This window comes from Talpa occidentalis, unplaced genomic scaffold, assembly GCF_014898055.3.
Source record: "Talpa occidentalis isolate TD23 unplaced genomic scaffold, MPIMG_talOcc4v2.1, whole genome shotgun sequence".
In the NCBI taxonomy this organism is placed as follows: Eukaryota; Metazoa; Chordata; class Mammalia; order Eulipotyphla; family Talpidae; genus Talpa; species Talpa occidentalis.
In genome coordinates, this window is record NW_026555331.1 from 106,803,170 (window position 1) to 106,908,819 (window position 105,650).

Genomic DNA, 105,650 nt, shown 5'->3' on the forward strand with positions numbered 1-105,650 from the left:
CTCTTTGGCCCAGTCATCTTTTTTTCTGAAGTAACTTCTGATTTTTTTCTGTGCTATATTGTGAATAACAGTAGTTAACCTATTTTACTGTCTACTTTTCTAGCTAGAAACAAAATTGCTGCTTGGTTTTCTTTAGAAGAAATTGCTACTTTATATACTCCTAGTAGTAATTCTTATTCAGGATCAACAGGTAAAAATTTTTTGATAATGACTTAACCAAACAATACTTTTATACCATATTCTGTGAATGCTATGCTGAAGTTAGGAAACTGTTCATTTTAAGTCACAAAATTCCTGCATTGAATGGGAAATAACAGGTCTTTTATGTAAGCTAATTCTCTGTGGGAAGGAAAAGGCATTGAAGAAGACCAAGTATCAATAAATTAATATTCTAGTTGTAAATGCAACTAAAGGGGATTTGGTATATTTTCAAGTATTTAAGCCTTGTTAATTTTAGACCAATAGCTAATAATAAGCTAGATTGTTGGATGCTTGTTTATCGAGAAGCAAAGAACAGGTTGGCATAATCTTTCACATCTCAGAAATTAATGAAAAAAAATGTAAGTGATATTGTTGTATCTATTACCAAAACTGCATCTTAGCTCTGCCCTGGAATGTGAAGCATCTGTCAGGCTCCCAAGTCTTAAAGCCAGAGAGACTTATTTCTCTGTCATAAATTCTCAATGCCTTCCATCTCAATCTGATCTGCTGAGATTGATAGGTACTAGTGATTTTTGTTCACAAGCATAGTTCTGCTGGCAGGTACCCTGTTACCACTGAATCTGCTGTCAGCATCTTGAAAAGGTTTCATTATTAATCAGTGGCATTTTGAGCACCTGTGTGCAATATAATGCAGTTAATGACCTTATAGGAAGATATGAAAGAAACTTTGAATTTGATGATGATATTACTCCACTAGACTAGTCCATTATGTTTTATTTCTTGGCATTGAGTATTTATGTGCATTTCATTGTTTAAAAATCATGGTAATAATAGACAAACCTGGTAAACCTCTATTGCTTTGTTCATGATCTCCACAACTCTTCTGTAATACCTCTTTATTTCTCTACTAGTATTCTGTTAAATAAGGTATCAAATGCATCAGTCACAAAAACATACAAAATGTTTTAGGAACAGCTTGTATTAGTATGTTCTAAACTGAGATGGAACGATTCATTATTGATATTTTAATAAATAAAACTTCCAAATGATCTTGCCAAATTATCCCATTATTTAGAGGTACAAAATAAGACAAGATTGCTTGCAAGGAAATTTGTCAGTCACCGTTATGTGTAGGAATTGACAGTACATTACAATGCTGAAAATTCACCATGAATTAACTGATTTTTTTGTTTCTTCACCTATTTTTGTACATTCATTGCCACAAAGTTGAATCCAAAAGTATTAAAATTCTGTAATAGCTTAAGAAGAAAAACTAGTAATAATGGACAAAGAGATCTTTCTTTATTACCTTAACTATTAGTAAAGATGTACTTTGAAATTTCTAATGTAAAACCTATTTGTAAAATTTTGTGATTGAAATATGTTGGGGAGCTTCTAAGTTTTAAAAAGGAATGGTCTGCTAGTGCATAATCACAGCTTCTAAAATATAGATTGTATTTAGTAATATTCAGTATGTCTTTCAGGGGGGAGTAATAAATATTTTGAAGCACAGTTTCATGATGGAAGAGGTATTGAGTTTTGTGATATAGTGATTAAGAACTTGGGTTTGAGCCCATATTTCCTAGTTTTGCCATCTCCATGACATTGAGAAAGAGTTCTCTGTGCTTCACCTTTACCTATGAGAAGAGGTAATACTACTTCATACTTCAAGATTGTGAGGATTAAATTGGAAGGTACATGTATGTATCAGACACAGTAATCACTTAATAATGGTGGTGGTTATTATAAAATACAATATTTGTGCCCATCTATGAAAATTTTAATTCTCTCCACTTGTGAGGTATAATAGTATTGTGTAAGACCTGTTGAGAAGCCTTAGTGTACTAGAGATTGTACTAAGTATAATAGAGGACATTGTTTATTCTGATATTCTCTCTTCCCAAAAACTAGTGATTTGCTTTTTCAGCAAATTATATATTAAGTACTGCTTGCTTCTCTTTACTATTAGGGATTAAGAATATAGAAATCAAAGACAGCTGACCTTTAGGAATTTAATTTTTAGTGGGTGAAGCAAATAAACAATCATGTTATAAAGAGTAATCAAAGCTATGATAGACTTATATATAGGGTATTGTGCAGGTGAAGAGGACAGTTATTAAACTCAGACTAGACAAGAAAATGGTTAAATCTTTAAGAACAAATCGATCATTGTTGTAGGGGATATGGATAAGAGAACATACAAAGTGGGACGTTTTGGAATATTATTTCCAAGGCAGAAAGTATAGCACATAAAACCAGAACACTCTTGGAAAACTGCTAGGTCTAGAGCTAAGCAGGTGAAAAATCATGAAGGCATTTTTGTGCCAAGTTATGATTGACAGCTCTTAAGCAGGTAAAAGATGGTCAGATTTACCCTTCAGATTAGAGGGTGAGACTAGAGGCGGAGAAACTCGTTAAAAATTTATAATGTGTCAGCAAGATGATGAGGGGCAGAATTAAAGCCATTACAATAGGGAACACAAAAATTCGGAGAGTAGAAGTAGCTCATCTTGGTATGGTCATTAGATGTAAGGACTGAAAAACAAGACAAGGACAACTCCTAGTTATACCTTTCCCACATCTTCAGGACAGGATATCTGTACCTGGGGAAAGATGATTCTATAGATATAACTCTGGAGAACCAGAGTTAAAGAACATCAATTTTAACTTGAAGAAATCTGATCTTAAAATAGGAGGCAGAGCCACAAGAGGGAAACCAGATAGTAAGAGTTGACAAGTTGTGAGAAAGCAAAGATAATGTTATGCGTATGTGGTGCTGCTCAGAAGTATGTTAGGGTTCAGAAGCTGTCTAGACACAGATATTGCCAACACTGTTAGAAGAGCAAGTCAGGGTGTGATAATTAAGGTGCACTGAGCTAGTAACAACCATTAGGTTGGTTAAATTGGATCGCTCCCAGCACCCTCTTTCCTACCTTTAATTCCAGATGCCTGTTGAAATGAGGCCATGCTTTCTTAGGTTTGCTTGAATAAACTGTTGAGATTTGCTCAGATGCATTTTTGAGGTTTTCTCTTTGGTTCATTTGCCCCATACTCTTTCCACTATACCAGTCATCTCAGGCATTCACAACAGAATTTAGCTGGCAGCAGAATCTAGAAGTAGACAGACAGGAAAGGTTCTGATGAGGCTGCTGTTGTGATGGGTTATGAGGAGGGACCAGAAGAGATTAGTTCCTGGGATGCTTTGACTACATTATGATCTTTGTTTAGCAAAGGACAGACAATGATGACTGGTAAATTATGATTTAGCTTTTGGAAAAGCATCAGAAACATTTTGTATTGGGGTAAGTCAAGGAGTCAGCTTTCTGATCCAATGCAGCTCATCGATGGGAACAATTCACACTTTTATAGGTTTCTCCAAGTTAGTTCAAAGGTGTTCCGTAGATAACTTGGAACTTCTGACATCAGTAATTCCCACAAAAGCCTGTGAAAAGAATAGAAACTTAACACTTGAAAAGGTGTTAAGTTTTGTACAGTGTCAAAAAGGCCAGTATTCGTAAATATTACTAGATGATTTCAGATTTGATTGCCCACATTAAATGCAGTACAATTAATTTTTTACACTATTTTAATGATGCTATATAGTGCCTTATGGTTAAATTCTGCCATATAGTGCCTTATTCCTATGGTCTTTTCCATGAGCTTATGAATTCAGTGTTTATTATTTTATGAGTTATCTTCTAGACAAAATCACTTTGAGATTTAAATGCTTTCTGATTGAATTGCTCATTTAATAACTGGGTAACTAGTTGGGTAGCTAAAAACAAGCCTTAAAGTGTTAGCAGTGTAAATATGTATTTCAGAAAATAACAAATAGCTATGCCATGAACCTTTCACAGTAGCTCATTAATAGTTGAAATGTTACTCAATATATAAATGTTAAAGTTGCTCATTATCTAACTATTCACAGCATATATATCAAGGAAGTCCAATGGTATAAAAGCTTTCCTAGAGTAAATATCCAATCTAGTAGCATTTGAGGCCATGTAGTCAATATCACGATTATCAATGAGATATTTTATGTTTTTCCCCTGTTCTGTGAAACCTGGTGTTTATATTTGTAGCGTATCTCTAATAGAATCAGTCCCTTAAGCACTCAAGAGCCATATGTGATCAGACGGGTCTAGATAACTTTGGGAGGTTGGTTTTTGACTCCTGTATCCTTACCTGAATATTCTTTGAAGGTTTTATAATTCTAACTTTGTGAAGACCTGAGTTTCTCAATGTTAATTTAGATACTAGGCATTAGCTAAGCTGATCCTGAGTGTTAAATAAAATTTTTTGAAGCCAAATTTCGTAAATTTTTTACTGAAAAGGACTGGAAATACCTTGGAAAGGTTGTAAAATGAATTCTAACTTGGCTTTCACAGATGTCACTGACTTTCGCCTTAATTAGTTGCTTGCTGAGGACACATGGACTCTGAATAGCTGGTCAGTTTTATAGTTAGGAGACGGTGTGATTGACATTTTAGCCCAATGACCAATAGGAATTGTGAGTAGTCTTGATGAGTAGCTCTAGTCTGAGCTTTCCCCTGTATTGAATTCTATGGAACAGATCCTTTTGGATAACCAATTGTGCAACCTTTATCTAGGGTTTTCTGAAACACACCCAAAATAGAAATAAGTTACCAGCTCTTGAGGGGAATGCCAAGCTTGTCTCAGATCTCTGCAACTAGCAACATCACCTCCAATCATCTCTTTCCTGATCCAACTCTTGGCTCTTTCTGAATGAGAAAACTTCACCTATATCATAATACTTTCTCCCAGCTATGTGGTTCATAGAAAAAATTCAGCCTGATTCAGCCAGGTTTAGGTTGTTGATTTACACGACCAAATTTGTAGATTCCTAAAAGCCCTTTCTGCCTCCAAAATTTGGCTTTGATAAATCACAAGCCCTGTGGCTTACAGGTTCTTGTCTTTTTCTTTGGCTTAGAAAAAAAAAGCTAATTTAAAACTCAAAATTGAGCTGTGATGTCTTTTTTATCTTCATTGTCTCTCCACACTGAAGCAGCAACTGCCGGTAAGTCACTGAATAAATTGCCATAAGCAACCAGGAACATAAGCCATTAATGTACCAGGAATGAAAAATGAAATAGTTAATAATTCAAAAATAGCATTCTATTATACTTATTATAAATTAAAAAACTGCTATGGGATCTGTATATGGGTAGCTGTAGTCTGATTCTCATTCTTAGAGTTGCATTGGTCATTTTCAGAATTATTCTCTCCCTGGAGAAGTTATAGAAGTTACTTGAACTAAAATGAAGGGTGAACTGAAGTGCTGATTTATTCATCTAGCACATATTTATTGAACATTTGATGTAAGAAATTGTGTGAGGCACTGCATGTTCACTGGTGTGGATAAAAAGGTAGTTCCTTGCCGTATGGAGCTTATGTTCAGTATTCCTAGCCAGAGTTGGTAATCAGATTTAGTGTTGCAAATATATAAATAACATGGATGTGTGAAACCTAGTTCTTGAATAAGCACTTATGTCAGATCTTATAAAGCATAAGGTTATTAAAGTCATTGGGAAATACTTTTTGTATCTGGTAATAGTTTTATACCTTGTATCAGACCCTGATTGTGTGAATGCTGCTGAAAAAGAAGTGAAAGTACTACAAACAATTGGAGTACAGCAGGGATAGACATGGATTTGTAAACTCATTTCCATTTTTAGTGGCCTGTTTCCTCACAGCTTTTTAAAAGCAACTCCAAAAAGTTGTAATTTACATATAACAAAAGCATTCTTTGTAAGTATACGGTCTTATGCATTTGGACACACACCTGTGTAATTGAAGAGAACCAAGGTGGGGAAATCGATCACCATTTAAAAGTACCTCAAGGGCCTCCCTGGTGGCACAAGGGGTTAAGATGCAGCACTAGGAAGCAATCCGCAGCCACTGCAGCATGGGTTCAATCCCGGGCCCGGGAGATGACCCACACGGCACAGCAGACCTCTCCTGACTCGCCCGCTGCTCCCCTCAGCAGTGTATTTCATTACTTCTGCTTGTTCTGTTCCCCACTCTGTCTCTGGTGAATCCTCTCATCCCCACACCTCTGGCCTGTACCCCAGTTCTTGTATGCATAAATAAATAAATCTTTTTTTTAATTACCTTAAGCCTTTTTAAGTTACTTCAAATCCTTTTATAGTCAGTTTTATCCATCCTTAGGTCTTGGGAGCCATTGATCTGCTTTGTGTCACTGCTCTGTGTCACTGTAGATAAGATGAAATCATTCAGTATGTACTGTATTTGTGCAAGGCTTGTTTTGCTCAGCATATCTGTGAGAGGCATCAGGTGGTTGTTCAAATCAGTTCTTTTTTGCTGCGTAGTATTCCATTGTTATGATTAAACTACAGCTTGTTTTCTGTTCTCTTACTGTTTGAGACCTGGATTACTTCTAGGTTGGGGCTATTATGAATAAAGTGACTATTAACATTTACATATAAATCTTTGTACGAACCTGTGATTTCATTTCTCTTTTTTTGTTTTTAATTTTTATTGCAATAACATTGGCTTATCGTAGTATTTCCATTTTATATGTGCATCATTTCTCTTGAATAAATTACTGTCAATAGAAGTGGAATTACTGAGTTATACAGTAAATACTTGTTTTACCTTATAAGATAGTGCCAGACTTTTCTACAGGGGCTGTACCATTATATTCCTACTAGCACTGCATGAGAATTTGCCACACTATTGCCAACACTGCTGCTGCCAGTCTCTAATTTGTCCGTTCTAGTGGATATATGGTGTTATCTGATGGTTTTAGTGTTAATTTTTTACCATTAATAATCAGCATCTTTTTTATGTGCTCATTTTCCATTCCTACATCTTCTTTGGTGAAAATCAGTTCATATCTTCATCCCATTGCTTTTTAATAATTTTGTTAAGATTAAAATTAACTTACATACAATAAATTCAGCTTTTTAAAATGTGGTTATTGCTGGAGAGAACTGGATCTTATTGCCAGTAGCTCAGAAACCCAGAGTCTGAACTTGATTGCTTACCCAAACCAAGAAGGAAGTCTTATTGACTGGTGACATTGAGTTAATGCTAAAGAACTATCTTTCCCAGTGGTAGGGGGTCAGGGTTATATAGGAAGGGAAGGAATGTGGGGAATTTTTTGTGTGAGGATGGGATGGAGGTTGATAGTAGTTGTTAATTAGAAGTGTTTTTTCAGAATTTCTTATGAACCTTACAAATCTGAAGCCCAGAATGGCTGTTACTGTCAACCTTGAAAGAACTATCACTTCGTAGGCACCAAATCTGTTTAACCTCCCATTTGCCCCCTGGGAGTTTGGGTCTAAGTGTTCACAATTAAGTTTGTAATTAGAACTTTCTTTTTTTTTTTTTTTTTTTAATATTAAATTTTATTTTTATATTCCCCCATACAATTGCAAACGCCCCATTCTGACCCCAATCCTTCCCCTCCCGCCCCCCACCCCCCAAAAAGTGTCTCTGGTTCATAGTTTTTTGTTGATTTTGATTTTCACTTTCTTATATTCATTTTCCTGGTCCCTTATTTAAGTTTTCTAGATTCCTGCTATGAGTGAGACCATCCGGTATTTTTCTTTTTCTTTTTGGCTTATTTCGCTGAGCATGATCCCTTCCAGTGCCATCCATGTTGCTGCAAATTGCATGTGTTTATCTTTTTTGAATGCTGAGTAATATTCCATGGTATATATGTACCACATCTTCTTGATCCAGTCATCTATTTTTGGGCATTTGGGTTGTTTCCAAAGCTTAGCTATTGTAAACAGTGCTGCTATAAACATAGGAGTGCAGGTGCTCTTTGGAATTGATGTTTCTGTGTCCTTTGGGTAAATACCTAGGAGTGGAATTGCTGGATCATATGGAAGCTCTATGTTTAGTAGGTCCAGAAATCTCCACACAGCTCTCCATAGTGGTTGGACCAGTTTGCACTCCCACCAACAGTGCACAAGAGTTCCTTTTTCTCCACATCCTCGCCAACATTTGTTGTTGCTAGTTTTTTTAATATGTGCCATTCTCACTGGTGTGAGATGGTATCTCATGGTAGTTTTGATTTGCATTTCCCTGATTACAAGTGATGTTGAACATTTTTTCATATGTCTGTTGGCCATTTGCATTTCCTCTTCAGAGAAGTTTCTTTTTAGCTCTTCTGCCCATTTTTTGACTGGATTATTTTCTTTGTTGTTGTAATTAGAACTTTCTTAAAGAGACAGTGACTCCCCATTTAATTCATTATGGAGGTTGGATACACAATTTCAAGGCTTTTAGTATATTTACATAGCTGTGCAATCCTTAGCTTAATCTGATTCTTGGAATAGTACCTTAAGAAAACTTTATACCAGTAGCAGTCACTTCCCATTTCCCCTTCAGTTTGCCCAGCCTTAGGCAATCACATATCTGTCTCTGTAATTCCCTTTTCTATGATAGATAGGAAATGCAAACTGAATTATACAAATTTGACCCTGCATCCGACTTCTTTCACCTAGCAATGTTTCTTAGGTTCACCCATGTTAAGCATGTTGGTATCTTGAATTCAAGATACTATTCATTACTTATTTGTATTGACTACTACTTTGTTGAATGGATATACTATATCTCAGGAAATGTCTTGCTGGTACCAAGTTTCTGTATTGGGAGGAAAACTCAGGCCACATCAGTCACCAGACAGGTGAGTGAGCAAGCCTTCTAGGTGAGCCCAGCCTCTGACTAGCCATTCACCAGATCCTGAGAACTGCTGAACTGAGTCCACATAACCCCAGAATATGTAGAATGATACATGATTGTTGTTTTCTACTATTAAATTTGGGATGATTTGTTACATAGCAACAGAACAGAGAGTTTTCCTAGAAGCACTGGTGAATATTGAGGGAGTGCTCTTTTTCCAGTTCCATGTTTGGCAATTTATTTCTCAAGTAGTACACATTGCATATGTTTTCTCTAAATGCCCAACTGACCAGTGGTTCTTACTACCAAAAAGTTGCTCCTTGTCTCAGCATACTCAGCATACTCAAAAATTGTTGAAAATTTTTATAGCTAAGAGAAATATAAAGATTCAACTTGCAAACATTTGGCAAGCAATATTGAAATAGTTAATGTACTTCTAAGAAAAGGGGAAAATAGTGCAAGTTAAAACAGTTGTGCAGGCTAGCTGACTACTCTTTTTCAGGCCTTACTGAATGTCAGTGGCTCATTTGAGAGATTTGTTAGTGATGTATATGCTGCTTAGTATTTAGTCTTATCCTAGCCACTGAGATGGGCTGCTTATTTTCTCTAATTTTACTAGTCATTTTACATAACTACATCATTTTGGGGGTGCATCTTCACACCTTCACATCTGTGCACATTCCTAACTCACCTCCACCTAAACTCCCATGTTGATATCCTATCCCCTCCCTTGCCCTATCCCTTTCTGATTCCCCCTACCACTATCCACTCCCCCCTTAACCAGTATTTTCCACATATAAGAATAATTTTTGTTGTGCTTTGCCAGTTTATTTCCTTTGCCACAAATGAGTGAAACTATCCCCTATCTTTCACTTTATTTCACTTAGCATAATCACCTTAAGAGCCATCCATTTTGTCCATTTCTTTAATAGCTGAGTAGTACTTCATTCAATATATATTCCACAATTTCTTTATCCAATCATCTGTTGTGGGGCACTAAGGTTGCTTCCATGACTTGGCTACTGTGAACAAGGCTACGAACTTAGGAGTGTGTAAGTCCTTTCATATTAGAGTTTTTATATTCTTTGGGCAAATACCTAGCAGTGGCATTGCTACATAATGTATTTCCCTTTTTTTGTTTTTTTTTTTTGTTTGTTTGTTTTTTGTTTTTTGTTTTTTGTTTTAAGGAATCTCCAAATTGTTTTCCACAGATTGCCCTAAATTGTATTCCCACCAGCAGTGTATGTGGGTTCCTTTTCACATTCTCATCAACAGTTGTTTCTGGTCTTTTTTAATATGGGCCATTCTCACCAGGAGTAAGGTGATAACTCATTATGGTTTTGATTTGCTTTTTCCCCATGAAAAGTAGTGTTGAACATTTTTTCATGTGCCTCTTAGCCATCTGTATTTCTTTGGAGAAGTGCCCCTTTAGTTCTTCTGCCCATTTTTTGATTGGGTATTTTTGTTGTTGAATTGTATGGGTTCTTTATATATTTTGGAAATTACCCCTTGTCAGATATATATTGTGCAAATATCCTCTAGTCCATAGATTGTAATTTTGGTTTTGGAGTGGTTTATTTTGAGGTACAAAAACTTTTTAGCTCATATAGTCCCATTTGTTTGTTTTTGCCTTTGTTTCCCTTATCAAGTTCATTACCCATTTTGAATTAATTTTTGTGTATGGAGTTAACTTCTAATTTCTGGTAGTGGCTAATTACTTGAAAACAATGTGTGCCAAGGGCCTAATTTGTGACAAGGAAGGGTCTAAGCCAGAGCTCAGGAGGCTCCATTCTTGTCAATCCTCATGAACCAAAGACCACCATGAACACAGCGCAGGTTTCACAAGACAACTTCTTAAGCTAGTTGTACAACCAAGGAACATCCTTGTAAGAGAACAAGCTTATCGTTTCAGACCTGTGCTGAGTGATTCAAAGGAGAGTTAATGGAAGTAGAGGTCAGCAGTGATGGGTGCTGTCAGGAAGTAGGGAGTATGTTGAAAGCTAGCGTGATCATCAGCAAAGCATAGGCATTCATGTTAGAAGTGGGGAGTGTATAATTATTTGTTGCAGAGTGTTGTTTCAGACATGGTCACAGGGTGATTGTGCAGTCTTGGTCCGCTGTGGTCACAGAGTTACCACGTCTGATCACTGTTGATATATTGTGATCATTCAGATGGCGATGTCATAACCTATTTTTTTAGTTGCCAAAGCTGTCTTCTAAGTGTTGGATCTGCAGATCCAACATCTTTTGCATTCCATTGGTTAAAGCAACCATATGGCCACACCTAATTGCCCAGGAGGTGGGAAGTAGATTTTAGCTGTGTGCCCAGAAGAAAATGTGAATCAAGTTTAGTAATGATGTGACACTTGTTTGGTTTTTTAATTATTTTCTCCTTTTCATTCCTATTCTCACTCTCATAGACACACATCCTAGTATATTTAATGTATGTTTTTCTGATTTAGATTTGTGGGTCTTTGAAAAATACATAGGATTGTTTTGAGTGTGTCTTAAAATGTATATAAATGGCATGTGTATAAATGGCATGTATATAAATGCCATTTTTTTTCACTGCATATTTTTGAGATCTATGCTGCTGTATATAAATCTAATTCATCCCTCTTAGGTATATCAAAATATTCCATTCTGTATCAAAGTTTTGTTTCTCCATTCTGCCCTGTACAAAGTCAAAAGCTTTACTAATTTAATAATGTTACCATTATTTCAGTGATTTTTGGTGCTCAGTAAAGCACTCCTGGCTTAGTGGTTTAAATTAACAGCAATCAGGCTTCCCTGGTGGCGCAGCAGTTGAGTGCTGGGCTATGAAGCTGCCCGCAGCCTCTGCAGCACCAGTTCAATCCCCGGCCACCGGCGAGGGTCCCACATGGCTCGCAGACCTCTCCTGCCATGCCCGCTGCTCTCCTCAGCAGTGTATTTCGTCACTCTGCCTTTTCTGTTCCCTGCTCTGGCTCTGGTGAATTCTCTCACCCTCCCGCGCTTGGCTGGGTTTGGCAGAGACGTAGGTTCAGTTAGAGTTGACAGTGACACAGGGTAGGGACTGGAGTCAACTGAAAGCTCAGTAACTTGAGTCTGGTTGCTGATTTTGACTGTCGGTTAGGGCCTCAGCTGGGACTATTTGCATGTCCACACAGCTACGTGACTTCCTCACAATGGTGTGACTTGGTTCCAAGAGTAGTTGTCCCAATAAAGCAAGGCAGAAAATGCATGACCTTTCTGTGATCTTGTCTCTAAATCAGAGTCACTGCCATAATAACCAGTTGACACAGGAGCACAGGGAGAAGACATCACCTACCATCTAATGAAGAGAAGTGTCAGTGTTACACTGTGTTTTTTTAAAGGTCTGTGAGGTGGGAAATACTGTGGTATCCATTGCTGCCATACTTGTGAAAATTAAAAATCTGATTTGGGAATAGCAGCATGATTTGAGTAGAGACTGGTTGAAAAAGATATTTCTGTAGAAATTATATGCCAAATATACTCTTTGGCCAGAGTACCGGATTGTGGTCAACAAATGTGTTCCCTGTATCCCTAGCATTTTTTTCTTAAGGTTGTTGATATCTTTCCCCTTGGTTCTCATTGTTTTATGTGGTCAATATAATGGGTGAGATCGGCTTGTACATAGAACATGATTATAAAATCTAAGCACATCTTGGGTGTAATAAAAAGAGAATAAAGATAAATTGATTTTTTCCTTCTGAAAATACATCTTAGGAGAAAGAAAGAATAATCAGTCTTACTCCTCTTATATTATGCAGCTGGCCAGAGGACTTCCATGCTGCAGATTCTGATTAGATACCCTCAGTGTACACATCCAGCTACTCTGAAAGCTTATATTATCTCCATCACTAGAAAGTTGGTTCATAATTTTTGCTGTCCTTGTCCTGATCTCTCCTGAGTCTCTCTGAAATATGGCAGTGCTTGAAGAAAATACTGCCAGAATAACTGCTTTCTTGAAATAGTATGATGTGAGGAGAGTGGGGAAGTGTTCCAGTAGTCAGTAGGTCAAGAAAAAACTTTTAGTTGAGTTCATCTGACCCTGGCAAATCATAATTTCTCTGTATCATTTTAACTATTTCTCTCAAAATCCAGAAAGACTGTAGACAAATGATAATGTCCATCATGACTGTGTTTCTGTTTTAGGTACATAAAGTTTTCACCAAAGCAGAAAATCATAGCCAATAAATGTGATGTAAGATAAGCTGAGTCAGTCTTAGACATTTGTTTTCTAGCTTTTGTTTTCCTTTGTTTACTTAGTGGAAATTTTCAAATGTATTTAAAAATAAAGAGTATCATGAGCTCTCAGGCACGCACCTCTCCTTCAGCTAGCCAGTCTGTGCTCCACATCCCTTCCCCAGCTGTATTGATTAGTAAAATGTAGTATTTTACAATAAAACCCTGATATAATTTCATCTATAAATACTTCAGTTTATATGTATCAAAGATACTATTTTAAAACAACCACAGTTCCATTATCCCATTTAAAAACCAGAAATTCTGAAGGCTGTTGAACATGACAAAGGTGTGTCTGTAATTGAAGAGAGTGAGGTGGAGATCTGAGTGGGCATGTAATGTGAAGACGTTCAAACTCTAACTTCCTGAAAGAGGTTCCAGTTTTCCTTTGATGTTGAGAGGCACAACCTATCTTTCTATCCTCCTAGTAAATCCCCTCCTTTTGTGATAACATTGGTCCAAGTTAGACTTTTGGGAGTGTCATGACTAATACTGTTGCTGTCTGCATCACTCAGTATTACTCTTTATTTCTCTCCATACTCTTTGATTTGTCTTGCACACCCTTCAATTTAGTTATCATAATAATGCTAATAGCCACCATTTATTGAATGTTTATCACATGCAAGACACTACCGAGTACTTCACTTGGTAATTTCTCTGTCTTGTAGATTAAAAAAAACAGATTTACATGGGTTAGGTAATTTTTTCACATTACAGAGTTAATAAGTATGTAATTGAATCCCCCCTCAGATCTTTCTAGCCCTCAATGTTTGTTCCAATTATGCCCTGCTGGATCTGACTTTTTGGACCTTACATGTTTTGGTTTTTCAGTTCTGTGACGTGAAGCAGTTTGCGCATCTTTCTAGACACGGCTCAATTCCATCTGTGTAGTTAGGCCTGCTTTTATGTGATTTGGCTACAGCCAATGAAATGTGAGTAGAAAAGATAAGCCCTGCTTCTTGAGTGGGCGCAGTGAAAGTTCCCACTTGCTGTCCTCTGCTTTTGCTTTCTGCTTTATAATAACTGATGTGAGCTTGAAAACCACACCGTTGAAGATGGCAAAAACTGAAAGTGGCCCCCCAGCTGAATGACTGCATCAGAGTCCCCAGCTGCCAATCTCAAACTTCTTTGGACTGTTTATATGAGTGGTAGATAAACTCTTGTATTTAAGCCATTATGTATTTGAGAGTATATTTATTACAACAGTTAGCCTACCTTAATTTTTGTGTCCTGTTTCAATTTCCCTTTGCTGGTTAAACATCCACCCTAAAATTTAGTGACTTCAAACACTGCTTAATTAACTCATGATTCTGTGAGTCAGAAACGTAGGCTCTTGCCTGTACTTGTTCATGCAGCTACAACCAGCAGGTGGACCTGCTGGGGGCTGGTTGGTCTAGTATTGCTTCACTAACACTTCTGAAGATACCTGCTGACTGCTAGCTGGGCCACATGTCTCTGGCAGGTTTGCTGGGATTATTCACACAATGGTGGAAGGATTCTCAGCAGGAAAAGAGGACGAGCCCTGATTACAAGTACTTCTCAGGCTTCTTGCTCGCATGTTTTTCCCAATGTTTTCCATTGCAGTTTGCATAGGCAGAGGATAATACTGCTTATTGGGGAACATGTACAATCTATCATACAAATCATAGTGCTAATGCACAAATTAAGGCAAATTATTCACATAAATACAACATCTTAGTCATGTAGAGCCCAGCTATGAGATTGCTTTCATGATCTGTGAGTCAAGTTCTAATAACAGTGTTGGCTTTAAGAAAAATCATAGTAGTTTTATTTTAAAATTATATTTCAGGTTTATGAGAATGAAATATATCATAAAGTTAGTAGAATTGGCATTTAAAGAAATGAATAAGATTCATTTTTGGTATATGTTTTAAGGACTCTAAATTCATGTTTGGTGGATGTTTAAAGAAGTAAGAAAGATTCATTTCATGGTGGGGACATTTTAGCGTCTGGTCCAAATTAAGATGTCTCCTTTGCCTAAGGTTTAATGGGTTCCATTTCCAAGGTCCTATGGATCTGTAACCAAATCCTTACTTCTTAACTAAAGCAGTCTTTAAAGGGCTAAACTATGTTTACCCTTATTTAGAGTAACTTGTAAATAAGTGTTATTAATTTAATACTTCCTTGCATTCCTTTAACTTTTCCTTTATTTATGGCACACTGAATCACCCCTAAAAGCAGAATCTTTTCTTCCTTTGCTCAGAGCGAAGTTTTATCTCTTGACAATATCGACTTGAGAAGTAGGATGATAGTTAAAGGCCTGGTGAATTCTGGAGCCAGAATCCCCAGATTTGAATTCTGTCACTTTTGCTTGTGAAGTTTGTGACCCTGGGTAATTCAGTTACTTAGTGCCTCCAATTATTCATATATAAAATGCAAATAATTACCATAGTCTTCCTCATTGGGTTCCTGTGAGGATCAAATGAAGTAGACTAAAGTCCTTGGAGCCCAGCGCAGGATATTTTTTAAAACCCCATAATTATTTTTTTAATTCCAGTTTTATTGAGGTATAACTGACAATTTCATTTTTTACTCTTCAGACTTAAAAGAATGAAGTATTTATTAATATGCCATAAATTTAGGTTTAGTAGGAAATTGCCTGTTGGGAGATGCATGCTAAAGTATGAACATAAAGTCTCATGAGGTATATAATGTGCTTGCAAATGCTTCAGCAAAAAGAAAGAAACACTAAAATATAGAGTGAAAAATCTGGTAAAACCTTAATACTTGTTAATATATATAGTATGTGGATGTTCATTTGTATTATTTCAAGTTTTCTATAGGTTTGAAATCGCTCATAATAAAAATTTGGAGGAAGCATAGAAATACTTTCCCCACTTCTCTCAGACTGCCTCCCATTCTCCTTTTCACTCCTGCTTCCTCCCCACCCTCCCATCTTCACTTAGTGTCTCCCACGTCTTTCCCTTTAGGTTCTCTTGCCTCTACTCATCTGTGGTTATCTCATGATCAAGTTCTTCCTAATGGTAGCAACACAGCATAAGTGGTTAAATACATCAACTCTGGAGCCAGACTGCCTGTGTGGGGATATCTGCCATCTCTCTTGCTGTGTGTACTTGGGAAAGTTCCCTTCAATTCTCTGTACTCAGTTTCCTCAACCTCATAAGATTATTATGAGCAGCATGGAGGGGCGAGGGGAGGGCATATACATATGATTAGAAGAGGGTCTGAGTACTATGACCCTTTTGTGGGAGTTGACCATAATTATAATAATCTCTTGGTGTCACTGACTTCTTCCCTGTGGTCAGTGATGGTAGGCCCTGGAGCCTTCATCCTGAGGACTGGGAGTTGGGGGAAGGTACAAATGCTCCTCACTTAATACCATTTGTTTCCAAACTTGCAAGAAATTGAAATGGGCAAAAGCCCTCCTATAAAAACGTTTTTACATTTAGAAGAAATATATTCTACTCTGATGTGTTCTTGCTCTCCTCTTTTCTGGAGGTGATTATTTAACAGAGGCTTGCGTTAACCCTGGACATTGAGAGTCATCAACATCCTACTCCTGACCTCATAAGCCATCTATTCTGCACCTGTCTTCTCCTTTCTTGCTCTTTTCATGGTAAGCTCTTCCTCCTGTGTGAAATGCACTCATCTATGATGAAAACCCCAGCCTACCTTATCTTCCCAAGAGCCTCACATTCTCAACTACTGCCTCTTTCCTACACTTACCTCTCCCTCCCAGTTATCATCTTTCCCATTAACATTTATCTCTTTCTTCTGTTAAATCAAATGACATAATTCTCTCTCAACTCCATGACCTCTTTGAGCTACTGTCCTGTCTCTTCTCCTTTACATCATCCTGCTTGAAAGGGGCCCTCGTCTTCTCAGTCCACTCCATTTGGGTTCCTTGCTGTCATTTGGGTTCCTTAGCAAGCTGTTATTAAGGTGATCATGACCTCCATATCACTAAATTCATGGGAATTTTTCAGGACTAACCTTTTTACCTTATAAAAACATCTAACAATGTTGACTATAACCTCTTTATTGAAACCTTTTCATCCTCCATTGACTGGCTTCTGGTTTGTGAATAATGAAGTTCTGTTTCTCACCCAAAAGTCAAGTCTCATGCCAAACATCCATGAAACAATAACAGTATAACTTACTGAACTGTAAATAGAGCGAAAGTGTCATCCCAGTGATGACACTAACCACTATATTCCTGGCAACAAGTACAGTGCCTGACATGAAGTAGGTGCTCCATATTTATTTGTGAAATGGATGGGCAAATGAACGGACTTGCTCAGTTCTGCTTGAAACATTGCAAGGATCAAATACTTTCAGAGGGCCTCCCCGGTGGTGCAGCGGTTGAGCGCTGGGTTGCGAAGCTGCCTGCAGCTTCTGCAGTGCTGGTTCAAACCCCGGCTGCTCGCCGGCCACTGGAGGAGGGTCCCACATGGCACGCAGACCTCTCCTGCCGCAAACCGCTGCTCCCCTCAGCAGTGTACTTCATCAGTCTGCCTGCTCTGCTCCCCGCTCTGGCTGTAGTGAATTCTCTCACCCTCCCAAGCTTCTGACTGTACCCAGTGCTTGTATAAATAAATAAATAAATAAATAAATCTTAAAAAAAAAAAATACTTTCAGAAAAGCCAACCTCATTCTAGAATTACCCTGCAGTTGTGGGAGATAGCTGAGGAGACATGAAGATTAATTTGATCTGAGGTTTCTCTAGGTTTATTGTCTAATTGGAGAATATTTTGATCAGTCAGCTTCTATTGTGAAATACATCGTAAATTGTCTGGCAGCGGTAATCCTATTAGTTGTATTTTATTTTGAACTACTTGAACTGGTGTAATGTCCTGATAGCTAGTTGAGCTTAGCAGAGCAGCGTTGTGTGGGGAGGGCTGACGTGGGAGGTAGGCAGTCTAGGGCAGACAGAGACCTGAGTTCTGTTTCTGAAGGGGAATTCTGGACATTTCCTGGGCCCCATGCAGGGGGTGAGAGTGTGGGTAGGAGAACCAGGAAGTAAAAAAATGAAGTGGGACAAAAGCAAGGGCAAATTTGGTCAGCCTCAAGTTCTACCCAAAGATGTGGCAGTAACCGGGGACACTCAAGGAAATTCAGCTCTGAAGCTGCTGGTGCCAGAGTGCTTCAGACAGCAACTGTCCCTGTTAGGACAACATGTTCCCTTTATAAAGCCTTTCTTTTTAAATAACATAAGCCAAGTTTTTGCACATAGATTAAAATGATTTTCAGAACAAAAGAGCAAAAAGGGAGAATGAGAATGTTAATTTTATAACTATTAGGATGTATTGACTCAGGAGCTGAATAATGCATGAAAACAGATAGCCATTAAATGAGAGGGATACTTGGAGATGGCAAAGTTGACAAGAATTACCTAGGGTTTAACTAGACCCAGCATTCATAATACTCTTAAGGGGTAAAATTGTTTCTTGGGGAACAAAAAGGAACTTACATATTCAGTGGTTTGTGGCTCTCCAAAGGGCCAAAGTAAACAGAATTATTATATTTGTGGTGGTAGAATTTCATGGTGGGAGGGGGGGCTTAAAAAGAAAATAATGGGGGGAAAAAAAGGTTGAGAAACAGCAGACAAGTTGATTCAAATGGATGATTTTGTTTACCATGAATAGATTCACCTGGGAAAATATTAACTGGAAGTAAGTGCACTCTCTCAGCAGAAGGAAAAAGATCTTCCACAGTGCCTAGTAAGTGAGTACCCAACGGGAAATCTCAAAGTAGCAGTGGGCAGCTTGAGCATTCCCCTCAGCTGCTTAGTACATCATGAGCTACTGACTCCATAGAACCTTTGTGCCCAAGATGTTGGCCTGATGGCCCCAGCACATAGGGCCAGTTCCTGGGCACAGCAATAGGAGGGTACAATGTGGGCGGGAGCCAGGTTTCTGGGGCTTAATTCATCCACCCTCCCAAGTTGTTCTATTCTGTACTTCCCTTCCTGCTCTTTTCTCCCGCTGACTCTCAAGACTCATTCATTTATTCTGCAGGCAGGGGAATCAGTTAATGAGTGAATAAAAAGACTGCTGGGAACAGAGATCCGAGCTGACATCAGAGAAAGAAATGACCTTCTGCCATATGCTTTTAGTGTGGTAAGCCAGATAATGTACTCTAAATTTGTGAATCAAATGGATGTGCAAATTGGCTTTTGGCTGTCCTAGTCTGCATACAAACTGGATATGCAATGCCTTAATATAATAATGAAAAAAAAAAGAAGACATTTTCAAGTATAGGGAATAGTTCGTTCTTAACCCACAGAAGCCAGAAGCCTTGGAAATGGCTTCTGGATTCTGAGCTGCTTATTCATCCAGATTTTGCTGTCAGTTTGAGAATAGAAATATCTTAAAGAAGGGGCAGGAAGGATGCCCCAGCAAGGTCCCCTTCTTTCTCTTATTCCTCATGCCTAAGGCAGTACTGGAGGAAAAGTTCCGATTTGATAACAAGAATTACTGCTTTTAGAGCCCTTGTTACTTGTCAGATGCTGTTTAAAGTGCATTGCATATATTAATTTACTCCTCACAACCAAACATCCCTGCATGAGGAGCACTAGCAGTGTGGATGGAAAATGAAAGCACAGAACAGCTAAGTAACTTGCCCAAGGTCATGCAGCTATTGGCAGTGCTGGGACATGAACCCAGATCCTTAACATTCAGAGAATTTGCCCTGACACTGCTCTGTAGTGTCTTAGTGCCAATTATCCCCACTTGCCAATGTCTTTGAACTTATGGATGGATTGAAGATGAAATTGCTTTCAATACCTTGTACTTTGACTTGAGTCTTACTTAACTCAAACAATGTGTCTGTTTCCAGGGCCCCTATACAGTTGAATCCCTCTAGTCCTTACATACTGGATGAATTGTTGGACACATGCTGCCCTCTTGTGATCAACATCATCCAAATATGACCTCCAGCCCTCTGCATCATACTTCCATTGGTCCATTTGCGTGGCTGGGGCATGGAGGGTACATGGCCTGCAACAAAGCCATTGCCTCTGTAGAGTCAGACTTTTTAATCACCTGACATTTGCCAGGATGTCCCTAGCATTGCAGAGCTCAGGCAGTGAGGCTTGTAAAGGTGACTCCAGGGTCCTGTAACTTTTACCACCATGAATAGAGGAGAAAAGATCAGGATTCTTGAAGAATCCCAGAGATACTACAGTGATCCCATATATGTCCTTGCAAGAAGAGCTCACTTTGACTTGCCCTACAGGACTGGGATCAGTTTAATGGACTTGGCGGGAAGTCAGTTGCAGAAATGAACTAAAGGTCACAAAGCTTTATCAGAACACAGAGAAAATAAAAGCAGCCAATGGCCTGTGTTCTAGTTCTTGTTCTACCAGTAGTGAAGTGTGTGACCTTGAGCAAGGTGCTTTTGTTCTCCCACACAAGTTTCCAGTTTGGAGTAAGGGGATTTTAACTAAGTGAGCGCAGAATCCCAGCTAAGCCAGGTGCAATATTCTTTGTGTACCAAAAATCCTTTGCTAAAGGGGTTTGTTTTTCCCCCCAATTTTACGCACATCCTGATTAATAAGACAAGATACAGATCAATACTAGTTCTCAGTTCCCTCATTCATAAAAAAATTCCTACTTCATAGGGTTATTGGGGAGAGTAATTTCCATTTGAACCAATGTTAATGAGTTAGATTGGGTTTGTGTAAGCAGAGCAAGGGCTTTTAACACAAATATATAGATTTTTAGAATCAAAGATAACTGATTTTGATGATATCTGCATACTAATAGCAATTTAAAAGTGCATAGAATCACTTTTAAACAGATGTCCAATTATGGATTATTCATGCCTTCAAGCAGTTGTAGTTGTTGCCAGTGCCAATCTGTAGCTGTAACATATCTGTGTGTTGTGGGCACTGGGGAGGGGGCGCTGCTAAACACTGTCTAAGATGTTGTAGGAGGCAGGGAGTTTTATTCCTATTCAAGGCAAATACAATTGGCTGGGCGTTACATAATACTCTGTTTCCAAAACAGGTGAACACAAGTTGAAAAAGAAAATTTCATAGCATGAATGTTTGACTTGATAATCTTATTCCACCACACCAAGCTGGAAACCTAAATGTCTAACATTCGGAACATATTTAAACAGATTATCCAACTAATAGAATACAAATGGTAATTTTAAAGGTTAACATTGTAGGAAAGTGAAAGAATTGCTTGTGATTGTATACTTTAATTAAAACTATATACAGAGAAATCTTTAAATATTATTCAGCCTTAAAAAAAAATAAGGGAAATCCTTACATGTTACATGAATCAGCCTTGAGGCCTTATGCTAAGTGAGATAAGCCAGTCAGTCCCAAAAAGATAAATACTGTGTGATTCACTTATATGAGGTACCCAGAGTAGTCAAACTCTGTATGAAAATAAAGTAGAGGGGTGCTATCAGGAGCCAGGAGAAGGAAAGAGTTGGGAATTATTGTTTAATGGGCAGAGTTTTGGTTTTACATGAAGAAAAGAGTTCTGGTGATGGTGGCACAGCATTTTGAATGTGTTCGACACCACTAACATACACTTAAGTGGTTTAGATGGCAAATTATAAATGTATTTTATCACAGTTATAAAAACTGGGGGGAAATGTCTCAAAGTAGGGAAAACACAGAAAGATGACATGCAGAAATTAAAATAACTGTGTTTGCATTGTATTACTAAAAGCATCATTATCAAAATTGTTCTTTAACATGTACAACAAAAATGCATTGGCAGAAAAAGATCAAGGGAAAAATGTTTTTTTGTTTTGTTTTTAGAATAATTCTTTTTTTAATTAATAAATTTATTTTTAAAAATAAATTTTATTTTTATATTCCCCATACAATTGCAACCCCCTTATTTTGACCCCAATCCCTCCCCTCCCCGCCCCCCACCCCCCATAGAGTGTCTCTGGTTCATAGTTTTTCGTTGATTTTGATTTTCACTTTCTTATAGTTATTCATTTTCCTGGTCCCTTATTTAAGTTTTCTAGATTCCTGCTATCAGTGAGACCATCCGGTATTTTTCTTTTTCTTTCTGGCTTATTTCGCTGAGCATGATCCCTTCCAGCGCCATCCATGTTGCTGCAAATTGCATGTGTTTATCTTTTTTGAACACTGAGTAATATGCCATAGTGTATATGTACCACATCTTCTTGATCCAGTCATCTATTTTTGGGCATTTGGGTTGTTTCCAAAGCTTAGCTATTGTAAACAGTGCTGCTATAAACATAGGGGTGCAGGTGTTCTTTGGAATTGATGTTTCTGTGTCCTTTGGGTAAATACCTAGGAGTGGAATTGCTGGATCCTATGGAAGCTCTATGTTTAGTAGGCCCAGAAATCTCCACACAGCTCTCCATAGTGGTTGGACCAGTTTGCACTCCCACCAACAGTGCAGGAGAGTTCCTTTTTCTCCACACCCTCGCCAACATTTGTTGTTGCCAGTTTTTTTAATATGTGCCATTCTCACTGGTGTAAGATGGTATCTCATGGTAGTTTTGATTTGCATTTAAGGGAAAATCTTTGAGGTATTTGTCACTTGCTAAAAAACAAAGTAGTCACGGGGTGGGGGGGAATCAGACTTGTTTAACATCCTTGCACTTGCTTTTAATTTACTATTAATTTTTTTTTATTACAGATCATTGGGGACCCATAATCTTTTCAGTGCTTAGTGCCTCTAAAAGTTTTAAACTGGTATTGGATTCAGTTAATTCGATTTTAAGGCTGAGAGAATGACACTGGGATGGCGCCTGGGCCCCGCAGCTCTGCTGCAAGTCCATCTGTGTGGTAACATGAGCCTCGGCCTCCTCAGGAGCTAATTCCACTTACATTAAAATTTTTCTCTTATGGATTGTGGTAATGGTCATGGTTTTACTTTACAACTTCAAGGTTTGTTTGTTTATTTTTTTTCTGTAAGTGAGCAATTCATTACTAGAAACAGACATGCACCACACCTGGAGTGACCCAGTGGAGCCACAGGCCAAGTCAGATGCTCTTGTCCAGCCAGAAACTGAAAGGGATGTCTGACGAGGGCTCGGCAAGCTACCTCCAGGAGCTGGTGCAGGCTCCTGCCCTGTTCTGTTACTGTGCAGTGAAAACAGATGCACCTCTGCTCAGAGAGTGACGCTTAAGTAGTGGGGATCCTTGGTAGTAATAATGAAAACTACTGTCTAAGCTCGTCACTGACAAAGGTTGGATATTGCAGGAAGCTTGATGTTGAATATTTGAGAACTTCCAGCCCCGTATTTGACCTTGTTGGGGTGTTCCCCCAAAGTGAGAGCTTGCAGTGTGAGTGAAAATGAGAAATAATGGCTGTGTAGACTAGAGCACATTGAGCTGGGACCCTGTGTTTGGGATTGTACCAGCTGCCTTCCCTGCAGCAGAATGCTGGACGACGCTATGCTTGGATTGCCTCTTTTTTTTTTTTTTTTTTTTTTAAAGATTTATTTATTTATTTATACAAGCACTGGGCACAGTCAGAAGCTCGGGAGGGTGAGAGAATTCACCAGAGCCAGAGCGGGGAGCAGAGCAGGCAGAAGGACCGAAGTACACTGCTGAGGGGAGCAGCGGGCGGCAGGAGAGGTCTGCGCGCCATGTGGGACCCTCCTCCGGTGGCCCGGGAGCAGCCGGGGATCGAACCAGCGCTGCAGAGGCTGCAGGCAGCTTCGCAACCCAGCGCTCAACCACTGCGCCACTGGGGAGGCCCTTGGATTGCCTCTTTTTAAGGGGAAAATTGAGATTCCAATATCGTAGGACTGGACCAGTGCTACACAGTAACTTGACATGACTTTTTTATTTTTCCTAGGAAGTTCCAAATCAGCGTGAATATGCCATAAATGCAGGTCTGAAGTCCTGTGGAAAGAAATAGTTTCTAGAATTCTTTTTTTTTTTTTTCTTCATTAGGAAATGACTGCACTTTTCTGCTTAGAACCTCACCCATGTGTGGTGGAGAAACTTTCCAGCAAGTTAGTAGCCTGAACTTTTATGAGATAAATAGAAGCTCTGTCATTCAGCATCTGTAAGAACAAAGTATTTCCACGTGGAGTTTAAGCCAGGACCAACAGACATTCTAATTCATTTAGAGTCAGCAACTTTATTTTAATTTTGATAGTCTCTAAGGGCAGTAATGCTTGGTAGTTTCTAAGTAAACTTTTATTTCTGAAGTTTAGTGATTTAGCATGAGTTTTGTCACTTGAGAAGTGTGGTTCTTTAACTTGGTAAGCCTGAAGTCAGTTCCAGGCACCTTTGGACTTCAGCTCCATCTCGTTCCTTTGTGTCTTTTAGGCATAATATTTGCTGCCCTGATTTTGTGGTTGGGAGAGTTGTTGCCTCCAGGGGTGGTTGAATAGCCACCACCAAAGTGGCAGAACCACCAAAGCAGTACCTAGGGCAACGGTCCCATATTGCTGCATGACTGGGCTTGCCCCATAATGTACAGGGCCAACTTCCAGAACTGCGCCCTTCCTAATGGGCTGCTGTGCAAAGGCAAGATGAAACTCGAAGGTACTGTTGGAGAACCTTCTCACACTTGGCCCCTAGCAGTTCAGTTCTTGCCACAGTGGAGGACAGGCTCTCCTGGGTTTTCCAGTCGGCAGTGAACAGGCAAAGAAGACAATGCATATCAAATCCAACCTTCCAGGCCTACCTGGAATTTGACCCTTGCCAATGTATCCTGATGTCATTCACCACTGGCTCACAAATCATTTCCTCTGAGGTGCTACCTATTTGGATTTGGAGATCAGATGGAGTGGGCTCCATACTGCGTTGGCTTCATTTGATCACTTGGCCAGTAAAAAGGCCTTCAAAGGATCAAACTGTTGTAGTAGCCTCTGCCCTCACTCCATTAGGTTCTCCTCTTACCACCTAATACAGGGCGTGCATCTGAGGGAGTCAGGCCTGGGGCTTGGGGTTCACAGCATGCTTACCAGGCCTAGTGCCTTTTAAGAAATCCCAGATTCAACCATTTAGAATGTTTCAGCATTTTATTAACAAACCAACTGGCAAAAGAACAAGTTATCTGCTTTTATCACCACCCCAAACCCCCATTTAGTGTCCCCCATGTCTATAAGCATCTGACAAGCTATCCAGCTTCTCAGCAGCAACCTGAGTCTTGGCTCTAGCTCAGTCACCCTCTCAACTAGTTGGGCAAGAAGAGGACAAGAAGACAGAGTCTGTTTGGATGCCAGGACCACAAAGGCAAGCTACGCCTTACTCCTTTCAGAGGACAGGCCTTGATTTGTCTCCCGGGGCAGAACACCTTTGCCCGTAGTATTTTTCTTTCAGAAGAGGTCAGCCTAATTATGTGAACGCCTTTCACCATTTGGAAAGCATTGTCCTTTCTCTTAGACCGGCTCAAAGGGCTTCAAGTGAACTTTATCTGCAGGTGTGAAACACAAGAACTAAAAGCCTGTGACTAGCCCTTTTCTTGGCACCAACTCGCTACAAAACCTTGAATAAGTCAAATCTTCACATTGTAAACAACTCGGTATCTACAGTGAAGTAGAAATAATATCAACACATGAGCAGGTACTGAGGAGGAAGAGAATGTTTCAGGTAAGATACTTGTTCGTCGGGCTCCTTTTCTTGAAGAAGCCAGGGCACTAACTTGGCACCATGTCCTCAACACTTCACTGGAGACCACAGTGTCCAATCCACACCCAGGGGTCCTTAGAGCAGGTGTTGGCATGAGCTCAAGTCTTATCCTTCTAGTTTCTGATAAAATAATGTATTTGATAAAAATCATGAACACATATGAACATATCTTCATAATATATTTACAGTAGTTAAAGACACACTTTCTGGGCATTTTTCCTGAAAAATTGTAATAGCTCCTTGGAGTTTGCCAATCAGAGTGTCCACATGGAGGCTGCTTTGCATCACAAAGGCAGTGCGCTGGGGCAGCCCCGACTCAGCAGACCCGTCCAGATGCTCAACACTAGGCAGGTGCCTGGAGTTCTGTCTCCTCCACAACGGCCTCCTAGGCTGAGACCCACACACAGTAAAGTGTCTGCTCAGAAAAAGACAATCCTCTTCTCATCTTCAAAGACTTTGATCTCTTCTGGCTTTACCAAGTTCCCATTTAGGCTATTGGAGAAAAACAACACAGGTAAAATATAAGCAACTGCTGCCTTCTTCTTCCCAGTATGGGTTCCCAATGCCCTTGTGCTTCATGTGACCAGGAAATTAAGGTGCGTGCTCTATTCAAGTACCTGTTTGATGTGGACGTTAATCCTTTCCAGCAACCATTAATTACCCTATGAACTGAATCTCACTAAGGTAACCAGTAGCCTCTGTAAACCTGAATTTCATGACAATTTCAGGACTTTTCTTTCTTGACCTTCACAGCATTTAACTGTCCTGACCTTTCCTTTTTCTGAAATATAGTTATTTTTGTTTTAGGTGTACAACACATTGATTTGACATTTGTGTACACTATTCCATGGTCATCACTAAGACTATTTACTATCTTAGCAACTTTCAAATTTGCAATATAATATTATTGATTATAGTCCCCTTATTACTTAATTTGAAACTGGAGTTTTGTATGGCTTGATACTCTTCGCCCATTTCACCTACCTACCCCCATTTTCCTCCCCTCTGGTAACCCATCAATCTGTTGACTCTTATTTGCTTTTTCAGGGTTTGTGTATAAGTGAAATTATCTAGTATTTGTCCTTATGTGATTTATTTCACTTAGCATAATACCCTCAAGATTCATCCATGTTGTCGCAAGTGTCCAAAAATACCCTAACATTTTTTCATGACTGTATAATATTCCATTGTGTGTGTGTATTTTTCAGCTTAGTTATCTGTGACTTCTGTTGCTACTTCTCTTTGTTTGAATTCTCACATTATTCACCTTTTCTTCTCCTGAGTTTGATGAGCATCTTTATGAACAATGACTCTGAGTACTTTATCTGACAGACTCCTTCTCTCTATTGTGTTAAGGTCTTTTTCTGAGGTTTTACCTTATTTCATTTGGAATTTCATTTCTCTATTTTGTAGTTTTGCTTAACTCCGTATTTATTTCTGTGTACTAGGCAAAAGAAGTCATTTTGGTATGGCTTCTCCCAGTCTTGAAAGAATGTCCTTATCTATGTATTGAACATTATCATTCCACTGTGCCCTATTTTTTGGTTGTCTCTTGAACTTTTGTGATTGTCTCAACATCCTAATTTATTCTTCATAGGCCTTTGTTGTTGAAGTTGTACCAAAACCTGTCAGTGTTCCAAGTTGGCGGTTAGGGAGAGGTGGGAGGATTTCTTTTAGCTCTGAGTTTCAGATTAAAGGCCAGACCCTCAGGTATCAGCTTTTAAGTTGTTGTTGTTTTTTAAGATTTATTTATTTTTACAAGAACTGGGGTATAGGCCAGAAGTGCAGGAGGGTGAGAGGATTCACCAGAGACTGCGGGGAGCAGAACAGGCAGACAGACAGAAAACACTGTTGAGGGGAGCAGCAGGCGAGACAGGAGAGGTCTGCTGCACCATGTGGGAATCTCCCTGGCCAGCCTGGAATCGAACTCACGCTGTAGAGGCTGCAGACAGCTTCACAGCCCTGCACTCAACCCGCTGTATGACCACCAGGGAGGCCCAGGTGTCAGCTTTTAAAGTATGCCAGCATGTATGGCCCTGTGGGTTCTCAGTCATAAACCCTGCCAGCCTCCAGACCCAGCAACAACATGGAGGTGTCCCCTTGAAGACAGCTGCAAGAATTGGGAGTTCTAGATGAGTGGATACTCTCCATTCTGGGTAGTACAGGTGACTTGTAGTGAGGTCAAGGGCAAATGCAAAGAGTATTCCCCGACCTGCATTCCCTGGGCAAGTATACAGGCTCTAGCCTAGTTAAGAGTATAAGCTCAAAATGTGTCTGTCAGTGCCACTATTATCAGAGAGGTTTCCAAAAGACCCCTGCTCTCCTGACAGACACTCTAAGATTAATTGATAAGACCCCCTTCATGTATGACATCAGCACTTTTCAAACTGCAGCTTTTTCTCTGGGCCCCAGGGTGAGTGAGCATGTGCATCTGCCCTTTAATGCAAACTCTCCCTTTCCCACTGTGTCTCGGTCCTGGTTCCAAATCCTGTTGGTTTGCAAAGCTAGATGTTTTGGGGGTGGGGGAGTCTGTGCTCCAATGCATGTACCAAGGGCTGTGATGCCTGATATGGGGCAAAACTCACTCCTGGGCCTCCCCTGGTGGTGCAGCGGTTGAGTGCTGGGCTACGAGGCTGCCCACAGCCTCTGCAGCGCCAGTTTGTTCCCCGGCCACCAGCGAGGGTCCCACAAAAAAAACAAAAAAACAAAAAACAAAAAAAACTGCTCACTCTTCAAGCACAGGAGTTCCATGTTTGTGAGGTTCCTCCATATGTGGGTCACTGCATAAGGTATGTGGTTTCTTGGTGAAACTGTGTCTGCTTCCATCATTTTTGGTGTGGTCCTTTTGTCCCTTATATCTGTGGATATATTCCACATTTAGCTCTATATTTGTTGTGTCCACGTGAGGTAAGCATGGGCCTTCTTGACTCTCTTCTTCAAACACTGCCTTACCTTGGCTTGATTTCATTCTCTATGGTTTTCTCCTACTCACTGTTCCTCAGTCTCCTTTCCCACAATCTCCTCCATTTGGTCTCTAAATAATGAATTTCCTCCATGCTTTAGAGTGGGTGCTTTTACCCACTAGACCTCATCTATGCCAAGGCCTCGTCCCTATGTCAGTGACCGACAGTTCAGCTCTCTTCTCCCCGCTCCTTGACATATTCATCTGGACTTTCCAGGCACCTCAAAGTAGCTATACTTCCCTGGAAATTCTTAGCTCAGTACCATTTTTCACCCAGTTACACAAGTTAGTAACCTAGAGGTCAACCCTGACACCTTCCCCTCATCTCATATTCCGTTAATCACAAAGTATTCTACTCCTAAACACCTCTAGGCTTCCTTCCTGTAACCTCTCCCTATCTTTACCACTATCATCCTGGTCAGATCACTATCATCTCTTCTCTGGATCACTGGAACAGCCCTTTACAGGGTCTCTGAGCCGCTCAGATACATTTTCCTGGAGAAGCCAGAGTGGTCTTTTCATAAGATAAATCTGATCACATTCCTCTTTGCTCCAAACCCTTCCGTGACTCTCCATTGCTTTAGGATAAAGAACAAAATATATAATATGCCCCACGAGCTTTCATGGGCTAGCTTCTGCCTATCTCCTTAGCTTCCTTTTGCCCGCCTCTTCCACTTTCTGAACCTAGGACACATCAGCTTCTTGCAGTTTGAGGACACCATGTCCCAGAACCTTTACATACCTTGTTCTCCCTCCCCGGAATACTTCCTCCCACCTCAGGACCGACTCCTATTCATCGTGCCTTAGTTTAAATGCTGCTTCCTTAGGGAGACCTTCCCTGCAACTGCATCTTGTATTAGGTTTCCTTCTTAGCTTTTCCCTTTATAACATTATCATAATTGTAATTAAATAACTATTTGGATGTTTTTTTTTCTTTACTGTCCGATGGTTCTCTCACTAGATGGCCAATCCATGCAGGCAGGGCCATTTTGTCCACCAGTGGATTCTTGGTGGTAGCACTCAGGGGCTTCGGTGATGAATATACAAATGTGAGGATGCAGCACTAGTCCCTGGATACACTGCGGTGACCAGGACGTGGGTCCTACCCTCAGTGAGCTCACAGCTTGCAGAAGACAGCCTCACAAAATGTTGTTACAATGGACTGTAATAAATGCTGTTATTTACGACGTCAGGTCACTGAACTGTCTCTGCAGCAGAACTCACTGAGGGTATTCAGACTTCAAGTTTTTTGGATGAGGTTGAAAAAAATGCCACTGCAAATATTACTTTTACCAGGGAGATGGATCCACATGTCCATGGTGGCTCGAGGAGAGCTGCTCCCTCATCTGGCTCCTCTGCCAACCCCCCATGCCCCACTCCCAGCTGCCGGTGTGGTAGCGCCTGGGGCCTTCGCAGAGCCCAGTCCTGGCGCTATAAAGTCACACACGGGGCAAGTCAGGGGCTGAAGTGAGCGCACACAGGAACAGGCCAGCTCCATGTCCTCGCACTTGCCCTCTTTCTGAATCCGCTCCTGGCACAAGTGAATCCTTCAGGCTCTAGACAGCACACCTTGAAGTTAAAATCACCTGACCCTATACAAAGTTCTTTCTGCAGGAAGTGTTCCCTGGGAGGCAGCAATTGCACATTTTCAAGTTTGACAGGACTAATGCAGCTGCATATCCTCACAACTCTCCTACCAACCCCGAGAGAAGTGGGGGCCAGCTGTCACCTGCACACTGCTCTACGGCCTGCCTCCTTCCTCCCCCTCCTGCCTGTCGCCCTCAGATAGCAATCAGCAGGAAGTTCTAGGGAAAGATTCTGAGGGGTGTACATGGCAGGAGATGAAAGTAAACTGAAATTCCATGAGCTGGCAAGTGGCTTCCAGCTGAGGAGTGGCTGGGCTGTGCAGGGCCACATGCTGTAGCTTAGCAGACTTATTAGTGGTGGACTCATCTTAGGGCTATTTCTCAAAATTTTTTTTAACCATAACCCTTACATTTTACATTGGGGGGCAGCTGTGCATGCACACTATGCCCGGCTTCCCACCATGCCCTAAGTGCTCCAGTACCCATTCTTCACTCACTTTTTAAATAATGCTGGTTGCAACTCAGCAACAGATTTTATAATCTACTAATAAGTTCCAAAGGAAAGTTTAAAGAATGTATTTCTAGGAGCTGAGATCAGGAAGCTGTGCCTCAACTTTTTTTTTTATTTTTTGACTATGAAATTTCTCTCCCCACTATAAAGTAAGTATTTAATGAAAACCCCCGTGCTGAGCACTGGAGCTGGCAGGAGGCTGCTCTGTGAACCTCAGGGATCACAGTGCGAGTGGGAGTCCTCTGGTCTATCCTCAAGGAAAATCTGCCTCCGCCCCTGCCAGGGTCTCACTGAGTGGCAGCCTCGCACTGCAGGGCTGTCTCAGGCCCGAAGTCAAAAGCAAATCCCAGCCCCTGCATTGAGGGACACAGGGTCCCTGTTCTCAGCTGAGGTTTAGCAGCCAGGGCCCTTACTGTCCTGTCACCTGCATTCACCAGCACCAAACCTGGTGCTGAAACTGTAGTTATTAACAGACAATCCACCCCTGCCCCCACATTCTCCTGGCCCAGAATAATGTGGTTTCCACCTACTAGCAAATGCAGGTCTGCAAAGCAGAAACAGGAAGTTGAGTAATAGCACAAGTCAGCTCACATCCAGCCTAGAAGTAGCTCCTGAGGCCTAGGAAGCCCAGAAAATGTGAAGAATAAGCCCCAAACTCCAGGCCAGCATGTCCACCCCTCAAACTCACGAGTCCCACAGTGATTCATGTTCAGTGGAATCCCTTCCTCAGGCTGTTTGCCTCCCATGAAGTGCAAGGACGACGGACAGAACAGGGGGGCTGGGAGGAGAGCACAGACCGCGGAGTCAGGCAGTCTGGCCCAATTCTCATTTTCTTCTTGAGTGGGGCCTTCCTTGGTCTAGGCTTCAGTTTCTATATCTGTATAATGGAGGTGTTGCCACCTACTTTATAGGATTGTTGGAAAGAGGAGAAATAAATGGAAGTTGTTCTACATTGTCCTGGCACACAGTTGATGGTGCTGAGTAAATAGTAATTGTCATTATTACTGCAACAAATGGTGGGTGGGGCTTACCAAATCTCCATTATGCCAGTGTTTTTCTGTAGTGCATCTGCCAGGTGGGCGATCCCCTTGGCTGTGATTTGGTTCTGGATCAGCCTGAAGGAAGAAGTGGTCATGTATCAAACACATACTACTGGGTTAACTCTCCCCGCTCCATTAGGGAATTCTAAGGGCATGGTAGGGTAAGAGGGTAGGGTAAGAGACAAGGTTGGGGAAAGAACTGAGTCCACGTGACTTTTAATCTGGCTAAAATTTTCTAGATCACATCCAGCTGACTAAATGCTAACCTTGGGCACAATACATCTGTGTATTCATAACAGATAGTTTAATACACAAACATACATGTGTCTGCACTTGACAGCTTTTCATTGCGGGGGAGCCCAATGAAAAATGTTGGGGACCACCAGTGAACGACAATCCGGGAAAAACAGCGTGAACCAGGCTCACTGATGCCTCCCTCCGGCTGCCTAGGCAATGGCAAGGCCTTTTTTAAAGTTAAGTAGCTATCGCTGGCTGTTCTTGTCGTGGAGGCAAACAAAGTCTTCTAAGCTGGTACCGTTCTCTCTGGGAACAAGCAAGGAGAGAGTTCTCCTGCTGCCACTCATGTGTCGCAGTGGGAAAACACTGATAATGGGGGCTCTAAGAGTACTCCATTATGCTGGATAAGACAAAGCTTTCAGCGCTCGCTGGGAAGCCTAGGAAATTCCTGAAATGCTCCCCTGGGCAGTGATGTTTCTAACCCAACCAGGAAATAAATGGAGGTCAAGGCTTGCTCTTCATTCCTGGTTATTTATAGCATAAAGCTACTGCTGAAATTGACCTTTAGAAATCCCGGGCACTGACCCAAGAAGGCAGCTCTGTCAGGAAATTGAGAGCCTATGCCGTCGTGACTGATGAGACTGTAGAAATTGTGAAGGGGGTTGCCCCTTAAAGAGGTAGTATGCACAGTGGTTAAAAGTTCTCTTAAAGAAATAAACTATCTGTGCTTCCATTAACTCACCGATAAAATAGGAATAAGTATGGAGCCCCCAGACTGAGTGTGTGAAGTTTCTGTTGGAGGATGTGTACAAAGTGGTACTCATGATATCCCATGGAGCCCCGTGGAAGGGAGCTGTCGTCACCATTTCTGCCAAGCACACTGGAGCCCAGTGCACCTGGCCACATCCCTCCAACCTGGCCTCAGTTGCAGAGATGATGACCTTTGGTATGCATGACCACCATTAGTGGCCCTTTCTGCAAAGGGAGCAAAAATAGAACCTGGAAGTGGGCACAGAGTTCTCTGTATTCAGTTAAACTCTGCTGTTTTCTAATCACTTCCTTCAGAGTTGCTGCCACTAACACCACCTCTTCTTGCTGGGGGCGGGTGAGAGAGCGGGTGGTGCTGATGTGCCCACGTACCCGCTGGAGCTTCACCGGGGCATGTGGGCTGCCATGCATAAAGCGACAGACATGCCAGCCCTCTTCTACCTCTGTTTTCCCAGAGGGGCCGGCCTGCCACTGAGGAAGGACATAAAAGAAAGCTGTGGGCCAGAAAGAAAGGGGAAAAAATCCCAAGTGTGTAAAAGTAAAGCAATCACTTAAATGGAGATTGACAAGATGATCTAAATTTCACGTGGAAATGCAAGGGGTCCAGAATAGCCAAAATAATTGAGCAAAAACAACATTGGAGGGCTCAAATTTCCTGATTTCAAAACTTATTAGAGTTATAATAAAGGCAGTGTGTTTCTGGCATAATGGTAGACATTAGGATGTGTGTGTGTGTATGTGTGTGTGAACACAGGCACATAAGGATATATATGCCATTATATATATAGCTATAGGTACCCTTCTATCTATACAGATGCATGTCTATATCTCACCGTGTCTGTCTAGCATTTCTATTCCTAAGTAGAAACCCAAAACATATTCAAGAGTGATATTATTCGTAACAAAAAATAGAAATAACCAATTGTCCACAAACTGATGAATATACAAAATGTGGACTAGTTATCACTGCCAAGAGAAGCAGTAAAGAATTGATACATGCTAGAATACACATGAGCCCTGAAAAATCATGCTAAGGAAAGAATACAGGTAAGAGGTCATTTATTGTCTGATGCCATTTATAGGAGATACCCAGAATAGGTGAATCCATAGAGGTAGAAAGCAGAATAGTAGTTGTGAGAAGCTGGAGGAGGGGAATGGGGTGGGATTGCTTAACACACAGGATTTTTCAGGGAGTAGGGGAGGTAAATAAGAATGTTCTAGAATTAGATAATGGTGATGTTTGTTCAACTTTGTGACTACCCTAAAACAACTAGAGCAGCTTTAAAAGGGTGAACTTTGTGGTATATGAATTTTCTCTTTAAAAATATTTTTAAAGAGTAGCATTGTGGGGGCCTCCCCAGTGGCACAGCGGGTTGAACACTGAGCTGTGGAGCTGTCCACAGCCTCTGCAGTGTGGGTTTGATTCCCGGCCAGCTAGGGCGATTCCCACATGACGTGGCAGACTTTTCCTGTCTCTCCTGCTGCTCCCCTCAGCAGTGCTTTCAGTCTGTCTGCCTGTTCTGCTTCCTGCTCTGTCTGGAGAATCCTGTAACCCTCCCATGCCTCTGGCCTGTACCCCAGTTCTTGTATAAAAATAAATAAATCGTTAAAAAAAAAAAGGCGCAGCGGGTTGAGCGCTGCACTGTGAAGCTGTCCGCAGCCTCTGCAGTGCGGGTTCGTTTCCCAGTCAGCCAGTTTGATTCCCACATGGCGCAGCAGCCCTCTGTAGTGTCTTCGGTCCTTCTGCCTGTTCTGCCTGTTCTGCTCCCCACTCTGTCTCTCACCCTCCTGTGCCTCTGGCCTGTACCCCAGCTCTTGTACAAAAATAAATAAATAAAATTAGCATTCTGAAATGACTTACCATAAATGTTTCAATGTCTGGTTAACTTTTAACATTTCTGCCAAGCTCTCTGCTGCTTCGTCATTGAGTTCATTTTTGGTGAGCCTAGGAAAGACAGAAAGTGTTTACTTAGGAGAACTGTCCCTGAATTCACAGGGGTGGGAGCTGAGCCCTGGTCCCTCCATCCACCTCATGCTGCAATCTCTTGCTGAGAGCTCTGCAAAAGCCAGGCTCCAACGTCAGCCTCGGCCCCACAGACAGTAAGTGATGATTCGTTTCTAATGAAATCCTTCACCCAAGCTCCAGTCCTCACTTCTGCTGCTGTAGAGATGCTGTGCTCACTACCTGGCCTTTCTTAGCCCTCAGTCTCACAGAAGACAGGGGCCTACTGTCTGCTACTCAGGCTTCAGCCCCCAAGGTGCCTTGACCACCACTGACAGCGTGTTACCAGTTAGTTGTGTGAAGACCTAGAAAAGTCTGCTGGCTGGATGTTAAAACTGGATGCTGGATGCAGTCAGCATTTTGCTCTGAGGCCAGTTTTGAAAGACCCAGGTTCAATGACTGAAAGTTCAGGAAGTCTCTCAACAGTTTTTAAAGCCAGAAGGGGTCTAGATAAAGCACAGAGGGCTAGAAGCTCCCAGATACAAATAGGATTGGCCCATTTGTGCCAGTAGATGAAAGAATAAATAGGGGAGAAGAATGGAATAGAATATTTTATTTTTTTAAGACTTATTTATTTATGCACATAAGAACAGAGGTGCAGGCCAGAGGTATTGGGGGTGAGAGAATTCACCAGAGACAGAGCGGAGAACAGAACAGGCAGATTGACTGAAATACACTGCTGAAGGGAGCAGCGGGTGAGCCAGGAGAGGTCTGCTTGCGCCATGTGGGTTATCTCCCTGGCCGGGGATCAAACTTGGGCTGCAGTGGCTGCAGACAGCTTCAAGTGCTGTATCTTAACCTCTTGCGCCACCAGGGAGACCCCAGAATAGAATATTTTAAAAACCATTCCTTGAAGGGCAATTTGGAAGTATCTAGCTAAATATTAAATATGTTAGCCTTTCACATATTAAAAAAACTAGCAACAACAAATGTTGGCGAGGGTGTGGAGAAAAAGGAACTCTTCTGCACTGTTGGTGGGAGTGCAAACTGGTCCAACCACTATGGAGAGCTGTGTGGAGATTTCTGGACCTACTAAACATAGAGCTTCCATATGATCCAGCAATTCCACTCCTAGGTATTTACCCAAAGGACACAGAAACATCAATTCCAAGGAGCACCTGCACCCCTATGTTTATAGCAGCACTGTTTACAATAGCTAAGCTTTGGAAACAACCCAAATGCCCAAAAATAGATGACTGGATCAAGAAGATGTGGTACATATATACCATGGAATATTACTCAGCATTCAAAAAAGATAAACACATGCAATTTGCAGCAACATGGATGGCACTGGAAGGGATCATGCTCAGCGAAATAAGCCAAAAAGAAAAAGAAAAATACCGGATGGTCTCACTCATAGCAGGAATCTAGAAAACTTAAATAGGAAAATGAATAACTATAAGAAAGTGAAAATCAAAATCAACAAAAACTACGAACCAGAGACACTTTTAGGGGGCGGGGGTGGGAGGGGAGGGATTGGGGTCAGAATGGGGGGGCTGCAATTGTATGGGGAATATAAAAATAAAATTTATTAAAAAAAAAAAAGGAAAAAAATATGTTAGCCTTTGAGTTAATGCTTAGATGTCTAGAAATTGACCCTACAGTGCAAAAATGTATATACAAGGATTATTACATGCAGTGTTGATGTAAAATGTGAACAAACTTAAATATCTACCACTGAAGGCAACTGATAAAATAAATTGAGCACACCCATTCCACTGGATATTGTCTGACCCTTAGGGAGTATTAGGTGGTATAAGAGCAAGGCAGAGCACTGTGTGGCCAGATGTGCCAGACCATCTCACTTGCTAATAGGGTGACCCTAGGCAGGTGGTTTAACTCTCCTAGTAAATATGAACAGTAATAGCACAGACCTTGTAGGCTGTAAGAGTGAATTAACGCTTGTGAAAGGCTGAGAATCCTCTGTGGTATACAGTCAGCACTCAAGCAGTGCCAGGTCTGCCATGACTGTCCTGGAGAGGAGTGGTTCTCAACTCCACCTCAGGGAACATTAGCCAGAGCCTGGAGGCATTTTTGTCATTGCTGGCGGCACTACTGGCATCTAGTGGTTAGAGGGCAGGGGGCTGCTCACAGTAAAAAATTTCACAGCAGAAGTTTGGGCCAAAATGTCAACAGTGTTGAATTGCAAAAGCCCAACATAATGGGACACACACATAAGATATCTACACTATGTGGTTAAGATTTTTCAATGCTTTTCTATCTTTCAATGCTAGTAGGCTGGAGTAACAGTCAAAGGCTAGAAGGAAAAGACTGTATTTGGAAAACATGAGGGAAGAGATATTTTCAACTTCCTACTGTTCAGACTTCAGTGTCTTACATTTTTTTTTCCCAAAAAACCATATACTACTATTTGAAATCTTTTGAAAGATTTTCTTGAGGAGAAAAGGGGCCTGCAGGTCTAGTGACCATTGTTATGATGACATTCTCATTTGCACTAAGTTAGCCAGTATCTCATGAGTGCTGGCGGCAAGCGGATAGAGATGTGTCATACAGCTCCCTCACCTGAAAACATAATACAGGAGTAATAAAATAGAAATAGATAGAAATAGAGTAAATGACAAAAATAGAAGAAGCAACAAAAATCACTATCAGGAGGCAACATATGCGTAATCAGCGCCCCTGCAGTGCAGAGAGGGATTGGGGGACTGTGGTCTCCTGGACAGGTGACAGGTGAACTGGGGCATGAAAGCTGAAGCCTGGTGTGGCTATCGGGATGGAGGCTGTGTGGGGAGAAAGGCAGCTGAGAGAACATTTTGAGCCAAATGCTTTAGAAGTTGGCTGCTGCAAGGCTGAGAAGTTCGAGGATATCCTGGACAGAAGGGCCAGGCTTCTAGTTTTCCTGGAGTCTGAGCTAGCAAAGAAGGCGAAGGTTTCAATCACTGTTCCTGCAGCCCACTCCCCGCTTCTGTACCTCTGTGTGCTTAAGGGCTTTCTTACCTAGGAAGAAAATAAATTATACTAACTTTAAGGAAAACCCCAGTCTTTTCAATGGAGACACAGCTTTTCAGTTAAAATTCTGGGCTGTGCATAGCCTCTGGGATAATTTCTGAGACTCAACCCTTTAAAATGACTATGGTTATTACCAGAATATTCTTAGAGTTGTGTTCTGCTGCAGGGCTTGTGCAAGGCTCTTTCCTCCTTCTGCAGAGATGCCGTTGAATGCAAGACTAGGGAGGAAAACACATGGGGTAAATTATTAGAGACATGTCTATATTTGGCTCGGGATTCTGCAACCAAAACAGCCACTAAGACCCCGCCTGGATGTGGCCCCTGCCCAGGCTGACTGGAGGAAGCAGAAGCACTGGGCCGCGCTGGCAGGGGCCCGGGCTGGGTGCTCTGGAGCATGAAGACAGGCGCACGATTGCTCAAGGAGCACAGGAAACAGAACTTCGGTGGGCCCTGGAGACCTGGCAAGCTCTGCTTTAGAGGGCTGATTTGCAAGGTGCCCGTCAAGGAGACCTGGTGACATTTCCTCTGTTCTCGTGAAGAAGGGCTCTGCTGTTGCCCCCACCATCTTGTGTTCTCTCTCAGTGGCATGAAGAAACAGATAATAGTGAGACAAGGAGTTGCTGAGGTTTGGCCAGAGGCTAAGGGGGAGCAGAAGAGGAGCGTGTCTGTTTACAGAGATGAAGCACCCCCTTATTGTGGCAGTGGCCTGAGAATGAGGGAAGGGTGGGAAACTGCTGCCCAGCGAAAACTTCCTCCAGGCTCCCTGGGGGCCTGGGGAGAGGGCTGGGGGCCTGCAATGTGCTACCCTGATCCATGTGCTGGTTACATTGCACACGCACACGCCAAATAGCAGAACTGAAGACTTCACAGTAATGTTCTTCACTGTCGGCTCTTATGTGTCAATAAAAGCATTTTAAAAAGAAGAAAAATCACACCCATAAGTACCTCCTCCATTAGGAAAGAAAATCTCCCTCTTCCCCAGCCAGCAGAAGCAGAAGGAGCAGGCTGGCCTTAGGGACAGCGGGTCTCAGACGCAGCAGTTACCTCAGGTCAGTCAAGCTGGGGTGGTTCCTCAGAGCCTCTGCAAAGGCCTTGGCTCCTTCATCACCGATTTTGTTGCCCCACATCCTGAGGACAGAGGCAAGACAAAGTTAACTCCCACCCACCCCTTATTTTCTGCCAGTGGCTGCTGCTTGATTGAATATTCAATAGGTAGATGCCTTTGCTCTGTGCCTGGAGGCAATTCCAACAAGCCTCTTGGCTGCTGTAAATTTCAATTCAAAGGGAAATGTAAGAATAATGACTGGTGGAAGGCTACTGAACATATGTTGATCAGCAAGTCACACAATGAGGGATCAAACCTCACCCAGGCTTTGGGGGAGCTGACTGGGAGCCTGCACTCAAGGCTGTCCCAGCAGACAGTACAGACAGCCCCGAACTACCAGGTTAGACTTAGTCTTTTCTGACTTACGATGGTTCAAAAGCAACACTCATTCAATAGAAACTGTTCTTAGAATGTTGATCTTTCCCCAGGCCAGTGATAGGCAGTACCTTACTCTCTTGTGAGGCTGGGTTTCCCAGTCAGCCAGGTGATCAGTTCCCTACCGTGTGCTGTGTTGTCAGCAGTTTCCACTTAGGGTACTTTCAACTTACAGTGGGTTTTTCAGGACTATCCCAATGGAAGTCAAGGGAGGTCTGTACCTGAGTGTCCCTCACTATTGTGCAGATGGGCAGCAGCCTAGAAAGGGAGCTCCCAGCACAGCCCCACTCTGCACAGGGCTTAGACACACTCTAGAAGACACAGCCTCCAGAACATACACTCAGAACATCAGCAATGTTACTTCTATCTAAGAAGGGCATTACCAAGCTGCCCTGTGCAGATTGTTGTGGCCTTCATGGGCAGTTGCAATGACAGAGCTGTGCTCCCCCAACCATCCTCCCAGCAGGTAACCTGAGGGGCTCTGGCTAAAATGAGGTCTACGCTGTCAGATGTTTGGGCTCCCGAGCCAGGCTGCTAGACATATGCCACTTACTACCTGCAATCCTGGGCAAATTACAATTCACATGCAGTTTAGTCTGCTCAACCATAAAATGGGGATAATAACATCCCTTGGTAGAGTTGTGAGGACTGGATGAGCTGACCATACAGAGCATTTCCATCAGTGCTTGGCCTGGAATAAGTGTCAGTTGTAGTGCTCAGGGGCACTGTCTACACAAAACAAAGCAAATCCACCTGCCTACTCTCCACAGAACTGGGGCCACTTCAGCAACATGCTCTCACCAAGCAAGCAACCTGCCTGTGTCCCTCCCAGCACGGCTGTAAAACCCCTGGAATAAGAGTCTCCAGTGTTGTGCTTAAAAAGTGTGTGAACTTTACAGTTAAATGGTGTCGAATTTTAACAAATTAGAAAATACTCTTGCCAGGAGATTAAGTGAAAAGGGTAGACAAAAATGGTGTACATATAGTCTTGACCCCTATTATGTTAACATCTCTGTATGTACAGAGAGCAAAAGAACTGGATTTTGCCTGACTAAAATAGAAGTCCATGCCACTAATGTTGCAGTTAATCCTGGCCTTGCCACACATTCCCATCAGAAGCCAGGTGGTCTGCTAGAAAGCTCTGCAGCCTCTCCCCGCACTGCTAATCCCCCAGATCCTTTTGGGATCTTTCTGTTCGAAAAGATCAGTAACGGGCCATGTTACACACTCACACGCATTCACCTCCACTCACCCGATATCAAAGATTGATTTACTGTTCTTCACAGCCAGGGCGAGACACTTCCCACCTTCGCTTGTTATTTTGTTTGCTCCTAGTCTGCAGAGAGAGTTGTCACAAGTCAGCCTTGGGTTGTGAGGGGATTCCAACATCTGTCGCCCTTGTCCCAGTGTGGAGACCCTCTGGCCTCTCTTGGGAGGACAGGCTTCCTCCCAGGACTCTGAAGTCATGTCCTGGGCTGCCTCCCGGGAGAAGCTTATAATCTCTGTGGATATTTAGTGGACTCTTGTGGGGTAGGGGTAGGGGAGGTACCTTCAGTGCTCTCTGGACCATCACTCACTCCCATCGCAGCTCCACTTGAACTGCACATGGTCAAAGTGTGTGTTCCAAGCACCTGAGGCTCCAAGCCTGGGGCTCTGTCAACAGTGACAGGACATTTCTATGACAGGGTAGAGGATCAAACCCTTGCTTGCAATTAGATGGGGTGGTATGGTCTGATGTTCATGCCACCTTCCAAATTTATATGTTAAAATCCTAGCCCCAATGTGATGGTATTAGGAGGAGGGGGGCTGTGGAAGGTGCTAAGGGGGCTGTGGAAGGTGCAGGTGGAGCCCTCAGGGATGGGATTAGCTAAGTAGAAAGAGGTCTCAGGGAGGTCCCTTACCCCTTTTCCACCATGTGAGGAGAGTGAGAAGGGCCCTGTATGACTCAAAACACTGAAGCTGCTGGCACCTTTATCTTGGGCCTCCTACCTTCAGAATTGTGAGAAATAAATTTGGGTCTTTATAAGTCATCTAGACTATGACATTTTGTCACAGTAGCCTAGTGGACTAAGAGGAACTGCCTCAGGAGGGAAAAAGACCTTGGAAAGAGTGACCTGGTCTTCCTTCAGGTCATTAGTCAATCAAAACCCCAAACTTTTCCCCACTAGTGGCAGGTGGCCCTTGCAAAATCTCCCTCACCCACAACTCACACACTGATCTCCTAACTTGACTCATATGGCCCAGGGACAAACAGAAGCCTTTTCAGGGTAAAAGTTTTTTATGGTGAATTTATTTTTTGCACAAGGAAGGTGTAATAAGAACAGCAAGGAGAAGTGAACTATTAAGGAAATGCCGCCCTCCCCGCCCCCCCCCACACACACTTACTTGAGGTGCGTGAGACTTTTGCATTCATCTAGGATTCTGGCCACATATCTAGCACCAACATCAGTGATCTGGTTGTTGTATAAGCTTTGAGAGAAAGTGCAACTGTGAGAGTTACGTGACTCCCAATGTTCTCTTAATGACAGCCCCCTCCCCAATCTCCTCCCCTCCACATGTAACACACACACACACCTTTTTTAAATTGAGTGTGTGATGTCTGCCAATGAACAAAGCTTGGGTTGAAAAGAGAAAGGCAGAGCATACGGGAGTCAGAGTTTGGAACTCTAGGGCCTCACAGGTTGGGTTCAAAGACTGCTTCCCCACTTTTCCCAGCTTCATGATCTGGGACAAGATCATATGCCTTCTGTGCCTTAGTCTCTCCATCTGTAATACAAGGGCTGTAATATTTAACAACCCCTTACAGAGTTGCTATGATGATTGTGAAATCACCGAAGCCCCCACATACACAAGAGCTTGCTCTATGGCAGGAGATGGGATTTTTAGATTAAGATTACAGTCAGCATGCTGAGTGGGAAAACTTTCCCTCCGGAAACTTCCTCAAAGTCTATTTTTAGTTTCTATGTTTAATCATTTTACCACTTGATACCAATTTAACAGCAAGGCGTAAAGAATGTGAAAGTGGCAATTAGACTGGGGTCCACGTGTCCCACAGAGGCAAAGAACTCCTGAGTTGAGCTGGGAGCATGTGCCTCTATGTCCTCATTTACAGCTGGGGGAACTGAGGTCCAGCGGAGCTGACTGAAGGCAGACTGACTGGCTTTGAACCCAGCCTATGAGGCCCTAGAGTTCCAAACTCTGACCCCTGTATGCTCTGCCTTTCTCCTTTCAACCCAAGCTTTCAACCAAGGGCAAACGTGGCCGTTGGGCTGGCTGAAGAGGCCCTCAATCCCTTATCTTGAACTCCTAAATCCAGAAGACTGAAAACTCAGTGTTTTCTAAAATTATTTTAGCAACTGAAGTGCAGCTATTCATCTTTATCCCATGTGGTTTGAATATTCATGTATTTTTGCTACAAAACATTCAAGTATTTGAAAAGGTGTATTGGCCTCGACCCAGTGGTCCTGTCGCTACTATAGAGCTTGTGTTCTGAGTGCTGATCTGTATCTTGCCCCAAATGCTCTGGCTATGAGGCCACAGGCCCATGGTAGGGAAGTCTAAGACATACAGAATGTACCCCCGGTGTTTTCCCGATCATCTCCTCCAATATCCACTTGTAAAACCATCTTCCCATACTAGGACTCCAGTTACACAAGTGTAGAGGCTGAGGCTGGGATTTCCTGACTTGCTCAAATAATTGGCCCTGGCCCGGCCCTGAGCAGAACCCAGGGCTTCTGGTACCTGTCCCTGCTGCCCTGGCCTCAGCCCCACTGTGTGTTGGCTTGCATCAATAGCGATTTCCTGCTTCCCAGTATTATTACTTCAGAGTTGGCCCAGTGTTTTTGAAAAATACCTACCCTAGGAATGTTAGAATTTTGTATTTGGTCAGTTCTTCATAAAGCACCTTTACCCCACTATCGGTGATCTGGTTTACGCTAAGTCTGAAACAAAACAGAAAAGAAAATGACAAATCAGAGCAGCTATTCATTATAATACATTCCACAAGAATCCACAATCCTAAAAGGCCTAGAGTTTTCCCAGGAATCAGCCATTAGCCCACAAAAAGCCTCGTCACTGTGGGGCCCACACCCCCAACCAGAGCCAGCCCATCAGCAGGACTCCAACACAGCCTTGATCAACACGAGGGGTCAGCTTCGTTCCTTTGGAAAGAAACAGAACAAATGTTTTCATCTCTGCTGATCACTTGGTCTCTGCTGCAACCTCTCAGCAATGTGCTGTGAAGCAGCCAATACATGAACAAATGGTACAGCTGTGTCCCAGTAAAACTTAGCTTACAAATATAGCCCCATGGGCCAAAATGAGCCCATAATTTGACCTCTGTGATAAGTAAAAGGGCCAAGTAGAAAAAGGTAATTTTAAGCCACAGCAAAGTGGCTCCCTTCTTCCTGGTGGCTAGAAGTTGACTGGATGGCTGGAGCTTGGGCAGTCATCTTGGACCAAGTGGTGGAGTCAAGTAAAAAAGGCAAAGATTAAGGTAGAAGAGAGCCCAATTCCTGCTGGTCTCAGGAGGACAAGAGCCTGGTCCTTTATACTTGCATGAAAGAAAGAAATAAACTTGAAACGTATCTGAGCTACTAATATTTTGAGATTTTCTAACTTTTAGCCAAAACTAATCCTAACTGATGCTCTCAAGGGCCTCAAAATATTGGATAGCCCATTTCTTCATGCTTTTCCCTTGTTGGTATGGAAGGAAGTGTCACTTTGGGCAGCTATCTGGGGCCAGATCACTGTACTGATGGAGTGTCCATCTTATACAATGGCCACAGGGAGATCCTGGGTGTGAGACAGGCTGAGGTTGTGGACAGTCACTGCCTGAGAGCCCAGAGAAGATTCCAGGTCTTCCAATTCCCAGGCCTTGGGCTCCTCACAACCTCTCCAGCCCACACGATGGGCACTATCGTTATAACAGGTATCCAGAATCAACTCCAAATCCACTCTGGTAAGAAATTCATGAACCAAGTAATAGAGAATTGAAACCACGTAGAGATTTATAAGGTATATTTTATATTAGCTGCTAACAGAAGAAAGAAAGGTCTTTGTCTTTTCTAAACCATCAAACAGGAAACTAATCAAGGGTCTGTGTTATTTACTTAGATCACTGGCAACTAGAGATGCTGGCTTTGATCATGAAAGGGATTAATGCCAACTAGCACAAAGTCTGCTTTTTTTTTTTTTTTTTTTTTTTACAATCATGAAAGTTTCCATGTGCCAGAAATGTTTCATGGGCTATCTCTGAGCCTCATATCAACTTCAAAAGGTAGATTCTTAATGATTCCATTTTTGCCGTGGCCCAGTTGTGTGACCTTGAGCAACGTATTAACTTTCCTGTGCCTCTACTTCCTCATTTGCCAAAATGGAGATAACAGCCGTACCTACCTTTTAGAGTTAAAAGGATTGAATGGGGTAATAATTGCAATGCATTTCAGTCATTCTCAATAAATGCTAGTTGTTATTACTGTAATTGCTAGGATATGAAAATCTCCTTTATAGGTGAGGATAATGAGATTCAGAGAGGTTGTTCAAGGACACCTGGCCTAGCATAACTCAGGTCCACCTGACTGTAAAGCTTTGCTCCATGCCCTCTGCCACCCTGTGGCAGAGACGGTTCAGATGTTCCAAGACTAGAGGTTATGGGTCCTAGGGTAATTCAGGAGCACCCACTCCACAATACTAGTCCTGGTGTCCCGCAAGTCTGGCACACCCCACTGGCAGCTCCCTGTGCTTGGCAGCCTCACCTGATGACAGTGAGGCGGCTGAAGCAGGGCTGCAGTTCCCGCACCCCATAGTCATTGAGGTTGTTGTTGTCCAGGTCGAGGGCGAGCTGCTTGCGGAAGTGGTGGAGAATGAAGGAGAGGGCGCTGCAGTCAGCCGAGTAGGCGTTGCAGTAGGTCAGTTTGAGGTAGTTGGCGCAGATGCCCCTGGCCGCCAGCTGCCCCACTTTCTCACTCTGTGTCTCATAGATGCAGCGCGCCATCCAGATGAAGGTGGGCATGGCCTGTACTTGGTTGAAGCCCCCAGACCGGACTCGGGGCAGGCTCCTCAGGTAGGACCGCAGGCTGACCAACAGGTATGCCCACAAGGCCTTGCGTTTCCTCCTCAGGATTGCAGCAGGCACCAGGTGCTGCAGGAGTTTCCTTTTGGCTTTGGACAAGAGCCCACACAGGAAGAGGTTGGTGAACTGAAAGTGATCCTTTTTCTTGAAGAGATCTTCCCTTGCCAGACCACTGCTCCCCAGGCACTGGAGCGGGGGATAGCAGGATACCACTGCTGACTCCCCATGGGGCACCCACTCCTGGAAGAACTTGAGCAGATCCTGGGTGCCCACCTTGTTGTCCACCACAAGGAAAAAGGCGGCCAAGAAGGCCTGGAGGGTGATGTGGAAAAACTCATAGGATGGCTGGTCCTGTTTGAGGCCCAGCTCTGGCACAGCCCGCAGGAAACCCAGCTGCAGGTCTTTCTCCTGGATCTCAGAGGCCTGCACCTCCTCCTGGCTGAAGACAAAGAGGTTCTTCTCCATGCCCCAGTGGGCTGCACGCCCCAGTGAGTGCAGGGTGGCCCGGCCAGCGCGAAAGGTCTCCGTCTGGCTCCGGGTGTTCCGCTGCACCAGGCTGGTGGGCTGTGTCCTGTTCAGGTGGACCTCAGTGACCAGCAGGAAGATGTCGGTGAGTGTCATGGTGCAGTTGGGCAGCTGCAGGGAGCTGTCGAACGTACTGTGGAAGTGCTGAAAGCATCGCAAGATGATCCAGCAAAAGAGGGGCACGGCACACAGGCTGAAGAGGTTGGGGTTGGCTTCCAACTGGTCCAACAGGCGGTTCTGCAGGGCCCGATCAGGGAACATCTTCCTGGTGTAGGCCCTCAGGTGGCTGGGGGAGAAGCCCCGCAGGTGCACCTTCTTCCGAAGGAGCTGGCGTGGGATCTCAATGCCGGTGCGGGCTGTGAGCACCTTGCTGGCCCCCTTAAGCAGCTTCCCGCTAAGTAAGTTAGCCAGCAGGACCAGCGGGTGCACGGGATCCCAGGGGGAGCAGGTGTCAGGCACGCTGCTCAGGTCAAAGTCCGAGTGGAGCTCGTCCAGGCCATCAAACGTGAAGAGGGCTGTGTGGGGAAAGCGCAGCAGGAAGGCAAACACCTCCTCAGGGTCCTGCTCCGGGTAGCAATTGTGCTTGAAGAGCAAGTCCTGCAGACACAGCACATCGCTCTCCTTGAAGCAGCTGAACATGCGGCAACGGAAGTGGAAGAAGAACTTGAGCCCTGTGTCCAACTGGCTTGTCGCCCACAGGCTCTGCAGCCGCTGGAGCAGCATGGACTTGCCCACACCCGCGTCACCAAAGACGAAGATGGTCTCACCCTGCTCATTGAGAATGCCCACGCTGTGGTCCAAGAGGCAGGCCAGGCTGTCCAGGCTGCCCAGGCTCTCATTGCTGAAGCTGACCAGCTCCACAATGGTGTCCATGTACATCTCCTCCAGCAGCAGCTCCTCCTTCTGTGCATAGCAGAGGATGAACTTGGAGTCCCGGCCCAGTTGGTGTCGCAGCTTCTGGGTGTACCTGCTCACTGGAGGGAGAGTGAGTATTGGGAGTCTCAGGAGGGAGGTGGAAGTAGGAATGGGGAAAGAAGGGGTGGGAGCAGAAACGGGAGGTCTCAGGATCTGAAGTCAACACATACCCATAACCTAAACCATGAGCCAAGTTCAACTCCTCAAGGCAAAAGGACTGGTATTCCAGAATCTGAGATCCTTGGGCCCCACTTCTGCTGACTTTAAATTTAGCCAGTCAGAGGGTGACAGACTCAAACTGGGCTCAGTGTGTGAGACAGACCTCCCTATTCCTCTGCACAAAATATCACTGAACTCTAGCTATAAACAGAAGTCCCTCAAACTTGAGGGCCAGCATCCACCCAGTGCTAGGGTCCTGTTCAAATAGCAAGAGTCAGCCCCTATCGAAGCTTTAATTGTTGAGGAAGAAAATGCCCTAACCTTTCTTTTGCTTATTACACTGCTCTTGCAGCAATGGTTAAGTCTCACTAAAGAGAAAGCTGAAACTTTTGGTGATGACACATTTGACATTAATCTGCAACACCAATGAGCCGTGCCTCGTCTAAATCAACACAATTCAGTAAACTAGGATGAAAACTGGTCTCCAGTACAAAGAACAAACCAGTCCTGCTTCCCAAGATGAGGTCTAGGGATCACTGAGGTTCAGCATGAGCCTGGGCCTGCGCACAGAGCATACTATAACTTTAGCAAACCTGAGCACAAAACGAAGCTAGCACCAGAGCGATGTGGTCCTTCTGCAAATGACCAAGTGCTCCATTTGTTTCTTCAAAATAATTTCTAGGCTTAAATTATAATTAAAGAAAATATTAGACACCTATGCACATATCCAGGTTCATTTATACCTCCCCCCCCCCATAACATAACCCAACTGGATTGTCTGTTTAATCCTTGTGAAATGAATTATTTTTTTACAGTTTTATTAAGGCATAATTTAAGTATAAAAAAAAGAAAAGGCACCTATTTTTACCAGAGGTGTTATGTACTAATCAATAGTTTTTAGTAAATTTATGAAGTTATGCTAATATCACCAAAACCCAATTCTAGAACATCATCATCAGTCCATTTGCAGCCAGCCCCTGTCCCCGCCCTGGTCCTAGGCAACTACTGATTTGCTTTCTGTCCCTATAAATTTTCCTTATCTAGACATTTCATGTAAATGGAATCATATGACATGGTCTTTCACATCTGGCTTCTTGTAAATTATACTTTAAAAGCTACTCTAGTAGCTGACTAAAGGAAGCAATGGATAATTCTTTTAGAGAACTATTCAGTATGGAAGTATTTCTTGGGGAAAGGAAACAAAACAAGGTGGGAAGGAGCAGAAAAAGTAAGAAGTGAGCAGAAGCCAGCATGTATCTGCTGGGGCACAGGGCAACAGCCTTGACCCACACACTGCTGGTTGGCCTGGTTACCCCTAAACACACACCAATTGTCTGGGATATTGTCCTTTGTTTCTGTTTACAAGGCCAAACTATATACTTTAAAAAAAAAAAAAAACAACCAGAGTCTGGAGACAACTTAGGAGACCTATGAGACAGCATCAAGAGGAACAACATTCACATCATAGGGATTCCAGAGGGAGGGGAGGAAAGGGGGCAGAAATCCTATTTGAAGAAAGAAGTAAATAAACTTTAGAATATAATTATAAAAAAAAAATAGCTGAGAAAGGACATTAAGTGGGGAAGGAAACAGACATCCAGCTCCAAAAGATTCAAAGAGCTTTCCTTACAAAATAAAACCAAACAGATGAATACCAAGACATATTTTAGTCAAAATGGCAAAAATTAAAGACAATGAGAATCTGAAAAACAATTATAGAAAAGCAAAAGGTCACAGATGCTCTAAAAGAAAAAAAAATCTCTAAGAATTCAATTAATACCTGTATGTCAATAATCTCCCTAAATTTCCATGACCTGAACTCATCAATTAAAAGACAGACTGGCTGGTTGGATCAGAAGCCACAATCCAACCTTCTATTATCTCCAACAAACACCTTTAAGGTCCAAAGATAAATATAGGCTCAAAGTAAAAGGCTGGAAAATAATTCTACAAGCAAACAGTAGCATTAAAAAAAAAAAAGGCACGGGGCCTCCCTGGTGGCACAAGGGATTAAGCACCGCACTATGAAGCAATCTGCAGCCTCTGCAGCACGAGTTCAATTCCCGGCTGGCCAGGGAGCAACCCACATGGCGCAACAGACCTCTCCTGTCTTGCCCGGTGCTCTCCTCAGCAGTGTATTTCAGTAGATCTGCCTGTTCTGCTCCCAACTCTGTCTCTGGTAAATCCTCTCACCTTCCCATGCTTCTGACCTGTACCCCTGCTATTGTATGCATAAATAAATAAATCTTTTTAAAAAAAAAAAGGCATGAACAGCCATATCTATATCAGATAAAATAGACTTCCATCTAAAAAATGTAACACAAGACAGGGATGGACGTAATGTAATGATAAGGCATCAGTGAATCAGGAAGCCATAACTCTCATTAACATATATGTACCAAACAAAGGAACACCAAAATATGTAAGGCAACTGCTAAGAGACCTAAAAAGAGACATCGACAGCATCACAGTAATAGGGGACTTCAACATGCCACTTACGTAAATCTGTCTAGATCAACTACACAGAAAATCAACAAGGAAACAACATCCCTAAATGAAAAATTAGACCAGATGGATTTAATATACATGTATTTGGCACTCCACTCCAAAGAAGCTGAGTACACATTCTTCTCAGCAGTACATGGAATTCTTGAGAAGAGACCACATGTAGAGCCACAAAACCAGTGTCAACAAATTCATGAAAACTGAAATCACTTTAAGTATCTTCTCTGACCACAGTGGCATGAAACTAGAAATTAACCACAGGAAGAAAATGGGGAAAATCTCGAATATGTGGAGACTGAGCCACATGCTATTGAGTAACTATTGGGTCAATGAGAAAATTGATCCAAGGAGAAAGTAAAAAAATACCCGGAAACAAAGCTATCAGAAACAATAGGATGCAGCAAAGGCAGTAATAAGAGGGAAATTTATAGGCATGTGGGCCCACATCAATAAACAAGAAAAAGTTAAATAAGCAAGAGCAAATGAAATCAAAGTCTCCAGAGGGAAGGAAATAATAAATAATAATAAAATGGCCCATGTCAAAAAGACCAGCAGCAACAAATGCTGCCAAGAATGTGGAAAAAAAGGAATCCTCATAAACTATTGGTGGGAATGTAGACTGGTCCAGTACCTACGAAAAATAATGTGAGGGCTTTGCAAAATTAACAAAGTAGATATACCATACAATCCAACAATTAAACTCCTAGGTGTCTACCTGGAAAAAGCAACACTATGGAAGGGATATGTGCAATCCTACACAATTTACAATAGACAAGTCGTGGAAGCAATCTAAGTGTCCAAGGACAGAGGAGTGGATAGATGTGGTATATTTCTACAATATAATACTATGCAGCTATTAAAAAGATGAAATATTGCCCGTTTCCAACAATTTAAATGGAACTTGAGGGGATTATGCTAAGTGAAATACGTCTTAAGGAGAAAGACAAATATTGGATTGTGAAATTCATTCATGTGTGAAATACAGAGAAACAAAATAAAGGAACAGGAAAAACTACACCAAAACAAACACTAGAAATCTTGGTAGAGGAAGGGAAACAAAGTGGGGAGGGGTGTAATGGACTACGGTGGATGATTATGGATGTTGCAGTGGTGGGTATGATGTGGCAACATACATCTGAAGAGTTGTGAAACTATACTCCAAATTATATACAGAATTGTACACCATTTTTGCCTCAATAAAAAAATACAGCTAAAAATAATCAGTTTGGGGCAATGGTGCTGCAGTAATGCCAACAACAGTCTCAAAGTAGAGACAGCATAAGTTTGGAGATCCTCTCCCTGAACCCCAGACCAATATCAGCACCCTGAACTGCTGTCATCTACAATACCATTTGCTACTATACATGTGTAAGTATTTATTGTCAATCTCCTGCATTAGCCGAGGAGCTCCCCAAGGTCGTCTCTCTACTGCACCCCTTCACTCAATGCTATGCCCTGGGATAAGGTGGTACATCATCAATGCCTGTTAAACAAATCAATTAATAGGGTACCATGGACTTTGTAAATAAAGACTGGCACCCAATACTGTGTGTTCTATCACAAAACATTGTGATAGAACAATAAGTTGCCTAGAGTCAAATCTGGAAATATTTTTAAAAGGGAAAAAAATGCAAGCTTGAATTTGTGCATCCATTAAGATGTCTACATATATCTGAGAAGGAAGCAAGAAATAAGCAGGAGGTCAGAGTGAAGGCCATTCCTATGTTCCCACAGTCCCTATATAAACCACACCAGCCACATGGGGTCAGGTGAACCACAGTCACCTGAGCTGCACTTGGATGACAGAGCTCAGCTCTCTGTTGCTAAAAGGACACAGTGTCCCAGGCTGGCTGCCTGAGGCGGACGGCAAGGCTGGCCAAGGGGACCATGCTGCCATACTACCGTGTTGCCACCCTCCAGGTCCTTGCTTGCAGTCCCCCAGAGCTGACTTGTACCTGGGTCAGTGTTGACAATAGTTTTACTCTGAATGAGCCGGGAAGGAGAGAAGCCCATCTCCAACAACCAAGGCTTGAGGTCCACGTAAGCATCTTCGAGTTGCTGTAGGATGTAGATGAAGAACTCAGAAACTTCCTCACCCTTGCTCTGTACCAGGTCCAGAATTTTGCGAACCTGGTAAAGGTACAAACATGAGAGCACTGAGCTGGGCCTGGGGGTGGCTCCCACCAGCAAGGGCCCCCTGGCTAGGCACTAAGTGCCCATTACAGCCTTGAACGTGGCCTTCACCTAGCATTTATGAGATGCTACACATTGAAGACTCAAAATCTGTGAAATGCATCCCCTGAGCAAGAACTAAAACCACATATCTCTAAGAAACCCAGAGGCTCCCACAAGTCAAAATAAAAAGGTCAGCCTCACAATTAGCTTTGTGCCCACCTGGAATTCTCTGTGTCTCCTTTTCTTGCTTAACCTAAGGCCATTCTGTCCTCTCAGGGAATGAGTGCCAAGGAGAGGAAGTCTCTCCTTAAACATATGAGGTGGGGACCCCCCATACTGTGAGGGGTAACAGACCCGCATGGAAGTCTTAGCTTGCATAACTTTGCACTATTAATAATGCAGGGAAAAATCATAAGCATATATCACTGTGCTCCCCCAGAAAGCCTTCTGGGCTCCTCCAAACCCAACATGATCATATTACAAAGAGGTTCTGTCATTTTCTAATCAGGAACAAACTCTGGGTCTCGCCAATTTTATTTTTCAGAAGATGACAGAAAGGCAAAGTGAAACTAAGGGCCGTTAAGACTTCCCACAGTGGAATGTGGAAAATTCTTTAGGACACAATCATTCTGGAACCTTGGGCACTGGCCATTCTCAGTGTCTTACCAGCAGGGAGCAGCTCTCCAGGGCATATAGACACTGAATGGAGCCTGCTAGTGTATTAGGCTCATTTTCTTTTTCTCTCCTACTAACTTAAAGTGCATTGAAAAAAGAAGTGTATGGGAATGACCCACATAGCAAGGAGAGATGAGACATAAGAGGAAGGCTCTCCTGACGTGAACATGGAAGTGAATATGTTATTGTGTAATAAGCAAGTGCCCAAGCGTGTATGTTCTATAAAGCACTGCATGTGAAGGTACACCAGGCACCAAAGCTCAACTCTCAGCTAAGTGGGCAGAAGTCCCTGCAGCCTACTAAAGCCCACACAGTGCCAATGCCACCCCGTCACAGGTACCTTGTCGGGCTGCGTGGTGCAGGCGCACACAATCTCCGCGTCCTCAACCGAGAAGTAGTCATTCTTCAGCAAGTTGTCCAATAGGCACTGAGTATTGCGGATGTGAGTGACCAGAAGTTCACGGTAGATTTTCAACCACTTACTATGAGAGCGAGAATGTGCGGGGACTGCATCCATCTCACCTCGGTGCCACGTTTCCATGGCTAAAGTAGCAAGCTGCTACTTTACCCAAATTCATCTTTGGCTGCATGTGGCTTCCTGGCAGGAGGGCAATCGGGATCCAGAGGCAGCCCTCCAGGGTGCCTGGCTCTCAGTGCAGCCCTGAAGAGAGAGAAGTCACCAACAAAGCAACAGCTGTGGGAAAGAGCTCTCTCTCCATCTCTTTGATCTTGGAATTTCTCTACTTAGAACAGGAGGCCTGTGCTTAATGACACTGATCTGAGATGTATTGAAGAAAAATAATTTCATTGCTTCTTGTGGGTTTCATTGTGGGGCTAAGTGACCAGAGGTGGGCAACGTTTTTGTTTAGCAAAACTTCATAATTTTATTATATATTAAAATATATAGTACTACATATTAAAATATATAGTAAAATATTTTAAATATAGTAAAATATATATAGTAAAATATAAAACATAGTACTATATATTACTATACATATTTTTTTAAAAAAGACAAATGTGTACTTCAATCCTAGAGCAGGTTAGAGTTGGGAAGGTGTATTGTTTTCCATAATCAGGTTGAGTGGAAACCTCATGCTCCTCCTGAACTTCCCATCTAGGTAGGAGCAGGGACAGGCTGTTTCATCTGGGTATTAAAATAACTTGGGTTACTTGCTTTCTTGTAGCATAAAATCCTTCAGTCACTTCATCACTCAACCTTGTGTAATTCAATGGATCCTAATCTTAGAAGTAGAAAGGCCTCAAAGTGGCCATTTAGACCTTACATAGGTGTGCTCCCTTCAGCAGTATATATACTAGACCTGATACAGGAATAGTCTAGAGAGATCGTTTAAATTTTTTTGGTTGAGCTAAAAAATTCTTAAACCTCAAAACACTGTCAGAATCATTAATGTATGTTTCACAAACCCACATCTGTTAACATTCAAGTGCACCAATGTTCAAATTGCTTCCACCAAATCACACACGGGTCTCCTACTCTCCAACACACTTTCTTATTAAATATTTCCCTATCAAGTTGTTAAACACTGTCAAAACCCCAGATTCTCAGCTGAACCCCATACAGTAACTTTCTTTTGTAACCTGAGTGACTGAGCAGGAGACACTATAATTTAACATTTTAAGTAACAGAAGGGCAAGAGAACCTTTCCAAAATGAATTTCAAAGGATGAAAGTAAGTGGTTAGTGACTTTTTCACCCAAAGTATGCTAATCCAGCCTTCTGTGGTCAATTCTGTGACCCATTTTGGTATCTCTAGCTCTAGAATACTGGCTCCCTTAAGGGATACCAGTTGATAATATTAAATTTCAATTAGTGGTTAATAATACCTTTTTAAGTTTCTCGCATCATTCTTTGAATTCGATCGGAGTATTTTTAAAACATTGTCCTTTTAAATCTTCAATTTCCAAATTTGTTCTGGAATCTGAAAAATGCGAAGAAAGAGAGGTTTCTCTGAAAATACTATTATACTGAGTGGTGAAAAGTAAATGATATGGTGACAGGATAATTTTTAAATCCAGACTTTGAGGATCTCCAAGTGCTCCTGGTGTTTTCTGAATGTCAGTCATTTGGGCACATAGTCCCCATGGTTGAGTACCACCTATACATTATTTGCTTAAGATTTTGCCTAAATAGACATTATTTTAAAAGTTTAATAGGTTAATTGTTACCCTTTTAAGAATAAATTATTAATCTTTTATATTTATTGAGTTAACATTGGTTTCAACACTGTTTATGATTCAGGGGTGCAGATGCACACCTTTTCATATGTAGGTTAACCACACCACACCCAACATCTAGGCACCCATATTCCTCCCCCTTAGCTCTCCACCTTCTCTCTACCCCTTTGGAGTCTCAATTTTACAGTCAGATTTCTAGATTTTATTCTTGGTTTGGTTTTGTTTGATCCTTTGTTTTGTTTATCGATGTTCACATTGCATCAAACTATCCAATATTTTTTCATACTCAAACTTTGAATTCTTCTGTGCATATTTTGCTTACATTACATATCAATTTGAACCAACCACATTTCAAAAGTTCAATAGCCACATGTGGCCAGTGGCTACTGTATTGGACATTGTGGTGCAGCTCTAATGGAATCACTGGGTGGTTGATAGCTGACACAGGGCTCTCAGTAAACTACAGGAATGTACATTGCTGGAGCCCTCCAGAAAACCATTTGACAGTGTGTTTCTAGAATCTGTGAAAAGTTTTGATTTAGTAATTTTCCATTCTAAAAATCTGCTCTTGGAAAAGATTCAGAGATTCTGACAGCTTTGTAGTGTATATTTTCAAAAGAGCCAACTACAGGTGAATGGTTCCACAGATTAGGGTACATTCATATAGTAGGGCACTATTCAACAATAAATATGAATAAAATACTAACATAACATGAATGAGCATCATGGATAGTATGCCAAGTGATAAAAACCATACTCAAAGTATATAGCATATAATCCCATTGATGATTCTAGAAGTCCATCTAGAAATCAGAATAGTGGTTTCTTAGGGCAAGGAGATGGGAGGGGGAAGAATTGACTGTATACAGAGAACTTTCTGGAGATATAGAAAGGTACTTGTATCTTGATTGGAGAATATATCACATATGTGAATGTATATGTATCAATACATAAGTATAAACATGCATATGTAGATATCTACATGTGTGCATGTGTACTTATACACATATGTAATACATATATATGATTTGTTAAAAGTCACTAGTTTATACACTTAAAATATGTGAATGTTTCTGTATGAAAGTATACTTTGATGAAGTAGATTTTAAGGCAAAATACATTTCTAGGTAAATAAAAACTGACTATGTTGCCAGCACAGCTCATTAATATAAATACTAAATGGAGTTTTTTAAGTAAAAGAAAATGATCACCAAATACAAAATGAGGGCAGAACAGAAAGTGTTACTATGTGCATAATTATCAATGCGTAGAAGGAAATCAGTGGAGCTAAAGTGTTCTAAGGTCAAAGCATTTTCTAAAAACTGGCAAAAGTATTTCTTTATATTAATAACAATGCAAGGATTCAGGTTTTAATCACTAAGATTACTGCTAAAAGCTAGTAAAAAAAAATACAAGATATTAGAAAGAGGAAATGCAACAATAAATATTCTTAATTCCAAAAGAAAGCAGAGAAAAGGAACACAAAAACGCATGAGACAAATAAAAACAAGACCACAGACATAAATCCAACTATATTAGTAATTCAATCAAATGAAAATGGACTAAATACACCAATCAAAATACTGAGTGGCAGACTTGATAGGAAAAAAAACATACCTTAAATAAAAAGGCAGTTTCATTCATTCATTCATTTATCCATTCCCCCAAATGGGAAGAGACATACTAGGTACATACTAACTCAAAAAGAGCTGACCTGGTTCTATTAAAATTAAAGTAGATCGTAAGGGAAGAAATGTTATTAGAGATAGAAGAACATTTCATAAGATATAATGGTCAGTTCTAAAGGATGTTAAAATTTTTAATTTGTATACACCTGGTAACATTTTTAAAATATATCAACAAAAATTGACAAATGAGGGGGAACTTTAACATATTTCTCAGAATAGCTGAAAGAACAAATTGACTAAACAAAATATGGAGAATCTGAACCAAACTATCAACAAGTCTGTCTAATAGACATCTACAGAACACTGTACCCAACAGCAAGAGAAGGCCCAGCATGCAGAGTGCACATGGAGTATTTGTCAAAACTAACCATATTCTGGGCCATAAAGCAAGTTCTTAATAAATTTATAGAGACTGAAATCTTTCAGATTATGTTCTCTGACTAGGGTGGAATTAAGCTGGAAATCAAAAACAAAAAGATACCTAAGCTCCAAGTACCATAGATCAAAAAAGAAGTTTCAAATGAAAATTAGAAAATCATGTTAACTATATGATAATGAAAATATACCATATCAAAATCTGTGGATTAAAAGTAAGATAGTCATAGAAATGGGTCACCTTATATGCATAATTAGAAAAAAAAACCAAGTAATTTTATATCATGTTAATTTACTACTATGTCACAGATATTTATTCTTGTTCATAAATATTCTTTGAAGACGTTTTTAAAGGCAATATGAAATTTCATCACATGGATGGTATTCTAATTTCTTCAAGGATTCCCTATACTCAGATTGCATATATGCATTATATGTATCCATATAAATGTACATACACACACCCCCAAAAAAAGATCAGAAGGAAATTCACTAAAACATTAATTGTGATTATTTCTGGGTGACAGGATTATATATGATTTATATTACTTAGATGGGGGGAGCGTATATCAAATTATGATACCTCCTTTGATAGGAGGTATCTCATTTTTTAAATGAGAAAACACTATTTTAGCCCACCTCAAATCATAATTTTGTTGCTTGGGTTTAATTGTCAGGAACACTGCTACAGACTTTTGACTGGTTTTTGAGCTTGAGAGTGGAGGATGTGGGATCCATTCATCTGTTTATTTTCCTTCATCACGTATTACAGAGCATACAGACATAGAGTCAGCTCCACCCTGACTTCAAGGACCTTGCAGACAGGATGAAGGGTAACCAACAGAAGCTTGTGAGACCACCTAATGCAAAGAAACAAAAATAGCAGAAAAGAAGAAGCAGATAATGTGGAAACTAGCAAAGACTTCTGAATGAGGTAAACCGGAATGGTAGAAAGAAAGGAGTTCTGTGTTAGTCAAAGTCTGGGGGAGGCACAGGGCTTCCCGGGATGTGGTGGCTGACCTGCTGCCAGGATACACCTGAGGAAGTCACCTAGACGCGTAGGAGAAATGACTCACTTAGAAAGGAGTCCCACCTCTGCAGAGAAACCAGGCTCTGGGGCAGAGACTGACTTCTATGCCCCTTTCTGTCCTTAATTATGGGGAGCCCTGGAGAACAAACACACACACACACACACAGAGACACACACACACACACACAGAGACACACACACACACAGACACACACACACACACACACACCAGGGGACTCTGAAAGGAAATGTACATTCTTTGTAACTGAGATACTAAGGAAAAAAATGTATGTATTTTTTGTCTCCATTAGTGTTTCTTTCTATGTTTTGATAACTTTCTCCAGTATAAAATACTTGATCACTGTGGAAAATTGGAGAAATGGGAAAGCAAAGTTTAGAGAACAAAACAAGTCACCTATCATCCACTATTAACATTGCTTTTCTCTATGTGAGCTGCACCTGTCCTGTTTATATGTCTAGCAACACAATGTGCATCTTGAGTCTTTCCACTTACCTCTTGTTTCTTTGTAACCACCAACACCCACTTCTGAGCTGCAGAAGTTTGTGTCTTTGGATGCTTTGCTTTTCCTAGTCTAGTTTATGAAGAAGAGTAAGAACCTATCACTCTTTATGGTATTACAGCCTTGTACTTAGGAATTCCACATGCCAATCAGAGAACCAAAGATGATGCCAGAGGTAGGACCTTCCGTGGCCATGGCCTGCATACATTGCCAGGAAAAGTCTGGATGCCTTGCCCTGAAGCCTCCAGCAGCTGCCAGTCACATAACAACATCTATCATCAGTGGGACACAGGAAGGGAAGCCAGGGTGCAGGCAGGTGCTGGAAAGGCTCCAGAATGCTGTGACCTCGTGCATCCTTCTACAGATACCCAGGAGCAGGCTTGATGCCCCCACACTGTGGCACCCTGGCAGGGCACAGGATGATCACAGCTGACACACAACAAGCACTTTACCAGGGGGCCAGCATTGATCTAATGCTTGCCACTCACTAAGGCACAGCAACGCTCAGTAATTATCACCTTATTTACTCTTCTCTATCATCTCACTCAATCCTTAGGACAGCCCTGCGTGGCAGAGGTTATCAGGACTGGTCATTAGCACCGATTCACAAATGAGGAAACTGAGGCACACAGAAGTTCAATAGCTCCCCCACTTAATGGGGTTTACTATTCAGCAGGCAAGCACAGAACAAAGGATTACAAGTGTATGAGAAACTAACAGAGAGAGTCATAGTAGGCTGTAGCTCTCCCCAAGCTTCTTGGTCCCCTGTATTCCTCTGTAGTGGAGGTTGTAACCTCCACTGGTTATAACCTCTAGAGAGTAGTTAGAACAGTGGAGGTTACAACCTCTAGAGAGTAGTTAGACCCCCTCTCTCTTAGGAAGTTTGAATTTGAGGCACCAAAAGAGGCCAAGTCCCAATAACCCACAGCACATAAATGGTGTGTTGGGATTGCCCACCACAGAGGGACTGTCTCCACAGCCATCCAGGCATGCCACCCTCAACCTGTATATCCTTAGACTAAACTCCCGTAAGCAAGGATAACTGCAGTGGGCCCCGTCCCCTGAAAAACACTAGCAAACATGGCTATTCAGCAGCAGCTGCATTCTGGGTAAAGTCATCCAGCAGAGCCCACATATACAGGTCACCTCACCAGCAGTATAAACACGAATTTCTGCTCCCCGAATGAGTAGACAGAATTCTGATTGATGGGAGACTAGATCTAGAACGGAAACCTCCAAAAAAATCATTTCCCGCCAACCACAATGGTGTTAAGAACTCACGCAATTTATTGGGAATTGTCATCCACACTTGTATAATATACACATTTCAAAAAAATGACAGAGATTTCTACAGCATTCCAAAAATTGGTGTTGTAATACCAGATGATTTCTAAAACCAGATCTGAGTTTTGGTCTTTAAAACTTTGCTTAAACAATATAGCAGATGCTGTGGCAGAACTCGGAGTTTTTTAAACAGTAAGCTTTTTGCGAGCAGTCCGTCTTCCTGTATAGAGACCAGAAACAAATTCACACATAAAACCAACAGTGGCTCTGCTGGTGTCGAGGTGTCATGGAATCTGGCCCATGGCCATCAGCCTCTGCCTGACCTCTCCAAGTTTTGTTCATTTCTCAAAATTTAAGTTCCCAGATAGGCGGCTGATCTTTGGAAACGTGGAAGTCACAGGGGTTAGGGGCATTGCCCCTCACATAGTTGCCTCCCCCAAGTTAACTTCAGTCCTTGGGGAACTGTTTTCAGGACCCTAGTGGATACCAAAATCCAGAGATGCACAAGTCTCTTACAGTCAGCCCTCAGTATCTGCAGGTTCTACAAATTCAACCAAGAGATTTACATTGTTGGTTGAATCTGTGAATGTAAACCCATAGATAAGAAGGATCAACTGTCTTTTCTGGAAAAAATCAACATCTAAGTGGATATATGCAGTCCCAACCCATGTTGTCAAAGAGTTTACTATATACAGAAAAGACTAGCTTATGGGATATGACTTGTTTTTAAGGCTTTCCTACCCCTTTTCTTGAAGTATGTGGCTCATTAAATAGGTCTGATTCTCCTTTTACGTGTCATGTATGTGTATACTTTCCATCTCCCTTAAAGTCATTTGCTTTGACTCATGAAATGTAAGAAGTAGAATGAGTTATTCTCTGAGCAGGGAGTGTTCAGCCTCAGTGACTAACTTACAGGTAGCCACTCTCTCTCTCTTTTGGTACTGAGCAGCCACATTCAAGATGTCCATCCTCTAGGCCCACAAATAATTACAATGAGGAGAGCCTCCTGCTATCTTGAAAGAGATACAACACATGAGTGCAAACAAACCTTTATTGTTGGAGCCACTGAGAGTTTGAAATTATCTGTTACTGCAGCACAACCTAGTCCATCCTGACAGACGTCAGAGCTGTGCACACGAGGAAACTGCGCACATTAGGACAAAGCACTGAGCACATTAGGAAAGTGCAGCCCAGAAGAGTAAAGTGGATTGTTAAAGGGCACATAGATGGCAGGAAGATGAGCCGGAACTGTGAAGAGTCTGGCCCAGAATGCTTCCCATGACCCCCTCCCTGCCTTCACAAGCCAACAATTTCTACAGGACAGAAATCCATGACAATGAAGAACCACACATAGTAAAGACAAGCCACTACCTTTTTTTTTTTTTTTTTTTTCGGATTCTGTAAAATTGACTTCATTCATTGAATTAAGAGTTAGGATAAAATAAAGCGTCATTCCCTGCTCAACCCAACTTAGAAGTAACCTACGTAAGAAGAAGCTAATTTATGAAAAACAAAAAATAAAGCACAGAGGAAAGTCACATATAATCTTGATTCATACCCAGCTGGCCCCCTCTGCTTGTTGTGGCCCATATCCTGTCCTCCCACTCCACCCACCCACGTACTCCCACACCAGCCAGAGCCAACTTAGGCCAGTCCACTGCCATCACTTCTTTCAGAATCACTGGTTAGGAACAATGATCAGTGATGAAAAAGAATGCAGTGGAGTTACATTTACTGACATATATCTTCAAGACACATTGTCACTTGCAAATGCAAGTTGCAGAAAGAGTATAGAGAATAACATTACTATGCTCTCATCGCCTGCCCTATAAACACATAAAACACTATATTTTCAATGTCATGCCCCATATGAACAGAAAGTCAAAGAAAAATATCTGAAAGAAGGTACTCTATGAGAATAGAGATTACTTGATATAGGTATAGTACTCTTATTGAAATGTTTTCCTGTTTTGTAAGAAGATATGCTAGCATAATTTTAAGTTACTTTAGAGCCCTTATAATCATCAAGGCATCACATAACATCTTGGGGCAGGTCAATGCCACATTCTTACAATCACCTCATTCTAAGAAACTCTGACTTTCAACTCAGAGTCCATCTCCCCCCGAAAAACACACTCAATTCCCATTAAAGTGAATGACAGTTCATTAAAACCAAACTCAGAGGGGATGCTAAGAGTCCTTGCACCTGTACATAAATGAACAGCTCTTCCTGGTTTGGTGGAACATAGTCAAGTTGATTGAATAGTGGGTAGCAACAACTTTATTTTGTATTCCATTCACAGTAGGAGGCTGTTAACTCATGGGATCGCCATTAAGTCTGGTTTGAAATAAGAATCTAAAGTGAAAAATCAATCCCTACAAAATAGTACAGAGCAAAACAGTCAACAAAACCGACTTTCGAGTAGAATTTTAAAATTGTAGGACCTCAAGGAATACCACACTGAAGAAATGCCCCAGCTCACCAAGAGTTAGCTCATCTCCTTTGTCTCATAGTCCCCTTCATCCATGTAACACAAACCTCTAGATACTTTAAAATAGCATCAGCTCAACTGCCTTCTGTATAACATTCTGACCCTGAGTGATGTTTTAATTTTGATATAGGATGCAAAGGGACCACACAACTTTCCACCTGACATCTGCTCCCTACCCAAAGGGCTACCATCACCAAGGAAACCATTTTAGATTTTTTTTCCTTTCTGTTGAAAGCACATCCTATCACTTAAGACTAATAGGCAAATATCATCTCTGACAAAGGTACCACCTGTCATACACAACATGGGCTTCTAAAACATTGTGCCTACCAGAATCCTTGAGAGAAGGAATTGATAGTTGATATTTATTTCTTGAATTCAAACTTAAGATGAGTTAAAAGAAAGAAACCATTCCCTGCCCACCTCAAGTAGGTATCTGCCTATATCAAATGTGATGTTAACCAGGTCACAAAATGTCAACTCCAAAGGGCTCTGCCAACCTGATGGTAAGTCCCAGCATAACCCAAATAACACATCTGGGAACATCAAGTATTATATCTGGATTCTTCCCAAAGAAACAACTTCTCTCCTGAATAAGATTTATACTGGCAAATAGCATGTATCCTTAGCCTCCTCAGAGCAGTTTTACAGTGTGAATATATCACAGTGTTTCTGACAGGAACAACCTGGGTAAACTGATGATGTGAAGGGCAGGGCCCACACTGAGGGTGTGGTCGTCCCATCCCACTAGCAACTGAGCAGGAATATAATACCAAGCCCATTTTATTTTTTTAATATTTTATTTTATATAATACTTATATCATTTTTCATCTTTGCACAATGTACGCATTTTCATTTTGGTTATATTCCCCATACAATTGCACCCCCCCCCTTATTTTGATGCTAGTCCTTCCTCGTCCCACCTCTCCCTCCACCCCCGCCCCATAGTGTATCTCTGCTTTATAGTTGCTTGTTGATTTTGATTTTTACTTTGTATTGATTAGTCTTTTTCCTGGTCTCTCATTTAGGTTTTCTAAATTCCTGCTATGAGTGAGACCATCTGGTATTTTTCTTTTTTTTTTTCTGGCTTATTTCGCTGAGCATGATCCCTTCTAGCTCCATCCATGTTGCTGCAAATTGCATGTGTTTATTTTTTTTGAATGCTGAGTAATATTCCATGGTATATATGTACCACATCTTCTTGATCCAGTCATCTATTTTGGGGCATTTGGGTTGTTTCCATAGCTTAGCTATTGTAAACAGTGCTGCTATAAACATAGGCGTGCAGGTGCCCTTTGGAATTAATGTTTCTTATTTGGGTAAATACCTAAGAGTGGAATTGCTGGATCATATGGAAGCTCTATGTTTAGTAGGTCAAGAAATCTCTACACAGCTCTCCATAGTGGCTGGACCAGTTTGCACTCCCACCAGCATGCAGGAGAGTTCCTTTTTCTCCACAACCTCGCCAACATTTGTTGATGCTAGTTTTTTTAATATGTGCCATTTTCACTGGTGTAAATGGTATCTCACTGTAGTTTTGATTTGCATTTCCCTCATTACAAGTGATATTGAACATTTTTTCATATGCCTGTTGGCCATTTCCAAGCCCATTTTAGACGATATTGATAGAGCTGCACAGAACACACACTGGCTCAACTCAAACTGGAACCTACTTTCCCTGCTGCATAAGCCACAAAAACTTTAGCTCAGATATGCTTCCAGGCTTCAAATTGACAGTCAAACTGTTGATCTTTAATGGGTCTTCAAGTAACCCACTCTCACAGCTTGGGGTGGTTGGGTTGTTTCTTATTTTGCTTTGGAGTGTGTGTGGGAGGGGTACCCTTCATTTTTCTTGCTGCTTTTCCAATTTCTCTGCCTAGAAAACAAGCTATAGCCCACCTCCGCCACATCAGAAAACTACTAACAAACCCCTCTGGAGAAAATCTAGCAGATGGATAAGGCTGCAAATATTATTCGAAGCTTTTAAGCTCCATTAACACTATGTGAGACTATGAGAAACTATGAGAGCACAGAATCTCTTAGAATTGCAAAACATAGGAAAGTTGGTATTCTTCTCCCCCCAACTCCCCCACCACCTTACCCCACTCACCCTCCCACCATCTCCCCATTTCCTTTCTATCTCTCTCTATTGCAAAAGCACCACATAGTCTCAACTCCACATACAGAGGAAGGAATGCAGACGCAGTAGACTTAAGTACTTGGGGGTGGACAGTGATGAAAAGCAGATGTCTCTTCTGGCCGCCTAGGCCTTCTGGGAAGTGAAATGTCTTATGCCACATTCCTCAATGCCAAGAGACCCTGTTCCCAGTGCAGGGAGGCAGCCCCTCCCTTCTCTGCTGGAACCATGGCGCCAAAAGGAATGTTGACCAACACCCCCATTTTAAAGATGAGGAAACAGAAGCTCTAGGCAGACTTATAAGGCACTAGCTCTGTGAACAAAAGCCCAGCTCTCCCAGCACTGAGGCAAATGCTTCTTCTGTTTCCCTCTGGTAAAAGAACCCTCTTACCCTTTCCTCCAGAAGGGATGGACCACCTGTAAGAATGAGGAAAGGGAATGGACCCCACCTCACCCCGTCTCTCAGCGCCCTTGTGCCCCTGGGGCCTTACCCAAGGAGCCTTACCCCACCTTTCTCAGAAGACAGGTTTACTTTTTCTTTTCCTAAATTCTCCCTGCACATGATTGGCGGTGACAGTGAAGAGCAAAGACTCTAGAACTAGGCTACCTTCTCCCCACCACTAGCTGTGTGATTTGGCCAAGTAACACTACCCTTCCGTGCTTTCTGTGTCCTTACCAGCCAAATGCAGATATTGATAGCAGTAGCTCATAGGATCACTGCAAGGATTCAACAACTTAATACACATTAGGTGTTTAGAACACACTGGTCACACTGTAAGCACGATGAGCAAGAGGAGGGTGTTATAGGCCGGGCCTTCTGTCGGGCTTACCTTTGACACCCAGCATTTGACTGAGCACGGCAGTATCCATCTGATCACTTACTCACATCTGGAGTACAGTTAGTCTCTATCTCCCCAGGATAGAGAAGAAGCTGGAGAAAAACTTGCAGCATGAGTGAATCCAGCAAGGTGTGCTTCAGCACTCACTGGTGTTGCATCAATGCTCATTGAACAAATATGTGCGTTTCCAGAGGACATAGATTCACTCGGGGAATGTCACTTGCTAAGTTTACTCGTGAATAAATTCATATTTACAGACACCAATATTTTATATTAGCTGCCGCAAGAAAAAAGTTTAGCCATGATGCACACCTGACGCTTATATAATGTTCTAAGGCATTGTTCAAGAAAAGTTCAAGAAAAAAAAATTTAAAAATTAACTAGATTGGGCCTCCCCGGTGGTACAGCGGTTGAGCACTGGGTTGCAAAGCTGCCCGCAGCCTCTGCAGCGCCAGTTCCATCTCCGGCTGCTCCCCGGCCGCCGGAGGAGGGTCCCACATGGCACGCAGACCTCTCCTGCCGCCCGCTGCTCCCCTCAGCAGTGTACTTCGGTCCTTCTGCCTGCTCTGCTCCCCGCTCTGGCTCTGGTGAATTCTCTCACCCTCCCACGCTTCTGACTGTACCCAGTGCATGTATAAACAAAAACAAAAACAAAACAAACAAACAAATAAATAAATAAATACATGCCTCTATAAAAAAAAATTAGCTAGATCACAGCTCTCAATTTCTAGAGCATTGCTCATTCATTCTCATGATAAACAATCACCTCTTTCTTTGTGACAAACCCCATCATCCCCCACCCGAGTGCCACATGGGACTTTGTGATTGCCATTTTCCTGGTGTTACCCAGACTATGAAAAACAAACTTCCTAAAACACCCTGCTTGGTATTCATCTCTGAGGGGCCGCTGAATGCAAACATCTTAATAACGAAAGCCAGCAGAAGACAGGGAACCTTGGATCAGAACCCAGAGTTAAGTGCTCACGGAAGAAAGTGCTACAGAAGTGCAGATGGGGAAGTGGGAGTATATCGCAGCTCAGAAAGAGGCCACGCCTTCTCAAATGAAAGGCACTCCACAAGAACAACATGCACTTGTCACCTCAGAGACTGTTAGTTGAAACTTGACCGTTGAGTAATTAAGTTCTCTGCTGACTGCAGGCCAAAACGCTTGGCTCGAGACTTCTGCTCACCCACTTGAATGTGTATCTACTGTCAACCATGATCTGGGAGGCAAAATAGCCCAGAGTTTGGCTGGACGGTCCCTGGGACATATGTGAGGTGACCATGAAGGGTGGTAAGAGATAGAGAAGATGCCAAGCTCTCCCGAGCAGCAGCACACAGGGGCCTGGATGGCTCCAGAGAGAGCCAAGAAGAGCCAGGAATTACAAACAACTTCCTAATAGCCTTCAACACCTGGCTGGGGAGGCAGCAAAGCACTTCACAGCCATGGAAGCCAGAAATATAACTGTCACCTCACTACCAGCGATGCGAACCATCCACAAACCACCCAGTGGAGAATTTGCTTTCATGAGGCCCTGTGTTCCATTGGCCCAAGCCCTTTGGAAGATCACTGGAGCTCTTAGAGAAGGCAAAAGCTGCTGGGGTAATAAGAGGGAAGACAGATAAGCAATTTTTTTTAAAGGTAGAGTTACTGGAACAGGCCACTGAACCTCCAGTGAGATGTAGTTCAAATAATGACATCCCCACTTGAACCGCATCCTGGGAAATTCCAGGCTGGGCTTCTGCTTCCCAAATAACCTGCACACCTGTCTGGGTAAAGGTATGTTTTATTACACCCAGGTTAACAATTTCAGTGCCCGAGATGATATTTATCTCAAAATAAACATTGCAATTCACATTAATAACATTAATCAATATCAGCAATGGGATTGCTCCCAACCAGTGGATACTAGATCAACAAATGTTAAAAATCTGGTGGAGGGAGAGTTCTCACTTTCATTTCATAAGCAGGCAGTTCCTTAGATGCTGGTGTCCTGTGTCCAGAAATACAGTTCTACAAAGATATAAGTATATCTGCTAGTCATTTACAGAACATGGAGATGGGGATGGGGGCGGGTGTAAGCAGAGAGGGAGGGGCTGTCACTGAGGCTGGTTTTGTAGTCACCAAGCAGGACCATGCTTCAGTTCTAGGAGCTGTATTCACCATCTGTTCATTTTAGTTATTCTCATGGACCCTCAGTTCTCTCATGGGGCGTGGGCAGTTGGGGGAATGAGAACTACTGCCTAGGGTTTCTGGAAGATTAAATGGGCTGAAACCAAAACAAACTTAATGACTTAAGCTCAGTGTGGCATATAGTAAGTGTGGCTGCTATTATTATTTAGAGACTTCCAGATCAGACGCACCATTTCATTTAATCTAACTTCAAACCAATGGTCTAGTCATGCCCATTTTACAGATACAAAAACTGAGGCTCAGATATACCTCATCCAAAGTCAATAGCTAGGAAGTGGCAAGATTATCACTTTCAAAGGCAGGAAATAACTATAATCACTATCATAATATAGTACCCCCCCTACCCATGGTTTCAAGTTTCATAGTTACATTACCAACAGTCAATTACAGTCTGAAAATAATATGTAAAATAAGATATTTAGAGGGAGAGGTATACCACATTCACATACCTTTATTACAGTATATTATTATAATTATTCTATTTTTAATTTTTATTTATATTGTTAACATTTATATTGTTAATCTCTTACTCTGCCTAATTAATAAATTAAATGTTACCATAGGTATGTATGTATGGGAAAAAACAGTGTATATATAGGTTTCAGGAAGCCACTGGGGATCTTGGAACGCATCCCCATGGATTAGGGGGACTCCTGTAATTACCATTTAAAATGAAAGCCTGGCTGGTGTGCTAAGTACTTTACATGAATTATCTCATCAAATACTCAGAAACATTCTATAAGGAAAAAAATTATTATAATGATGTTATATATCTTGGCCAAGGTTACAGTGCGAATGAAGGAACAAAGTAGGGTTTTGATCCCAGTTCAGACAACAAAACCTGTGGTCTCTTTCACTTAGTCTTGCCAATTTACTTGTGATAAATCTCGTATTTCCATGCGAAATCACCAATATGCCTGAATTGATATTAAATGTAAAACACTGGCCTTGTTAAATGGAGCCCAGTAATGACCTTTTTTTTTTTTTTTTTTTTCCCATGAAGGAGCCCATTGTCTTGAATTTTAACAGGCTAGGAAATTCCCAAAGAAAAACCTAGTTTTCCAGCCCATTCCTTTTATTTATTTATATATTTTTTTAAGATTTATTTATTTATTTATACAAGCACTGGGTACGGTCAGAAGCACGGGAGGGTGAGAGAATTCACCAGGGCCAGAGCGGGGAGCAGAGCAGGCAGAAGGACCGAAGTACACTGCTGAGGGGAGCAGCGGGCGGCAGGGGAGGTCTCCGCACCATGCGGGACCCTCCTCCGGTGGCCGGGGAGCAGCCGGGGACCGAACCGGCGCTGCAGAAGCTGCGGGCAGCTTCCCAACCCAGCGCTCAACTGCTGCGCCACCGGGGAGGCCCCAGCCCATTCCTTTTAGAAGGGTTGGTTTGGGATAAAGACAGAGATTGGGGAGTATGTTAAAACAAAGCACAGTTAGTTTTCAGTCATTTGACTTTTATCTTTTGGGTATTAGAACAGCAGAAATATTTCCTCAAATAAATTATCATGTGCTCCCAATTCTTCTCCCCCAGAGGGATTATCCTTAGCATTATACAACTGCCCTGCCCAGTGACAGGTGGTCCTGAAAATATCTACCAACTTACTCTATCCTCTCAGCTCTGTCCTGCTCCCAACCTGGATGGTGGGAATAATACTGAGAACGGCAAATGTCAACACACCAAAACAAAGATACCGTAGCGGTCACTTTCATGTTGTATGAAAATATTAACCTACCAAACCTGGTACTAATGTGGTTGGTGCTCACTTGGCAATTACCTGGCCCTTATGTCAACCTATTTATTAATCCTCTAGATTATAGTTTTCTTAAATTTAGAGGAAATGTCTACTCAGCAAAATGGGAGTACCTCATTGATTTTAATTAAGAGTAACACAAGTTTAGAAAAAAATTAATTCCTTCAATGAGTATTTAATGCACCGAAGATTTTTTCTAGAAGCAATTTCAAACTGCGGAGGGATGGAAGGAAGTCCTTCCTGTGAGCTACAACTGACTGCCCAGAAGAGAAGAGAAAACTGGACTTTTAGAAACTTATAAAATACCCACAGCTTTTGCACAACAAAAATTCTACACAAGCACACATTTTAGCTTTTCTAATTTCTTCTCATCTCAAATGTACCTCCTAAAGAAGAATTGGAGAAGACATTGATAACTTCAATCTCAAATCCTAGGTTTATATCTGAGATTCTGAAGAAATGTTGAACTCTTTTTTTTTGTTTAAGAGACAAAGATTTGATATTCTTGTTTAAGCAAATATCAGCAATTGCACATACAGTGTAAAGACACTTGATCTTTATACCTACCCTGCCTCACTGTTTATATTGCTAATGTCTAATCTAAGCAGTGCTGCTGTTACTATCACAGTGATCGTCAGTGAAACTCAGAGTAGGGACCAGGATGAAGCGTTCATCTGCCACTAGGCGTCCTGACAATTGTAGGATATGGGTCCTCCCTTCCCCAAATTCCTGACTTTTCTTGGTCATCCAAGGAGGATTCATTGTCTCAAGGTCAAAAGTCAGTTCAAAAACAGGAATAGTCTGGGAATGGCTTGAGGATGCTGCCACCAGCAAGAACCGTGTGTGTGTGTGTGTGTGTGTGTGTGTGTGTGTGTGTGTCCCCACATTCATTTTGAGACCCCAAGAGAGTCCGCTTTCTTGGGAGCCCATTTTTGAAGTATGTGGCAGTAGGGTGGAGGAAGTTTCAAGATTAAGGACTGCTTTCTTTTGTCAAGAAATTCATTCCTATCACATGGAGTACCACTGTATTCTAAAGCCAGTAATAAGCCATCTGCGGGGAGAAGCTGGTGGCCTCAGATTCCAGACCTCAAAACAGCCTGGAGAGAGCTACTATCACTATTTTTATCCACATTTTACAGGAAAAAAGAACAGGGGTTCAGAGAGATCAAATAAACTTGTCCACAGACATATCACAGAAGTGATCGACATCATTTGGGGTCTAAAGCTTGATGTTTTTCCTCCGTTTCACAAAAACAAAACCTACTCTTCTTAGACCCTTTGCAAGTCCTCTCTTATGAACTACCTCCTGGCTATTCTACATCTGTCTTCTTTATCTGTCCTTCATATGCAGAAGTCTGTCTCTCCTTCAGCTGCTTCCTGGAATTGTATCTACCTGTCCTTAGCATCCACCTCAGGGTGAGAGGGGATCCCTCCTGTGAAATCCAGCCAGCCCTCTGTAAGATCCAGGGGAGAGTCACTGTTCTGACAAGGTAAAGGGCTTTTGGAAGAAGACACAAACCCAATCCTGGGGAAGGCACACATGGTTTTCTCCTTAAAGCAGAAACCCCAGAACTTGTCAAAGCCATGGATTTACTGGACTTCCCCAACTTCATTTCTAATGCCAACAATGGAGGCATTTCCTGGAGCACAGAAGCAAAGGGAATCGGGAATCCAGCATTCCTGTGTCTCCCAGCAAGTGCCAGAAGTCCGTGTGACTAGCCCAGGCTCTTCTGAACGCCCAGTGAGGGCCACTCTGCCAACACTGCCTCCTTCCCTGTCTGCCACCCAATTCCCAGTCCTCGCGGACTCTGGGAACAGACGGCCTGCAAGCTGGACTCCATCGAGGCTCCCGCCTACCTTTCAGCCTCTTTCGGCAGCCACGCTTGGATGTCTGGTTCCCGTCCCGGCTGCGCACCGGAATCACGGGGAGTTGAAGCAAGACAGAGGCCTGGATCCAGCCCAGGCATTCCCGTAGAACTGGTCTGAGGTGCGGCCTGGTCCTCTGGATTTTGCAGGTGCCCCCAGACGATTCCAATGAGCCGGCGGGATTGAGAGGCCCTGCCTTCGACCCCTGTCTGCCGCAGAACCGACTCCGATTCCGCTGGCGCTTAAGATCATCCCTCTGAACTTTCGCTTCACTTCTCGAAACTCCTGGATTTCTCCGCCCTGTTCCATCGATCTCTTCTAGAGCAGTTTGCATGTCGCTTGGCACGCAGGATCGCGCCCCCCGGCACCTCCTGGCTTGCGGCACCCGCGACCCCCAAAATGTCTGCGCCCCGCGCCGTTCTCCCTGCCTCCCCCCGCGTCGCCGCTACTTACTTGGCGATCCGGTGTGCGGACCTCGCAGCGGCGGGAGGCGCCGTCAGAGCCAGGCGTGTCCCGAGCGCGCGAGCCGGGTACGGGGGCCGGGGGCCGCCGAGGTCCCCGAGTGCGCGGCGCCCGCAGGGGGCGATCGGTTGAGCAAGGCGGCCGCCACGCCAGCCCGGAACGGGAACTGGTCGGGTGGGCCCCGGCGGCCGCGCCCCAGAGCTAGGCTGGCTGCTCTGGGAGGCCCGGGCCGTGCGGGGGCGCACCGCCACCCTTGGGGGCGCGCTCTGGAGCAGACGTGGGAAGCCGGAGCAGAAGAGTCAGAGAGTGGCCTCGGGCAACCCCAAGGGGCAGTCCCCGCGGGAGCCTAGCGGCCAACCCTTGGCGTAGGCACAAGGGGGCAGGCCCGAGAGTTCTCCCAGGGGTGACACACTTGGGAACTCGTCGCGCCAGCTCCGCCACGGCCGCCACGGCCGCGAGCCCAGACCCGTCCCCCTAAAAGTGCCAGCCCAGCACCCTCGCAACCAGAGGCACCGCCTGGGCTCCACTGAGAAACTTGTTAAAATGTGACACGTGTTCCCAGAGGAAAACTGGATGAAAGTGATTCAACTTTTTACAACAGAGCACACACATACTTTGATTTATACTTTTTAAAATCTAAGCTGTTCTTCCTGTCCTTAAATCTGTTCTGGCACAGTCCATTTTTATATTCTATACGTTATGCTGTAATAACTTGTTAAGGACTTTTTTCATAAACTAATAAATTACTCCAATAAAATGTTTTTTAAACGTTTTAAATGGGAATGGCCTACATAAGGCAGAACGATGTAAAAAGTTGAGTTGTTTATATTAAAGTAAATTCAATCGTGTGATCACATGCTCATGAATAATTAAATTCCTAGCAAAGGCTGCCTTCTGAGAAAAGAGAAGTATTTTCACAATTCAAAAGTGAAACTTCGCAAACATAGCATTGATAAGATACAATGTGCAAACAAAACGAAGAGCTACAGATGCTAATCCTTCCAGTTTACCTTACATGAAACCTCTGGTAGAAAAATCAGAAAATTCTTTCTTTTTTCTTTTCTTCCAGGATTCTGAATTTTATTGTCCATGTCTTAAACTCTTATATATTCCATATCTTGATTTTCTGACTGCTACTGAGTAGCATTTTCCGGTCCATTTTTCCATTTCTGAGTTATTTTGTAGCTACTGATATTTGAATCTGTTTAACACATCTGTGTAGAAAGAATAGTGCCTTCACCCATCCATGAGGCCCATGACCCATGCTTGATTCCAGTGGATGTGGCAAAAGTTGAGTTAAGGTTGCAGGTGAAATTAAGGGTGCTAGTCAGCAGGCCTGAAAAGTTTATCCCGGATTTTGGGATGAGCCCAAACTAATCATAAGGGTCCTTACAGGTGGAAGAGGGAAGCAGAAGGTGAAACAAAGAGATGGCTGCCTGAGAAAAACTGGCTTGATATTGCTGACATTGAAATAGAGAAATGGCACTACAAGCCAGGAAATCCTGGTGGCTTCTAGAAGTTGGGAAAGGCAAGGAAATGAATTCTCTCATAGAGCCTCCAGAAGAAATGCAGTCCTACTGATACCTGGAGACTCATTTCAGACTTCTGACCTTCAGAATGGTAAGATAATAAAATTGTGTTGTTTTAAGCCATTAGTTTTATGATAACTTGTTTCAGTGGTAAGTGGAAGCCGATAAGCCATCTATTTCAGTCCTGTACTATGTGTTGAAAGTCTTTCTTCCTTTAAATTATTTTAGCACATTTGTGTGGGTCTATTTCTAGGTTCTCTGTTCTGTCCCATTAGTATCTGTGTTTATTCCAATGCAAATGCCACAGTTTTGAAATTGGGTAGATTGATTCTGCCTATTTCTTCTTATACAAATAGCTTTATCTACTTTAGTTTTTTGAGTTTCCGTATAAATTTTAGAAAAATACTTTTTGTAAAACCACTTGTAAGATATTCTGCCATCTTTGTTTTTCCGATTTTGTCACTTGTTTGCAACTGCAACATAGGAATCTATGAGTGATTTTTATTTTTTTTAAATATTTATTTATTTATACATACAAGAACTGGGGTACAGGACAGATGTGCAGGGGGTGAGAGAATTCGCCAGAGGCAGTGGGGAACAGAACAGGCAGATTGACTGAAATACACTGCTGAGGGGAGCAGCTGGCGAGTCAAGAGAGGTCTGCTATGCCATGTAGTAGCTCCCTGGCCAGGGGATCGAATTCCTGCTGCAGTAGCTGCGGACAGCATCTTAGGTTGCATCTTAACCCCTTGTGCCACCAGGGAGGCCCGATGAGTGATTATTTTTTAAATACTTTTGATTAGATAATGAAATATTGACTCTTTATGAATTGTTCTCATTATTCCAATCTGAATAATTCCACTATAGAGATTTGATTTTGTCCTATTAATGCTGCACTGCAAGGATGGAAACTTGCAATAACTTAAAAGGAAGCATTCTTGAATTGATAGGAATTATGTCAAAGCTCTAGAAGAGAGAGTAGGCATCCTTACTATGTCTAGCCTTCCAACCCTTAAACATGGTATGCTTCTCTATTTATTTAGATCTTTGACTTCTTTCATCAGTGATGAAAATTTGTCGTTTTAGCAAATAAGTCTTACATGTTTTGTGAGATTTACACTTATGTCCTTTAAAAAAAAAAGTTGCATTCACTGCTGGTGGGGATGGAAAATGGTTCAACCAAAGTGGGTGGAGGTGGGAGCAGCAGTCAACAATTTGGCTAAGTTTTCTATCTCGCTAGTTTGTCAATTTTCTAGTCCTTTGGCTAGTGAGTAGGCTTTTGTTTTGCATTTTGCGTTCATTGGTTGCTGGCTTCTTTAGCTTCTTTAGCTTTAGGTCTGAGATGTATGAGGCAAAAGGAAACCCAAAAATTCAGCACCATGTCATGCCTTACCAGGGCGGCCCCCAATAATCTGTTCCAAAGGTGTAGTTCACTGTATTCCATATGGAGTTTTTTGATAACCAGTACTGTTTTATTCATGACACTTCATATCTGAATTTATTCAGTAAATAAATTTAAGGTGATCATTTATTGATAAACCAAGAATCAAATTATAGGGGCCTCCCCGGTGGTGCAGCGGGTTGAACGCAGCACTGTGAAGCTATCCTCAACCTTTGCAGCGTGGGTTTGATTCCCGGCCAGCCAGGGAAATACCCATGTGGTGCAGCAGACCTCTCCTCTGCTGCTCCCCTCAGCAGTGTATTTCAGTCTGTCTGCCTGTTCTGTTCCTTGTTCTATCTCTGGTGAATCCTTTCACCCTCCCGTGCCTCTGGCCTGTACCCCAGCTCTTGTATAAATAAATAAATCTTTAAAAAAAAGAATTAAATTATAGCTTTCAGAGTAAATTTAACTCCCTCTGAAATTTAACTCTTCTACTCTAAAAGCCTATCCCAAGGATGATCCTGTACAACTAGATGTTCAATAAGAACAATAATGATTATTAATACTTCCATGTCTGCTCTGTTCTAAGTTTATTACATATATTTACTACTCAAAATAGTCCGAAAATATTGTTATACTGTCCTCATTAGAGGGAAGGAAGCAGGCCCAGGTGCTATAACTCAGCACATGAAGAAAATGGTGGAACTGATAATTGATCCTAGACTGTCAATTTGAGTCTATACAATAATGCTCAAGTATAGGCTACATAAATCCAAGAAAATACCTAGTGTGTGTGGAGATCTGAATTACCCTATCAAAATGAAATGTAATACATTAATAGGATACACAGGTTAAGCCATAAATATATTTATTCCTCTAAGAATACTATACCACATTTTTAATTAAAAAAAAAGTCATCAACATTATCTGCAGTTTGCTTGTTGCAACTCACCAGCACCATCATTAAGCTGTGATCTACCCTTTGTCACAAAGCAAGAACACACCAGATCAACTCAAGAAAATAACTCGTGTTTACAGAAGGAATTCCCACATCCATCATCATGCATTTCAGCCCCTCGTGGCCCCCTTTCCAGTTGTCTAACTCCTAACCTAGTCTGAAAACAAGTAATCACTCAAGGGAGATAGTCCTTTAGTGTGTTACTGAAAATATATTAAACACAGAGATATCTCAGATCTCTGTTCTAAACTTCAAAATATTTTAGATTAGCATATAGAGAAAATATCTTGAGATAGATTCTATTAAGTCCTAATAAGCTTTTGTTTCCCCCTTTTTGATAATGTCTTCTATTTCTTCTGAGACCTGTCCTTTGTAGTCATTTGTTTCTATTGCATTTAACTTCTTTTGATATTCTAGCGGCAAACCATTCTCTTTTGCTCCCATGCAGATGACCTAGAGGTGATAAAACAAATAAGCAAAAACAGCCTTTTAGTTGGGAACATAACTTAGTATATGACAGCCTGATTTTTAGCATCAAAGCATGAAATATTAGCTTTCAGATAACTCTATAACAAGCAAGTATAGTACAAAATAGAGATACAGCATTCCTCTCACATGGAGTAGGTACAGGGGGTTTCAAAACTACATGTTGCATCCTCATGGTATATCAGTTTTACTTGCTCTGACTTAAACTATTTTATATTAAGACAAAAATACATTGTATAGCATTTGCGTGACTGGTTAAAAGAAAACTTCATTCTTTAAAAAAAATACAAGATTTACAGGGAGCAGTTTCAGTTTAATCCTGAGTCTACACCTCCCCTGAATTAGGGGATAATGGCAACTGTTTTCAGCAGTACTTCCCAATCCATACCAGGTTAATTCCAATAGGCTCCACACTAGAATATTCCAGATTAAGTCTAGAAACTGGGTCACCTAGTCATATGTCTTGATTGGACGATGTCTTGACTGGGTCTGCCAGCAAGTATCTTAGTTTGAATTCGACAAAGGGATGTTGGGATGTCTTTCTCAATTCTTTCCCCAAGCTTATGGAAGTAGTTTCCCTGATTCTTTTTTTTTTTTTTTTTTTTTATAGAGGCATGTTTTTATTTATTTATTTGTTTGTTTGTTCGTTCGTTTTGTTTATACATGCACTGGGTACAGTCAGAAGCGCGGGAGGGTGAGAGAATTCACCAGAGCCAGAGCGGGGAGCAGAGCAGGCAGAAGGCCCGAAGCACACTGCTGAGGGGAGCAGCGGGCGGCAGGAGAGGTCTGCGCGCCATGTGGGACCCTCCTCCGGTGGCCGGGGAGCAGCCGGGGATCGAACCGGCGCCGCAGAGGTCGCCGGCAGCTTTGCAACCCAGCGCTCAACCGCTGCGCCACCGGGGAGGCCCAGTTTCCCTGATTCTTAAAGGTGGTGTGACTTTTCTCTCTCCGTCTGGGATGGAAAACATTTCAGTAGTAAGAAATATATTTTTCTCCCATAAAAATAAATTTTGGTGTTTATGAAATATTTTGAGAAGAAAATTAGATTACAAAAGCACATATAAATCTAAAAAGCATATAAAAATCTAAAAGCACATATACTACAAAAGCACATTAATCTATTAAAACTATACTCACACGTTTTCTATTTTGTCTATGGATATATGACTCATACATTTCTAAAAGCTTATTTTTAATAAATAGTTTTAGAGATATATTTTTATCATGACATACCAAGCTAAACATTTTTGAATTAACATATTAGGTAAATCATTATCAGTTTTGTATTAAAAACTGATAAATTAAAAAATTTTAAAACCATAAAGACCTTTAAAATCTAGGTATTCTTTATTTCAATGAAAATATTAACAAAGTCTTTGTAAGTAGCAGACCTTTTTATACTGTGGTGATGGGGGAGCACTCTCATAATTCTTCATTTGATAACTTCTGCAAGTTATTTCCTTTCCTTCTTGCGTATAAACAATAACTTCTATTGGGACATATGTACCACTTTTCACTCCTTCTTGCCTGAAACCAGAACAACCAAATTTTAATCAGAACTGGGTGTAGCCACGTTAGTTAACTGGGTAAATTAGGATTACAAATTTAACTACTTAGGGAAATTCTTGCTCTCTCTGTATTTTGGGGTTTACTAGAATATATTATAAATACTACCACATCAAAAATAAATTTATCATTTCAATAAGTCTGAGCATGGATATATTTCTAATAGATCTTTACATTTATCCTATCTAAGAAGAACATGCTTCAATATAGTGATTCTGGTCTTTATTTATTTTTAAAGATTTATAAATTTATGCATGTAAGAGCTGGGGTGCAGGCCAGAGATGTGGTGGGTGAGAGGATTCACCTCAGAGACAGAGTGGGGGAGCAAAACAGGCAGATGTACTGAAATACACTGCTGAGGGAAGCAGCGGGGAGACAGAAGAGGTCTGCTGTGCCATGTGGGTCACCTCCCTGGCCGGGGATCAAATTTGTGCTGCGTTGGCTGCAGATAGCTTCATAGCACTGTGTCTTAACCCCTTGCGCCACCAGGGAGGCCCCTGATTTTGGTCTTTATGCCACTGAAATTTTGTTCTGTGGACTTTACTCTTTGGAATGTGTGTCTGACAGCAAGAGAATATTCACCCAAAGAAAAGTAGACAGGATGGTTGATTCTCATTCACAAGTAAGATAAAGTGTTTGGCATGTCAGATAATCTACTCTTTTCAAGTTTGTCTCCTTCCTGCCAACTTTCTTTGTAGTAAGTGTTCTGCTATACCACTCTCAAAAGTTTCCATTATAGAAAGTATCAAAGCATTTCTAATATGTTTTAAAAATTATTATTTTTCCACTAATTCAATTGCGACCTTACAGATTTATTTTTTTAAACTCTGGGTATATAAAAGCTGAATTGCTTTTGAACTCAGCAAAAACTTTAGAATATGAACCTACAAAGAGATTTTTGTTTTGATACCTCTCTCCCTGACCCCTACAAAGAGATTTTTATAACAGACAAATATATACAATAAAAATAAGGACTTTCATCTTTTATAGAAGGGATTACAAATAGCACCCCAAATTTCAATGAGGAACTCCTAGGCTTTTCTTTTTAGAAATGCACATTATTATACTTCCATGTTAACCCCAAAGTGTAAAGCTTCTATCTATAGTAAATAGTTTTGAAAAACAACACAAATATACATCCTCACACATGATCCACTTTCTCAATTAGTAATCATTTAACTTATAATTAGAAGTCACCTACTTATCCAGAGAACTTAAATGGCTTTTGTTCATTTTCCATACTATTCCCCATACTTCATCGCCAGGACTTTGAAAAATGGTGGCTATACCTCCATGCCAAGTTTCACTTGTTTTGCCTTGGAAATTGCCAAAGTGAAGTTTAAAATCCTACAAAGGAAGCCAAAGTGATATGGTCAGTATCTACTTGAAAAAAAATTTCCTCCTTAAAATACAAATGGACTTACCTTGAATTCCATTTAATTAACACATACACTTTAAATTCTTCCTATGTGTAAGCTAGAAAATACAAAGGTAAACAAACAAGGACTCACATCTCAAGGACTGTATTTTTTTATTAAAAATGAAATGTATGCTGAATATGTACATGTCTTACCATAAGCAAAAGGTCTGAGGAAATGAACCCTATAATTCCAAAGCCTCAACACAAATTTTTCATATTTGAAAATTATCCCTAGTCTACTTACACACACTTAGGTTTCTTATGTAGAGGTCATTGTGGTTTACATAATTGTTGAAGATGGATGAATGGCTACATGGGGCTTACAGCATTAGCACTACTTCTATGTAGAGTATCCTACTAGCATATAACATTACATTTGCCCAAAAAGGGAGCTGTTATATGATGATGATTTGTACACTTATGAACAATAATCTAATATTTGTGAACTATATTAATATGTCTATAATAATCATAAGAACAGTGTACACTAGAAAATTCCATACACTGTGCTATGAGCTTTGTATGAACTCTCATTTTATTCTTCCAACAACTTACTCACAGCAAGGAAAACTGGCTTCACAAAGATTAAACAACTTGCCTAAGGTCTCGCAACTAATAAGTAATGGGGCCAAGTATCAAGTTCAGCTTCTTCCCTCACAGAGACGGGCAATCAGGGGACAGAGTCCTGGGCAAGGTTAAAAATCCTTACTAAAGGAATTAAAATTGGGGAAAAAAGTAGTAAAACTGTCATTATTTGCAGATGACATAATAATATATAGAAAATCCTAACGCTGCACTAAAAAACTATTAACAGAACAAATTTGGGGCCTCCCCGGTGGTGCTGCGGTTGAGCGCTGGGTTGTGAAGCTGCCCACAGCCTCTGCAACGCCGGTTCGATTCCCTGGCTGCTCCCTGGCTGCTCCCCGGCTGCTCCCCGGCCACTCCCCAGCCGCTCCCCGGCCACCAGAGGAGGGTCCCACATGCACAGACCTCTCCTGCCGCCCGCTGCTCCCCTCAGCAGTGTACTTCGGTCCTTCTGCCTGCTCTGTTCCCCCGCTCTGGCTCTGGTGAATTCTCTCACCCTCCCGCGCTTCTAACTGTACCCAGTGCTTGTATAAATAAATAAAAATAAATCTCCTTAAAAAAAAGAATAAATTTGAACCATTTAAAAAATCAGTTTACAAAATTCAATTATATTCCTATATGAAAACAACACACTAGAAGACAAAGCTATCAAGAAAACAAAAGCATTACAGTTGCATAAAAAAGAATGAAATACCTAGGAATAAACTTAACAAAGGAGGGTAAAAACCTGTATAATACAAACTGTAAGACATCCTTAAAAGAAACAGTGGACATAAAGAAATGTAAAGATATTCCATGCTGATGGATAAGAAGAACTAACACCACTAAACAGACATCTTCCACAAAGCAACATGCATATTCAATGAAATCCCTACCAAAGTTTCAATGGCATTCTTCAAAGAAATAGAACAAACATTACTGAAATTTATATGGAGCCACAGAAGATCCCAAATAGCCTGAAGAATCCTAACAACAACAAAAAAAAAATAGATGCTCACAAGCTTCAAATTATACTTCCAAGTTCTAGTAATCAAAATAGTATGCTACTGGAATACAAACAGACACACAGATCAATGGAACTGAGAACCCAGAAATAAATTTACATTTATATGGACACCTAATTTACAACAAAGGAGCCAAGGTTATACAGCAGAGAAAGGAAAGTCTCTTCAACAAATGGGGTTGGGAAAACTGTACAAGCACATAAAAATGAATGAAACTAGATTACTATCTTATACCATACACACAAATTAACTCAAAATGGATTAAAGAAAAAGAAAACAGACAAAAATAGTCCCCAACACTGGCTTCAGAGATATCTTGGGGGACTTGACTACAATAGCAAGGGGAAAAAATACAAAAATAAGCAAATGGGACTACACCAAACCAAAAACTTTTATATAGCAAGAGAAACTAATATTAAAATGAAAAAACACTCTACCAAATAGGAGAAAATATTTACACATCATATATCTTATAAGGGCCTGATATCCAAAACACAAAAGACTCATACAACTCAACAACAAGAAAAACAAATAACCCAATCAAAATATGGGTAGAAGTATTAAATAGACACCTCTCCAAGGAAGACATACAGATGACCAACAAGCACATGAAAAAAAATTCATCATCATCTATCATCAGGGAAATGCAAATCAAAACCACAATGAGATACCACCTCACACCTGTGATAATCACCTATATCAAAAAGGCCAGGTAGAGCAAGTATTGGTGAGGGTGTGGAGAAAAAGGAACCCTCTTACACTGCTGATGGGAATGCAGACTGGCCTGACCTTTATGGAAAACAGTATGGAGTTTCTCAAAATATTTAAAATAGATCTGCCATGCAATCCAGCAGTTTCAGTCTCAGGCATGTACCCAAAAAAAGAAAAACACTAATTCAAAGGGATCCTATAGTCACTGCAACACTATTTAAAATAGGCAAGTTATGGGAACAACCTTGTGCCCAATGATAGATGAGTGGATTAGGAAGTGCATTACGAGGAGAGGATTAGGAAGATACCCTCCCCAGGGGAGCAAAGTAGGGAGGGGACTCAATGGATTATGGTGGAAGATTATGCTTCAGTAGCATGTGTGCTATGGCAACATAAATCTGAAGAAGTGTGAGCTGATACCCCTAAAACATATATAAAGTGTTATAAGCCATGTTACCTCAATAAAAAATAATACAATTAAAAAAAAAATCCTTACTAGGCTGGCTGGTGTAGAAAGACAGCTTTCCATCTTTCCAGAGCTTAGTTTCCTTAATAATAAAATTTAAAAGATTGTACCAGATAATAAACCTAAGATTTTTATTTTAATCCTGCCATCTTTATTTTCTTAAAAACCTCATCAGACATTTTTGGAAAGATTTGATTTCAGTGATCAGTATGTTCAATTGGCAAATTGGAGCTCTTTTAGGACCAATTACCCCTGGGAGGGCATCAGTATGTCTGATAAAAGTTAAAACTACACTAGAGATTGGTTGTCTATTGCTAAATTGAATAGATAATTTTCATTTTTTGTACTACTTCGCAGCTGCTTCTGACATAGTTAGACATCCTATCTTGATCTGCCTTCTTTCTGACTTGATCTCAATTCCATTTGCCAAGTTCTCCTCCTCCATCACCTTGTCTTAAAATATTGGAGTTTCTCATGGCTCAGTTTAGGTCATTTTCTTGTGTTCATTCAGCAAACTGGCTCAAGACACTCTCATTCCTTCCAGCAACTTCAAACACCATCCCATATTCCAGTCATTTCTTAATCAGATCTCTCTTCTGCGCATCGAACGTACTTTAGAAAAGAGCCAAGCACAGAGTACTTAGTCAATATTTACTAATGTTTTCCTGTTCACCTGGGTGCATAGCAAGTATCTGAAACTTGATATGTTCAAAGTGAACTTACTTTTTTCCCCTCCCAAACTCAATTCTCCTTACAAACACACACATTCGAAAAATATAGATTCTCTTTACAAATATCACCATCATCCACCCTGTTGCACCCAACACCTAAGGGGCTCCAGATATCTCTAACTCCCTTCATAACCAATCACCGGGGGCTAAGAAATAGCCCTCAAACTCATCTATCCTCCACTGCTCCACAGTAGTTCAAGGTGCCATTAACTTAGCACCCATTGTTACAAAAACTTTCTAACTGACTCTCCACATCCAATGTCGCCCCCTCTGAGTCCATCTTCCATAGCAACCAGAATGAGTTCTCAGGGATATATATGTGATCTTTCCTTTGCTCAAATTCTGCAATGGGTCTTCTTGTTGCTCTCAAGATAAAGTCCGAATTCCCTGGCCTCTGTGGTCCTAGATGTGGCCCTGCCCTCCCTCTCCAGTCCTCATGCTACACCCACCTCATGCCCTAACAGCAGGCACGCTAGGGGGAAGATTCAGCTACTTCCTCAGGTCTTTTTCATAAGCTGTTCTTTCTGGTTTGTTTGCTTCCCCTCCCCCCAGTCATGAAGGTCTCAGTTTAAAAGTCACATTTCAAGGAAGGGCTTTACTGAGCATCCCAGTTATGTCAGTCTCCAATCCACACACTGTCCCTTCTATGTCTCCTTTGTTGGGAAAGAAAAAAAAAAAAAGACTTCATTTTTTAAGAGCAATTTTAGATTCTAGCAAAATTCTCCTTTTTGAGACTGACGAGTGCCTGTAATTGAATCTAGCCATGACCTGCAATAGAATAATCATTTGCTTGATATTTCTTCTTGTTCTAACTAGAAGCATCTGAACATCTTGTCTGTATCACACTGGGGAACTCCCTATCTTATGAGTCCAGAGCGGGAGGGCAGAGTGCCAGAACCTGACTCCCATGTTGAAGCTTTGAATGCCATGTTGGTTCTCCCAGCTTCGCGTACAGTCAGGGCATGGCTTGTGGCCAAGACTTAGTCAATCAGGACATCCACCTAGGACTCTGAATTAGAGGCTAGTGTCTGCAGGAGGCAGAAACTCCTTTCGGTGGTGATGGACACATCTGGGTTCTAGGAACTACAAGTGTGTGGAGACAGTGACAAGGCAGGGTCCACAGGAAGTGGTATTGGCCATGCATGATGCAGCCAAATTCAGCAGTGGTTTTCTGGGCTAGTTCTATCCGTCCAGCTAGCTGTTGTAACAGCTGTTCAACCCCTCTTTATGCCTGCCTGTTTTGTCAGCTTTGTGGTTTACCCTTCATCCTGTGAGCTCTCCAACAGCCTTTCAACACATTCTTTTTCTGCTTAAAACAGTCGCTTTCTGTTGCCTGCAACTAAGAACCCCGAGGACTATAGCAGAGGCCATATTTATCTACAAGGTCATAGTTATTAATGCCAAGAGGTTGACATTTTGACAATATCAAATATAATATCAAAAAGTTATGTATATAACTTGCTTACATGTCTCATAATCTGGGAAGTCCTCAAAGCAGTCAACTTCGAATCTCCAGTAGTGCTCTAAGAACTTGTACTAAATGAATGAATGGACTGAAGAGCAATGATTTACCAAGATGGGTTATGGTTCATGCATCACTTGACTTAATTTAGCACAGATGTTACTACCAGTAAGCCACGGTTCCAGTTTTAGGGATCTCTTATTCAGCTCAAGATCAAAAGACAGGTAAAAGAATTTTTGCAATACCAAGTGACAATCCCTGTAGCAAATATATGTACAGAACAAAAAGCAAATGGTTCCACTGCTGCAGGGGGCCTTGTTGCCCCAGCCAGATAGGATACTGACAAGCAGCTAAGAGAAAGGGCCTCACACTGTGGGGCTGAAGATCTGACATCCCTTTGCTTTTTGTTCTTGGTCATAGAGAGAGAAAAATTTATTAGAGAGTATATTGGGCAGTGAACTGTACGTGTCAGCAGACTGTGTGTGGATGGCATAGAAAATTATCTGTTTGGAAATTAGTTATTAAACAATTTGGCCCACTTGATAATGGGGGACAATTTATTGAACATGCCTGACAAGCATTACAACAATAATTACAGTAAGTCCTTCTTTTGCCTTCTCTTGAAGTTTCTTGGGAAAGTTTTTAAATGAAGCTATTTGAGTTAAGGAGTTTCTAGATAGAAAAAGTTCCGATAGCTGAGTAGCAGCCAGTCCCCGGCTGAAGGCCATGAGAATAAGAAAAGTCTTTTCTTGCTTAGGCTTTAGCTGATAGGGATGTACTGGCGGCTATCAACTTTCTTAGGTTATTGTTTAGCTGAAACAATGAGTTTTAGTATAAGGCTTAGTTTTTTTTTAATTAACCTTGAAGGTTGCCTTCTTACTGAGAGCACATAGTGGCCAAAAGCCTATGGAAAAAGAGATGCACTGATTGTTTCTGTTTTGTTTCTATGCACATGATAATGAAATCTCACTGCTTGCAAAAAAAAATGTATAAATAAAGAACCTGCTGAGCCTCTCGGGAGAAGATACTAACACCTCACCAAGTGTTGGTGTCTCCTCATTCCACCTCATCCCCTTCCCCTCAGCCCTTGAGTTTCAGCCCCTTACAGGTCGCCGAGGCCATCTCATCCTTTCATGAACCCCTGACACGACATTTTTCCAGAGGCTGGTCCCCGGCATTCCAGAGTTGGGTCAGAGAAGATTTCTCAGGGTACCAATTGGAATGGATTCTGTAACAACGTCCCTAGGTGAGTGGACAAGACCGAAGCAGTCAGATCTGGGTGGAAACGTTAAGAAAAAGAACTCAGCTCAGGTGCTGAGAGGTCACGGTTCAGCAGGGGTACAGGGCAGTGAAGGGGAGCAGAGGAAGTGGTTTTGCCTAGGAAGACAGAAGTCAGAAGGTGCAGAGAACCCCGAAGTACTCTTTTTAGGAAATAATGCATTCCAGGCGCAGTTCTGCAGATGCGTGGCCCTGGGAAAGCAGCTTCTCAAAACCCCGCCCCCGCGCCGGTGGACTGGGCAGGAGGCGGGCGGGGAGCACTGACCTGCAGCCGGGCCACGCAGCAGAATTCCGCCGAGGGGTTTCGCAGGTGGATCCGCGCGGCCAGCAGGTTGCTGCCGTAGGCGAAGTATAGAAAACTATCTTCCTCCTGGCCCGCGAGGAAATCGAAGCCCGCGTTCGCCATGTCCCTCGAGACCCCTGCACCGCCTCGAGTTCGGGAGGACTGGAGTAAGGCGCGGGCAGCGAGTGCAACGCGGGCGCCGATGGCCGGAGCCCAGTGGTCACCGCGCAGCAGCCGCTGCAATGAAGGCACCGGCGGGAAGCGTGGGCGGGTGCGTCTGTGCGAGCGCTCTTGTGATTGGCTAACTCTTGAATCGCCCCCTCTGATTGGCCAAGCCCGCCGCCACCTCTCCGCTAGGACTCTGGAATGCTCTGTCCTGAGGCGACACGGGACTGAGTCTTCATTGGACACGCCCTCTTTTGTCCCACCCTCTTTGCTCAAGGCTCCCTCTGATTGACCGGTGGGCGGGCTCTATGCTGTTGGGCTCCCAGAGTAAGGGGGAGTCTTGTCTCTCCTGGGAGCCACAGCTGGTTTTCTCACCTTGGGGGGCGGGGGGGCTGTGTTTCTCTGGCGGGGTGTGCGCTTTTGGGGGCTCCTGTCCGATCTGAGACAAAACAGCAGCCCTAGCTATGACCCCAAGGGTTCCCACACCCGCAGCCCCAGTTCTGCTCTTTCGGCTTGGAGGAGTCTATCAGGATGGGATTGGTCACCCCAACTTCGGGTTTCTGCACCCGCATCCCTGATCGTCTCCCTGACACCTTTTCTAAAGATACTTCACTTCCCGGAGAAGCCCCTCTGATGTCTGGGGTCCCCTTCCCTGGTGGAAATAGCACACCCGGATTCACATCCCCAAATGTCTTTTAATGGCCAAGTAAACTTGGACACCTTTCCTCTATGTTACTTCTTTTAAAAATGTTTTGATTAAAATGTATATAGTAAGTTATGACACTCTATCTCACAGGGTATTAGTATTATATCTATTATATCTCACAGGGTGTAAGTATTAAAGAGTAATTCTGTTAATGTTTTAAGTGTAAAAAGTCTAGTGTAAAATAAGACACAGAAGTGTAAAAGCAATGAAGTAAAAACTCTGCATTGTTACCTTTGAAATGAAAATATTAATCTAAACTAAGGAACAACAATGATTATCCTGACTCAGGTTTTGATTTCTAAATACCACTTCCCATTAAGAGGTACTAGAGTACCTGGCAGAAGTGTCTGATGCCAGCTCAAGAGCTGGGAATGAACAGGTCATCTTGGGACATCTTGGGACAGAAAGTCAAGAAGTATCCAAAAAATGAGGTCCTTCCTACTGGCCAATGTTAGAACAATTTGAGCATCAAAAACAGCAGCGGTTAAACTGATTGAAAAAAATCAAAGCCATTCCCCCAAAAGAAAAAATCAAATCTAAAAAAAAAGCAATAAAAACCTCTCATTTGTTATGGTATTGGTGGTCTCTGTTAACATCAACTCTTTACTCTGAAATGTGATAATTTAAGACAATAAATATTCTGCCTTTGTAGTAGTAGCTGTTTTTGAGAGTAACTAAATAGCCCCAGTTGGTGAAGTGACAGTTGTCTTAAAAAAAAAAAAAAAAAAAAAAAAGACAGCTAGATAATGTAGAATGAATGAAAGAATTAGAAAAATCACCATTTTGCAGTCTTTAATGAAATAATTTATTCATGCCAGGATCATCAATAATGTCTAATGGTGAAAGGAAGATAGAAAACAAGATATTCACAAAGTATCAAATTAGCCCCTCCATCCCAGGAATTACTTGCCATAATCAGGGGGAAAACTTAAATGATAAAGGAGAAATCTGGTCCTTCCCACCTTAACCTAGATCAATCTTATCATTACTAAAAGTGAGCCAACCTGACATGATGTATGTCCTGTTGTGACACTATATGAAGTACCAACATTCTCTATGAAGTATTGTTTCCCAAAATATTTAACCTCAATATAATCAAGCAAGAATTACAAAGATAGAAGAATAAAATAATACCAAGAGGAAACAACTAGAAAAATCCAGAACAAATAGTGGAACATAGTACAGAGCAAATGGCTGTCTTACATTGCCATGTCATTAAAAAACAAAACCATGTAAAACAGGACTGATCTATGTTCTATATTAGCACTAATATTGATATAGATATATGAAATATGTATATTCTAGATTAAAAGAACCCTAAGAAACATATCTAAATGATGATGATTATCTAACTTTAGTTTCCAATGTAAACCAAACTCTTATTATTACATAGGTTTATTTATTAAATATAATAAAAGAGATGATAAAGTATAAGGAAGCAAAAATTTCTAACATTTTATTTATTTTTTAATTAAAATACTGAGTTTATTTCACATGTGTATTTTTGTCTCCCCACCATTTCCATTTGTCTGACCACCACTACTACTATGTCCTATCATAACATTTCATACATACTTAAAACCAAGTAAAGGTTGGAGTTCCAGCTTTAAAAACTAAACAGGCATTTTGCACAACACATTCTTGGCAATGAAACCTGGACAACATTTATCAGATACAGTAGGGAAAGTTCTCACTCTGCATTATAAAAAGGATAGCCAGATATCAAATGTTACAGAAACGAAATAAGACAGAAAATTTTAAGAGGTACTAGAGGTACTATTTTCTTAAAGAGATTTCCTCCACTGCCAGAGATCTTGAATAGCCCCCAGAAGATCTTGAATAGCCTTGATCAGTCATCTGGAAGCAATTCTTCACATAATTGATGAACTTGGCTTCCACTTTGGGAAGATAGCCACCATTTTCTATACTTGCTTGCATTTTTGCTTTAATGTCTTCTACAGAACTAGGTTCTTGTGGTATTTTAGGAGTTTTTTCCTTTTTGGTTTTTTTTTTTTTTTTTTTTTTTAAGGATTCTTGACCTTTTGATCATGGTGTTGATGGTTTTCAGTCTTTTCCATTCTGGTTTGACTTTCGTGCGTTTTTGGCTGGAGAATCTTGTATACATTTCTTCACTTGTGATTTTTCTTCAGCTTCTTCATCATCAAAATCATCATCATTGCTGTGGTTGATGTCATCGTCATCATCATCATCTTCAGCAGCAGCAAGTTTTACTTTTTTCTGTGGAAACTTGCTACCACTTCCAGGTGTAGAACACTTCCCAGACATACTCAGGAGTTTACATCCTTCTCCTCCTCTTCATCTTCTGATTCTGTGACTTCCTCCACAGCTACTATGTGCTGTCCATTAATATGCGTAGACCCTGAACCACACTTCAACCCTAAGATCACAGGTGGTGTGATTACAAAGCCCCCAAGGGAAACCGTTGGCTGTGCAGACACTATCAAAGTTGCAAGTGTTACTTTAATAGGACTGCCTTCATAATTCTTTGCTTCTACTTTAACAATGTGTAGTACATACTTTGCACCAGCCCCTACACTGACCATTCTTAAAGATAACTGGTATTCATTTTCATCATTATCCCCTTTGAAGTGATAATCTTTGCTGACCTTTACAACTGAAAAGATAGTTCTGGGGCCTCAGAGGGCTCATGTCCACGTCCATCCATGGGGTGGTGGCATGCACTTAGGTGGGAGAGAAAGTGGACAGAGGTAAATGACTACTGTTCCATAGAATAGCCGCACAGGATGGAATCCCACCAGGGCATTTTCTAACATTTTAGATTAAAAATCAATAAATACAATTTTAATTGTTTTAATATCACAGCAAATCAAATTGCTCATACATTTTGAATGATTGTTGTAATAAATTTTAGCATTATCATTTTTAAAAGACTACTTCAAGGCAAAACATTTGCACATTATGGTAAGTTTGAAGGATCATAGGGTAAGAAGGCTGTGTTTCTGCTGCGGAAGGCCAATGGCTGTTTAGGCAAGACCATTTGAGGCAGCAGTACTTTAGTAAGATAGGGACTGGGTCTCAAGAGTCTGTCTCTCAGTTCTAAGGGCTGAGAAATTCAGTCTTGGCTCTGGGAGCAGATTCACACTAACCAGATTCATACAAGATAGATGTGCATATTCAGAATGCCAATTTGCTGATGTATAATGAGAACTAGAATAAATCAGATAATTTGTGTTCATTGCTCAATGAATTTTCTGCCACTGGGAAGATAAATTCATATAAAAGGGCTTCACGTATGACTTCAGCATGTTTGAAGAATAATAAGGAGGTCAGGTAATTAGAGTGAAAGGAATAAGAGGAGTGGTAAGAGATAATATCTAGAGATAGGTAAGGGCCAGCTTTTATAGTACTTTAAGGCCCTGCTAAGACATCTGGATTTTATTTTGAGATCAAAACCTTCTGGGGTGATGTATTCTGAGTTTCTTTTCAACAGGATAGTTCTGGATATTGAGTGAAGAATCAATTCCAGGAGGGGGAAAAAAGGATAGTTATGAGACAAATAAAGGAGCTATCGCAGAAAGTTTTTTTTAAAGATTTATTTATTTATGCATACAAGAACTGGGGAACAGGCCAGAGGATTCACCAGAGACAGAGTGGGGAGCAGAACAGGCAGATCTACTGAGATACATTGCTGAGGGGAGCAGTGGGCGAGGCAGTGGGCGAGAGGTCTGCTGCACCATGTGGGTATCTTCCTGGCCAGGGATGGAACTCGTGCTGCAGTGGCTATGGATAGCTTCATAGGTTGCGTCTTAACCCCTTGCACCACCAGGGAGGCCCTATCGCAGAAGTTTGACAAGAGTGGATGGTGGCTTGGGTAGGGGAAGTGAAGCTAGAGGGAAAGGACTGATCGGGGTGCGTTTTCAAGACACAGAAGATCAGACTTGCTGAGGGACTGGAGGTAGGAGTCCATACTTGCCAAACAACTTTCTGACTGTAACTGTCATCTTAGGAGAGTTTTCTTCTGGAGAAAGAAGTATTGCCAATTTTTGTTTTCTTACTGAGAATTTGAACTTGAGTCTGAGAGAGTTGGGTTAGCTCCCTGGGCCCTAGACTGTATTGTGTAGCATTCTGAGCTGGTCTCAGCCCCATTTACACAGATGGAGTGAGAGGATGGAATGAAAGAAGAAAGCAGGCTGTGGTTACACCACAGCCAAAGAAAAGAAGGGGGAAAGAGAGAGAAATCTGAGTCCTGAGCTCCTTCCGTGTCTTACTCCAGTGAATTTATCACTTTAGATTTCTTAAGATAGTGTGATAAGCCTTATATGCCAACCCAAATTGGTAATAAAATAAAAGTCTTAATAAATACATATAGTTTATGTGGAAAGTAGTATATCTAATCCTGCAACAATATTTCAGAGTGTGCCTTAAAGACTTCTATCTCCCAAAATAAAGTATTTTGCGATGCCTGTATTATTTTAAATAAATATATACTGTTGACTGAAAGAATAGTGATATCTTCATATGTGACCCTAGGTTACACAGGCAGTATGAAATAAATATAAATCTCCAACATCATGGATGTGGAGTAAGCAGGTAATAAGAAAGAATTCTATTCACTGCCTAACACCTAAAAGGAGTTATCTATGACATCATCTCTCTTTTTCAAACTCTACACTCAATTAGTTGATAAGATATGCTGCTACTCCCTTCATATCAGCTCTCTGCATTCCTACATTACCCCTTCATATCAGCTCTCTGCATTCCCACCCTCCTACTCTCTCCCTGGTGTCACCATGTCACACCTGGATTACAGCAACAGCTTCCCAACTGGTTTTCCTGACTGTTTTTCTGTGGAGATGGGAAAAAGATGTGAATCACTTAGGACAGCACAGAGGTGGGTTTGGGGGAAAACAAATAGCTCAGTTTCCATAGAGGGATGGGTTCACATTAAGAAATTGGAGATAATTCTGGAAGGAGACTAGCATAGGTTATGGAAGGGTCTTGAATTTTACACCAAAAATTCAGATTATTTGTCTTCAAAGGGGAGACACTTTTCACTTTTGAACATAGAGGGACTCTTTTGCTTCTTTGGAAACTGGTCCTTGTGGCAATGTAGGATGGTCTGGGAGGTAGTAGGCTGATTTCTGGATATATTTTCATTGCAACAAGCAAGGTCAAAAGAGTCTGAGTTAGGGCAGTAATTTTGGAGTGGAAATGAAGAATGGAAGAGAATGAAGACGTTCTTTTCATTTGCTTTTATTATATCACTTCTTTGTGCAGAAACCTTGAGAGGGTACCTGTTGTTTATTAATTTATCAAATTCAAACTCTTGTGTAAACCTTTTATTATTGATTCCATCTGTCTGGTCAGTTGATTTCTCCATTATGGTAAACCTTTGGAGGCACCTCTTATATTTCTGTATATGTACAATTCTCACCACAGCATAAATGAGATTTTTTCTCTAAGATTTTTTTCCAACTTTCCTGATTTACTAAGAGGCACTTGTCCTTTAGCTCTGATTGAAAATTTAAAAATGTATACTAATGCTTTAGAACATGGGATTCTGTGTACATTGCATTACTATAGTGGTATTTATATTTCTGTCTCCTCCCAGCTTATGGTCTGGCACTTGACAGGAAAGTATGCCAGAGTATATTAAATCAGATGTGCTCTGGAAGAAAAACGAATAGATTAAAATCCAGTAGACATTTATAGCTTAGGACGCTTGACAGAGTATCTGTATTCTTGTTTAGAGATTGAACTTGAAAAGTCGTTCCTGAGTAGTTTAGTGTCTAGTAAATGGCCTCCTTTGATAGCTCTATATCTGTATTTATTACTATAGCTATACATATGCCAAACTGTTAACAGTACTTATTTCTAGGAAGGGGAGAGGAATTGCAAGGATGGGGAATAGGGGAGCAAGTTGAACAAAAGCTGTGACCTTTCTACTATATTCCTTTGTATGTTTGCACTTCCGAGCACGGGTTCCTGTATTATTTGTATTACTTGAAAATACATTCATCATAAAATTTGGAACAAAAATTCATGTCTTATGCAGTTTTAGATCAATACCTAGAGATTTATTGCTAGGAGGATAAAAAGAAGGTAATGACTATATAAATTGCCTAAAGAGACAATAGATGCAGCGAACACATGCTCAGGTAGGTTCTGCCTCTCAACACACTGTAGGGGCAAGAAGGGCCACTGAACAGGATATCTGTGATCCTAGCAGAGCAGACCAGATGCGGTAAAGGAGGAGTTCTGGAGCCCTCGGTGGCTTTCTCAGGCTTTTATTGAGATTTACATGCATTGCAGCAACCAGGTATACGGCAGGCAGGGGTGCAGGCGGGGGCAGGTGGCCATTAGGCCTCCAAGCCCCCTACAAGTCTTCACTCTGGGCTTCTCTCTCTCCCTTCCTGCTTTCTTTCTCCCCTTCTCTCTCTTGCCTCTCTCCTGCTTCTGCTTCTCTCGGTGACTATCTCCATACTCCTCCCATGGCCCACAGAAGTAAATAATAAACTTATAACAATGTAACAACTGCAGGTGCCCCATCAGGCAGGGCAATCCTAATGATGGGAGGGCAGAAAAACCTGAAAACCATTTACCCTGCCCACACCAACCAAATACTTAGGCCAGATCCAGTCGGTTTTAATGTGTGGAAGTCTAGTCTTATCATGCGGCCTGCAGCTGCAGAATCTCACAAGCCTAGATGGACACGTCCTCTCTGCAGTTTGAGATGTCAGTGCACACCAGAACTGGTATATTTTCCTAGTCTGATTTGGAAGAAGGTGACATGTATGTTGCAAGGACAATGAAATGCACTACCCTCAGAAAGCTTAGAGAATGACTTACTGAAGCAAGTTTCTTCTGTACACACAAAACAACTTACTTCTCTCATGGATAACTTCATTGTCAGTGAGCTATTTGACAATGGATCTCACTGCCAACCTAAGTCACTCCCAGAAGTCTCTGGAAATGCAGAAATTCAGCTATCTCCATGTCATTTAAAGTGAGATATACCAATCACAAGATTTACTATTGTCAATGTTAAAGTCTGTTAAAGTCTGACAAATTGCATCATAATTGATATACTCATTTCCTCAGCTTATATGCCCCTGTTATTTCTAACACTTTAAATTAGAATGTAAAAGAATATGTTGCTGCATAGCACTTTAGAATGTAGATTTACTTAAATGAAATTCCCAATGTTTCTTTTGGTGACAAACCTCATTCTTTTCTTCCTGGAAAGAAATTTAAACTCAGTAAGTGCTAGTATCATGTATTAGATAAAAGCCAGGGGTTCTTTTAATGTCCCCATAAAAAGAATGGCTCTGGAATGAGGCCTAGTTTAAGCATTTGGAAACATTTATGGATAGTAACTACTATGCTTGAGTTCTCTGCTTAATTAATGTGCTTAGATTTCATGTTTTCTGTCTACTCAACAATATTTTAATCAATAATTAACTCTTCTCAGAGACATGCACTCAAATGAAGTGCTTTCCTTGTATAAAGCAACTCTGGATGTTTTGAAATCTTTCCAGAACAGTTGATTGAGTGCTGGCGTCAACCTTTTTTTCTTCATTATTTCCTGCTTTCACATGAATACAACACATTCCAGTAATAGAGCTACCAAAAGGCATCGCTAGTTATTGTCATTGTTAAATGTTATTGGCTGAGAAGACAACAGAACTTTTATATAGCTGAATAACAGGAACTCAAATGGCTCACTGACAATGAAGTTATCCATGAGAGAAATAAGTCATTTTGTGTGTACAGAAGAAACTTGCTTCAGTAAGTCATTCTCTAAGCTTTCTGAGGGTAGTGCATTTCATTTACACCTTTTCCTAATCTATTAACAACTATGAAATATTTTTATTTGCCTTAGTATGCCACAAAATTGCAGTGGTAAAATTTTATTTCCATGACTCAACAATTCCTGTCCTGGGTTTATATCTAAAATAACTGAAAAAAGGCACTCAAACCAATATGTCTACATGAATGTCCACAGAAGCACTACTCACACTTGTCAAAAGGTGGAAACAATTCAAGATCTATCAACAGATGAATGAATAAACAATTGCGATATATACATAGAATGGAATATTATTCAGTCCTAAATAACAATGAAGTGCTGTTACATGCTAAAACATAAATGAACCTTAAAAACATGGTAATTGAAATAAACCAGACACAAAAGTTTACATAATTATTTGATTCCATTCATATGAAAACTCCAGAATAGGCAAACCCATAGAAACAGAAAGCTGATTGGTGGTTACTAGGAACTTAGGAAAAAGGAATGAAGGATAACTACTAAATGGGTATGAAGTCTTACTTTGGAACAATGAAAATGACTTAAAATTAGAAAGAGGTGATGGGTACACAACATTGTGAATGTACTATATGCCATTGAATCACTCACTATGAAATGGTCAATTTTATGTTACATCAATTTCACAAAGCAAAAAACCAAAATCCTCTTATTTCCAAAGATTTCTGATTGGTTATGACAAGTTATAAAGGAATGTTGGTAGAGAGCTTAGACATCAAACTGCTTTCATTTGCAGTGGGGGTGAGAAGTTGAAAAAATTGAGAAGTCTCCCGTGGCATGCCTCCTGTTCCCATATACATGTCACTTAAGGAATTTGAGGCTCCCTTTATTTTGAAAGGAATGCTAAATAACAGTGCCAGAATTTTTGCTCCCAGTAGGTATTGTGGAAACTAGCATGTTGTTCTTTCCTGGATCCTCCTTCTTACAGGGTCCAGTGTGCCATTAGCTTTGAACAACAGTATTTCCCCACGTATGATCAGAGGACCCTGATTCTGCTGGATGGCTTTCCATCCAATAAAGACTGCTGTGATCAATATGAAAACTCTCCATTTTCTATCCAGCTTGGGAATTCACAATGTCTGTTACCACAAGAAAGAATCTGAGAATGCCTGTGCTAAAGAAACCTGGTGAGCTCTGTTTAGTTCCTCTATTAAATGCAACAATGTGGCCTCCCTGTTTAAGACACAACCTATCAAGCAATTTGCAGCCACTGCAGCACAAGTTCGATTCCTGGCAGGCCAGAGAGAAACCCACATGGTGAGACAGACCTCTCCTCTCTCACCCACTGCTCCCGTCAGCAGTGTGCTTCGGTCTGTTCATCTGCCTGTTCTGTTCCCTGCTCTGTCTCTGGGGAATCCTCTCACCCCCTGTATCTCTGGCCTGTACCCCAATTCTTGTATAAAAATAAATCTTTAAAAAAAATAAATGCAATAATATTTGCAGTTTGGTGAAAATGACAATGTGATCACAAGGCTGAGAACGGATAGGATAGAATCCAAAATTTTCAATTAAACTAGAAAAAGTTTGACTCTTTGGCTTTTTCCTTTTTTCTTAATAATTTATTTATTTATATATATTTTACATCATCGTTCTTTTTTTTTTTTTTTTTTTTTTTTTACAGTGTTTGCTTTCTCCTCTCAGGTGTAGTCCCCATAGAATTTACACCACCAATTCCCTTGTGCTCTGATTTATAGTTGCCTGTTTATGTTTGTTTTGTTTTGTTGTGTTTTTTATTGTTATTATTATTTTTTCCTTGATCCCTTATATATATAGGTTCTCCCATATTCCTCCTATAAGTGAAACCATGCAATATTTTTCTTGTTCCTTCTGGCTTTTTTTTACTGAGCATAAGCTCTTCTAGCTCCTTCCATGTTGCTTCAAACGACATTAGTTTATCTTTTTGATTGCTGAATAGTACTCCATTGTGTACCACATCTTTTGACCCAGTTGTCTATTTATGGACATTTGGGTTGATTCCAAGTCTTACCTATTATAAATAATGCTGCAATAAACATAGGGGTGCTGGTATCCTTTTAAATTAATGTTTCTGTGTTCTTTGGGTAGATCCCTAAGAGTCGAATTAGTGGGTCATAAGGCAGCTCCATTTTTAGTAGTCTAAGGAACCTCCACACAGCTTTCCATAGTGATTGCTTTGGCTTTTTCTATTTCTCATCCTTCATATTTTGTTCCTTCCTATTTCTTTCAAGGTTGTCAACTTACTTTATAGGCTTATTGGAGCAGGTTAAACGACGTCATGAACATTTCACAGGCAACAGCGGCAAGTCTTATCAGGCCGGAAGCATCTTGAAACAAAATGCTGTAGTTTACTCAGTAAAACATGCAACTAAATGTCAGTATTGATTCATGCTTCCTGTTGCAAATAAGAGTTCTTTCTAATCTCCAATTTGGAGGAATGTATTGGTTTAGCAGGCCCTACTTTCTGGTGTAATATGATTTTCCATGCTGTCATGCAATTAAGAATTGTCTAAATAAATATAATCACTAACGAATTGATAATGACAAATTAGATTACTGCAGTGTATTATTCCAAGTTTTCCTGCCAGTCTGGTTTAGTTTGTACACTGTTGGTCTCCTGAACTACTCCGAAGTGAGCAAGTAACAGTAAACACCAGCTGGCATGGAACAAGTGCTTTTTGGATTCCCAGCTAGGTATCGGAGTGGAAAGTTTAGGAGTAAATAGGGAGACCACTTTTAAGAAGACCAACTTCTACTTACTTGGCTCAGAAATGATAAGAAATTAAACTATCTCTTAGGAATTAATTTAAACTATATCTCTTTTTCCTGGAGTTAATTTTATCTACACTGTCAAAAATAATCTCTTTTCCAACCTATTTCTGCCTAGGGAACAAGAGCAAAAATAAACTAAAAAGGTTGAAAGCCAGCAAATATTGGTGTTTTATATATATAAACATGCAAGCAAATGTCAGCATTGATTCATGTTTCCTATATATTAACCTACACACACACACACACACACACACAGGTTAGTACTTATATTAACAAATTAGAATTAGACTGGAGAGAAACAATCCTGAGCTCTAAACTCATTCATTAACAGTTTGCCTACACTATATAAGACCAGCAAGTAGGGCCTCCCTGGTGGCCCAGGGCTTAAGTCTCAGTGCTATCACCTCTATGGCCTGGGTTCCATCCCTTATCAGTGTATTTCAGTAAATCTGCCTGGTTACAGAGCATTGGTTCTTCCTTATAGCGTTCACCTTCACCTTGTCATGTGAGGCACCCCCCGCCCTCAGGGCCCTATCTCATTCCTTAGCCAGGATATAGCCCCCTACTCCATTTTGCCTCATTATCTTTAGAATCTATGTCTGTGTAGATTCTCCATAGGTATGTAAATAAATTTATTTTTTTCTCTTACTAATCTGTCTGGAATTAATTTGATTGCTGTCAAAATGTGAGAAGAGCCAGAGGGGTAGGAGGCAATTTCCTTTGCTGGCAACAGGTAAACTCTTACTAGTTCTTTAAGATCAAACAACTGTTATCTCCTCTGTCTAACCATCCCTGACTTCCAGGTAGACACAGTCTTCTCTATAATTCTTGATTGATTTCTTTACTATTGCATTAAAAACATTCTATTGAAATTACTTGTTGGTATGCCACCTTCCCTTACTAGATTAGGATATCCATACAGGGCAGGAATTATCATTCATTTGACACATATTTATTGAGTGCTTACTATGTGCTCGCACGCCATTTTGCTGTTATTGAACACAATATTCATCTTTTTATACCCATCACTTAGTACATACTTGCCCCATTATTGAATAGCTTCTCAATAATGAGTTGCTGCAATAAATGAATAAATGAGTAAAAGGACCAAATAAATGCATGGACTCTATTGTGTAAAGTAGAAAAGGCACCAGTTTTGCAGTAAAGTTTCAGTTTTCCAATTTGGAAATTGAATCAGTACAGGGAGAAGTTACACTCTCACGGAAAGCAAGATTGGTCATTCTGCAAGGAGACACAATGACTCAATTCCTGGTGGACCTTTAGCATTTAAAGAGAGCAGGGCTACAAAGTGGTATAACAGTAGAGGGGTCCTAGTCTGGTCTCTGCCAGGTGCTGGAACTCCATCCTGTTCTGAGAGAAAGATTGCTGGTGGCTGATTCAGAAGAATTCCCAAAGCTCCTCTGATAATGACCAGAATTGGATGTGGGAGATGGGATGGGGATAAGGGACTCAGGAGTAAAGAATAATGCAAATGAGAGATTTAAAAGACTGTGGTTCCGCCTTATTGCAATATGCTTGTCACAGAATGCATAAGGCTTGCTTTTTGATTTTTCTCTCATGACACTTCCTTCCAGTGTTCTAGCCCTCTTTATAAATAATGTGGTGGACTCCATATAGCTGTTGCAAATCATTTTTGACAGCAGGGAGTACATTTCCAAGATGAGCCTGGGCCATCTTCAGTACTGAACTCACTCAGCAGCAGTTTGCCCACACTGCAGTCTCTGGGGCTGGCTCAGACAGGCCGCCCTGCCTCTGAATTTCACACTTGAGATGAAGGTTCATTGCATGGAGTCTGATCTAGTTCCATTAGCAACCATGATTTCTGTGGTTGGGTTTGGTATAAAGGAAGTTAGGTGTAAAAGAAAACCATTAATCTTTCTTATGTTCCCTTGATTCCCTTCCCTATATTCTGCATACTCTCCCAATCCTTTGACAACTTCATCAAGTCAACTCATATGCAGAAAATAACATATCTTGTATTTTAATTCTACAGAGAAAATAGAGACAGCAGACATCTACTTTCTGTCCTATTCATACCAAGCTTCTATTCACCTATAATTCTCCAATTTCCTTCTGCCTCAGAATAAGAGAGTATCTTAGTTTTCTATTCTTGTATAACAAATTACCCCCCAAATCTAGCAAATTAAAAACACCAGCATCTATTATCTTATATTTTCTATGAGTCAGGAATTTGGAAGTAGTTTAGCTGGGAGAGTCTGGCTCATGAAATGCCATGCTGTCTTATAGTTAAGATATCAGCTGGGGTTGCACCCATCTGAAAGCTTGATGAGTGCTTTCAAGGTGGTCACTCACATGGCTATTGACAGAAGGATCCAATCCCTCACCATGCAGCCCTCTCCATGGGGCTGCTTGCATATTCTCATGAAAGCTTAGCTGTCTTCCCCCAGATTGAGTGACCTATGAGAATGAGCATGGAAGAAGTCATAAAATCTTTCCAAACTTACACTCAAAGTTGTATATTGTCACTTCCACCACATTCTATTATTTAGAGGGGAGTCACCAAGTACCACCTACATTCAAAAGGAGGGAATCAGGCTACATCTTTTTTTTTATTTTTTTAAAGATTTATTTATTTATACAAGCACTGGGTACAGTCAGAAGCATGGGAGGGTGAAAGAATTCACCAGAGCCAGAGCGGAGAGCAGAACAGGCAGACTGAGTAAGTACACTGCTGAGGGGAGCAGCGGGGGTCAGGAGAGTCCATGTGGGACCCTCGCCTGGCGGCCGGGGATCCAACCAGCTCTGTAGAGGCTGCGGGAAGCTTCACAACCCAGCGCTCAACCGATGCGCTACCGGGGAGGCCCTGGGCTACGTCTTTTGAAGAAAGGCGTATAGAGAATTTGTGGACATGTAGAACTACCATCCGCTTTCTTTTCAGAGTTAACTCCTCCGTCTGTGAGCTTGATCCCAACTTTTACCACCTGGATTTGGTTAATCAATTCTGTGCTCTTCTTAATCTCTTTGTTATTGCTATCCCATTTATTGATCATATATGCTATATATGATTTATTGATATATCACATATATCAATCTTCCCGGGCTACTTCACCATATGATTTATGTGGATAATCTCACTTAACACAGGAAACAAATCCATGAGGTAGAATGATTACCCCATTTGTACAAACAAGGAGACCATGACTCAGAAGGTTCAAGCGAGATGTTCAGTGTCAGATAACCAGTCAGTAGAAAAGTTACTAATAAACATACTCTTGACCAACTCCACAGCTGTGCCCCCCTCCACTCATCTGCTCTGTACAGCCTTGTGTAAACGTTCACTCTCCACCCCTCCATCAGCCCTTCTTCTTAGCTTTCAAATAGGAATAATTCTTCCTCATACAAAAATTAACTTTCTTTGAATTTAGCCTCACCTCCAGCTTTCCTACTTTATCTCAAGTTTCATCACATTTTCCCAGCACCCAAATTTTTTAGGTCAGTATACTGGCCCTACTGCTAGTGCTCCCATTTCCACCAGCTCACATTTACCCAGTTCTCTGCTTGCCAAGTTAGTGAGATGGAATTGTCTAAGTAAGGTCACAAAAGGCCTCATCTTTTCTAATCTAGTGCTTTCTTTTCAACCACAATCTGCTGTATCCCATTGTAGGGTAAAAATTAATGGTTTTCAGGCTTTTCTGCCATCCCACCATTAGGATTGCCCTGCCTGATGGGGCACCTGCAGTTGTTATATTGTTGCAAACTATCTTATTTACTTCTGTGGGCCATGGGAGAGTATTGAGCTAGTCACCAAGAGAAGCAGGAGAGAGGCAGGAGAGAGAAGTTTGCCACACTACATGTAAAGCTCAATAAAAGCCTTAGAAAGCCATCAAGGGCTTGAGGATTCCTCTCCTCTTTTACCCAGTCTGCTCCGATCATAGATAACCTGCTCAGTGGCCCATCCTGCCCCTACACCCATCTATTCTAAGGCACAAAATTTTCAACATTTCTGAAACTGGGAAGTCAAAAATCAATGGCACTTTGCATTTAATAAGAGAAACGTCCTTCCTCATCTTTAAATTTTGTGCATACATCAGTCCCTTTTCAGTGGAAGCTCTCCACTCTTAGGCTATACACAGCCCTGCAAACAGGTTTTTCTCCTTCCCCTCCAGTGATTGTATTATTGTCTTCTTTATTGGCTCATCTTCCTCAGCAACACTCAGATGGTTGGGTAGATAAGTTGGTGTGATCCACCTGTTTTATCTCTCACTCTCCTGATCCACCTCTTTTTATTCTAATCACTGGTGAGTAATCTACCTCAAATTCTTCCATACCACTTCTAAGTTAATAACCCCTAATTTCTCCTCCATCTCCATCTTTCTTTTTAATTAATTACTTATCTACTGTGTGTCCTACAAGTACCCTAAATTTTGCATGTTTCAAATCTAAGCCCCTTTCCAAGCTCCACTATTTGCTTTTATTCCTTACCTTGGATGTTGACATCATTATTGTCAAAGAATATCTCAGAGACATGCAGTTTAGTTTAAAGCACAGTTAACATGATAAAGGAGATCAGTCATTTACAGATTGTAGCTGAATAGGCAAGACAGGGTTTTATTGAGAGAAAGGCTGCATAATGAAACAGTAACAAAAATTTGTCTTTTCTTTTGTCCTCTGGCCTGCTGACTGACTGAAAGCTATCAAGCAGATTACATTATTATTGGGTTAGATAGTTTTTGTTATTCATATTTTCCAAGAAATCTTATGATTTCAGTTGTGGAGGAGGCAGATAGGTAGCCGGGTATTGGCTGCTAATGTCCTTCCTTTGGTATCTATACCGCAGGTAAGTGAGGACTGTCCCAATTCTCTCATAATTACTCACTCCCCACTTGTGGTCAAATCCAGATCTAAGACCATGATTGACCATGAAGATTCAATCATTCACTGGATATTGGCTTGAGATAACAGTTATAGTAATATTTAAACAGCTGTACACCAGAATATGGAGGAACTCAAGAAGCATGAGACCAATCATAAATATAATACAAATCACTTGGAACCCAGTTTGTATCCAGTTTTTTGGTTGGCCTAGACTTAAGCAGGATGCTAAGTCTGTTTCTTTTATCTCTGCTATTCCTTGAATTTCTTTGAGAGTTTTTAGATTTGAGGAATGGCAGCTAAAGGTTGTGGGGCTATGGTTCAGTTAAGATATGTTAGGGTTCTACTCTCCTGCACTGTTGGTGGGAATGCAAACTGGTCCAACCACTATGGAGAGCTGTGTGGAGATTTCTGGACCTACTAAACATAGAGCTTCCATATGATCCAGCAATTCCACTCCTAGGTATTTACCCAAAGGACACAGAAACATCAATTCCAAAGAGCACCTGCACCCCTATGTTTATAGCAGCACTAGTTACAATAGCTAAGCTTTGGAAACAGCCCAAATGCCCAAAAATAGATGACTGGATCAAGAAGATGTGGTACATATATACCATGGAATATTACTCAGCATTCAAAAAAGATAAGCACATGCAATTTGCAGCAACATGGATGGCGCTGGAAGGGATCATGCTCAGCGAAATAAGCCAGAAAGAAAAAGAAAAATACCGGATGGTCTCACTCATAGCAGGAATCTAGAAAACTTAAATAAGGGATCAGGAAAATGAATAACTATAAGAAAGTGAAAATCAAAATCAACAAAAAACTATGAACCAGAGACACTTTTTTGGGGGTGGGAGCCGGGAGGGGAGGGATTGGGGTCAGAATGGGGCATGTGCAGTTGTATGGGGGAATATAAAAATAAAATTTATTATTTAATTTAAAAAAAAAAGATACGTTAGGGTTCTAATTAGAGAGATCTAAAGACAATGTATAATAAATCCACCATGGGCAGTCACTATAATTGTTTGAGACAGGGGAATTAGGGAATTCAGAGTTTATTGGAAAAGACAGCTGAGACAAAGGAGAAGAGCACCACATCAGCCATTCTCAATCTAATAACTTAACTCACACAAAGGAAAATATAGACATAATAAAAGGAGACAAATAGTAAAATGTAAATCTGAATCATAGATCATAATCTAAGTCTTGTGTGGAAACTATCTACACCTCATGTCATTTTCTTGATCCATAAGTCTTGGAGTCCTTGTCTGTTTCCTGAGCTATGTGCTTCTAAAAGCTTCTTACTGAGCCTCAGAGATCTGTATCTTCAGTGGAAGTGGAGGTCCAGGATGTAGAATCCTTAGCATGTTAACACTGGGAGCCATGAGTACATATCCTGGAGGTTAAGAGCATATTTGTGGTTAAAAGAACTTGATAGGACCTTTCTGAGGCTGTCTTTCTGTCTTTCTCAGTATTCCCAGATTCCTGCTTTAAATCATTAGGAGTATGTCTAATGTTGTTTATTTCCAAGCGCACTCTGCAGCTGTAGGGCATGTGATTGTGTGCATGATATTATTTTTGACAATAGCTGAGAAGATTAGAATGCAACAAGACAAAGACTGGAAAAAGGAGTTCATCTGAGCCTCATAGGTCTTCCTACATGAATTCCACATGGTCAAAGTTTGAGGTTATATGGTGTACTTCAAATTATTGTTAGAGCAATAGAACAGAAGAACTAGAAAGGTCATCCAAAATTTTGGACAACTTCTTTTTTAAAATATCATTAGTTTATTTAACTATTTTTAGCACTTTAGGGAAGATATGGATAATGAAGGTTCTATTTTATTTGAAAATTCCATATGGTTCCTTAAATATGGAATGTATAAAGTGAATTCTTCCATTAGGGGGAAAAACACAAAATACCAAGTATTTATGTATATGTTAAAAAATTGTCTATTTAAGAGAAGAAAGTCTTTGTCCCACAAGAAAAACTGCAGGCTATTATTGAAATAGGTGTAGCTTTGTCACTTGCATAATATTTAGAGGGGATCCATTTGTAAATATTCAAGAGAATCTTGAGGTTGGATTTTGAGCCTTGCCTTACCTTTAGAGTCTTACCTAGATGTTGATACATCTAGATGGGGGAAATTCAAGTCACTAGTTGAGGCTTAGGTAAAATTTCCCCAACCACGTTTTTATCTTTAAAACCGATTTATCCTCCGCAGCAAAGGCGCTTCCGTACAAGCAATGTAATAAAGATCCGGAGATGTACTCGGGAGCCACCTGGTGGCCATCTTGAGAAGTTCAAATCCCAGAGCGCTGAGTGAGAGTTTTTAAATAGTCTATCTTTCCCCTACTGTAGGGGCAGATCATTGTATTGGAATAAATCCTTTAGATTAATGAAATGATACCAAATAACTCTTCTTATGATAACTACCTTGGGGAGACCAGCTAGGGCTGTTTGAATAGTAGAAGGCTAGGATATTTCCTTTATCTTCAAAAGTATTACCAGTATCATTTATAGTTGTATTTATGTAGTATTTTTTATAGTATTTTTAAATATTTAATGCGGATTTTGTCTATAATAAGTTATTAAATAATATTCCATTTTTGATTCAGGAGCCCTAGCAATTTAAAAAACTCATTTGCTTTCATAACCTGAATGACCCAAGGCATATCTACTATCAGAGAGTGGTTTGGAATTCTTAAATCTTTAATAAGGTGGCATGATCTTGTTCAGAGGCAGAGAGTTTAGAAGTTACAATTTATGCAGCCCAGAATGTACTTTGATGATTTTTAAGATAAGAACTATGAAAAAAATAAGATTATAGCATTGGCCAAGAGAACAGCAGTCAGGGGTTGTTAAAGAATTTGAAGAGGTTGTTGTTGTTTTTTGCTTTTGCTTTTGTTTTTCCAGTTTTAGAATGCATTTTTATTAGGCAAGGGAGTTAGGTCATGTTCTTTTGTTTGGATTACTTGGATTGGACTGGTGCTTAATAATTGCATGGCAAGTAGACGATGAGAAACATCATAGGTGAAAGATGAATATTATGCACTGTTAAGCACTGTTTTGAAGCAATTAGGTTTGAATAGCACATATGTGAGGGCAATGAGAAGGAGTGGCATAGTGCCTAGGAGGGCACCAACTAGTTTGGACACAGCAATATGTAAAGCAAGGAATAGGCTGGTGATGAGCTTTTAGTTTTTGCATGAGCACTTTTAAAGGACAATTTCCCTTTCCTGTACAAACAATTTGTAGTGTTTAGCATGGTTGGGTTGGCCAAACTTGGAATTTGCTATAATATCTGCTTAGAAAAAGGAAAAGGGGGCCTCCCTGGTGGCCTAGGGGTTAACTCTCAGCCCTATCACCGCTAAGGCCTGAGTTCGATCCTTGGCCAGGGAGCTGACCCAGGTGGTGCAGAGCTATTGCAGAGCTAATGCAGAGCTGCACAGTAACACCATTTGCACACAGCATGCGGTCATTCATTCTGCATGTCGGGTATGCTAACATGACCCAAGACATTTGTATATTACTTATTAATCTCCTATCTGATGGTCATCGTCTAGAGAATAAAAGTAAGAGCCTACGCAGAACATTAAAATTATAACTTGCTTGTTTTTACATTCTCTACCTTTTGGAATTTTGATATGCTAAGAAATTGAGCATCCAAGGGTTATTTATTAACTTAATTACCCAGTGTCTTAAATCAACTTAAAAATCTAGTATCATAGTTTAAGTTGGTACTACCGAATAATAAAGTTACTGTTGATATCAAAAAGATTGTCAGCGAGACAATATTTTAAAATTTAAATGGGCAGTGAGCGTGGAGACACTAATTCTAAGTAGTCTGTAACATTGTCTGATACTCACAAGAGCAAATCCTTTAATAAGATATAATAATTATAACTCAGTTTATTTGGACATATGCATTTCTTAACATCTTTATATTACTAAGCCATTAGTAATGGAAGCTTATATTAGGAACAAGGCTACTAAAAGATTCAGGAAGTTGAGATTAATAAGGCTTTCCTTGAAGAAACATTCCCAGGTCTTGTAAAACCTGGGATATTAGCTAACACTTCTCCCTCCCTCATACTTCCCACTGTTAAAAACAGAGAAAACATGTTATGTTTTTAAATCAAATAACCAAACCAATAAGTTTAAAAAGCATATAAATTAAATCTCTTTCTTTCTTTCAATTCTCTAATATTTAGTCAATCAAAATAGTCAGTCAAAATAGGAGCTCCTTTAATTTTAAGGTGATTTATAATGCATCTTATAAATTCTCTCTGGAGGTGGACAAAGATATACCAATTGATTTGCTAAGAAGTTATTTATACATTGTATTTGTCAGAGCTCTCCAGAGAAACAAAACCAATAGGATATGCGTGTGTTTATGTATACATATATAGTCA

At 41.3% G+C, this 105,650-nt stretch overlaps 2 protein-coding genes, 2 long non-coding RNA genes and 1 pseudogene across 6 annotated transcripts; 2 read left to right on the forward strand and 3 right to left on the reverse strand.

Annotated features, from left to right (window-relative positions):
- Window positions 1–16,048: 16,048 nt before the first annotated feature.
- On the forward strand, window positions 16,049–22,936 carry LOC119244065 (uncharacterized). The gene is made up of 5 exons (XR_008550782.1): window positions 16,049–16,173; window positions 16,567–16,684; window positions 18,714–18,788; window positions 19,086–19,187; window positions 22,710–22,936. It is a non-coding gene; the product is annotated as an uncharacterized LOC119244065 (long non-coding RNA).
- Window positions 22,937–24,727: 1,791 nt separating this feature from the next.
- Window positions 24,728–71,169, reverse strand: NOD1 (nucleotide binding oligomerization domain containing 1). 3 transcript variants are annotated; one of them, XM_037509799.2, is made up of 13 exons: window positions 71,080–71,169; window positions 54,094–54,188; window positions 52,587–52,907; window positions 51,352–51,526; window positions 44,976–46,791; window positions 43,077–43,160; window positions 41,605–41,688; window positions 40,472–40,555; window positions 38,784–38,867; window positions 37,874–37,957; window positions 34,629–34,712; window positions 31,754–31,837; window positions 24,728–26,155 (listed from the first exon to the last, which is right to left on the reverse strand). In XM_037509799.2, the coding sequence occupies exons 3-13, from the start codon at window positions 52,785–52,787 to the stop codon at window positions 26,083–26,085; spliced, it is 2,853 nt and encodes a 950-aa protein (XP_037365696.1). In that variant the 5' UTR covers window positions 52,788–52,907; window positions 54,094–54,188; window positions 71,080–71,169; the 3' UTR covers window positions 24,728–26,082. The 3 variants fall into 3 exon arrangements, with proteins under 3 accessions (XP_037365696.1, XP_037365697.1, XP_037365699.1); XM_037509800.2 differs by lacking the exon at window positions 71,080–71,169 and adding an exon at window positions 70,618–70,999; XM_037509802.1 differs by lacking the exons at window positions 24,728–26,155; window positions 31,754–31,837; window positions 34,629–34,712; window positions 37,874–37,957; window positions 38,784–38,867 and adding an exon at window positions 40,769–40,872 and having other exon boundaries at window positions 40,519–40,555.
- Window positions 45,813–72,731, forward strand: LOC119244072 (uncharacterized). Its single transcript, XR_005124912.2, has 3 exons — window positions 45,813–46,802; window positions 57,280–57,441; window positions 72,484–72,731. It is a non-coding gene; the product is annotated as an uncharacterized LOC119244072 (long non-coding RNA).
- A 2,090-nt stretch (window positions 72,732–74,821) lies between these two features.
- GGCT (gamma-glutamylcyclotransferase) lies at window positions 74,822–85,191 on the reverse strand. The gene is made up of 4 exons (XM_037509807.2): window positions 84,931–85,191; window positions 78,210–78,355; window positions 76,834–76,969; window positions 74,822–75,409 (listed from the first exon to the last, which is right to left on the reverse strand). Exons 1-4 carry the CDS (start codon window positions 85,069–85,071, stop codon window positions 75,266–75,268), a joined length of 567 nt encoding a protein of 188 aa, XP_037365704.1. The 5' UTR covers window positions 85,072–85,191; the 3' UTR covers window positions 74,822–75,265.
- Window positions 85,192–87,603: 2,412 nt separating this feature from the next.
- LOC119244091 (nucleophosmin-like) lies at window positions 87,604–88,501 on the reverse strand (annotated as a pseudogene).
- Between the last annotated feature and the right edge of the window lie 17,149 nt (window positions 88,502–105,650).

Coding starts and splice junctions, on each gene's coding strand:
- GGCT (XM_037509807.2), bottom strand. CDS start 85,071: ATGGCGAACGCGGGCTTCGATTTCCTCGCGGGCCAGGAGGAAGATAGT. Junction 76,970..78,209: donor CATTTAAGTTCTCTGGATAA/GTAGGTGACTTC, acceptor TTCTGGTTTCAG/GCAAGAAGGAGTGAAAAGTG. Junction 75,410..76,833: donor CATCACCACAGTATAAAAAG/GTCTGCTACTTA, acceptor TATCACCTCTAG/GTCATCTGCATGGGAGCAAA.
- NOD1 (XM_037509799.2), bottom strand. CDS start 52,787: ATGGAAACGTGGCACCGAGGTGAGATGGATGCAGTCCCCGCACATTCT. Junction 38,868..40,471: donor AAATCAATCTTTGATATCGG/GTGAGTGGAGGT, acceptor CTCTGTCCTCAG/GATGTGGGGCAACAAAATCG. Junction 37,958..38,783: donor CCCAGCTTGACTGACCTGAG/GTAACTGCTGCG, acceptor TTTCCTCCCTAG/TCTTGCATTCAACGGCATCT.